At 45.5% G+C, this 144,179-nt stretch overlaps 1 long non-coding RNA gene and 1 pseudogene across 1 annotated transcript; one reads left to right on the top strand and one right to left on the bottom strand.

Annotated features, from left to right (window-relative positions):
- Positions 1 to 2,391: 2,391 nt before the first annotated feature.
- Positions 2,392 to 121,185, bottom strand: LOC139052583 (uncharacterized). Its single transcript, XR_011509965.1, has 3 exons — positions 121,050 to 121,185; positions 120,595 to 120,677; positions 2,392 to 2,584 (listed from the first exon to the last, which is right to left on the bottom strand). It is a non-coding gene; the product is annotated as an uncharacterized lncRNA (long non-coding RNA).
- Positions 44,763 to 96,410, top strand: LOC139052585 (uncharacterized; annotated as a pseudogene).
- Positions 121,186 to 144,179: the final 22,994 nt, after the last annotated feature.

A 144,179-nucleotide genomic window follows, 5' to 3' on the forward strand; every position in this document is an offset into this window, starting at 1 on the left:
TCACCTTGTGTGTTCACCAAGGGAAGTGAATTATGTTTGTCGCCCTTTTATCCTGTTAACCCTGTTCCAGACTTTGGCCTCATCTGTATAGGAGCTGATAGCAGATAAAAACTTTCTCTTCTGGCTTGTCGGCGGGTTCACCTACCTTGGGATTTTGCTTTCTTAAAATTGATAAGATTCTCCGCAGTGGGGGAGGCGCGTAGCAACCGCCACGCTTTGATTTGTTTCTTACGAGCGATCCTACAATCGTCGTTCCACCTCAGGACACGCCGTTTGCATGCCAATCCATTTACTTGTGAAATACATTTAGTTGCGGCATCTATTATGAAGGCTGTAAAATATTCCACGGCAGCATCAATTCCTAACGAGGACATGCAATATCCCATGATGTACTACTTAAGTTTCGGAATTTCTCCCAGTCTGCTGTCTCAGTTTTCCACCTAGGAGCCTGTGGTGGATATTCGTCTTCTTTAAGTGTTCTTAATAGTACGGGGAAATGGTCGCTTCCGTAAGGATCGTTCGTAACTTCCCATTCTAGTTCAGGCAGTATGGACGGAGAAACTATGCTCAGATCAATTGAAGAAAAGGTATTGTTTGCAAGACAGTAATATGTGGGTTTCTTCTTATTCAGAAGGCACGCACCAGAAGAGGAAATGAACTGTTCAAGAAGACGACCTCGCGCATCTATACGAGAGTCGCCCCACAGGGAGCTGTGCGCATTGAAATCGCCAAGAACAATGTAAGGTTCTGGCAATTTATCAATAAAGGATTGGAATTCATGCTTCGTTAATTTGTAATGTGGGGGGATGTAAAGAGAGCTAATAGTGATAAGTTTGTTTAGAAAAACAGCTCGAACCGCCACTGCTTCAAGAGGCGTTTGTAGCTGTAAAGGTTGACACGCAACGCTTTTATGGATGACAATGGCAACACCGCACGATGGTGCGACACCGTCATCGCGATCTTTGCGAAAAGTTATATACTGTCGGAGAAAGTTTGTGTTTTGATTTTATTACTTTCCTGTAAACAGCACTTTTGGATTGTGTTGGTGGATGAGTTCTTGTACATCATCAAGGTTTCTCAGAAGACGTCTGACATTCCATTGTATGATTTGTGTATCCATATTTAAAGTGAATTGGTGCTGTGTTTACGGAAACGGAAGTGATGTCTTAGATTACAGAGCTCTTGCGAGGCCCTGTGACCGGGGTTCTGTCTTTTTTTGGAGCGTTCGAGGGAGCCTCGCCGCTCCTTAGGCGCTTGGAGCGCCGTGGGGATAGGTGTTGTGTCCATTGCCTCTTGTGAGGCGCCGGACACGCGCTCTTGAGAGCGAGAAGTTTTTCGAGAGAGTCTCACCTCGGAAGGCGAGACCCCTGCGCCCACCAGCCCGGAGGTCGATGGGGCTCCCTGGGGGATTTGGCTGCGCCGGCTGTTGCCAGCGCTTGAAGGGTTCTGGGAGGTTGGGGCAGCCTCGGCTGCGCCCACCTTCGGGGTCGATGGCCCCGTCTGCTGTGTTGGCGTAGCAGCGTCCGCTGCAGCCGCCGGGGGGGCGGATGGCGTCACTGCCGCCTCACTGGGTGTGGGTCGGACAGCCGCCGGAGACCGTTGTGGCGCTGCCCCCTGACGCGCCACATCGGCAAAGGTGTGCTTTGGGAGGAGGGATACCCGCCTGCGTGCTTCTTTGAAACTTATGTGTTCTTTTACTTTGATCGTTACAATCTCTTTCTTCGAAGATGGGCACGACCACGAGTACGCGGCGTGCTCCCCATTACAGTTCACACAGTGGAGAGTGTTTTCACACGATTCAGCGGAGTGCTCATGAGCACTGCATTTGAACAGGTTTGGCGGCCGCGGCAGTTCGTTGAGCTGTGGCCAAATCGCTGGCATTTAAAACATCTCAGAGGGTTTGGGACATATGGTAACCCTATTGAAAATTTGCCCGATGCTGGGCATAGTGGAATCCATCATCCATCATCATGGTGGATTATGGTAGTGGGTGGCATGCTGGGTGACGGGTGGCATGGTGGGTGCTGGGCGACATGGTGGGGGACGGGTGGCACGGTGGGTGCTGGGCGGCATTGCGGTTGCTGGGCGTCATGGTGGTTGTTGGGCATGGTGGTTGCTGGGCACGGCGGATGCTGGGCACAGTGGGTGCTGGGCGGCACGCTGGGTGATTTGTGGCACGGTGGGCACTGGGTTGGTTACATCGTGGGCGGGGCACCTCAATGGCAAGTTGTGTGATGAATTGAAGGAGCAGCCATTGCTATTCGGAAGCTCATGACGGGCTATCTTTATGTGATGTTGAGTCTTGTGAAGTGTACAGTCTGTATATACATGTTGCCAAGATGCGGCTCTTTTCATGCCATAACGAATCAATCTGTAAAGCACCATACTATGTAGCATATCATCACACTTTATTGAAAAAGCATCACTGGACTTGTACTGTATTTACTTGTCCACTCGCTTGCCCTGGCGTCCTGCTTGAGTAAAAGAAAGCTCCAAAGGTGCTTCCGCAGGGAAGCAAGGTGGTTCTCCGGATGTGGTGCAGGTGGCATCATTGGATGGTCACTAATGTATTTCTCCAGGCAGTCTAAAAGGAGATTGCAATAAACATACAAGTAAATTGTTTTTCCAATGATTTCTAGCAATAAGTGAATGAAGGAAATCTGCTCTAATCACTTCAAAAAATGTTTCAGATAACAAAATGCAGCAAATGTCACACACAAAATGCTACCCAGGGCGCAAGCCAGCACAGGTTTATTTGCAGTGAAAATGCATACACATGCATCACATTGTTTTGCAGATTTACATGGAATTGTTGTATGCTTTTTGCCAAAGCCACGCCTCTTCTCATCTGGAGGTTGGCTTAACTGAAAAATTTAGACACATGGGAGCTGTACTCAAAGCCTTATGGGGTGGATATTTGGCTTCTGATTTTGCATAATTTGTCTGCTCTTCGACCACCCAAATTCCTGTCAAATTCGAAGAGCCACAATTTGGCTACACTGTCTCTAACGCATGCAGGAGAGCTGCAAGGTGCAAGCTGTCTGGTTTGTCCATTCTATCATTTGTTAGCTTTACTTGTTGCTCGTGCAGTTGGTGAGGAAGTCGTAACTTTAGCATTTGCCATATAGGCATAAAAGATTTCATGTAAAAGCTGTATAATGGCTGGCTTGCAAGCTTTATTTAGCTGCAAATGATGCCAACCAATGTTTTAAAGTGAAGCTTTTCTTGCCTCTTCTCCCAACATTATGGGCGCTGCAGCTGCTATGGTCTTGTCATGCGTGCCGTTGGATTTCTTGCAATATTACCAGATGGCGCTCAACTCTGCACATCCTGACCGGCACTGTTGCCCCAGCATTTCACCGTTAGTGTGTATTACACGTCCTGTGCTGGTTTTAATTTCTATGCGAGAAAAATGCAGATGCTGGGCTGTGATAGTGTCAACATTAGAATCGTCCTTAGTCTGAAGAGAGCGCTTTGAGCTGGAATCTCAACAGTGTGTTGGCCATGTATGTAGAAGGAGCCCATTAAGACGCGCCAGCAAGGCGTGCACTCGACGTCGAGAACACCCAGACTTGAAAGAAGTGTCACACAGAACAGGAGCGTCTTCGCTACGCAGTGAAATGTAGTGCAGACCGCGAACTTATGTATACATTGTATACATACAATTACAATACCTAAATGAAGTATGCACAGCCTCATAATGCAATTAAAGTTTAATATTTCTGCCATGATACGGTGCGCCATGTGAGGCAATGACAAAGCTCAATTCCCTCTCAGAGATTATGAACAATGACTCGCAACAACACCTCAAGCAAACACATCTCCCTGTGTGTTCTGTGGACTATGCAGTCAAACAGAAGTGGTGCATGCAAGGTAACGCTTAACATCAACTCGCCACTTTCGTATTGGACTAAATGCTGAAAAAACAAACTTGCTACTAACATCACCGTTAATTATTGTCAATCAAAGAAAACAATGTGTGCTTCGTATACATCGATTCTCACAGTGCATGGGATTGCCATTTTTTTTTCTACTTTTCAATCTCCATATTGCTACTTTGCTAAGCTAACCTACATCTTCAATGTAAAAAAAGCGTAAAGAAGCATCTTAACGTAATACAGAGCAATCTTTCATGCTCGTCTGTTTAAAAAAAAAACATATTTCTGTAGGAAATGAAATCTTCGGCAGAGTGTTGATGCGACTACAAGAGTGCCTGGTACTTTGATCCATAAAACAATTGAATCTTGGCAGCAGAATGCCAGTTACAGCCACACTGTACAGTCCTTTCTAATCCAGGCTGGCGGAAAGCGCTGGAATTCCACATGATGCCCAGCACCTTGGTTTTCTTGGCACCGACGAGAGGCATGAAAATTTTAGGATGCTTTGCGTAGAACAAGATCAGCTATGCAGATCAGAGCGTACATGCGACTAATGTACGAGGTGCTTTCTTTGTGTAGCAGTTCTTTCCTCATTCTTATGCTTAAATAAAATGAGATCACTGAAAGTATGCCGAAAGTGCTGATAGGCCATGTCTTAGAAACTTCAATAATCAGAACATCTAAAATCAAGAAAGCGGCTGACAGATGGAATAGCACACTGTGATATGAAGATTATAAACATGGGTGAGGTGCCTCAGAAAGGCTGGCCAACGTTTCGATACGAGCGATCTTCGTCAAAAGTGGCCTGGTCAGCCTTGGCATGTTAGTTTTAAAGGACTAGTAGGGTGACGTCACGTACAGTTGTTGTCAGTGGCAGCTGGTTGTAAAGGGAGAGACTTTAAAGAGAATGATCGCTGTCATCTGTAAGCATGGTTCCTAAGACGAGGGCACAAGACCGTGAGAATAGGAAGGCGGAGAGAAAAGAAACGAAAGAAAAGGAGAAAAAAAGAGATGACAAGAGGCAAAAAAAGAAAGACAAGAAAAAGAAGGACATGGGAGCGTGTTAAGGAAGTGAGCGGTTAGGGAGCATTCAGGAGTGTCATTGGCGGCATGTTTCTGCCGTTATAGAAGAACTGGTCAGGAGGTCAGTGTGCGAGTAACAAAAAAGACCCCAAAAGACATTAGTTGAAAGAATGACTTGAGAAGCGTAGCAGCAACGCGTCGGGTAATGTTGAAGAAATTAAGATGGCGACAAGGAGTCTAGGATGCAATGCATGTGGTTTCTCGTGTTGTTTTTTGTCGCGGAGCTCCAAAAGGAGATCACCGCTAGCGATATTTGATGCTTTATATCCAGGTCCAAATGCCTGCGTTAGAGTTTTTGAAAAAACAAAAGGTGAAATTGTTCGTGCTTGTTTTCCTTGTTTTTCAGAATGGATTACTTGGAATCGCGGGAAAGTTTCTTTTTGGCGTCCAAAAAATTCAATGATTTCTTCGGTGCGCCCCCTTTTCAGGGAGCGATCAGATAGTGGAGGGAAAGAACTAGCCATAAGTGGGAGTGTATTTTGCGGCAGTAGCGCCAGCCACCCACCATGGAGCCCAACAAGGGGACGCTGCAAGGCCTGTAAAACAGGGCCTACAAGCGCCAGCTGTACGCTACCGCTATAACCAAATATGATATAACCAAGGTTGGCTACTCACACAAGGTTAACCCTTGCTGACAGGAAGGTCGGAAGTAATAAAGAAATGAGAAGGAGACGGGAAAGGTGGAAAGTAAGGAAAAGACGAAGGTTGTAGGGAGAGAGAGACAGGAAAAGGCAACTATACCGATTTCCCCCGGGTGGGTCAGTCCGGGGGTGCCGTCTATGTGAAGCAGAGGCCAAAGGGGTGTGTTGCCTCCACCGGGGGGCCTTAAAGGTCCAAACACCGAGCGTCAGCTCAATCCCCAGGATCCCCCTTTCCCCGGACACGGCTAAGCCGCGCACGGCTACACGCGGGAGGGTCCAACCCTCGTGTGCTCGGGTACGTGGTGTCGCAACACACCAAACGCCTGCTTGCGCAGACACCCCTGCGGGGAATCTTTAGGTTATCGCTTTCTGATTCATGGTGGTTATTGTGACCTTGTCCCTCTTTCCACGCTCAAGAGAGCGCTTGTCCTTCGGCGTCAATGACACCGATCGATACAGGAAGTGGAAGATATTGGAGTCAGGAGGCTAATTTACATTGCCAGCAGTACCACAAGAAATGCTTTCACAAAGGAATTGCACCAAATTTGGGCATGATCGCAACATTGGCCGCCGAGCATAAACTGCTCGAGCGCTTCTGCCCTTGCATGCGGCCAACTGCAGGACCATAGGCCACATCTCTATGAGTATGTCACAGTCAGGTCAAGGAGCACTGATATCTTATGTGGCCCAGCTTGTTTACAAAAAGGAGAGTGCTGCCAAGCGCACGATGAGTTCTGAGCTGCGTACAGGCACATTATGGGGGAATATTCCCGGCATAACAATAGCGTAGTATTGTGGGGCTCAGGAAGCATGCCCAGGGTGGTCGATCAGCTGGACCAGAGCAGAAAACATCAAATAAGAGAGAACATCACAAAGTTGCAGTCTACTGATAAACAGCTCTTTTTTTTGCGGGCAACAAGGTCTGGCTCTCAGTAGTTATTGAAACAGTCGTCCTCTGGGCTGATGATGTGTGGTGTTTTATGGCGAAAGTGCCAGGTATGGCCAAAGAGCACCATGACAAGTAGTAATGTTAACAATGCACTGTGAATGGCGTGAACAATGAATTCCTCATGGTAGATGTGACACGGCTGTAACAGGGCCTAAAACCTGTCACTGTAAATGGCATAAAATATCATTCTATATTGAGTTACCCATCGTGATCAGCTGAAGCCATCTATCTGGGAAATCAGGAAAAGTTTTAGGCACGTCAGATTTGCGAAATAGGCAGCAGAAACTCCTGAAACGCGCCGCAAAGGCATGCCAACTGAGATGCATGCGCCCCTTTTGTGGTCAAAGCGAGCACATAGTGGACTTCATTGCTGTTAATATCATTTTTAAATGAGAGTAGCGCGTTATGAGCTGCGTGCCATAGAAAAATTCGAGTTCGCTGTCTTTCGATTTGCGAGTGAGCGAAAGTTTTTGTGTATACAGGCGTATGTATATGTGTTGGCATACGACTGAACAGCTTATTCAATCTCCCCGGCTCGGCCTTCAAAGGAGCGCAAGATGGAGCTGCCTGGTGTCTGGTCGCCTTTCCGTTGAGAGAAGCGACCAGTTTATCACCATTATCTTACCCCTCCACGTACTAAGCACTGTCAAACGCGGCCGAGACGCCTTACACCTAGCCGGGTTGTTGGCCGACTGCACACGTGCGATTCCGGAACTATGAGGCAAGAGCCATTCAGGTATCGTTCTACATTCAGTTGGGTAACATTCGATGGGTAACATTCAGTTACCCATCGCGATCAGCTAAAGGCATTTATCATGGACAAATGAAGGAAATTTTGAGGCACGTAGGACCCTCGGGGCTTTTCAGCGATAAGGTAGCCTCGTTGCCTGTGGGATTAGCTGACTGAGCTATGTGGAAGGCTCGGTAACCATAGTCGGAAGTTCGAATCCCGCTATCAGGTGGGTATTTTTCTTTCTTTCTTTTTTTTTACGATGGTGAGCTTGAAATTCACCTTCTCCAGTGCACAACATCTGCAGGCTTGGAGTGACGCCTGTCACAGGCAAAAGATGCCGAGAGCGAATGGGGCTATGCTAATCCAGGTACAACCAAATTAGGAAGGCCCACTAAGCTTCAACAAGGCACCCACACCAGAACAGGAATTGGCCTCTCTGGTGCAGTATTCGGCCACCCCTTCCCACATGGCTCCCTCAATTGCCCAGTGGCCCTCAGTACTCAGCAGCTGCGCAGCACGTGACCAAGGCAGCGGTCAGACCTGTAACACAGTAGAGGGTGTTAAGAATCTCTGGGTCCGGAGAAGTCGCCAATGAAAACTGACCCTTGCAACGTTTACCACCCCAACCCTCTCAAGTAAGGCTAGCTTAGCAGGACTCTTTCAGGAATTGTCAGACATTGTTTGGGATATCATCGGCCTTAGTGAGATCAGAACTGGCAAGGCTTATAAATTGCTGAATAATGGACATGCTATAGAGGTCTCCTAAATAAGAAGCAATAAGGGGCAGGATTCCTAATCCATAAGGACATAGAGGGCAACATTGACTTATTCTACAGCATTAAAGAGATGGCAGCTGTAGTCGTAATCACACATAAGAGGTATAGATTAAAGGTAGTACAAGTCTACGCTCCAACATCGAGTCACTGTGAAGAGGAAGTAGAACAGTTTGATGAAGATGTTGAATTAGCGATGAGAAAAGTGCAAACTCAATATACTGCAGTAATAGGCGACTTCAATGCAAAAGTGACGAAAAAGCAGGCTGGTGAACAAGCAATTGGCATTTACGAGATAAATTCTAAGAACGCTAGAGACGAGATGCTGGTAGAATTCACAGAAAGGAATAAGCTTCGAATAATGAACACCTTTTTACGGAAGCGTAGCAACAGAAAGCAGACCTGGAAAAGCCATAATGGTGAAACATGAAATAAAATTGACTTCATACTTTCGGCTGATCCCAGTATAGTGCAGGATGTTGAAGTGATAGGCAGGGTAAAGCGCAGTGATCATAGATTAGTGAAGGCTAGGATTCACCTCAATTTGAAGAGAGAAAGAGCAATGTGCAGAAGAAACAGGCCAACCTAGAGGCCGTAAGGGTAAAATCAGACAAATTCAGGCTAGAACTTGCAAACAAATATGCAGCCTTAGAACAGAGATATGAAACCGTAACTAGGTTGGCTTCAGAGGCAGCAATTGAAGTGGGAGGCAAGGCACCAAGACAAGCAGTACGCAAGCTCTCCCAAGTAACAAAGAAACGACAAAAAATGAAAGTGTTCAACTCAAGAGAAAAAATAGAATTCGTGGAACTGTCAAAACTGAACAAGGCGAAAATAAGTGATATTCGAAACTATAATGCCAGAAAGACTGAAAAAGCCATAAAAAATGGACGCTGCCTCAAATCATTAAGAAAACTTGGCATAGGACAAACTAAGATGCATGCACTTGAAGATAAGCAAGGTAATATCATCAGCAATCTCGAAGACATAGCAAAAGCAGCGAAAGGATTCTACACTGACCTGTACAGTACCCAGAGGAGTCAGGATACCTCAATTAGAAACAGCAATGAACAGGATATAGAAACTCCTCCTATAACTAGCGATGAGGTAAGAAGGGCCTTGCAAGACATGAAACAAGGAAGAGCGGCAGGAGAAGAGGGAATAACAGTCAATTTAATCAAAGGTGGAGGAGACATAATGCTTGGGAAACTGGCACCTCTTTATATGAAGGGTCTATCGACTACAATTGTCCCAGAAAACTGGAAGAATGCAAACATCATACTAATCTACAAGAAGGGAGACGGTAAGGAATTGAAAAATTATACGCTCATTAGCTTGCACCCAGTATTATGTAAAATATTTACCACAATAATCTCCAACAGAATAAGGGCAACACTGGACTTTAGTCAACCAAGGGAACAGGCTGGTTTCAGGAAGGGATCCTCTACAATGAATCACATCCATGTCATTATTCAGGTAATCAAGAAATCCGCAGAGTATAATAAGCCTCTCTATATGGCTTTCATAGATTACGAAAAGGCACTCGATTCAGTAGAGGTTACCAACAGTCATAGCGGCATTATGTAATCAAGGAGTACAGAGCGCTTACGCAAATACCTTGGAAAATATCGAAACAGGTTCTGCAGCTACCTTAATTCTACACAAAAAAAGCAAGAAGATACCTATAAAGAAAGCGGTCAGACAGGGAGACATAGCCTCTCCAATGCTATTCACTACGTGCTTGGAAGCAGTATTCAAGCTATTAAACTGGGAAGGCTTAGGAGTGAAGATCGACGGCGAATGTCTCGGCAACCTTCGGTTTCCCGACGACATTGTTCTATTCAGCACCAATGCAGACGAGTTACAACAAATGATTGATGACCTTAACAGAGAGAGTGTAAGACTGGGATTGAAGATTAATATGCAGAAGACAGTGATAAATGGCCGGGCAAAGGAACAAGAGTTCAGGATTGTTAGTTGGTCTCTAGAGCCTGTGAAGGAGTACGTTTACTTAGGTCAATTAATTACAGGGAACCCTGATCATGAGAAGGAAATTCACAGAAGAATAAGAATGGGTTGGATCACATACGGCAGACATTGCCAGCTCCTGACTGGAAGCTTACCATTATCTTTGAAAAGGAAGGTGTACAATCAGTGCATTTTACCAGGGCTGACATATGGGGCAGAGACTTGGAGACTGACAAAGAAGCTTGAAAACAAGGACCGGGCAAAGAGCGATGGAACGAAGATTGCTAGGCATAACGTTAGGAGACAGAGAACGGTTTGGATCAGAGAGCAACTGGGTATGGACGATACTCTAATTGACATCGAGAAAAAAACGGAGGTGGGCAGGTCATGTAATGCGCAGGTTAGATAACCATTGGACCATTAGGGTTACAGAGTGGGTACTGCAGGAGTTGAGGAGGACTTCGGGATGAAAACTTGGGAGTTTATTTACATTAGGTACAGTGAGCCGACCAAAAAATTAACAGCCATAGAAGTCATTACGGGCCGGCAGCAACTCGGACGCTGCGGCCCGTGGCAAGAAGCTCGAAAGAGATGAATCAAGGAATGCTCTCTGCTGCTCCTGGTCTGCGTCTTTTAAGCTCTTCGGTGTCTCGAAGACACGTCAGGTTCGGCCAATGGGCGAGCCCGCTCAGATGACGCCATTTTCGGCCAATCGGCGAGCCCGCACAAGTGTCGGCATTTTCGGCCAATGGTAGGCGCCCGTGCGATGGTGTCATACCCGGCGAAGAGAGTCGCCGCTGGGTCCCCAGTTGTCCGAGGGCGTACTTCTCCCTGCGGTCTTGCCTTGCTGACTTGCAATGCGCCGTCACAATAGCCAGGTGGGGGCGACGCTGCCAGGCCTTCGCGGTGCATTACAGCCGTCTTGCTTCGGGACTCACATTACCTGGAACAGCGCCAGGCTCTCGCTTCACTTTCGGGAAGAGCCAAGCAGTGAATAGCTCCACCTGCGGCACACGAAGTGGGGCCCGCCAACTTGTTTGCACGTGCGCGCCTCAGGAATGTCGTATCCCTGCTTCTGCGCTCCTTAATTAGCTGTGGTGCGATTCGATGTGGTCTGGTGAACTCGAAGTAGGTTCAGGAAACGGTCCCGTATCTAACAGTACCAAGAGAGAGAAGGGAAACGCAATCGAGGATGACAGAAGACTAGGTGGAGCAATGAAATTAGGAAATTCGCTGGTGCTAGTTGGAATCGGTTGGCGCAGGACAGAAGTAATTGGAGATCGTAGGGAGAGGCTTTTGTCCTGCAGTGGACATAAAACAGGCTCATGATGATGATGATATAGGTGACTAAAATAATGACACTGACTAACTCTTTGCGACACGGGATGTACAATTATACTTGCGATTTTGCGAGTTCCTGCTGACATCATCAACACTTGGGCCATTCGAGCTGCATTCGAATTTGCCGCTCTACCGGACGGTGCTGCCGTCTCATGACTGCCGCGCCATATGCTTTACCAAAACAAAGAACAAGATGGACACGTCGACATTCTATGGCTTCATCTTCTCTGCTTAGTTAAAACAAAAATTAAGGTAAAACTAAAGCTGTGGCCTTGATAGATAAGTGCTATAGATTAGTATACTACAGAATTATTTTTTATTGTACCACTGGTTAGGAAACGGCAGTCATGTTTACCATGGTGCGTCCGTTTGTGCACAATGTGTCACAATTGCACTGTTTAGGCGGCCATTGCTTCATCCTCCTGTAACTGCTGCGAATGTCGCTTTTCTGCTTTCCTGAGCCTTTTTTTCCTTTTATAGGCATCCAGAAACATGCCAGAACAAGACACAAATCTCCGAACTCGGCAGTAGACCAGCTTTTTGACGCCATCATGAGTGGAAATGTGTCAGACGCCGAGCTTTCTGACGAAGTCACTGATGTACAGGCAGTTCAAGCGGTAAGTGGCAAGAGGCGAAATTTTTTGTTAGCAGTTGCGTCAATTTGCCTTTACGTTTGCAGGAAACTGCATTGAATGAGGAACATGACCCCACAATGCATTCGGCAGACGACGAGGATGACCTCAGTGACAGTGATGAGACACCTGCGAAAAAAGTGAAACATGTCAAGTGGCTCTCCAAACCTTTCAATCCAGTGCAGACGCGCTGCACCTACCAGCCACTTGGCGGGTCAAGGCCAGAGGACCCGCTAAAGTATTTCATGAAGTATTTCAAACGAAGTGTTTGCGGACTTCACAAAGTACACAAATATTTATGCCTTTCAGAACACAGGAAACGAACTTTCATGTTCCGTGCAAGAGATGAAAGTGCCTTTTGGAGTTCTGATTTACACGGGAGTCCAGAAATTTTGACATGCCCGTGTGTATTGCCAAAGTGGTACCCGAATTACTGCAATTGCAGATGCACTGACGGTAAATAGATTTTTAACTGTGAAACGCATTGCACATAACTGGCCAGAATGAGCCAAGGGATGCATGCAGCTTGGACAGCATCTTGAAGGTAAAGCTGCTCCTTCATATTATTAGGTCGCGATGCCTTCAGCTTGAAGAGCTTGAACATAACGACATTGATGAGCAGACGGTGGCATTTACAGGAAGAGTCCCAACAAAACAGGTGGTGAAAAGTAAGCCAAAGACTGTCGGTGATGATGATATTTGATGTTTTATGGCGCACGGGTCAGTATGGCCAAAGAGCGCCATGTCCGTGGTAATGAGTTCGCAGTGTAATTCTGAGTTCTATGAAGATAGTGTCACGTGGCTGTAAGGGGGCCTTAAAGATGGTCGCTCTAAAATGCGTAAAATTTGTATAACAAGATTATGGCGATGAGGCTTGACGTGTACTATGAACATTAAGACGCATTTTTTTTTTAAAAAGAATGATACGACAGGTAAAAATATATCAGGTTATAAGATATCCTAGAGCACTGCTGCCTCCTTAGAGCCCTTGAAACACAAGGGCCTGGAGGCATGTGCTATGCAAAACAATTATCGCAGCCGCATCCTCTGGAGCGAGGATGTTCTACGAATTTAATGGGCTTATAACGTGCAGAACGACATCATTTGAGAAGTTGAGGACTGCCTTGCTGTTAAAAAGCGGTTCCTTACTGAGAAACATAGCCGGGTGTAGAGGGATGTAATAACGGTATGCAAGTGGAGAATGTTTCATTCAGATTCGGCTTTCTGACATTCCAAGACGACGTGAAGGACGGTCAGCCTCTCACCACATTGACCACAGGTTGGCGGTTCATTTTCGTAAGCAGAAAATTGTGGGTACCAAATGTGTGCCCTATTCTGAGGCGACAGAATAAGACATCTGTTCGCCGAGATTTTGCTGAAGATGGCCAAAACCTAACTGTGGCTTTATAACGTGCAGTTTATTATTTGTTTCTGCGTTCCACATGCGCTACCAGTGTTGTCGCAGTTTCCTTCTTAACAGAGGCCTCAGATCTGTGACAGGGACAGCAGCCGTAGGAAAAGTGGTTAGTGATGTGAGTAATGTGGAACATTACCCTCGATGCCCCTATGGCCAGGCACCCAGCATATTACTACATGTCTATGTGATAGATAAATATTGCATAAGAGCGAGTAAAGTTCAATGAAAACAGAATTTGTATGCCTTTGTAAAGAGTTCAGCGCTTTTACTTGGCTTAACGAGTCTGTAAATACCATTGCTCTGTCGACTTTTAATTTATATGTTTCACTGCAGACACTACGGCATAGGTTTCTGCAGTGAAGATACTCGTTAAGGGGTTCAATACATCAGATTTAGAAAAAGAGGGACCAACAACAGCATAAGATACACCAGAATGTGATCTTCATGCATCCGTGTAAAATTCGGAACAAAAGTATGACTTTTCCGAATGAATGACGTGAAATCGTGGGAAGTTGGGTTTTGCCGTCCAAAAAACTGAAATACATCTTCGGTTCGCCTACTTTTCTGAGGGCGATCTGGGAAGGGAGGGAACTAGCCATAGGCAGGTTGCGAACGTAGTTCCCGCGCCTACTAGGGCACCCCTCGCGGCGGCGAGCGCGGAACTGGCAGGATATGACCGGCCCGCTTGCGTTCGGAAAGCCTGCATGTGCACTGTTTCGCGCGTAGCTGTTGCCTTTTCTGAGCAATGCCGAAGTGCAACCCGAGCTGTTGAGTAGTGGGCTGCAACAGCACGTACACCAACTCACGAGGAACAAAGTTTTACAGGTTTCCAAGCCGACCGTATGAAGCAGAACGGCGTCAACACTGGATAGCGCTCGTCCGATGGCATAAGCTGTTTTATGTTCCGGCTTATGCCAAGTGCATTATAACGCTGAATTGTTTGCTTTTACAGCAATGATGACAGCAACGGGACACCTGCTGTTAGTGGCGTAGCTAGGTCGTCTGGCACCCGGGGCCCATAGGTCTTCTGTCCGCCCCCCTCCCCCGGGTTTATTCGAGGAAGGCGAGGATATCAACAATTTCCGTGTGTCTCCAGAAGTATATGACACCCCCTCCCTCCCCCGTTGCTACGCCACTGCCTGCAGTGCGTACAGGATATGCAGCAAACAAAGTAGTTTGTTCCCACACTGTACCGCAGTAAAGCTGTGGAACTCTTTCCCAATCCTCTCCCATTCAAACAGCGCTAGGGCTTGCTGAGAGATTGAGGAGGGGTTGCAGCCGGCTGTGCTGGCATACACCCTTCTGCGCCCACCATATCAATGAAGGGGCAGTTGAGATCACCAAATTTTTGACAACGTGGTTTATTGGAACCTCCTTTGCACGCACTGAAAAATCGCAACATAAAAGTATCGCACTTCCAGTAACTTGGGCGAAAATATTTTCCCAGCGTAGTCTAACACAACTGGTTAGTTCATCCCCTTTTTTTGTGTTTGGGGGAGCAACGTTAGAATACCTCTGGTAGGTCTTACGAGTCGTTCGTACGCCCCACGTTCTTGGATGAGATATTTTGGATTCGTATTTGCCGTCCTGTATGTACAGGCAAACTACCGCGGCGTCCTTGCACTTCCCTGCGATGCCAGCTCGGCAATCGCAGCTTCTCGCTAGGATTTGTCTGCTGTCGCCGATCTTCAAGAATCAATGTCGCCTATAATTTTACGCGTCCACACCGTAGATAAAGAAGTAACTTACGCTGAGCTTCACGCATCTCGCTGGTGCATTATTTTTCGTTTGCGGAATAAACCTAGCAGTCACTTCCGATCAGCGCGAGTTCAACACTTTCCTCACGTCGGAGCCGTGCGCCACTTCAAGTAGACGACTTCCTTTCTCTAAATTCTTTTCATGAAAACAGCTATGAAGATCTTGTAATTCCCGAAACCCGGATAAAATTAATATCAGCACGCTGTTTCGCGCCATTGCTACCGTTTGACAGGACGCCAAACACGCAGCGTGGGCTGCTGACGCCGTGAGTAATCCTACCACATTCGCGCAACTATTCGTCAGATGGCGCTAGGGGTCGAAAAGACGGGGCGCCGCCTAGCACTTGCAACGTGCCCATAGAATAATGTAATTTTCGGCAATAACGCCAGCCAACCACCGTGGAGCCCTACAAGGGGACGTTACAGGGACTGTAAAAGCAGGTCCTGCAAACACCAGCTGTATGTTATCACTATAACCAAATATGAGATAACCTAGGTTGGTTATTCACACAAGGTTAACCCTTGCTGCCTGGAAAAACTGAAAGTAAACAGAAGCTAGGAGAAGACAGGAAAGATGAAAGGTAAGAGAAAGACGAAGGCTGGAGGCAGAGAGAGACAGGAAAAGGCAACTACCGATTTCCCCCGGGTGGGTCAGTCCGGGGGTGCCATCTACGTGAAGCAGAGGCCAAAGAGGTGTGTTGCCTCCGCCCGGGGGCCTTAAAGGTCCGAACACCCGGCAGCGGCTCAACCCCCCAGGATCCCCCTTTTCCCAGACAGGGCTAAGCCGCGCATGGCTACACGCGGGAGGGTCCAACCCTCGTGTGGTCGGGTACGTGGTGTCGCAACACACCAAATGCCTGCTATAATGTAAGAACTATGTACAGCTTTCAAAAATTCAAACAGGGATTGATGTTTAAAGAGAGGTTCCATACCTATAATCATTTGAAGATGAAGTAGACTTTGTTGCCGGTGTGGTAATGGGAAATGCTTTTTCCTATTTGCGTCTAATTCCCTGCATTGCATCAGGATGTGAAGCACGGCAAGTGGCTCACCACGTTTATCACACGTGGGTGAGGTATGCGTGTGTACTATATGTGTGTCCTGTCCTGTATGTGTGTACTGTATGTGTGTGCAAAGTGCTACTTCCTTGCGGCAGTTCTTTGATACCGGCGACCAGTTGCCAAGATATGGCTTGATAACATGCAATTTATTTTCTGTTTGTTTATCCCACAACCGCTGCCAGTAAGCCGTGAGCGTTTTCCTTAGGGAGGGCTTAAGGTCCATTACAGTGACAGTCGTGGAAGAGTTGGAAGCGTTTGCGTGGACGGATGTGGCTAGCTGGTCAGGCAACACGTTTCCTTCAATCTCGCGGTGCCCTGGCACCAATCATACTACGATATGCTGCTTGGATGCATAGGTGGTGCATAATGCTGAATGGAGAGATACAATTATAGAATTTTGATATTTCTTGACTGTTTTCAATGCGTCTACGACGCTCAAATAGTCTGTGTATGTAATTACATTTGGGATATTCAATTCTTTAATGTGTTTAACGGCAGCCAATATCGCGTAGGCCTCTGCTGTGAAGGTACTTGTGCTCGGGTGCAGAACCCCGGTATCCGAAAAGGATGGACCGACTGCTGCGTAAGACACGCGAGAATAACACTTCGATGCACCTGTAAAAAATTCAGGAGAAGAGTATTTGTGCTGTAATTCGAGGAAGTACATTCGGATATGCGCGACAGGCACGCGCTTTGTAACAGCTACGAAAGATGTACTATCACAGTGTATATACGGCCCCCGCCCTGGCAGTTGCCACTGCCAGGGCGGGGGCCGTATAGTAGCAGGGGGCATAAGGTGGTATTCAAGCAGTGGAACCCTTGTTTCTTCAGCTATGTCTCTAACACGCAGTGAGAAAGGCGCTGCCACTGTGGGCCGGTTGCGGTAAAGTTGAGAACTGAACAAATCAGGTATAGTGGAATACGCAGGGTGCTCACTGTTTGCGTTCACTCTCAGAAAATACATAAAAGGCGAATATGTTCCTTGCAGATGAAGTGACCACTCATCTGATTCAACGTAAAGGCTTTCCACTGGGCTTGTGCTAATGGCCCCTATTGATAGGCGAATTCCTAAGTGGTGGACAGGGTCTAGCATCTTCAGAGCACTTGGAGTAGCCGACTGGTAAACTATGGCTCCCATAGTCTAATCGTGTGCGTTTGAGGCTTTTATACAAGTTCATGAGACATTTTCTATCACTGCCCCAGGTTGTGCGTGACAGCACCTTTAAGATATTCATTGTTTTCATACATTTCTGTTTAGGATACTTTATGTGCTGTATAAAGGTTAATTTCGCGTCTAAGATTATGCCTAAAAATTTATGTTCCCTATTTACAGGGAGACGCTCACCATTCAAAACAATTTCAGGATCAGGATGCAGGCCTCTTTTTCTAGAGAAACCGACACATGTGCTTTTTTGAGGGTTCAGTCTGAACCCGTTCTCATCAGCCCATTTGGAGACATTGTTAAGACTAAGCTGGACCTGTCGCTCACATATTGCGAGAGAATTTGACTGAAATCCTATCTGCACATCGTCAACATATGTTGAATAGAAGATGTTACGTGGTATGTGTAGACGGAAGAGAATTCATTTTTACTATAAAGAGCGTGCAGCTGAACACCCTGCCCTGCGGCACTGCAGTTTTCCTGTACAAGTTTTCGTGACAGAACGTTGCCAACTCGAACACGGTATGTGCGATTAGACAGATAATTTTCGATAACATTGAACATATTACCATGTATACCTAACTGTGAGAGGTCTCTCAATATCCCACACCGCCACATAGTATCATATGCTTTCTCCATATCTAGGAATACTGATATGAAAAACTGTTTATGAACAAAAGCTTCACGGATACGTGCCTCGATACGTATGAGATTGTCACTGGTGGATCGACCCTCCCGAAACCCGCACTGGTATGGGTCGAGCAATTTGTCTGATTCGAGGAAGTGTAGTAGGCGACAGTTAATGCTATAGGTCTTTAACTTGATACAGAGGAAGTATCCTTTCCGTGATTTAGAATTGGAATTATAATAGCCTCCTTCCAAACGGAGGGGATCTCGCCGGAAAACCATGTAACGTTGTAAAGGCAAAGGAGGGTTTTTTGTGTTTCGTAGGGTAGTTGTTTGAACATGTCATATATTACGCGGTTTGAACCTGAGGCGGATGTATTACAACAGTTTAGTGCTGCCTGCAGTTCTCCAATGCGGAATGGTTCGTTGTACGCCACACTATTAGCACATTTTCTTTGTAAGTTTTGCTGTTCTATTCGCGTTTTGTACTTTAGGAAGGTTTCAGAGTAATGCGAGGAGCTCGATATGTATTCAAAATGTGCACCAAGAAAGTTGGCTTGATCTTCCAGGCTTTCTCCGTGGCTGTTTACTAAAGGTAAGGAATACGTTTGTTGCCCGTTGACTTTCTTCACTCTATTCCAGACTTTTCTCTTATCTGTGTAAGAGTTGATGCTTGCTATAAACTTTGCCCAACTCTCTCGTCTTGCTTGTCGGTGCGTTCTCCTCGCCTGTGAATTGACATACTTGATGTTTTCCAGGTTTTCTGCTGTTGTCGAATCGCGACGCAGAGCCCGCGCTTTGTTCTGGTTCCTCCGCGCTTGCCTACATGCATCGTTCCACCAGGGAACACGCGGCTTAGAACCAGTGCCGCTCGCTTGAGTAATACACTTAGAGGCGGCATCAAGTATAAAAGCTGTAACATATGTAACAGCATCACCTATCATTATACCGGACATCTCAGTCAACGTCATGTGAGTAAGAGCTCGGTACCGTTCCCAATCAGCTGAGTCAACCTTCCACCGAGGGACCTGCGGGAGAAGTTGATCTTGTTCCGTCGTACTTAAGATTATTTGGAAGTGGTCACTGCCGTACGGGTTATTAAGCACACTCCATTTAATGTAAGGGAAAAGCGCCGGCGATAAAATGCTAAGATCTATGGCACAATATGACTTGTTAGCCAGGTTAAAATACGTGGGCTCCTTTGTATTCAAGAGACATGCTCCAGAAGAAAAAAGCAGCTGTTCAATGACGCGACCTCGCGCATCACAGGGTGAATCGCCCTACAATCTACTGTGTGTAGTAAAATCGCCAAGAATCAAATAGGGCTCCGGGAGCTCATCTATTAATGATTCTATGTCGCATCTGTAAAGGTGATAATGTGGTGGTATATAGATGGAGCAGATGGTTATGAGTTTATTTAAAAGTACGGCTTGAATGGCCACTGCCTCAAGGGCCGCTTGGAGCTTGAAATGCTGACATGCTATACTTCTGTCAGCAATGATGGCTACACGGCTAGATGATGCGACAACGTCTTCGCGGTCTCTTCGGAAAGTCACGTATTGTGGGAGGAAGTTGGTGTGCTTAGAAGTTTGAGTTTCTTGCACACACAGCACTTTAGGTTTAAACTTAGAGAGGATTTCTTGGACGTCATCTAGGTTTCTTAATAGTCCTCTAACATTCCACTGTATAATGTTCTGCAGTTGAAAAAAAAATTGTGCTGTGTGTCTTGAGAGAGAGGTGAAATACGTTACTTTACAGAGCCTTTGTTAGGCCCTGTAATTGGTGTTTGTTCTTTTCTGGAGCGGTAAAGAGAACCTTGCCGCTCCATCGACGCTACCTGCGCCGTTTGGCTTGGACTGGTGTCCATAGCCTCTTGCGAGGCACTGGACACCCGCTCCAGAGAGCGATGTGTGCGTTGCGTACACTTCATCTCAAGCGACGAAGTCTTCGTCGCTACCAGGCCGGAGGTGCCCTGGCTGCTACCGGAGCTTCAAGAGGCCACTGGTGTGGACACTTTGAGAGATGGCAGGGCAGCGTTGGCTACTCCCACCGTAGGGGCGGGTGGCGCAAGCCTCGGCACGCTAGGCGCGGTCCGGGCTGCCGCCAGAAGCCGTTGTGGTTCCGCCCCCCGTTGCACCACTTCAGCGAAAGATGTTTTCAATGTAAGTAACGAGGATACCCTTTGTCGTGCTTCACTGAATGTTATGTTCTACTTAAAGTTTAGAGTAACTATTTCCTTTTCTTTCTTCCAGGCTGGACAAGCTCTGGAGTATGCAGGGTGACTGTCGTCGCAGTTCGCACAATGCACCTCATCATTATTGCAGTCATCAGCTGAGTGACCGGTTGTACCACACTTTGCGCACATAAGCTGTCCTCGGCAGCTCTGGGATGCGTGAGCAAATCTCTGACATTTGAAGCAACGTCGCGGGTTCGGAAAGGGTCGAACATGAAGTTTTACATAGCCGGTTTCAAGAGACTCGGGTAAAGTAGTTGAACTGAAAGTGAGTATTAAATGCTTTGGTGTGATTTCATTGTCATTCCGTCCGACGTATTTTGATGCACTGCACATGGATTACGCCTTGGTCCTTCCATCCATCCAGGAGTTCTTCATTTAATGCCATTAGGTCTTCATCTGATACTACGCCTTTGACTGTGTTCATAGTTCGATGTGCGCTGACAGAAACACGGATGTTACCAAAAGCTACTAGATGTGCGAGTCTGTTGTACTGTTCCTTGTCTTTTAGTTCGAGGAGCAAATCCCCACTTGCCATTTTTGTTACCTTATAACCAGCTCCAATGGTCTCTTCTAGGCACTTGGCCACAAGGAATGGGGAAATTGCTCTAGCTTTTGTGGATGTTTGTTCACAGTGAAGGACGTGAAATTTCGGGAATGTTTTTGTTTCTGAGTAAGAAGAGCGAGGTTGCGTCGGTGCGGACCCTTTTCGAGGCACGATCGGGTGAAAACGGATTGGAGGACCCCATGGAAAAAAGTGAGTTGTTCGGTTACCCACCACAAAGCCCAACAAGGGAACGTGGCAGAACATGTAAACAAGTCTGCACAACGCCAGCAGTATGCCGTTACTATAACCCAATATGGTATAGCCAAGGTAGGACAGCCACACTAGGTTAACCCTTGCCGCCAGGAAAAGTCAAAATGAATGGAAAAGATGAGAAGACAGGAAAGATCAAAAGTGGAAGAGAAAGACGAAGATGAGGGTAGAGAGAGACAGGAAAAGGCAACTGCCGGTTTCCTCCAGGTGGGTCAGTCTGGAGGTGCCGTCTGTGTGAAGCAGAGGCCAAAGGGGTGTGTTGCCTCCGCCGGGGGGCCTTAAAGGTCCAAACTCCCAGCATCGGCTCAACCCCCAGGATCCCCCTTTCCCCAGACACGGCTAAGCCGCGCACGGCTACACGCGGGAGGGTACGACCCTCATGTGCTCGGGTACGTGGGGTCGCAACACGCCAAACGCCTGTTGACACAGACGCCCCTGCGGGGACACAAGTACATGCTCTAAACTCCCGGAACACATCATCATGATGATGATGATGATATGTTTTTTTTAATGGCGCAAGGGCCAGTTATGGCCAAAGAGCGCCATGACAAATGGTATTAAAGGATTTATTCTGAATGGCGTGGACAGCGAATTTATTATGGTAGGTGTGACATGGCTGTATAAGGGCCTAAAAACTTTTGCTCTAAATGACGTAAATATATAGCTAGTAAAATAATGACACTGACTAGTTATGGACGTGGACGACGGCAGTTGTGTTTTGATAAAAAACATACGAAAACGAGACAACAGTTACACTAAATCATCAAGACGGCCCTCGAATGCAAGGGCTGGTAATCACGTGTTAAAATTTCCTGGCCAAATTATTTTCAGAATGTCAGTTTCAGCTAAGAAATCAAAAACTATTTGCAGTTTAAAAAGTGGTTCATAACTAAGAAAAAATGCAGGGTGAAGTGGTATGTTTTCCCGATATGCAGAAGGGAAATACCTCTTCCTCTCTGTTTCTATTGCAGGGCACTGGATAACAACACGGAGGACTGTCAGGTTATCGCCGCACCTACTACAAGTAGGAGGATACCCGCCAGTCAAGAGGTAGGAGTGAGTACTGTAAGTGTGTCCTATTCTTAATCGGCAAAGAAATACTTCTTTGTACCGTGCTGTTTTGTCACTTATCCAATTCTGCAATCTTGGTTTTATAACATGTAACTTATTCAATGTTTGTGTATCCCACTCTGCTTGCCAATGTTTCCTCAATCTACGGCGCAGAAAGGGCTTTAGGTCTGTGGCAGCAATGGGGATATTTCCATCTGTGTCACTAAAACTCACTGACGTAGCGTTTTCGTCAGCAGCTACGTTGCCTTTTATACCTTTATGGCCAGGTACCCAGCATAGGATAATCGCTTGGTTGCACATATATGCGAAGCAGAACAAGCTATACAGCTCATTCGAAACGGGATAACTATGCTTTCGTAAGCTAATTAGGGCTCTCACGACACTTAATGAGTCTGTAAATACAACAGCCTTAGCGACATTTCTGCGCCTTATGTTTTTAATTGCCGAAAGTATAGCGTACGCTTCTGCTGTGAAGATACTAGTGTGTGGGTTTAGTGGCCCAGATGTTGAAAATGAGGGTCCGAGAGCTGCGTAAGCAACACCAGCATGAGACTTCGAAGCATCTGTGTAATATTCGTCACAGGAATACTTTTCTTTAAGTTCAAGAAAATGCGATTGTATGTGAGCTTCAGGTGCTTGTTTCGCTATTTCTAAGTGATGTCACATGTTATAGTCTGCCACTCCCAAGGCGGTGGAAGCCGTGTAGGAGCCATTAGGACATTGTGTAAGAGAGGAACCCCTGTGTTTTCTGAGAGTGCTTCCAACCGGAGGGACAGAGGAGGCCTAGTGGTCGGGCGGTTACGAAACAGCCTAGCAGTGGACAAGTCGCATATAGTGAAATGACAAGGATGTTTAACATCTGAGCTAACTTTCAGGGCGTAGGAGAAAGTTAAATATGTCTTTTGGTAGGGCAATGACCATTCGTTTGATTCGACGTAGAAGCTTTGGACAGGGCTAGTCCTAAAGGCGCATGTAGCAAGGCGGATACCTAAGTGGTGAATACGATCTAGCATTTTCAAAGCGCTAGGTGCGGCAGAATTATAGACTATTGCTCCGTAGTCAAGCCGTGTTAATATTATACTTTTGTAAAGTTTTAGAAGGCACTGTCTGTCGCTTCCCCAAGATGTACGTGATAAGAGCTTCAGCAGATTCATAGTCTTGAGGCACTTTGATTTCAGATACTTTAGATGTGGTGCAAAATTCGGCTTACTGTCTAAAATGATTCCTAGAAATGTGTTCATGGCTCACAGATAGCCACTCTTTATTTAAATCTATTGCGGGGTCCGCAAGTATACCTCTCTTGTTAGAAAACAGGACGCATGTACTTTTTTGTGGGTTTAGCTTGAAACCGTTTTTGTCCGCCCACATACATAATTTATTTATGGAAAGCTGCACTTGCCGCTCGCAGATACTTAGGTTACATGATTTGAAACCTATCTGGATGTCATCCACATATATGTGAGTAACATGTCATTGCAGCTATGTACACAGCTACATATATGTATGTACATGTATGTGCGCATATGTTATGCTGCCTCCCTGCAGAAACGGGGATTGTGGATACGTCAAGCTGTTGAAGGACAGCTTTTTATCTACAGTCCCTCCATCTGTAAATGTACAGGATGGCAAATAAACAATTTCATTTCATATACAGCATTAAACATAGTATTTGGTATGGCAGTCTAGGTCGAGTTCATTTTGACAACAAAAAGAGTGCAGCTTAGCACACCACCTTGGGGAACACCAGCCTCTTGCGTAAATGGACGAGACAGAACTTTACCAAGTCTAACACGGAACGTGCGATTGGAGAGGTAACTGAATCACGTTCAGCAAGTTGCCTCAAACTCCCATTTCAGACAGGTCACGGAGGATTCCATAGCGCTAGTTGTGTCGTATGCCTTTTGCATATCTAAAAATACTGATAGAAAAAATTGTTTGTGGGCAAAGGCATCTCGGATATTTGTCTCGATGCAGACAAGGTGATCTGTTGTGGATCTACCCTCCCTAAAACCGCATTGAAAGGGATCAATTACCTTGTTGTTTTCAAGAAAATGGATGAGGCAACGGTTAATCATTTTCTCAAATATTGGCATAGACAACTTGTCAGAGCTATAGGCCTATAACTGTTCGGTGAGGAAGGGTCCTTGCCCTCTTTGAGAATAGGGATTACGGTTGCTTCTTTCCAGGCTGTAACGTTTCGCCTACGACACGCGGTATAGTCGGCGCGGATGCAACGGATGCCGGGGCTTCGTTCAAAGCGGCGGACATTTTGGCCCGTTCAGCGCCGCCGCAATGCCTTCCCGCCAAGCGCGTCCAGGCATGTTTCAATGCCACGTGTCTTCGTGTGTGTGTGTGTGTGCATGTTGGTGCCCACGCTTGTCAAAGCGTGGCAGCCGGGGAGAGGAGCTCCCCAAGTGGAAGTGAGGAGGTCTGACTGACGCCGGCCCGGCGGATGCGTCACTACACTCGCCTCAACGTGTCTCTCAGCGTGTCCGTGCCCCGCCGTCACGTGACCTCATCCCGAGAAGTTCCTTTTTGCCCTGAACCCCGAGAGTATAAAAGCAGCTGCCCCCGGACGCCAAGAGAAGGGCTCCGATTTCTTCTGTCGAGTAACGTGCTCTCCCGTCTCTCCACTTCGGTCGACCTGACCGGCCTCTCTTTTGCGATGCTAGAATAAACAAGTTGTTCTGTTAGCAGTCGACTCATGCTTTGCCAGGACGTTCGGATGCTACCAGTTGTGCCCCAGGCCGCCAGGCCAACGCTACCCTTGGGGCTTGCGACCCAGATGCAACAACTCGTGCCAGTGGTGCGATTGCAACAAGGCAGAAGGAATGTAGCCGGCAGAGAACATGGAATTGAAGAGTGACAGTGGTGTATTTTGGGTTTCAGGGTGTAAGTGTCTGATCATCTCATACATTATTCTGACACTTCCTGCAGTGGACTTGTTGCAACAGTTCAGTGAGGCCTGGAACTCAGCCATACTAAATGGACGATTGTATGCTTCATTTGATATGCTTTTCCGACCCAAATGCAGCTGTTCTGCTAGTCGCTGGTATTTTAGGAATGTTTCTGTGTAATGAGATGTCCTGGAAATGTGCTCGAAATGTGCTCCTAGACAATCAGCTTGGTCCTCAATAGTGTCTGCTTGTGTGTTTACTAATGGTAGAGGATGAGTTTCGCGGCCTTTTAATTTGTTTACCCTGTTCCAGGCTTTTCTTTCGTCTGTATAAGAGTTAATTCCAGAAATGTATTTTTGCCAGCTATCCCTTTTGGCACGGCGGCGCGTTCTTCTGCCTTCTGATTTGATTTTCTTAAAGCTGATAAGGTTTTCGATAGTCGGAGAGTCACGGAGCTGATTCCAAGCCTTATTCTGTTTCCTTCGCGCTTCCTTACATTCATCATTCCACCAAGGAACACGTCGTTTATTAGGCGACGCATTTGTTTGCGGGATACATATCGACGCTACGTCGACAATAAATGCGGTTAAATATGACACTGCATCGTCGATACTAAGCGCACGAATATCATCCCAGGTCATATATGTCAGCTCTCTGTATCGCTGCCAGTTCGTTGAGTCAGCTTTCCACTGGGGTACATGTGGATAACATTCGTCGCGTTTCCTTAATTTTAATACAATCTGGAAATGGTCACTCCCGTATGGATTCTTATGTACCTTCCACTCCAAGTACGGCACGACTGTACTTAAAACAATGGATAGATCTATAGATGAAAATTTCTTGTTAGCAACGCTGTAAAATGTTGGCTCCTTATTTAGCAAACATGCCCCTGTATTGAAGAAGTTTTCAATCAGACGTCCTCTGGCATCACACCGAGTCACCCCATAAGGTATGATGAGCATTTAAGTTTCCAACGACAATGTAGGGTTCCGGGAGTTGCGCAATAAAGCTATCAAATTCAGTTTTGGAGAGTTGACAGTTGGGAGGAATGTATAAACATGCAATTCTGAGGAGCTTACTAAAAAGCACTGCTCTGACTGCAACTGCCTCTAGGCGTGTTTTAAGGGGTAACTGCCGGCAAGCAACACACTTATCTACTATTATTGCCACACCGCCCGACGAGGCAAGGGCCTCGTTGCGGTCTTTCCGGAAAATGGCATACTGTCGGAGAAAGTTTGTTTGTGAAGGTTTAAGATGTGTTTATTGGACACACAGCACCTTTGGGGTGTACCTATGTAAAAGTTCCTTAATGTCGTCTAGGTTGTGGAGTAAACCCCTCACATTCCATTGTATTATCTGTGTATCCATAACGTATGTGTTTTGTCCTGTGTGTCTAAGAAATACAGATTAGATTATCTCACGAGACCTTTCCAGGCCCCGTGAAACGAGATCTCTCTATCTTCAGGACGCGCTCGAGGGAGTTGCGCCGTTCCTTGGGCGTCTGAGATACCGGATTTGTGTTCGTCTCCATCACCTCGTCTGAGGCGGTGGATAGTGCCTGCGCAGCGGGCACGTTCGCGGGGGTGGTGGGCCTATCTGCACGCGCAGTGGCCCTGGGTTCAACAGGCCCGTGGGTCTGCTGTTCCTTCTTTGAGGGGGCCCGAATAGCGCTGGCTGTTCTGACCGGGGGCGCTGGTGGCGCGACCGCCGTCACACTCCGTGTGACTTGGGCGGCCACCGAATGATGTAGCACTGCCCCCCGGCGCGCCACACAGGTGTAAGACGGACTAGATTGGTTCATCGAGAAGCGCTTGCGCGCCTCTTGGAAGGAAAGGTTCAGTTTGATTTTGATTTCGATGATTTGTTTTTCTTTTTTCCAGGATGGGGAAGAACGGGAGTACGCTGGGTGATCCCCGTCACAGTTAGCACAATGAGTGGTGGAAGTGCAAGTGTCAGATGAGTGCTCGTTTGATGCACATTTTGCACAAGTAGTGCGCCCTCGGCAGCTTTGAGAACCGTGCCCGAACCGCTGACACTTGAAGCATCGGCGTGGGTTAGGAATGTATGGCCTTACACGGAGTTTGCAGTATCTGTTTCTATTGAGTCTGGTAAGTTGCTAGTTCCAAAAGTTAAGATTATCTGTTTTGTGGGGATTTTCTTCCGTCCCGCCCAATCGTTATTCTCTGGACCTTTACTACATTTTGATCTTGCCATCCCTCAAGTAGCTCACTTTCACTAAGATCGAGTAGGTCATCTTCAGAGACGACACCGCGGACAGTGTTCAAAGATCTGTGTGGCCCTACTGAAACTGGAATGTCCCCAAAAGCAATTAGTTTTGACAATTTACTGTACTGTGTCTTGTCACGAAGTTCAAGAAGATCGCCGCTTCTCATTTCAGTTACTTTGTAACCTGGGCCGATGGAGTTTGCCAATGATTTTGCCACAACAAAAGGAGATATTCTTCGGACTATCTTGCTTTCATGTTGACTGTGAATGACATGGTATTTTGGGAATGTTTCTTTGTGACTCATGAAGAAGTTGAAGGAATCTTCAGTGCGCCCCCTATTGAAGGAGCGATCAGGGAGTGGAGGGAAATTTGATTCCATAAGTAATAATATTATACGGCAGGGATGGCCGCCACCCACCATGGAAGCCCAACCAGGGGACGACACAGGACGGGAAGTATCCAGTTCTGCGCACGCCAGCGGTACATCCCCACTATAACCAAATACCTATACCCGAGGCTGGGCATAATGCACAAGGTTAACCCTTGCCGCCAGGAAATGCGGAAGTAATAAGTGAAGAGAAGACAGGAAAGATAGAAAAGTGGGAGAGAAAGACGAAGAATGGAGAGGAGGACAGGAAAAGGCGACTGCCGATTTCCTCCAGGTGGGTCAGTCTGGAGGTGCCGTCTATGTGAAGCCGAGGCCGAAGAGGTGTGTTGCCTCCGCCGGGGGGCCTTAAAGGTCCAAACACCCAGCATCGGCTAAACCCCCAGGATCCCCTTTTCCCTAGAAACGGCTAAGCCGCGCACGGCTACACGCGCGAGGGTCCGACCCTCGTGTGCTCGGGTACGTGGTGTCGCCACACACCAAACGCCTGCTGACGCAGACGCCCCTGCGGGGAGTACGTTCATTACCGTCGATGTCAAAGGGTCACTTGTGATAGCCTATTGAAGAAACATACAAGAATATTCCAGTTTTGCCAAACTAAACGCGAAATTCAGCGGGGAAATCGTCCATTACTCAATGCACGTTAGCACCACATCAGCGGTCTAGAAGGGGTATGGCCGCCACCACCCACTGTTGCCGGTATGATGCGTACCTTTGCGGTACTCTGAAAATTTTCCAGTGACTCCATGTTATGTGGGTGCCAGTGCTACCCGGAGCCCACTCTCCAGCGCATGACCAAATACCATAGAGCTGGCAGCGCTATCCACACACTGCTCCTACTCTAGCCAACATACTAACGCTTTCTGATGTAGGTAATGTTGGATATTATTCCTGTTATTCCCTTGTCTTTAGTTTGAACCACGTTGGCTAGGCTTGAGTGCTTGTACATTGCAGTAATGTGGTAGCTGAATTATATTTTTCAAGCGGCTACACAAAATGTGCTCATTATAGTGTGCATTAACCATCACAAAACATTAAGACTCATAAAGCGTCATTATTCCGCCTTACGCTTCGTATGATGCACCACTGTCAACAATGTCTCACTACAGGGCCCATCCGAGCTGCCTTTGATCTCGCTTGCCCATGCTCTCTCGTGAAAAGCCTGGTACTGTGGCTTCAAATCATAGTGCATGGAAGAATTTGTTGAAAGGTAATTTTCGTGGTGCTGGAGTTTATCGGCAGTTCAATCATTTGCGCCAGACAAAGCGTCAGTGCCACGGAACCTGTGAAGCCTGTTTCACACGCAAGTGACCGTGTAGCGGTGGGCGCGGCGACTGAGCGACAGGACGGCACAGCTCCATTTCACATGGTGACGCATGCCACTGCGATATACAGTTGCTTGCCGAAAGCGCCAGTGAGCCATGGGTTTCAGCGGTCTTCATGAGCTGCGTCTTGCTCCACATTTCCTTGTTTTGGCACGCTTGAGCTGCGGGTTTCATCGGTGTATGATGTTGCTCCCCCACTTTTGTGCTTGGAAACCTTGCAGAAAATAAAAATGCTGTGCGGTGAACATGGCTCACTGCACAATGTGTCCAGCAGCGAGAGACCCTTCAAGCACAATACTGCAAATGTGGGCATTTAGAGCGAGTGAAGAGTGCTCAGAGAGAGGAAGACGGTATTTTGTCAGCGAACACTGCATGCCGTCACATGAGACCTACCCCGCCTCCACGGACCGGAGGGGGATGTTTCCCTTACAAGAATGAGTATGGAATTTCTGTTCTCCATTTCTTGAAGTAACGTAGATTCATGTAAAATTCAATAAAAATCCAACACTCAGTGAGCCAGAGCAACAATATTTCATTAAAACTTCAATTGTGCGGTGCTCAATAAATTTTCTGTTCATAACGTTCATATGATTTGTCGTTCCATTTTCTCACAGAAGCTGCATGATACAATGAAGCTGGTATCCTAGCTAACTGTCGGTGTCACATTAAGATATTCGCTATCATCATAGGCCAAAAATGGACATTAAATTGGAGCTCACTGTCACACTTCCCCCAATGTCACCGCCTTCCCTAATGACAGATCCAGAAATAGACCCTGCGAGAAAATACTGACAGCGTTGTCCATCCTTACTTCTGTCTGCACACGTGTAGCCTTGCGGTGTAAGCACACACCTATGCTTTCCAGTGTCCACGAACTAACCAATGAGCATGTCTTTTGTTGCTCTAATACCTCTCATCAGTTATCATGGCTGGTGCCACGCGACATAGCTTCATGCCTTGCTCAATGCATGCAGAAGCACACAGAATACAAGCACGTGACCGGTTTTCGAACCTTTGTTTCGGGCCTTTCAGTACGTCGCTGTGTGAATCCTGCTAGTGCTTACCAAAATTGTCTATTATGTGGCATCGCAAGCTATCCCACCGATAGAGCCAGGAGAAAGGCGACCTCACGTGAATTTACACTGTTACATTACGGCAAGATGTGCAACAAAATGCAGTGTAAGAGTGCATTCACATTGGTGATTTGCAGAGGTCATGTGGCCGACTAAAATAATGATGATATTTATCGGCATAAGGAACATTTGAAATAGGGTGGAGACAAATAGTCACCCAGTCTGCTTGACTTATTCAAGTTGTACACGACTAATTTGTCGAATGATCCCATTCACCTCTGCTCGCGTTATCATTGCCGCATAAATTTCAGTGCACTGGTTAAGCAGCTTAGCTTTGCCACTCCATTCTTGTGATTGAAAATTTGAGCACTTAGTCAATGAGCCAAAACAGTGGTGAATCACGACCATTTGCGACCACTCAATTTGTGACCAACTTTATAAAATTGTGGCCTTCAAGAATGTAATGATGCAACATCGCTGAGGTGGTCTTGGAGGCTATGCCTCAACATTGCCCTCGACACTAAAGCATTGTGCCAGTGCAGCGAATAGTCATTTGCGCAATGACATATTTTATTACACTTTGTGTATGACAGCTTTGCAAAAAAATTAAGTTTCTTTTTCGAAAGAATTGTCTAATCAAGCCATGGCCATTCCCTGAGAGGCCGTGGTCCTGGATTCATGTAGACTATGCCAGACCACTGAGGAATGCTTACTCATTCATAGCAGTCGACACATACTCGAAGTGGATAGAAGCATTCCCCATATCTAACCCATCGGCTGCAGCCACCATTGGCTGCCTGCTAAATATGTTCGCTGCGCATGGGCTCCCCGATGTGGCTGTATCCGACGGCAGCCCAGTCTTCGTGCGTGAAAAATGCAAGACCTCCTTTGCTAGCAACGGCATCTGAGAAATTCTTTTACCATCATACTACATTGCCTGTAATAGAGCAGCAGAGAGTGCGGTACAGACCATTAAGCAGAAACTAAAGAAAGCAGAGTCAGGGGATGATTTGCACATGCAGTTAGCCAGAGTTTTACTTGCACACCAAGCAATGCCTCATGAAGTAACTGGTCGCAGCCCCACTGAGCTTCCCATGGGCCGGAAGTTGAAAACTGCGCTGGATTTACTACGGCTCAACTCACAGACCACAGTAATGCCTCAACAGATCTCTCAGTCTCCAGGTCAATAGAGAATCAGCAGGGGTTGTGGCAACTCCAACAGGAACGACTGTTTTTGCTGTCAATTTTGGGTGCAAGCGGACAAAGGTTTTGCGGCGATGCTAAGAACACCAGATGGCTGCTAGCAGACAGGGCAACACGATCATGTGCAGACGGCATCGTGGCTGTCTCAAGTGTGAGACTATCCTGGGGGCCACCAGACAAACCGTTCGGATGTTCCAAGTGCAGAGCAGGCTGTGCCTTTGGATACTGAAGGTGCTGCCGCGGCTGACTCCCCAGCAGGGGCCACCAGCACCACTGCAACTATGGGTGTTTCGTCTAGTGAACTGAAGGGCACAGGTGTCTCCAGTGATACTGGTAGTTGTGCCAGTGCCCTGAAGGATACTCTGAAGACAGGGGTCTCTGGCGATGCCCTGAAGCCAGTGGTTCCCACTCGGACTCCCCTCCGCCGCAGCTCGGGCATGCGGAAACCAGTTATGTGAACGTACCCCAGTAATCAAGTTGAACTCCGTGCATGCACATTACGGTGCTTGTTATGTTTCTTGTGATTTCTTTAGTTTTACACCTTTGCTAAAGGAGGAAGGAATGTTATGTTGTGTTGCCATCGGCCTGTGCAATCTGCTGTAGTGCCGCGAGGTGGCACTTTAACAACCGTTGAAATAAACGAGCTGCCAGCCGGGTAGGCCAGCGAGCATTCGGACCAAGCCTCATGCATGCACTATCTCGGCAGAACATAACATCATACTTGCCGGTACTATGTTCGCTTCTCTTCAAGCCAAAGGAGGATCTCTAAAGTGAAGCCCTTATCATACAGAACACAAGTGACTCTCTGTGCTTCGTCATGCTTTGGATCCACGGTAGTATTTGTGTTGACTTAGACGTCATCACAATGGAGTCACTGGAAGGAACCAGGAGTACAGTGTTTTACGAGACCAAACATTGCGAGTTGCCTTGCACTGCACTATTCTTCGACAAGCATCATCCCGCCCTCCGAGCACTGATCGAAGAGTACATACCTATGTACTGTGCTGATGTATAGAGGATCGTACCTGAAGTGGTGCAAACATATCTTTCAGACACTGTACTTTCTCGCATCTTAAATATTGTAAGTTTGTCAGCGTTCTTGCCTGTTTACTATCCAGGGTGGGAGAGCTTGTTCATTCCTGCACATGCATCAGATTTACTAAAAAGGGAAAAATGACAGCTACAGCATCCACTTCTGGAAAAGCATGAGCAAAGGAAAGCAAGTAGTGCCTGGATCTGGCTGTGCATTGTGCCTTCTCGCTCATGCCGACTTCCCCAGCGTGTATAAAGTAGCGTCCTCTGAGGGGGCCTTTGAATAAATGGCATCCCGTAATGCCAGCCTATTCTGTGTCTCCTTAAGGAAGCTGTTACGATGATTTTGTTGTTATACTCTTCTGAGACAGACACTGTTGCTCAGTCACAGCACATAATGGCATCCAGTAAAACATTGTGGCACCAGTGGCGTAGCTAGGTCTTCTGTCACCCCCCCCCGGGTGTAGCCGGCGGAAAGGGTGTTTTAGATGTATATGCAACTCCCCCCCCCTGCCACTGGTCCCTTGCACCCGGGGCCCACGGCCCCCCGGCCCCACCTGTTGCTACGCCACTATGTGGCACACTGCATGTTACTACATGAAAGATAAATCTAACACAGCGGCTGTTGTAATTTACCTCATTGAAATGATCTCATCTGTATTCTTTAAATTCCTGTATTCTATGAAGTGCTTTATATTTTTAGACGAGAGTTCTTTAACAAAGACTGAGACTCTGAAATTTTCACTTCTGAAAAAAATTCGTCGTCACACTTATCGCTTTCTATGTGGGCGCAGGGTAAGGAAAAATGTGAAAGAAAAATAATTTCTTTCTTTTTTTTAGAATTCGACAAGTTCATCTCTTTCTTTTCTTTGTCCTGTATACTGCTGTTGCATTTGTGCATTGCCTCCCAGTCCTAGACTTTTCCACTGCCATACTATGAAGTCGCTAGTGGATCCTGCCTTCATGAGGAGTTCTATGCATGCTGGCGTGACTACCTGGCAACACTCGGTACATTGGTTGACTGGTCGCCATACCGGAGAAGCTAGTCACTTGGGGTCCTAGTGCAATGGCCACCACATTGTCTAGGAATGCCTCAATCTTTTTGCAGCATTGGTTGTATTTTTATTCCATAGCCGCCATGTTGGTTTCTAAACTGTTCGTGTTAGTGTGTAGGGTGACTACATTTGTTTCCAGACGAGAGATATTGGATTGCATGCCGGCCACCGACTCCAACGAAATGAAACTTAGCATGATCCTGCTATAGGAGACGCTCACCGAGCACATTAAAATCCAGGGCTATCGTACCCTGGCCAGGTATGCCAATGGTAGGGGGTCACCATTCTAGTACAGAACAAGCTCTTTCGTACAGCACAACATCCACATGTCGTCTAATAACATCGAATATGTCATGGTAAGAGATAGCAGGCAAGGGAAAACGTAGCAAGTCAATGTTCATCCTCAATGCATGCAGCAGCCCAAAACAGCACAGGGAGAGGTTTCGGGCTTTCCTAACCACGGCCATGCACCTCGCAAGCAGTAACCCTCTGCTCATGGCGGTAACCCTCAGCTCATGGCGGGTTATTGCCCTGCATCCGACGTGGGTGCGGGCCATTAAAGTCTCATTGTACCTTTTCGTTCATGCCGACTTCACTAGCGTGCATAAATTAGCGTCCTCTGATGGGGACCTTTGAATAAATGGCATCCTGTAATGCTAGATTATTCTGTGTCTCCTTAAGGAAACCGTTACAATGATTTTGTTGTTATACTCCTCTGGAACAGACACTGTTGCTCAGTCACAGCACCATAATGGCATCCAGGTGTACTCTGCACCTTTGCCCTTAGGTGCAGAGTACACCTAAGGGCAAACATCTATGGGAAGAGAGCATCGAGGCAGGCCTGGAGCTCATAACTGACCCGACGCAACCAACAAGACGGGGAACTTCCACCAGCCGGGACACCACGCCCGACATCGCCTTCACCAAGAACATTACACGAGTATCCTGGTCTAATACAGGGGTGGATCTGGGCAGCGACCACCACATCTCAGTGATGATGGTAGGCTTGCACAGGACCGAGGAAAAGATATTCAAGCTAGTGGACTGGGACAAGTTCAGAGAGCTGAGGACCGGTAGGTCTGCAGAGGACGCATACGCACCCTACACGGGTGGATGACGCAACTCCAGACGGATCTCGAGGCAGCAACGTGAACGGTCACCACCGACCTGGAAACTGAGAAGATGGACAGTAGACTCGCCCACATGCTAGGAGCCAAGCAATCATTACTGCAAAGACGGAAAGAACAACGCCTGAACCATCGGCTGGGAAAGAAGATTGCGGAGCTAAACCGGAGCATCGAAGAGCACTGCTCCACACTAGCTCGGCAGCAATGGGATGAGATCTGCAACATGACTGATGGGCAGGTATGCGAAGGCGGTTCTTGGAACCTTCTGAAACACCTCTTGGACAGCGCAAACACCAAGACCTCGCAGAGGGATGTGATGAGTAAGCTGCTATACGACGCATGCAAGATTGAAACACCGGACGAGCTCATAGCAAGACTGACGGCCAAGTACCAGACACCAGACAAACCATTCGGATGTTCCAAGTGCAGAGCAGGCTGTGCCTTTGGATACTGCAGGTGCTGCCACGGCTGACTCCTCAACAGGGGCCACCAGTACCACTGCCACTACGGGTGTTTCGTCTAGTGAACTAAAGGGCACAGGTGTCTCCAGTGATACTGGTAGTTGTGCCAGTGCCCTGAAGGATACCCTGAAGACAGGGGTCTCTCCCGATGCCTTGAAGCCAGTGGTTCCCCCTCGGACTCCCCTCCGCCGCAGCTCGGGCATGCGGAAAGCAATTATGTGAACGTACCCCAGTAATCAAGTTGAACTCTGTGCATGCACATTACGGTGCTTGTTATGTTTCTTGTGATTTCTTTAGTTTTACACCTTTGCTAAAGGAGGAAGGAATGTTATGTTGTGTTGCCATCGGCCTGTGCAATCTGCTGTAGTGCCGCGAGGTGGCACTTTAACAACCGTTGAAATAAACGAGCTGCCAGCCGGGTAGGCCAGCCAGCATTCGGACCAAGCCTCATGCATGCACTATCTCGGCAGAACATAACATCATACTTGCCGGTACTATGTTCGCTTCTCTTCAAGCCAAAGGAGGATCTCTAAAGTGAAGCCCTTATCATACAGAACACAAGTGACTCTCTGTGCTTCGTCATGCTTTGGATCCACGGTAGTATTTGTGTTGACTTAGACGTCATCACAATGGAGTCACTGGAAGGAACCAGGAGTACAGTGTTTTACGAGACCAAACATTGCGAGTTGCCTTGCACTGCACTATTCTTCGACAAGCATCATCCCGCCCTCCGAGCGCTGATCGAAGAGTACGCACGTATGTACCGTGTTGATATATGGAGGATCGTACCTGAAGTGATGTAAACATATCTTTCAGACACTGTACTTTCTCGCATCTTAAATATTGTAAGTTTGTCAGCGTTTTTGCCTGTTTACTATCCAGGGTGGGAGAGCTTGTTCATTCCTGCACATGCATCAGATTTACTAAAAAGGGGAAAATGACAGCTACAGCATCCACTTCTGGAAAAGCATGAGCAAAGGAAAGCAAGTAGTGCCTGGATCTGGCTGTGCATTGTGCCTTCTCGCTCATGCCGACTTCCCTAGCGTGTATAAATTAGCGTCCTCTGAGGGGGCCTTTGAATAAATGGCATCCCGTAATGCCAGCCTATTCTGTGTCTCCTTAAGGAAGCTGTTACGATGATTTTGTTGTTATCTCTTCTGAGACAGACACTGTTGCTCAGTCACAGCACATAATGGCATCCAGTAATACACAGTGGCACCAGTGGCGTAGCTAGGTCGTCTGGCACCCGGGGCCCATAGGTCTCCTGTCACCCCCCCCCCCCCCCCCCCCGGGTGTAGCCGGCGGAAAGGGTGTTTTCAGACGTATATGCAACCCCCTCCCCCCGCCACTGGTCCCTTGCTCCCGGGGCCCACGGCCCCCCGACCCCCCCCCCCCTGTTGCTACACCACTATGTGGCACACTGCATGTTACTACATGAAAGATAAGTATAACACAGTGGCTGTTGTAATTTACCATCATTAAAATGATCTCATCTGTATTCTTTAAATTCCTGCATTCTATGAAGTGCTTTAAATCTTTACACGATTCAATAAAGACTGAGACTCTGAAATCTGTACATCTGCAACAATTCATCGTCACACTTATCTCTTTCTATGTGGGCACAGGGTAAGGAAAAATGTGAAAGAAAAATAATTTCTTTCTTTTTTTAGAATTCGACAAGTTCATCTCTTTCTTTTCGTGTGTCCTGTATACTGCTGTTGCGTTTGTGCCTTGCCTCCCAGTCCTAGACTTTTCCACTGCCATACTATGAAGTCGCTAGTGGATCCTGCCATCATGAGGAGTTCTATGCATGCTGGCGTGACTACCTGGCAACACTCGGTACATTGGTTGACTGGTCGCCATCCCGGAGAAGCTAGTCACTTGGGGTCCTAGTGCAATGGCCACCACATTGTCTAGGAATGCCTCAATCTTGTTGCAGCATTGGTTGTATTTTTCTTCCATAGCCGCCATGTTGGTTTCTAAACTGTTCATGTTTGTGTGTAGGGTGACTACATTTGTTTCCAGACGAGAGATATTGGATTGCATGCCGGCCACCGACTCCAACGAAATGAAACTTAGCATGATCCTGCTATAGGAGACCCTCACCGAGCACATTAAAATCCAGGGCTATCGTACCCTGGCCAGGCATGCCAATGGTAGGGGGTCACCATTCTAGTACGGAACAAGCTCTTTCGTACAGCACAACATTCACATGTCGTCTAATAACATCGAATATCTCATGGTAAGAGATAGCAGGCAAGGGAAAACGTAGCAAGTCAACGTTCATCCTCAATGCATACAGCAGCCCAAAACAGCACAGGGAGAGGTTTCGGGCTTTCCTATCGAACGCCATGCACCTCGCAGGCAGTAACCCTCTGCTGAATGCGGTTTAATGCCCCGCATCCGACGTGGGTGCGGGCCATTTAAGTCTCATTGTACCTCTTGCTCATGCCGACTTCACTAGCGTGTATAAATTAGCGTGCTCTGATGGGGACCTTTGAATAAATGGCATCCTGTAATGCTAGATTATTCTGTGTCTCCTTAAGGAAACCGTTACAATGATTTTGTTGTTATACTCTTCTGGAACAGACACTGTTGCTTAGTCACAGCACCATAATGGCATCCAGGTGTACACTGCACCTAAGGGCAAACATCTATGGGAAGAGAGCATCGAGGCAGGCCTGGAGCTCATAACTGACCCGACACAACCAACAAGACGGGGAACATCCACCAGCAGGGACACCACGCCCGACATCGCCTTCACCAAGAACATTACACGAGTGTCCTGGTCTAATACAGGGGTGGATCTGGGCAGCGACCAGCAGCGACCACCACATCTCAGCGATGATGGTAGGCTTGCACAGGACCGAGGAAAAGATATTCAAGCTAGTGGACTGGGACAAGTTCAGAGAGCTGAGGACCGGTAGGTCTGCAGAGGACGCAGACGCACCCTACACGGGTGGATGACGCAACTCCGGACGGATCTCGAGGCAGCAACGTGAACAGTCACCACCGACCTGGAAACTGAGAAGATGGACAGTAGACTCGCCCACATGCTAGGAGCCAAGCAATCATTACTGCAAAGACGGAAAGAGCAACGCCTGAACCATCGGCTGGGAAAGAAGATTGCGGAGCTAAACCGGAGCATCGAATAGCACTGCTCCACACTAGCTAGGCAGCAATGGGATGAGATCTGCAACATGACTGATGGGCAGGTACGCGAAGGCGGTTCTAGGAACCTTCTGAAACACCTCTTGGACAGCGCAAACACCAAGCCCTCTCAGAGGGATGTGATGAGTAAGCTGCTATACGAGGCATGCAAGATTGAAACACCGGACGAGCTCATAGCAAGACTGACGGCCAAGTACCTCCTCATGGCGGATGCGGCAGCTCCCGAGGACGTGACCTCGCAATACTCGGGTCAGCCTGACACGAAGCTTGGTGCCGACTTCACTACGGAAGAGATCATACAAGCACTCAGAGGTCTCAACAGCAGATCCGCACCGGGGCCGGACATCACCACCAACAAGGCCCTCCCCAATCTGGACGAAGGCAGTGGAACAGCTCTCTGCGATATTTAATGAGATGTGCCATTCAGGCAAACTTCCCATAGAATGGAAGATGGCCAAAACGGTCTCAATACCGAAACCCGTTTCTGCAACCTTCGAACATCTGCGCGTCTTCTGTGTTCGGGCTGTGTTCGAGTATGTTCCCTTTGTGGGAGTTTTATACTTTGTGCCTGTGCATGTCACGGTTGATAAGTTTAGATGCCAAGGGCAAGGAAGGCCTTGAACAAACGTAAATTTCACGGTAGCTAATACACTTGCCTTGAAAAAGCAAGCAGGTGCACGCAACGTGGCGAGATGCCAAATGCAGAACCCACCAGCTTGCCTGCATCTGTCTTGGTGGAGATCAAACCTGTTTATCAGCTATCGCAAGCTGAGCTCCTGGAGACGTGCTTTCATGGGCAAACTCAAAACGCAAATCAGTCGTTCACCCATGTTTGAGAATGCGCACCAAAGAACACGTTTGTTGAGCTCCAGACTCTAAGGATAGCAGCTCCAGATGCTGTCATTTCATTCAATGATGGCAGCATTACACGAGCCTGCATTTTGAAGTCATGTGGATTGAACCCTGGGTGCAACACCATCAAGTGGCTGAGGGAATTAGACCACAAGCGAATGTAATTTGCGGACTGAGCAGCACAACTCACAAAAGAAGCAAGGCAAGCAAAACGACAAGCCGAAAAGCAGAAAAATGACTTCAACCGAGACTAACTAATGATCTGATGCTCACATAAACTAATGATCTGATGCTCTCGGTGCAAATAAAAATTGCTTTTCACCTCTTCTTTTACTTTAGGCTTTATTATGTCAAAATGTGTTTTTTAATAGAAAGGTACCATTATTTCTTATTCTTTGAAGATAGACGGCTGGTTCTTTTTTTCAACCGTCTACACAAGCATTGGCAGCTACTTAACGAGAATTAAACAATTAGATGCAGATGTTTCTTCATTACAAATCTTTAAATACACAAAAAAGCAAAAACTTATATACTAGACTTAACATTTTGATTAAAATGTGAGTTTCAACATATTCTGATGTCTAGTTTAGTTAAAAGTGCACAAAATTTGGAACATGATGCATATTACCAGGGTACTGCTATTGGTTAGCGAGAATTATGTTCAACAAGGCGAAAAACACATGAGAACTATAGAGCTTACCCTGTGTTTTTAAGTAAAATGCACATGTCTCACCATTACTACCACGCTTAGATAACATGGGTCAAGTCATCGTTTCACACCTACTTCAATATTGCTTCCAGTGGAGTGGGCTTGGTGGCACCGGAGAGACAAGAATGGTAAACCCTGTCTTGCTGTTTGCATAGGTGCTGCTATGTTTGGCGACAGAACAGGCCGATAATGATTTTGCTCCGTTGGAACATGCTGCTTGGTGTTTGGACGTGTGCAAGCTTCATGAAATCTACAGAACTACGGAACGGGCAATTGTCGCCGAAGGTGCATCGACAGCGAAGGCCCTAGGATCATTGATATCAACACAGGGGGTGGTTTCTTCTAGCCAGGATGCTATCTGTGCCGCCAGTAGGCTTGGTGACATCGGAGAGACAAGAATGGTAAACGCTGTCTTGCTGCTTGCACAGGTTGGTGCGAAACGTTACTCTGATTATTCGAGATGACTGTCATCTTGTAGTGCTGCAGAGGCCACAGGCAATCAGTGTACTTGTTGCCGATTGTTGGGAGGTCAATGTATTGTCACTAGCGTGTAGTGCAGATGTGAAAAGAAACGCTCTCAAACGCAGGAACTGCTCTTACAGCTGATAGAAGGGTAAAGCAAAATCAAAGCAGAAATAATGGAAATGAAACAAAAAATTGTTAGTGCTGATATGGCTTTGTCCCAGATACCTGAACCGGTAAAAAGGGTAGAAGTGACTGAAACAGAACTGTTAACTCTGCGATCCGCTATGGCGAACTTGATAAAAAAGGTTGACCAAACAGAGAATCGCAGCAGAAGTAATAACATTGTAATCAAAGGCGTTCAAGATGCGCAGAATGAGACAGAGCAAACTTTGAAGCAGGAGGTTGTAGTGGGAATTCTGCAGGGGAAACTGAATCTACCAGTTACAAGTGTCGAACGTATAGTACATCGAATTGGAAAACCTTCAAATGGACCAAGACCCGTCATTCTGCGCCTGGGAAGACACATAGAAAAAAGGACAAACTATGCAATCACAATAGCTCAGGGGCCACATATTTTTATCAATGAGGACTTCTCGCATGATGCAAGAAGGAAAAGACAATGCCTCTGGAACAGCGCATTGGAAAACAGAAAAACAAAAGAGAAGGTCGCACTGCTGTATGATTAAATGAAGATAAACGGAGTGATGTACGCATGGGGTGAAGCCACAAACCAACACTATTGGGTGACAGCCTGTGTAATACAGGTGCAAGAACCATTGCTTCCTTAAATGACTGACATGTGAATTCGGGCAAGGTTCGGCTACTGAACATCAATGCCTGTAGCCTTGTTAATGAGGCTGTAGACCTGGAGCACGTTTTATTCAAGCCTCATCCAGATATAGTATTTGTAATAGAAACGTGGCTATGTGAGGGTGTCCGAGATGGTGAAATATGCCCTCTGGGATATAATGTTATCAGAAATGACCGCAGTAACAGGGGTGGGGGCGGGGCGTTGCTATCTTTCTGGTATGCAGCCTTAAATACACGGTCCTTTACAAACCGTCCGACATTGAAGCAATGTGTTGCAAAATTCTTGGGACGCCCCGACTTGATTGTGGGATGCGTACATCACGCTCCGGGAAGTACTCCCGCCGGTATTGATGCACTGAATAAGAAACTGCACGATTTACGCGTTCAGAACAAAAACGTTATCATAGCGGGGGATTTCAATGTTCCAGACGTTGAATGGGGCGAAATGGAAACGGGTACGCGAGAGCGTGATGCAGGCTCAGCAATTATAGATATGTGCTCTTCACATGGACTTACACAAGTAGTCTGTAACTTTACTAGGGTCTGCGATAATAGCAAATATGTTCTTGACCTCTTTTTATTTTAATTCATAGCATTGTATCAAGATACTATAGAGTTGACATTCTGCCTGGGATCTGGGATCACTCAATTGTAAGGTTGTCTTTAATTAAAAGTTCCTTTTCAAGGGTCCCTAGACTTGTTTCATATTAGACAGTTTAATGAAGCTGAGATACTTCAATAATAGATGAACTAGCCTTTTGTTTTGAGAAGTTTGAAAAATTAAGTCAAGATGAATCTGTGCATATCGATGAGTTGTGGTTAAAATTTAAGAGAACGGTTCACAAATGTGTAAGCCGCTATGTTCTTCTCAAATGTGAAACAAAACAAATGCACAGCCCATGGATTATGAGAGAGATAATACAACAGAAAAGAAAAGTGGCAAGGCGTAAGGCACTTTATAAGCGTTCACATGATTCAGCTCTTCATTATGATATGTCCAACTTAAGTAAATAGCTAAAGTTAATGATGAAGGAATCTAAGGACAAGTACTATGGTGTAAGTATGGATACTTTTCTACACGAATAACCCCAAACGTTTTGGAGGCATCTGGCTCCAACTAAGAGGGCAGTCACTAAAATAAGCACGAACAGGGACTTATTGAGGATAAAGGTCATACAGCAGACACCTTCAATAACTTTTTTGCTAGTGTCTTCACCAGTGATGATGGAAAGAAGTCAAAATTTGAGGCACGCCAACAGCTACCAGTTGTAGAGGAACTGCGGGTAACGTGTGAAGGAGTATTAAACTTGCTACTGAACCTAAATACTACAAAGAAATCGGCAGGTCGTGATGAGATACCAAATTTGTTTTTAAGGAGGTATGCTGAATGGACTGCAAAGTACCTCTTCATTATCTTCACGAAGTCACTACGGTCAAGTACACTTCCTGAAGAATGGAAAATGAGTAAGTTATACCCATATTTAAAGACGGTGACACGTCTACTGGCAATTACAGGCCCATTGCGCTAGCGTCAGGCTGTGGTAAAGTGTTAGAACATATTGTTTATAAGAACATTCTGCTGTTTTCGTCACAGAACGAAATTCTTAGTAACTATCAACATGGGTTTCGCGAGGGCTTGTCAACCATGACACAATTACTATAAAGTGTTCACGATTTTACCAAAGTTATCAATGCCAAGGGACAAATGCATCTGATCTTTCTCGTGTTCAAAAAGGCCTCTGATAAGGTTAATCAAAGAAAATTCATTAAATTAAAGGATATTTGAGGAGATACAGGTGTAGTCAAATGACTGGAGGGCTTTTTTTACTGATCGCCGGCAGTTCGTCAGTAATGATGAAAATAGGTCCGGGGTCTGTGACGTAAAATCAGGCATGCCTCAATGTTCAGTTCTTGGACCTGCGTTGCTCCTGGTATACATTAAGTATTCGAAGAATCGGCCACAGTTACAGCAAGGTTATTCGCAGATGACTGTGTCATATATACAGAAGTGAAATCTATTAGTGACCAGATACTCTTAAATAACTTCTTAGGAAAAGTGCGCCAATAGAACGACACATGGCAGAGGTCTCTTAACCCAGCGAAGACCATGTATGACCATCACACACAAGCATGAGCCCCTGCCATTCAAATACACTCAACAAGGTGAACCACTTCATCACATAACCGAGTACAAATATCTCGGAATTTTAATAACATCTGACTTTAGTTGGGCACCCCAAATTATAAACTAGTAGGGAAAGTCAACCAGAGATTTGGTTATATTTGACGTGTCCTTAAACTTGCTTCTCCAGCCACGAAACTAACTGCTTAAAAAGTGCTTGTGGGCCAATATTAGAGTATGCATGTGAAGTGTGGGATCCATATTTGAAAGATTAACTGTCAAAACTGGAGCAAGTTCAAAGACATGCATTGCGGTTTATTTATTACTGATACCGTCGGCAAGATGCCGTAACAACACCTTACGCGAGGGCAAACCTGCCCCTACTTAATATCAGGAGGAAGGAAAGACGACTTAGCTTTTTCTATTTAATCATAAATGAGCTGCTACTTGTTGATAAGTCTCACTACATAAATGAACCTAAGACCCGCATAGTGCGAAATAAACATAGTAGAGGCGTTAAAGAAAATCGATTTCACAAGAATTGCTACAAATACTAATTCTTCCTTTCGACAGCACGTGATTGGAATTGTCTGCCTGCAAACAATGTAAACGCAGGGACTCGTGAGCAGTTTTCTGCAATTGTGTCCAAATATTTTCAACAATAGGGCACACAATAGGGCACGCTGTATCGCTGTGTTCTATTGTTCCGTTCACTGCTTGCTGTATGTTGATGTATTGTTACTGTGGTATCCTGTGTTAACTTCTGGTTTCGGTTTTGAGTCTTTACATCAGGGCGCCACTCAGCGCCAAACGCTGCAAGTTGCCGCCTGTAAGTTGCCTCCTCAGTAATAAACATGCATTCTTGGTCTGGTCCGCGACTGAAGCAGTCCGGCTCTTTCTAGCGGCGTTGCGCGCCCCGGCCGTTTAGGCCTCATGCCGTAAACTTTTCATCCGGCCGCCCCGTCGAAGCTAGAACAAACTGGCGACGAGGTAAACCATTACTCTGCTTCCTATGTGCCCTTGCCATACTACTACTGCTTCTCCTCCTGCTACCGGCATGCAAGACGCCGCAACTACGTCTCCTCCGTCCGCCGCAACTCCTCCGCCTTTGTTTTCAGTGCCCGGCATCGCGTTCGACCCCACATGCCGCCTTTCCTGGCGCTACCCGGCACTCCTGCGGTACCGTGGCTCACATGGAACAGTACTTTTGCACGTTTCTCGAGGCAACCGGAGGCGAGGCACTACAAGACGTGAGGAAGAAAGCCATTTTACTGAGCAATTTAGGCTTCGAGCGGCAGCGTCTCTACTACGACCTCGCGTCGCAAACGGACCAGACGGCCGCTACATTCGAAGACATTCTTCACATCTTCGACCAGCACTACGAAGAAAGCTCCAATCCCCTGGTGCACCGCATTATCTTCCGGGACAGGAAGCAACTTCCTAGGGGAAACCTTCCAGGACTTCGTCACCGCGCTACAAAGACTAGCGCCTGCTTGTGCATTCGGCGCTTGGCACGATGAGTCTCTTCGCGACCGAATCCTCCAAGGCGTTGCATCAAAAAGAGTACGAGAACGGCTACTATACGAAGGATCGTCCCTCACGCTTAAGAAAGCCGAGGAAATTGGACGAAGCGTAGAGCAAGTCGGTAAGGAACTTCAAGTCTTCAGCAGCTCGTCTATTCAGCGCGTCTCGACGCAACGCCAAGATGGTGTCGCCAGCCATCTCCTTCCTTGCCGGGGCGCGCAAGATGGCGGTCCCCGCCCCCCTTCTCCCTCAACCCGGCGGCTTCAAGATGGCACTCGGCGGCATGGCGGAAAGTGGCGACCTGGGGAGGCCGGCCAACAAGGCGGGCGGCATGAACTCCGCGAAGCCAGTCGAGACATTGCGAGCCATTACTACCGATGTGGTTCACCTCACCACATCGCATCTGATCCAGGCTGTCCAGCCCAAGCATGTTTCCTGCCGTGCGTGCGGAAAAGTAGGACATTTCGCTTCGGTTTGCCGTTCGAGGAACCAAAAGCATCGACAGTCCCCTGCTCGTACGCAGCTTGATTTCGCTACATGCCAACAGGTGTCAGGAGTTCCAGCTGACCCCAGCGTTCAGTTTCCGTCTCTCCCACACAACCCTCCCCCGGAGTTCGCCCAGCCGTACTCAGGACAATCGGGACTTGTAAAGGACTTCATCCACGATGTTCATCTTCGAGCTTCAATGCAACCAGTCTCAGCGAAACTGCGTCCTCAACCTCGGGTTCTCCGTGAGCAAGCCTGTGCTGCAAACGGTATTTCGCCGCTGGAAAACAAAGTTCAGTCAGTTGTTGAGGCACCGCAGCCAACTGACAAGAAGTCGCTGCATTCATTTCTTGGTGTCACGCGATACTACGCTAAACTGATCCCGCAGTACGCTGAATTGGTAGAGCCGCTTAGGAAACTGCTAAAGCAAGGACAACCGTTTGTCTGGGATCAGGATACAGAGTATAGCTTCCAGACTATTAAGGAGGTAATTGCATGCGAATTCAGCTCTTACGCCAAAAGTGTTAAGACATACGTGGACCGTCGTCGAGCATCAAAATGCCCTCAATTTCATCCAGGAGATCTTGTCCGAGTACGTAACTCGAGAAAGTCAAATCCTAAATACTCGGGACCATTTAAGATTTACCGTAGGGTAGGTCACAATACTTTCACGCTTGAAAATGGCAAATGATGGAATGCATCCAAACTTGTGAAATGCCCTGCACTACAGGATTTTCTTGGAAAATTCACTGAAAAGAGTCGCTCCAGTGGCTACCCTTCCCTTGATGATTGTCTCCCACCTTTTCTTCCACTTACTACTGGTATAGGGGATACATTACGTTTCTTGTAGTGTAATCGTGCAGTACGCACATCATTACTACGATGCTGACCGCCATACTAATTTGTCTTTCATGCCAAAAAGTTCTTAACATTAAAAGTCGTTAGCACTCTTACGGGGGGCGGGAATATAGAGTGTAAAGTGCTTTTACGCACAATGCCTAATCCACGACAGCCACAGAGACCATCTCGAGTCAGGCTCAGGGTGAATGAGCCACCCATCAGTGCTGTCCCAGGGGGCACACGGGTGTTTGTTACTGTATACTTCTGTACTTTGTGAATTTTTTGTGTGTTCTCTGTGTGTGCAAGGCTGCATCTCATCGTCCTCCCAAGACGGGTACTGAAACTGCAGAACTGGAGTGCAATATTTCATATTCAGTTTATGTTGTGCGTTTCTTTAAATGGGGAAGTCAAAGATACCATTTTCGATTGTGTAAAGATGTCATCACTAGTCATGTGTGTTACAGTGCTAACATGTGTTCTTTGACTCGTGACTTACTTCTGTTGCGAGGAGAGCGAGTAGAACATTTTTTCCTTTCAAGGGAGAGGTGATGTGGTATCCTGTGTTAACTTCTGGTTTCGGTTTTGGGTCTTTACATCAGGGCGCCACTCAGCGCCAAACGCTGTAAGTTGCCTCCTCAGAAATAAACGTGCATTCTTTGTCTGGTCGCCGACTGAAGCAGTCCGGCTCTTTCTTGCGGCGTTGCGCACCCCGGCCGTTTAGGCCTCATGCCGTAAACCTTTGATCCGGCGGCCCCGTCGAAGCTACAACAGTTACCACTCCTGTCTTGGTCCTGTGGACCGACAGTTAATGCAAATAAAAAAAATACCTTTGCTGTAACTTGTTTTACATCTAGAAATGTCTCTTTTTACCGTGAAATGCAAAATGAAGTCCAAGAGTGTTGCATCTGGACTGTAAAACGGGTAAGTGGATTGTTGTGATGCTTTGGGGAATGGTAAAGGTAAAAAAAATGACTGTCCTTTGACATGGAACCTGACATGGTTGGAGTCAGGGGTAGGAATGCAATGCAAGCGATCTTTAAGTAGGTGTTAAAATATGGCTTGACTCATGTCATGTAGACGTGGTAGGAAGGGGGGGGACACGTACATTTTACATTTAGGGGGGCATGTAAAAATAAAATAAAATAGCCAAATAATATTAGGAAGGATTCAGAGCACCGGTCTGTCTTTATTAAACAACCTTCTTATAAAGATTGTGCAGTTAAACAATACCTCTTCAGAATAACACACTTTACTTTGAAAGAAAAGTCTCGCAAACATTTCCGAAAAGTGAACCGATATTCAAGCCCACTACTACAGGCTTCAAGCAAATAACCTGAACTTGACATTACAAGCTTATCTCACACAAAAAAGAAGTGTAGCTACTAAAAAAAAGGAGAATGACACTGAAAATGACCGTTTAAATTTTTATGCGCGCAAACCATCGCGTTAAGAATATCATGAGCTTGCAAAACAATCTAAGCAAGGTTCGTAACTTGCTTATTAAAATGATCTCTAGTCTCGGAGATCTTTAAAATGCTTACCCAAACACTAAAGTAAAGAAACAGCTGTTTTCACAAAACCTGTATTGACATTTTTCATTCAGAACAGCCTACGGTGGTGGCACATTTTTAAGCTGTACTCGAGGCAGGCTGTTATATGTTAGAGGCATGCGGTGCAACAAGAAAGGAAGAGGATGATGTGTACGATCGATCCGAATGGCACGAGCCATCGAGGCGCGTGACCTGAGCTGTGATTGGGAAAGAAGCGACGCTGAGCTGGCATTATCGACGTGGCTCTGGACCAAGAAGGTTGGAGTGCTAGCATCGCACTGCCGATGGGAGACATGGAGGTTCAGTCAAGCTCGTGACGCTCGCGATTTAGGGTGTGGCCGTCGACCTCGGCGACGTTCGAGTGAGGCTCCTTGGACCTGCTGCAGCATCTCACGGCAGTGCCGCGCACTCCAGGAAGGATCCCCCTTCAGAGGCAGACCAGCACGTACGATAGTCTCCGAGGCGTCTCGACAGCACGCGAAGAAATAGAGGCAAAACCCGGCATTGAGGCCGGGGTGCATCGTCACCGACGAAGTTTGGGACACCGGCATCAAAGATGGTCACGTTGACTAGCCGACATCAATGCAGTAACTTCTACGGCGTCGGTGATGACGAAGATCTGACACGCACCGGACTCGGAGGATACGTACCATGTCAAAAGTCTGTAAAAACGATCATTTCTGTTAGTGTGCAGCCATAGGCTAGGGTTGGCGGACTTTCGCGTAGAAGGCACTAAGGACTGATGTAGCCGGCAATTCGGACGTGTTTAGTGACTACTAAGTCGATAGCCCAAGTGCTAAATCTTCATTGTGTTCATCTTCATAAATCTTCATTCGCGCGGTCAGGTTTCCCTGCAACCGCGAGGAAAAGCCAACTTCTGGGGGCGCTTTTCCGCCGCTCAACGTTCGATATATCGAGAGTTGGTGCTATATTTGTTTGATGTAAATGTTTTTCTGCTATATATACTCACTGTAGCTATACCGTGCCCAGAAATCGTTCGATATATAGAATAATTCGATGTAAGCGGGTTCAATATAGTGGGGTTCAACTGTAGTACCAAACCTCTGACAGCATTGGAGGTTGTAACCATTAAGGAATTAAATATAATGGCTGCAGAATTAAGAGTTACAGAACAAGGACGAGTCAATACGAAAGTGTGAACAAAAGATAGGGGAACTGGTGTGAAAGAAAAGGAATAGGACAGTAGTGGAGTTTATAAAGAAGAATAACCTATTATACCGGAAGTATGTGTTTAGTTCAGGTAGGGAACTACTACAGTTGATGGTCCCGAAGGAACTCAGGGATACAGTACTGAAAATAGGGCACGATAGTGTAATGACAGGTCCCCAAGGAATAAAGAACCCAATAGAAAGGATGACAGGAAAGTTATTTTAGATTGGAATGCAAAGTGACGTGAAACGGTATGTGAAATCATGTGATGTATGCCAAAATACAGTGGCTAAGGGTCATGTAAAAAATGAATGAAGAGAGAAGTTAAGAGAATTGATTCACAAGTTCGAGTAAGCGTTTTCAGATCTCCCCAGACCGACAGAAGTAGTGCGGTGCGAGCTACAGTAGTAGTAGGGCGGATTTCACGAGTAGGACGTTCGAGTGATGAAATGTCAAGAGTATAACGCGTATGAACAAGTGCACACATGTAAAGCGGTCGGAACGATGAAGTCGCAAACGTTGTGAACTGTGCATGTGGTGAAATGTGCATGACAGTGTGGTGATGTGTTGTGAGCTGCTACGACGCAAGAAAAAGCACCTAAGTCACAGCGGAAGAGTCAAATTTTCCACCAAGAAGACCGACAGAAGGCAGCTTTTTGGAAAAAACTCCTGAAAAGGGGACCCATGCCATATGTAAGAGGCATGCGGCGTAACAAGAAAGGAAGAGGACGATGTGCGTGGATCGGTCCCAACGGCATGAGCCCTCGAGGCGCGTGACCCAAGCTGTGATCGCGCGAGAAGCGGCACTGAGCTGGCATTATCGACGTGGCTCTGTGCCAAAGTTGGAGCGTCAGCTTCAACTTTGGCTTCTAAATAAGCCGCTTGTTTGGGCATCACAGTCAGTGTCGGGCACACATGTCGCTGTCCGGGTGGCGCGCTCCTGCATCAGGAGAAACACTTAAAGAGTGTGCACTATGCCAATTTGGGGTGCTTGTTTGCCTGTAACAATCAGTGTCGGCCACTCCTGTCACCGTCTGGGTGGCACTCCTGCCTTTGAGGGAAACACCCAAGAATGCACAAGGCCGATTGGCGCGCAACAGTGCGTACGGTTTCGCTACATTTTGCATGTTTCTCGTGGCAATTCAGACATTCCTAGGCTTGCACGCACAGATGCATGCAAAAATACTGCTGGCCGATGGAGGCTTCAAGAGAGAACCTTGGATTACAACAAAAGTGTCCTGCCAGGAGAAACATAGTTCTTACCTATCCTAGCGATGAGCAGCTGGTCGCTCTGAAAAATCCGAAAAATAACGAAGTACTGCGTAAGTTGAAGTGCAGGGGAAATGTTAGCACCAGTGTTACACTCGCTACCGAAAACAGGTCATCAAAAACATTGAAGACAGCCTGTATATTTTGAATATTTGCTAGAGCTTCAGGTGTATTACGGAGAATAAAAGCACTACAATGTTGTATGGAGTGTCGGGTGATCTGGCACCTCAGAAAATTTCGTAATGGTACTGCGGCTGCATGTGTGAACGTAAGAGTCTCAATGCTTTAAACACTGTAACAAAGTAAACTTAATGTGTATTTGGTTTCTAATCAGAAACACATTAGCTAACAGTGTAAGCAGTTATATAAGTTAACATTTTTGACATAATCTTTATTTTCACTGTTGATACTAATGAAAAGTCGGTATTTGCTTTAACATTTATATACTGAAACCTACTACGCTTACAAAACCTGAATGTGTGCTTTCGTGTATTCTGTAATATTATCAGTTCTTTTTCTGTTCTTTTTATCAGTTCTTTATCAGTTCTTTTCTTTGTGGCGTTATATATATGGAGAAAAGGGTCCTTTCATTTATAATTTTATGTTAGTACAAACATTTGGTAAGCAGAAATGAGTTCATTGCAAAGTTGTTCCCTCCGACCACCGAGGGCCCCAGGAGGATTCTCTAAAGTTTCGTCACCACAGGTGAGCCGCTTACCCTAACCGGCGGCGGGAGCCGCTCGCTTCGCCGACGGGAATTCCCGCGACGGCACTTGGCCTAACCATGGTGAACGAAGCGACTACGATCGTTGACCCCCTCCATACAACTTCCGGAGGACACGAAGAAGAACGCATGGACCAGACTACCGAAACGGTGAGCCAAGAAACTCTGTACCATAACACCGTGAGAGAACATCTCAATTGGCAATCAGTATGAACACAAAAGCAACGCAAGCAAGAAGCCTTGGAGGGGCGACGCGGTAGTGTGAAGCCCCAAGACACCGCAACTACCTCTAAGACACCAACAACGCGGAGAGTTGCTAGACCTCCACCGCTTCCGAAAAATGACTACAAAATAATCATTCGTCCAAATCAAGGTCTGCTATTAAGAAACGTGCTCACTCATACACTTGAACGAGCGATCATCTACGCGTGCCACAACGAGTTCACGGATGACAAATTCATACTGAGAACCAACCCGGGATCCAACATAGCCATCCTATCGACCCAGTACGAAGAGGTTGCCGAAAAAGCAAGACACATCCACACCTTAACACTTAGCGGCAGAAATCACGCAGTGCGCGCATACACCGCCCAAGGAGAAGGCGCCCGCAGAGGTGTGGTACATGGAATACAGTTGCACACAACCACCGAAACCCTCATGGCCCACCTCAGAGTGAGAACACAAGGCGTGGAAATCCTTACAGCCAGCATGATCAGTGCCACTCAAAGTGCAGCGCTGACCTTTATTGGTCCCCATCTACCAAGATTTGTGTACTACTATGGAGGTGAACTCCGTTGCTATCTATTAGACCGACGCTCCAAGTCTGCAAGATCTGCAGGGAAAAGGGCCACCATACCGACGTGTGCCCAAACCCAGACAGACCCATCTGTAGTGTGCGGACTGCTTAATCCAACAGACGGACACAAATGCGAGATAAACTGCGCCTCGTGCGGGAAGGCCCGCCCAACCGGTGACCATTCGTGCAAGCAGCGACTCAAACCGGTTCGACCCCGACCCACACCATCATCAGCCCTGATGAAGTCGAAAGCCCCACGATGGTTCGCCTCGGAAGACGAAGAGACCTACAGGGCGGACACTCGCGGCCGGCCGGTCAATACTGAGGATCGCTCATGCTCCAAATCCCGCTCCCGGTCAGCGAGCCGCGAGCATCGGGCACCACCGACACCCAAAAGGAACCCATCGCCTCCGGCAAGGAAGCAGAAGCCTTCACACGAGGTAAGCTGGGAGGAAGTCGTTTCTCCCAAACCACAAAATACATCCACACCGATCACACAAAATCCAGAATACCAGAGAGTCATTGAGGAAAATAGACAGCAAAAACAGCGCCTAACCAACTACGAGAACAAAGTCGAAACTTTAATGAAAAGAGTGGCCATGCTTGAAACGGCACACGCTGCGACCTGTGAGCGATCGCCACAATCTCAATTACCACAGCTAAGCACTCTCACCGGACATCCGCCACTACAAACACAACTGCCCCCCTCCCCCCAAACAACACAGCCAAAGCAGCGCACTCATCGTCTGAGAGCAACCTGGTAACCCAGGACCAATTGCAACAAGTATTGCAACAATCACAACAACAAATAATACAACAAATATAGCAACAATTTCAACAGTCTCTTGCGGAATTCCAAGAATTAAAGAAATACGTTAATGAATCCCTAACCAAGGAACCCAAGCGTAAACGAAAAAGTAGTAAAATACCCTCTCAGACAGGTGACGGTAGCATGCTAACTTCCGACACAGACAGCACAATACACTCTAAGTCCCATCATGGCCCGTAAACCTCATATGGAAACCGAAAGCATCACGATCTGGACTTGGAACTGTAGGTACATTAAAAGCAACCACGCATCCCTCTCGCTATACGTGCAGGTGGCTCTAGTACCCCCGGATATTATCTGCCTGCAAGAGGCGGGAGAGCAACCGAAGCGAATTATGGGGTATAAAATACAGTACGACCCCAGCTACCGTAGAGTGGCCATGCTCGTCCGCAAAGATTTGGCAACAACCCTCACAGTGCTCCCCGGTGAGGAAATCCCACATCTCATCACCATGACATGGCCTGTCAAGAAGGGAAGACCTAAACAAGTCGTATGCAACGTATATAGTCCCCCCCCCCCCGCGACAGAAAGGCTGACTTCGCGTCATTGTTCCGGCACCTACAGGGAATGCTGGAACACCGCAATCGCCTAATTATAACCGGAGATTTCAATTCAAAGCACAACACGCGGGGCTAGTCGAAAGCAGACACCAAGGGCACCAAGCTCCTAGAAGCCATAGAGCGCCACGAATACACTCTAATTACTGTACCAGGTACACACCTACTCGAATAGGAAACAGCGCCAGCAGGGACACGACCCCTGATCTCACCATCATTAACAATGCCGTGGGAACAAGCTGGAGGGTCCTAGACGACTCGCTGGGTAGTGATCACTACATTATCGAAATCACCAGCGCCTCGGCCAAACTACGCCGACCCCTAGGGAAAGCCAAAATTACAAATTGGCCTTAGTTTAGGGAGAAGCAACAGCTCGATTTGGAAACAAGTCCGCCCTTCCCGGAACATCAAGGCTGCTTGACCACGACCAAGGAGTGGGCCCAACGCATCAAAGAACTATATGACGCCAACACTAAAGTGTACCGAACCGATACCGACACGCCGGCAATCGACAACCATCTGATACACTTATGGGAAGCATGCAGAGGCCTCACAAAAAGATGGTGCAAACAGAAGCTAAATCGCAAACTTAGACTTAGGATATCAAACGTCACAAAACAGGCTAGCAATGATGCCCTGAAGGTTCATAGGGACAATTGGCACACGTTCTGCGATTCGCTTAAAGGCACACTAAGCACCAAAAAGACGTGGAACATACTCCGCACCATCATCGATCCTTCAAATACGAAAACAGAAACAAACACAACCCTGCAAAAACTCGTTGGCGAATATCCGGGAACCCAGGATGAACTCTTACAGGAACTACAGCAAACATACACGGGAATCCGGACCGGGCATCCGAAATTATACCCTCAATATCCGGGACCTCCGAACGAGATACTTGAAGCACCCATCACGTATGTGGAGGTATACGCGGCAGCACAGCGCTTCAAGAAAAACACGGCACCGGGTCTCGACGAGATCACTAACGCCATTTTGAGAAACCTAAGTGATGAAACCCTGCGAGCCTTTACAAAGCAGCTGAACGAAGAAATATGGACACCGGGTGGAACATTACCCGAGGAATGAACTACAGCTAAAAAAAAAGGTATTTTCACAGGAAATTTAACCCGCGTAATGATCGCACCCCTGAATTTGCATCAATGTTTTAGACAAAAAAGTGTGATCATCATGCAAACACATATAGTATTAATCCACACAAGAGAAGATGACAAGCATTCCATACTATATCAGTTGGTCAGTTATTCAGACTTTTTGCGCATTTATTTACCTTGAGTCTGGTGACTTGCGTCTGCTATATTGTCTGCTATGTGTAGATGGTAAGCTACACATATGTCCTATGGCAAAGGATATTTTGGTGCTTATAGATATATGCTTGCGTTTTTCAGGTTGCCTTGAAATTTTACCCAAGCTGTGCCACACAGTTGGGCCAGGCCCCTTAGGAACAATGCATAACCAGGCTTCACGCATCGTCAAATGAGTCCAGAGATAAGGCAATATGCTGTGCAACCAGCCTGAAAGCTTTGGTGACCCCTCCACATGCTTCACTAATTTCACAGCTGCACCTTGGCTGCCACCTATCTAAACAACATCAGCAGCTGTGATGACTTACCAAGCCATGAGCGAATACTGGGGTGCAGTGTTCCCTGCACTTGACATTCTATTTGTCTGTTAGGATACTTAGCAAATACTCCTGTTATTATATGTATCTTTACAGGGTGTCTACCAACCAGGAAAACCGAAAATTCCGAGGGATTTTTGAGAATCTGAATATACTCAGGGAAACTAAGGGAATTCGTACTTCTATCAGGGAAGATTAGGTCTAACTTTACTGAAAGGGAATGAAAATTGCACTAATGCTGGCTTGAGTAACCGAGCAATCGTAACAAATCGTTTCTGACACCGTGTCGTCGGCTGGAGGAGTTTCCAGTGTACAGACAAGGACAGATTTTCTGCATGCCCAATTTTTGGGATATGCCCGATAATGCAGAAGGCTTGGCGGCACCACCAAGGTATAATCAAGGTATAAGAACATTTGAAATTTTGGACGCAAGATCCCTTCGCCATCTAAAATTCTGGACTTCTTACCGTGATTGCAGGTCAGAAATGGCATTGATCAAAGCCACTACCAGCGCTACTGCAAAGAAATCCGCTGGCAGCCGCCATGGCGGAGCCAAAACGGCGGCAAAGCCAGGCCTAGCTGCTTCAACGTTCGCTATTAAGCTTTTTGCCATTCGGTGCCATGTTTTTCATTGAAAGGATTCACCGCTGTCAGCAATGGCACTGACACTATTTTTGTCGTCTTTGCGATTGGCATCAAAGCTCAGAATGCACGACACTTTGCATAATACCGGTTTCCAAAAGTCAGCTCCGCTGCACTACTGTGAAGCATTGCAGTGAAGCTTAACAAGCATAAGAAAGGGGCAACTGTCACGAGACAGTATGTATCCCTTAATTATACATGTTCCTGCTGTCTCCTGTCAAAGTATGAGTACCCATATGTCTAATAAGTGTACTGGCAGGTCTTCACAGCTTTTTCGCATGTGGCTATGGTGATTTCAGCCCCTAAGGGCACTAAAGGACATTCCTTCATTTTTCTCGAACATTTTCGCAGCCCTTAGGGAGTCTGAAAAAGCAGACGTTTACTGTACAACTTACTAAGAGGATGCTTCTACTACTCCATGGGGTGAAGACGTGGTGAAAGGAGAATGAAAACAGAAAGGATTGAGCCATTGAGGAATGAATGGGAAAGGAAGCGTGCCACCATTTCTTTGAAGGAGCTTGAGCTCAAAAAAACGAAGTGTAGGCTGGCGTCAAGATGCAGGTGTCCCTCATCGAAACCAAAATAAACTCCATAAAGTAGTGAAACACAACATTGAGGCATTGTCTGCAAGCTGAGAGTATGTCAGGACAGTTGAGGTTGACTTCCCAGCTGCAGAGAAAGAATGTAGCTTGCGACAAACTCGGGCCTTATATCAATGACCTTGCTATCAGTTGGTAGAAATAGCTCATATTCAATATTGTTTGCTTCTGTATGCATCTCCTTTTTATTCGTACTAGCTGAAATAGTTGACTCGATCTGCAGTGGGTTTTACCATTCCTTTAAAAGATATTTGATTTTCCGTGCATTTTAGCAACCTTTCTTTTCAGTTTTCCTTTTGAATGAAGTAGACACTGCTCTTTACTGAGTCATCAAACTGGATAAAGTCGTTTTTTTTAAATTTTCTAAGATGCTTATTAGAGGTGACAGCATCGGGCAACATAGTGTCAGCACATCTTGACATAAAGCAATGTTGTGTCACTCGGGCAATTTTGCAAAGGCACTCAGGAAAAACTCTCAGAAAGTTCAGGGAATTTGGAAATGTCAACTTGGTAGACACCCTGCTATAACCTAGTTTTCAATAGTTCCTTTCTATTATAATTATCAGCATCGACTCCTGCTATTATAATTTATATCCATCTTCATGCCCAGTTTTTCGTAGTTCTTTTGTGCTTGTGTATGTAATTGAGAGGTTCTTAATTCTTGTAATGCATAAAGGGAAAATACTGACTTGCAGCATTTTTTCCTCCTTTACTAATCTACAGCACTGCAAAATGTTCAAGAAATGTAACTTGACAAGGGCTCTGGTGCAGGATAATTTTAAGAGAAAAGTAGTGTACTTATTTCAAGTACCCTTTATTTTTGAAAGGGCAATACAGAAGCCCGAAAAAGAAAACGATATTTAAGGGGGACACTGGTCGTGGAACGTCCACGTCCGCCGCCAAGGTCTGTGAGTGGTGGCGCTGGCTAACACTCCCAGGGTTCTACTAGGACACATAAATACCCAAGAAAGTGGATGGGAAAACAGCACCGCGGTAGCTCAATTGGTAGAGCATCGCACGCGAAATGCGAAGGTTGTGGGTTCGGTTCCTACCTGCGGCAAGTTGTTTTTTCATCAACTTTAATTTCCATTTACTTATCGTTTCTCTATTTCATTTATTAAGCACAAGTAATTTCCCCTATGTTGTCCTTGGTGTCAGTATTTGTTCGCTTCTTATGATATGACTAATAAAAATCGGGCCCCTCGGTTAACCCCCTTTCTTCTCTTTTATCAGGGGTGTTACATAAGGGGTGGAGTACATCTTGCAACAACAATTCAATGTGATAACAAACGAAACTTTTGAAAAGTGGTAGATACCCTGTTTAAACAAATACATATTCGTCACAAATTGTCAATTAGAAGAAAAAAAGAACTGTTATTTTGGCCAAAGAGAAGAAGCAGCGGCAATGTACAATTCACAGTAACTACTGGTAGATTTCAAAAAAGGTAGATACATTGCATACAATCAAAAACACACGGTAGATGATGAATTTGTACAAGAAAAGGTAATTAATTAGACAAAATTGAAGCAACATCAGCAATGAACACATGGTGGTTATTTCCATACACAACATGGTGGGGAAGGGCATTCCAATCAGTTGCTGTTCGATAAAAAAAAAATAAATGACTTAACCCAATTTGAATAATAAGGAGTAGTGCATATGTTATTCAAAAAGAGAATAGAAGGGAGGGGTTAGTAAAATACACAGCAAATAAAATGTCTTCGAAAAGAATTGCAAATGGAATCGGACATTCTCAAATACGAATAGAAAGGAGATCTATACAGAAGCAAATATTTTCGAATATGAGCTATTTCTATCAACTGATAGCAAGCCGAGTAGTATGAGGCCCAAAATTTGTCACAATTGAGATTCTCTCAGCAGCTTGTAAGTCAACCTCGACCGTCCTGACATGCTCTCAACCTGCGCAAGGCGCCTCAGTGTTGTGTTTCACTGCTTTTAAATAGTTTATTTTGGTTTGGATGAGGGACACCTGCATTGCGGCATCAGCCAACACTTTGTTTTTTGAGCTAAAAACGGCAGCAGCATGCTTCCTTTCCCGCTCATTCCTCAATGCGAAGGTCATTTTCTCCTCTTGTTCTCTGTCTGCCATTCTTTCGCCCCACGGTCCATTTCAAGAATTTTCTTGGTCAGTTGCACAGTCCACGTGTGATTTTTCTAACTCCCTGGGGACCGCGAAAACGTCAGAAAAATCGGCCAGTTGGAAAAAAAATGCATGTCATTCACTGCCCTTAAGGGCTGAATCCGCCACAGGCACATTATAAAACGCTCTGCAGTCCTGTCGGTACACGTATTAGGCATATTGGTGCTCGTACTGTGACAGGAAATACCAGGTGCACGCATGTATAATTAAGGAATACATACTGTGTCCCGTGGCAATAGACCCTTTCCACGCTTGTCATGCTTCACTGTAGTACATTTGCACTTGCTTCACCAAGTAATATTTCTGTACGGAGACAAAGCTGACTTTCGGGAACCGGCACTGTGCAACGCACCATGCTTTCCAAACTTCTATGCCAATCGCGAGGCCCACAAAGGCGGAGTCCATGCCATTGCTGACAGCAGTAAATTCCTTCAATAAAAAACACGGCACCCAACAGCCAGAAGCTTCATAGCGAACGTCGAAGCAGCTAGGCCTAGCGTTGCCGCAGTGGTGGCTACGGCTGCCAGTAGATCTGCATTCGAGGCGGTGAGGTAATGAAAATGGCAGCGGTGGTGGCTTTCATTATTGCCATTTCAAACCTGCAGTCAGAGCAAAACGTCCAGAAAATCAGACGACGAAGTGTTCTTGCATCCGAAATTTCAGACGTTCTGATACAATGACTCTATGGGGTATGTGGTGGTGCCGCGAAGCCATCCAAATTATCAGGAATGCGGAAAGTCGATCGTTGACTGGACACTGACAACTCCGCCAGCCGACGACAGGGCGTCAAAGACGATTCATTACGATTCCTATCTGTTACTCGAGCCAGCATTACCGCGACTTTCCACCCTTTCAATAAAATTACAGCTAATTTTCCGATAGAGGCACCAATTCCCTGAGTTTTCCCTGAGTTTTTCCAGACTACTCAAGATCCCTGAGAATTCCCAGTTTTCCCGGTTGGTAGACACCCTGTAAATAGGCTTGCCACACTTACGACTGCTAAAATGCATCATGGGTTTCATACACACACTGGTTGCGTTACATTTTATGAGTATTACATTTCTCAAACACAAAGGTTTACTGTTGTGCTTTGATGGCAAATATATTTCCAAATTTTCAGAATTTATTAATGCAAAAGTAACAGTACAGATCATGTAAAAATAATTTTACAGACTATTTGCAGATATATACACGCTTCTGATAACTATGTGGTTGCGGGATGAATGTCTATTTCAGATTTAAATAGTGGCTTCCAGGACTAGGTTAGTCTCTTAAAATGAGGATGCTAGGCCAGAGTACTTGTACTAGAGGGAAGTGAAACTAGGAAATGTGAACATCAAAAAATTTTGTGTGCGAAACTAATGTGACAATCTGCAAGGTTCTTTGTGCATTCATTTCCGAATTTGTGATGATATTGACACGTGTACTTATACGTGTCAATATCACCACCACCACGCAAAAATGCCACGCAAGTCATATTCTTAGACGACTCCTAAAAGAGGCCGTATAGTACGAGTAGTCGAAGGGGCAGGGCAGCACCGACCAATACTGAATGGTGTAGAACTTTGTAAAAGGCACGCGGGTCCGAATGATTAGTCTGGAACATTCGACGACTGCTCTATAAAAGCCGACGCGCTTGACCCGCTGATCAGATTTTCGACGATCGCCGACTGTGTTCGCCGCTTTTGTTGTGCTATAAGTGTAGCCTGTTTTGTGGGCACAGGTTCGCCCAATAAAAGCTAGTTTTGTATAACACCGTACTGCTTCTTTCTTCGCCGTCACTACCACGTGACAATATAGTTTATATGACTGGACTCATTATTATGAGAACAAATATTTACGCATTGAAGCACAAAAGTAACTAGAATGCCGTTCATATTCCACTGGCGTTCGTGTTGTCCACTTATCTTGTGTCCTGTCTGCACGCCTCATCTTTCTTTTGTAGAATGCCCATGTATTTATTTCGTACCATGTTTCTGGAAAAATCTCAAAACTGCTGTCATCTTGGAAATAAATTTCAAGTGAACATGCCTATCAAAGTCGCTGCCTACAATTTGTAAATTGCACTATGTGTCGTAATGTGATAAGTGAATTACTAAATTTGTAAGAACCAGTTTAATGTAAGTTTCCATTTCTTGCGCCAGTAATGTCCACCTATGCATAATCCAGCTTAAAAATAAGAATTATGCTATCTGCCACAGGTAAAATTTTAAAATTCTGTAATACTGAAAAATCGTCACTTTATAATCCTTATTTATTGGTTGAATGGTGCAACCAATTTCAATAAACGTTACCTACTTTTGAAACGACATCGCCATTGCAGTAAGTGATGCCATGGGAGCAGTTTATTCTATTATAGTGCCTGTTGCATGATCCAGTTGTGCTTTCTCCTATGATAACGTTCCTGAGCAGGTCACTCCACATCAAGCAACTTATTCATTTTGACTGCTTCATTTCGACTACTTTTGCTCAAATGTTATGTTTCATTGGTGCATTCACATATTCTAAAAGAATTCGTAAAAAAATCGTATTTACGAATAGTGACTATTTGAGAGGAAGATTGAATCGAATAGGACACTATTCAATTTATTATTTGAAAGTTTCGAGCACAAACCTAAAAAATATATATCCCCTAAATTGGGGACACATATTTCCCCCCGAAATGTGATCCTCAAGGGTTAGTTAAACAAGAGCACCTGGAGAGCCCATTTATCTTTTCAGTAAATCTAAGCCCATAGGCTACATAGCAATGGTTTATCATAACCCTGTAAACAGGCAACTGAAGTAAGGAAGCAGGAGACACATGCAACAATTTCAGAATGCAGTTGTGAACATGTCCCATGCTGTGTAAGAAGCTTCAGACAGTAGTCGCCAGGGGCGTACAGTGCTGCTAAATTTATTTAAGCATACTATAGGGAAGAGCCACATAAATGTCTCTTTTGAATGTCTTAGAATATAAAGTGATAAACTGCATGTTAATAAAAAGGTTAGGTGCTTAGAATGAACAAGTGTTCGTTAAACATAGAATGGTTCAGTGTTGCTGGCAACTCTATCCCTATTTTTGCTTTGACTGAAACAACCAAAGAAAAATGCCACGCAAGTCATATTCTTAGACGACTCCTAAAAGAGGCCGTATAGTAAGAGTAGTCGAAGGGGCAGGGCAGCACCGACCAAAGACCAAGGCGCGAGCTCGTGAGACAGGCCGTCCTCGTCTTCTTCTGGAAGCAAGTGGCCCAAGCGCGTGGGGCAAGCGTGTGGAATTACCCCTCCTACCAGAACATCAACTCAATGCTAAACAAATTGTTTACGGGCAGAAAGACTTGTCCCAAGTCAAACGCAATGGTCTGAACACCATGACTGTTATAGTGTGCGATATGGTTTTGAGCGCACGACGAGCACAATCTCGGGCCGCGGTTCTCGGCAGCATGCTGGTGGGGTGCCATCCGGAAAAACTTCACAGTTGAGGTCACTCACTCGCCAAAGCACTTTGTAAGGGCCGAAGTACCGACTAAAAAGTTTTTCCGAAAGGCCTTTATGGCGGACGGGGGTCCAAACTAACACTTGGTCACCCAGTTGGTAGTCAATATGTATGCGGCGGAGGTTGCAGTGTCGCGCATCAACACACTGCTGTTTCCTCATGTTCACGCGAGCCAGTTGGCGTGCTTCCTCGGCACGCGGCACAATGCTCTCGGTGCCTTCATCAAGACTGTCAGAATTGTCACATGGTAACTTGGCTTCTAACATCGTCTGAACTTCACGACCGTAAACAAGAGAAAATGGCGTGAAGCATGTGGTCTCTTGCGTAGCGGTACTGTATGCAAATGTTACATACAGTAGTACCTCGCGTCCCGCGCTTTATGCCGCACGTCTTGTCGGTCATTGCTTTGTTAAGCCTTTCCATCAAGCCATTTGCTTGTGGATGATAGGCAGTCTTTCAGTGAGTGGTGTAACTAAGTTGAAAAACTTCTTCAAGCAGTCTTGCCGTAAACGCCGCCCCTCGATTTGTGATGACACATGTTGGGGCTCCATAACATATGATGTTCTGTATGAAAAACTGTGCAACCTCAGAAGCTTTACCTTTAGGAAGAGCCTTCGTTTCAGCATAGCGGTTTAAATAGTCTGTGGTGATGATGATCCACTTGTTTTCCGAAGCAGACAATGGAAACGGGCCCTGGAGGTCCATGCCGACTTGATCGAAGGGCCCTCACGGCGTTTCGATAAAATTCAGGAATCCTGCAGGTTTTACATTGGGTGACTTTCGGCACTGGCATTCACGACAGGCTTGGACATATCTTTTAACACAATTGGCGAGTTTCGGCCAGTAGTACAATTTCCGTACCCTAGCAAGGGTTCAAGTGAAACCCAAGTGGCCGGACGCAGGCTCGTCGTGACATGCGAAGAGGATTTCCTCAAGAAGCTCTGCTGGCACGACCAAAAGATAGGTTTTGTCGCTGGCAGCAGAACTCTTCTTGTATAAGATTCGCTGCTGCAAACAAAATGACAACAATCCGCACAATTTGTCAGGGCAGACGTATGTTGCGGCCTTCTAGGTGTTCAATGATAGGTCGCAATTCACAATCTGCTCTTTGCTGTGTAGATACGCCTGCCTCGCTTGTGGCGCTGAGAAAAACGCTGTCATCAGTGTGTTGATCGACAAGTTCAACAGGCACGCACGACAATGTGTCAGCATCTTCGTGTGTGCGGCGTGACTTGTGCCAGTTGTCCAGAAGGGTCTCTTAGGTTTGCCAGCCAGCATAAGGAGTGATGATCCAGCACGACCGGGCATGGGCGGCCATAGAGATAAGGTCAGAACTTTGCCAGTGCCCATACAACGGCAAGACACTCTTTCTTTGTGGTAGTGTAATTAGACTCAGGTCACGATAGGGTGCGACTGGCGTAAGCTGTGACCCTTTCGCCGTTCTCCTGCTGCTGTACCGAGCACCGCACTCAGGCCAACATTACTGGCACCAGTATGAATTTCCTTTTCGGCTTCCTCGTCGAAATGCCCAAGACCAGGGGGTGATGCCAGGCGGTGTCGAAGCTCAGTGAAAGCAGCTTCCTGTTCGGAGCTCCAGATGAACGGCGTGTCGTCTCCAGTGAGACGAGTAAGTGGTTCAGAAATTTTAGAAATATTGCGTATAAAGTGCCAGTAGTATGCGCACATTCCCAGGAAACGTCGAATGCTTTTCTTGTCGGTAGGAGTTGGGAAAGCAGCTACAGCGGAAGTTTTCTCGGGATCGGGACAGACGCCTTCCACGCTCATGACATGCCCAAGGAACTTCAATTCTTCATAACTGAAGTGACATTGCTGAGGCTTTAAGGTGAGGTTAGCTGATCGGATAGCCTCGAGCACTTGCCGCAGTCGATTAAGATGTCCGGAGAAGCTGTCTGAAAATACAACCAAATCATCCACATAGACGAGACAGGTTTGGCAGTTTAGCTCGGCTAGCACAGTGTTCATCACACATTGGAAAGTTGCTGGAGCAGAGCACAACCCAAACGGAAGTACTCAGAACTCGTAAAGTCCATCTGGGGTGACAAAGGCTCTTTTCTCCCGGTCGTGCTTGCCTACCTCAATCTGCCAGTACCTACTTTTCAAGTCCAGGGAGGAAAAATACTTGGCTTGCCATAGCTGGTCGAGAGAATCCTCTATGCACGGCACAGATCGTCACGTCTTTCCTTGTGACGTTCAGTTTCCTGTAATCAACACAGAAGCAGAGATGGCCATCCTTCTTCTTTACCAGGACAACCAGTAAGGGCCACAGACTGTTCAAAGATTGGATGACGCCATCGTCAATCATCTCCTTGTCTTGCTGTTGAATTGCTTCGCGTTCTTTCTGCGAAACCGGGTACGACTGTTAGTGAATAGGATGTACATCGTCATAATTATCCTGTGCTGCGTGATTGCCATCTGACTGACTTTGGACAATCAAGCAAAGCAGTCCTTGAATTCCCACTACAGTCCTCACAGTACCTCCTAATTGTCCTCCGACAGCCCGTTGTTGATGTCGATATTGGTAATGCTTTTCATCGCTGCCACTTTCCTCACAAGCGAAACACTCAATGACGTCCCCGAAGGCTTCAGCGTAAGCGACAGCAGTGCCACGGAAGAGGTTTCAGTGTTCATTTGTGAAGTTGGTGATCAAGACGTCGCTTGGCCATCTCCAACTTCAATGATTCCCCGAGCCACGTAAATTCCAAGGGTAAGTAGAAGGGAGACTTTGCACTCTGCGAGTACTTTGCCTTCGCATGTGCTCTCAGATGTTACCGGAAGCATTACACTAGCAAGATATAGTATCGTAACGCTGTTGTCAGAAATTTGAAGAGCAGCTCTATGGCGGAAGGTGTCTCGTATCGTTGCTTACTTTATACAGAACGACATACAGCGTTAGCGGAGGTCGATGATGGCGCCCTACTCTCGAAGAAAGTCGATTCCAAGTATCAATTCATGAGAACATTCTCGGAGCACAAGGGAACTGATCAAAAACATAGAATTTTGAATTTGTACATGAGAAGTGCACACGAAGTGGTTAGACTCCAAGTGGTTTGACTATATGTCCGCCAGCTGTCTACACATATGCCCTGTCCAAGGCGTAACTTTCTTTAAACTTCTTAGCAGTTTTCCGCTGATAATCAAGTAGTCAGTGTCAGTGTCTATTAAAGGAGTAACATTTCGACCATCAATCAGCAAAGTTTCATTGAAAAGTTGTCTCCAGCCTGAGACACTGGTGTCGTCAAGTCCCCGTCGTTCTGAGGTCACGTTGATTGGGGGTCTTGCACACGTCGAGTGTCAGCGGCCTCGCCTCGAAAGGTTGCTGACGTTAGTTTTCCAAGCGAGGGCTCAGAGATCATTCTCGTGACATCCGACTTGTACCTCTCGAATAGAATGGTTGGGGCGAAGGCGATCACGACTGACGCCTTGATGATGGTGGCGCGCGCTGTCAGCCGATAAAATCTTCAATCTCAGGTGGCCGTTGTCCGACACAGTTTCAGGGTGAATTGATGATGTTTGGTGTTTAATGGCGCAAGGGCCAGGTGTGACCAAAGAGCGCCATGCTAATGTTAATGAGTTCGAAGTGGACAGATGGGTTCTGTGATCTTAATGTGCCTTGGCTTTAAAGGGGCCTAAAAGAGTTGATCCAAATTCCATAAAATGTAGGAGTAATAAAATTATGGGAATGACTATTGACGTGTACTATGAACATTAGAAGGCATTGAGATAGAATGATGCAATATATAAAATATGTGATTATCTAGATGTATCAAATAGTTTAGAGCACTACTGCCTCCCCGGGGCCCTTGAAACCCTATAGGCATGTGCTATACAAAAAATCTATCCTAGCGATATCCTCTGGAAAGAGGATGCACTACGAAATGAATGGGCTTGTAACATGTAGTACAACATCTTTTAAGAAAGCGAGGACTGCTTTGGTTTTAAAAAGCGGTTCTTCACCAAGAAACATAGCCGGATGCAAGGGAATAGAATGGTGGTATGCAAACGGGAAATGTTTCCTCCTGTCTCTTTCGGCTTCCCGGCACTCCAGGAAGACATGGAGGACGGTCAGCCGGTCGCCACATCTGCCACAGGTTGGAGGCTCATTACCGGACAAGAGAAAGTTGTGAGTGCCAAATGTGTGTACTATTCTCAGTCTAGTGAATAGGACATCTGTTTTTCGTAGTTGGGTGCCAGGAACCTAGCTTCGGCTTAATTAGGTGAAGCTTATTACTTGTTTCTGTGTCCCACAAGCGTTGCCAGTGGCATCGGAGTTTGTGTCTTAGAATAGGCTTCATGTCTGTGGCAGGGACAGCAGCACAACGAATACCTTGCGATGCTATTGATTTGGCGATCTTGTCGGCAAGCACATTTCCTTCGATTCCTCTATGGCCAGGAACCCAGCATATTACTACATGCCTATGTGATAAGTAGATGTTACATAAGAGTGAGTAGAGTTCATTGAAGACAGGATTCGTATGCTTTTGAGAAGCAATGAGTGTTTTTACAAGACTTAAGGAGTCTGTGAATATAATGGCTTTGTCCAGTTTCAGTTTCTTTATATGTTTTACTGCACACAGTACTGCGTAGACTTCTGCAGCGAAGATACATGTTATGGGGTTCAACACGTCAGATTCAGTAAAAGAGGGACCAACAGCAGTGTAGGATACGCCAGCATGTGATTTTGATGTGTCTGTGTAAAACTCGGAGCAGGAGTACTTCAATTGAAGCTCCCGGAAATGCATGATAATTTCAAGCTCAGGAGCGTGCTTTGTGACCTTTACAAACGATACGTCACATTCTATCACCTGCCAGTGCCAGGGCGGTAATAGCTTAACAGCAGGCATTAGGCAATGTTCGAGAAATGGGACGTCCATTTCTTCGCCAAGTTCTCTTACAAGCAGTGAGAAAGGTAATCTCATAGAGGGTCTATTAAGAAAAAGTGTTTCACACGTCGAGTCGTTCGCAGTTGTGAAACACGGATGTTCCTTATTAGAGCGCACTTTCAGAAAGTAGTTAAAGCTGATGTATGTTCTCCGAAAATGGAGTGACCACTCATCGGACTCGACATAGACTTTCAACAGGGCTTGTTCTAAATGCGCCAGTGGCCAGGCGGATCCCCAGATGATGAACGGGGTCTAACATCTTTAGTGCGCTCGGGGCGGCAGAGTGATATACTACGGCACCATAGTCTATTCGTGATCGAACTAGGCTCCTGTAAAGAATCAACAGGCACTTCCTGTCGCTACCCCATGTTGTGTGGGATAGGATTTTTAAGTAGGTTCATTGTTTTTAGACATTTTGTTTTTAGATATTTTATGTGTGGAATGAAAGTAAGCTTGGAGTCAAGTATACCACCTAGAAATCTGTGCTCTTTGTTAAAAGGAATTTGTTGTCCGCCCAGTTCTAGAAAAGATCTGGGACCAGGCCTCTCTTTCGTGTGAAGAGAACGCAGGAACTTTTGTGGGGGTTGATTTTAAATCCATTTTGGTCTGCCCACATGGACACCTTGTTTAGGGCCTGCTGTACCTGTCTCTCGCAGACTGTGAGGTTGCAGGATTTGAAGCCTATTTCTATATCGTCTACATAGACGAAATAAAAAAATAGCTGGTGGTAATGATGCACAAAGCGTGTTCATCTTTACGACAAAAAGCGTGCAGCTGAGTACGCCACCTTGGGGTACCCCAGTTTCCTGTATGAATGTACGCGACAGTGCAGGACCTATTTTAACCCGAAATGCACAGTTTGTCTGGGTAGCTCTCTATGATAGTTAACATATTGCCATGGATGCCCAGCGCCGAAAGGTCGCGCAGGATTCCGTACCGCCAGGTTGTGTTGTATGCTTTTTCCATATCCAGAAATACAGATAAGAACGTTTGTTTGTGCACGAAGGCATTGCGAATGCTCGCTTCGATGCGCACGAGATGGTCGGTTGTAGATTGCCCTTCCCTAAAACCGCATTGAAATGGGTAAAGCATTTTACTAGACTCTAGGAGATGTATCAGATGGCGATTAATCATTTTTTCGAAAAGCTTACAGAGGCAGCTTGTAAGCACTATGGGATGGTAGCTAGTGAGCAATGAAGTGTCTTTACCATGCTTCAAAATAGGGATCACAATAGCCTCCTTCCACTTCGATGGGAGATAACCAGCAGCCCAGATAGCATTGAGAAGTGTAAGTAGTGTGATTTGTGTGTCGGAGTGCAGGTGTTTAAGCATATCATACATGACTCTATCGGGGCCCGGTGCAGAGCTTTGACATACTGACAAGGAGGCTTTAAGTTCAGCAATGATAAAAGGGCGATTATAAGGATCGTTTGGCGTGCATTTCCGATTCAGAGGCTTGAGTTCTTCTATTTCTTTATATTTAAGGAAGTTCTCTGAATAGTGAGTGGAGCTAGAGACGTGCTCGAACTGTTCACCCAGAGCATCAGCCTGGTCTTGCAGGGTATCACCTTGTGTGTTTACCAAAGGGAGGGAGTATGTTTGTCGCCCTCTTATGCTAGTTACCTTGTTCCAGACTTTGGCCTCATCTGTATACGTGTTGATACCCGATAAAAACTTCTGCTAACTGTCTGTTCTGGCCTGTCGGCGGGTTCGCCTGCCTTGCGATTTTACTTTTTTAAAGTTGATAAGATTCTCCGCAGTGGGGGAGGCGCTTAGCAACCCCCACGCTTTGTTTTGTTTATTTTGAGCGATCCTACAATCGTCGTTCCACCACAGGGCACGCCGTTTACATGCCAAGCCATTTACTTGTGATATGCATTTATATGCGGCATTGATTATGAAGGCTGTGAAAAACTCCACTGCAGCATCAATTCCTAACGAAGACATGTCAGCCCATGAGATACTAGTAAAAGATCGAAATTTCTCCCAATCAGCTGTCTCAATCTTCCACCTAGGAGCGTGTGGTGGATATTCGTTTTCTTTAGGTGATCTTAGCAGTATAGGAAAGTGGTCGCTGCCGTAAGGGTTGTTGGCAACTTCCCATTCAAGTTCAAGCAGTACAGACGGGGAGACTATGCTAAGATCTATTGAAGAATAGGTTCTGTTTGCAAGAGAGTAATATGTGTGTTCCTTCTTATTCAACACGCACGCACCAGAAGAGAGAAGGAACTGTTCAACAAGTCGTCCTCGCGCATCTATACGAGGGTCGCCCCAAAGGTAGTTGTGTGCATTGAAATCGCCAAGAACAATATAAGGTTCTGGAAATTCATCTATGAAGCACTGAAATTCATGTTTAGTTATTAGTAATGTGGGGGTATGTAGAACGAGCACACAGTGATAAGTTTGTTTCAGAGAACAGCACGAACCGCCACTGCTTCAAGGGGCGTTTGTAGCTGCAAACTTTGACACGCTATGCCTTTCTGAATAACAATGGCAACACCGCCTGATGATGCAAGAGCATCATCGCGATCTCTGCGAAACGTAACATACTGTAGGAGGAAATTTCTGTGTTTCGATTTTAAGTGTGTTTCCTGTAGACAGAGCACTTTTGGATTGTGTTTGTGGATGAGTTCCTGCACATCATCAAGGTTTTTAAGAAGACCTCTGACGTTCCATTGAATTATCTGTGTAGCCATATTGGAAGTAAATAAGTGCTGTGTGTATGGAAAAGGAGGTGATGCCTTAGGTTACAGAGCTCTTTCGAGGCCCTGTAACGGAAGTTCTGCCCTTTCTGGAGCGTTCGAGGGAACCTCGCCGCTCCTTAGGCACTTGGTGCACCTTGAGAATAGGTGTAGTGTCCATTGTCTCTTGTGAGGCGCCGGACACGTGCTCTTGCGAGCGAGATGTTTCCCGAGAGAGTCCCGCCTTGGAGGGCAAGACTCCTGCACCCACCAGCCCGGAGGTCGATGGGGCTCCCTGAGGGATTTGGCTGCGCCGGCTGTTGCCAGCTCTGGAAGGGGCCGGGGAGGTTGGGGCAGTCTCGGCTGCGCCAACCTTCGGGAATTAACAGGAAACTCCTGGAGTCCAAGGCGGCGGGTACTGGCGCTCTCGGTAGACATGACCCGCCTCACTACAGTGGTAACAGAGCGGTTGCTGGTCGGGTATGCGCCAAATGTCCGATTCACGTACGGCTGGTCGAGCCTCTCCAAAATAAGGAACCGCCTATGCTGACTCAAGCATGGCATATGGGGTGACGGAAGGTAGTGGTGCTGGTGCAGGGATAGGGTGCCCGAATGCGCCTGCATAAGTCGTACGCTGGTATTCACTCACAGTAGGAGGTGTCGCCGGTGACTGGACGGTAAGTCTTAAAAAGCCAGCGTATGTTGTGTGTCGTGGTTCTGTTGAAGTTGTGAATGCCTGAAGTGGTGGAGCAGCCTGAAATGATGCTTCATAACGTGGTACGCCAAGTGCATGCTGGGCTTCATCACGCACGATGCTAGCTATTAAGTTGGCTGAAGGCTGCTGCACCTGATGCAGCTGTCGCAGCTCTTTGTGGACTATCGATCGAATAATCTCGCGAAGTGACTCGATGTCAGTTGTGAGAGCGCTTAGTCCACTGGTAGCAGAGGAGAGATTCATTTGCCGATCGTACTGGTGCGAGCGCTGGTTCAGGGCCTTCTCCATGGTGATGGCTTCAGTGAGAAACTCTGCAACTGTTTTGGGCTGGCTACGAATGAGTCCACCAAAAAGCTGCTTTTTCACGTCTCGCATTAAGTGTCTTGTCTTCAGAAATGGTAGGGTCAGCTCGCCTGAAGAGATGCACCATGTCTTCCACGTACATAGCCACAATCTCGTTGGGTTTCTGAATGCGGGAATGGAGGGCCGATACTGCTCGTTCCCGGCGAATGGAGCTGGCGTACATGTCCAAGAGGCTATGACAGAACTCACACCATGATGTCAGAACACCTTCGCAGTTCTGTAACCATGTGCGAGCACCATCCAAAAGGCTGAAGCAGACGTTTCGGAGCTTCGATTCGTCATCCAATTGACTGAACTCTGCTACACGTTCGAAGTCCGCCAGCCAGTCTTCCACGTCTTCAAGAAGGTCACCATTTAAGGGATTTAGCACGTGCAGTTTTTGCAGCATGTAATCAGGAGGCACCGGAGCAGGCGTCACAGGGTTAGTTGTGGTAGTATGGGATGTAGCATCCATACCTGCCATCGCCGTTGTCCTCGCAGGTAAAGGCTCAAACTTGGGGGCCAATCCAAGGATTCTCCGGCTGGCACGGTGTAGTCGCGCGAGATCCAGTATCGATCTAGCATTCCTGCTGCTAGGAGGGGGTCTGTTGCATGGGTCGAGATTACCCTGCACCTCCACAAGAAAAATGTCACAATTAATTGATAGACTACTTCTAAAACAGGTCGTTAAAGTATGAGTTGTCGAAGGGGCAGTGCAGCACCGACCAAAGACCAAGGCGCGAGCTCGTGAGTCAGCCCGTCCTCATCTTATACTGGGAGCAAGTGGCCCAAGTGTGTGGCACAAGCACATGGCAATATTACTGCAGCCGAAATGCTGCTGTATGGCATCACATGGACCTCCTACAATACAGGAGCAAGTTTAATTTAGTGTGGTCCGTTAAAATTTGTGAAACCAGTTTTGCATGACAGAAACTGGAGAGCCATTTTGATTGCTGAAATTTCGTGGAAGTTCTGTTTCTCGAGTTGAGCAGTAACTGCACTTGAGCATACCTTCTCTACAATTTCTGTATTATAATAAAACTTTCAGGCTACTTCAGCATGTCCTCTGTGCCACTAGATTTGGAGTGTGCTTCACAGACTATTCATTATAATGACAACCAAGTAGCACTACTAATGCACAAATGCACCTCATTTTGTCTGGTGGAGCTGCCAAAACCTTCTGGCAGAGAAAGCACGTTTTAAATTTTAGGAACATTCGAGCATGGAGGCATTAAGCACTTCAGATCACATGAACAGTCATTCCAAATGGTAGGCACGCATTTGCAGACAGAAGCTACTAGTAATTTATTATGCTAACGGCAAGTTCCTAATTTAAGATACAAAATGTAAATGAAAAAATGCGATGGGAACGGATGTACGGTACTTGCCTATAACAGCGTTGACCCTGGTGCGATCAAGAGCCTCTTTTTGTCTTTCCCAAGAGTAAATGGTCCATAAGCTCCTCCTCTGTGGACATACGGTGAAGCAAGGCTCTTGCAAGCTTGCCAGGTCCACCATGGCAGGCTGTGGTAAGCTGTGCTAGAATACACTTCTCGATGTGCACTCCTCCAGCCTATGTGAATCTTCATGTTTGGGTAAATGTTAGCAAGGCAGTTCAAAGCCTTTTGAGCACATTTTACACAACAGCCCTACTGCAAATAAATCAAACTAGTGCCTGTTGTAGATCTACATTGCTAATCTTACTAGCTTCTTATGCTGTTTGGATGCCATGTGCCTTTAAAAAAAGGATTTATCCAGCACAAACAAGACAAATAATAAGTAAACCAAAGTATGCAAAACATTTAGTATTTATTGCGATTAGCATTCGTGGAATACTTCATACTTTCGGGTGTCTGTCTCTACTTTCCCGCCCATTTGTGTCAATGGGTAGTCCATGGTCTAATGGCTAGAGTATTGGGCTGCTACGTCGAGGGAAGTAGCAGACCAGCTTAGGACACTGGGTACGTGACCCTGGGTATGTGCCACTCTTCAATGCGCCACACCTTCACACCATCTTGGGCAACTGCTGCTGCTGCTTGTGTCGGCAAGCGCCAGTAGGGCTCGAAGAGGGAGATGACTGTCTATGTTAATGAGATTACTAGTACACATCGGATTCGCATGCTGTGCTACAGAAGTAATATGCGAGATTATACTCTGCAATGTGAAATGTACATAAGCCACGACAGTGTGCACCAACCACCACCTCACCAATTAAATTAACTGACTCGCAAAGCACAGGTTGCACAAAATCACAGAGCGGATTCAGAAGTTTGCGGACAAGCACAACTTTGACAAGCATGTAACCATTGCCACCATGAACTTACAATCAATGTCCACGTCAGAGAACTTGAGGAAAACTCGGTCATTTTCTTAGATGCGCATCATCGTGCCCTCACACTGTATCAAAATTCTGTCTGTCTCATTAGTTCCACCATCATAAGAATCATAAGAACAGTCATTACGTATCACCACTAATTACAATTATAAGTAGACCCTTATGTCTACTATTTTATTACATCTTTACGAAGAATATTCCGAGCCTGAGTTTTGGCAAAGATAATAAATGCTACAGCTTAGAGGAGCACTAAATAAAAATTTATTTAATAAACTTCTGGAGTGTTATGTGCCGAAACAACAATCTAGTCTTGAGCCACGCCATATTGGGGAACTCCGGATTATTTTCACCGCTTAGGCTTGCCATACACGGGTAGTTTTGCATTTCTTCGCCATCAAAATGCAGTTGTTTGATCACATGACCTCGTGCTTAGCGGTGCTACGCCAACGCCGCTAAGTAACCACGGCAAGTGAGCGCTAATTAGAAAAATAATTTCAGATGTATCTGTAAATGGCCTCCCTACAAAACAAAACAATTCACTTGTACCGTAACAACAGGCTGAGTAAAGTGTAAAAGACGCAAGAGGAAAGATTGGTCGCACTACTGCCTTGAAGTTCCCCCACCAGCTTCCTGTGATGTCATGGACTTTATGGTATCTGCTCAGGAGTAGCTAATTTTTTCACAAGTAAAGGTGTTCTCCATTATACTCCAAAAAAGCCAAAGACTGAAATTAAGAGGCGTCAAGAAATTTTACCAAACCAAATGACCCCAGTTTGTTAAAACACTTGAAATCCATGAGGTGTGAATGAGGTGTCAGCACAGAAATTTTGGGGTGATACTCAGAAAATGGAACTTTGAGCTTCATTTTCTCTAATAATCAATCTACTACAAAAGAATTAAATGAAGCAGACAGTGAAAACCATGCTTCCTTTAGTTTAAATTGATTGAGGGTGTCATTGGTGTACCCTTAATACAAAACAATGCGCTTGGCTGAATAATAGGATAATGTGCACCACTGGTACTCATTAAGGTAGGGTTGCCAATGTAGCGGAAGGCATGCACTGGCTGATCCAGGGTGTAGGTGTTGGAGGACGGACTTCGCGGATGAAAGCCCAAAACTTGGGAGGTTTTTATTCTACATTATGTACAGGGAGGTGAGCGACAGGTAACCTTCGTACAGACATTACGGGCCGGCAGCAACTCGGACGCTGCGGCCCGCGGCAAGAAGTTCGAGAGAGGTGAATCAGGGAATCAGGGCATGTCCCAGAATCTCAGGTCTCTCTGGAAGGCTTCTTATAAACCCTTCGAGCAATGTAAGTCACGTCATGTTTGACCAATGGGAGAGTCCACTCCGATGACGCCACTTTCAGCCAATGGTAGGCGCCCGTGTCGTGGTGTCACACCTGGCGGCTTGCTGCGGTCTTGCATCGCAGACTGGCAATGCCCTTCGAACAAAGAGAAGGGAAGGGCTGCACCTGCTTCATTGTCGGATGCCCACCTGCTAATCCCGGCGGCGCACGAACTTGTTGGCATGTAAACTCGTTGCCTTAAACTTGTCTGCTCGGCCGCTTCTCTGGAATGCGCTTTCCTGCTTCTGCATTCCTCAATTAGCTGTGCTGCAATCCGATGTGGTCTGGGGAACTCGAAGTAATCGCAGGAACCAGCTCCATATCTAACAGCTCGTCCTCGCCCCGGTTGTTCTGAATGGCCGGTGAAATCAATTCGCTGGCCATGAGGAACGCTGAAAGAAGCTGCAGGGTACTGGGGTCGAGCCTCGTTTGACGAACTTCGGGATCCTTGGCCCTGGAGAACAGACGTCAAACAAACAAAACAGCACAGCGCTGCACCACGCGTAAGCGCAGGCTCTTCACCCCTGACTTGCCAGACTATTACTGAGTCAAAATCAACCCTGATCTTTTATTTCCCCAATTTCGACAAAACAGTTCCAACCACCCTTCCAAACCGCTATCCATTTCTCCCCGAATGCCGACAAGACCAGAGCACTATTGTTGTTGCAAAACAAAAGGGTCGTTGATGATGCAAACAACAAATGAAAACAGCCGAACATAACATAAGTGGCCTAACTACACGAACAGCATGTTTCCAATCTATCGCAGTGGCGTACTTATCGCACGTATTGGTGCCACTGAACAATCTGGTCAACCTCACAAGTACGTAATCACAAGCGCACTAGCCTTGTGGTCACTAAACAAAACGCGTACTTGCGTTGTAGGCAAACTTTTCACTTACGTTTACTCACGTTTCTTCCCTGAAAGTCCTACAGGACACGTGACGTAAACGAACAATTAAACTTGCGGGACTTACACACTCCGCAGCACTCTTAAAATGATGCGTCTTCTACTAACTCTTTCCACGCACGTTCACTAAAGAAGTCAGAATACGGCTGCCCTCACACACACTAGCAACCCAGTCATAAAGTCTGCTTCCTTCCGTCCACACAGGACACGCGCTAATGGAACTAAGAACGCTTCGCCGTGCAAATCATGCACTCACTGAAAACCTACGCGCTTAACCTTGCAAAATTCGAAAATACTTAAAAAGAAAGAAGGTTAAATAACACACGCGCTTTACCATAGGCCTTTCGACGATAACCTTGACCTTCAGGTTACTCACACACACACAAAAAAAAGCCTATCTACTTATTAATGAGCATCTCGCGAGACTACATGTTTACTTAAAACGCATCTTTCAAATCTCGAGCTTCTCGAACGAAAACACAAACAAAGCTCAAACCTTACATATTGAAAGAAATCCTACTCTCAAATCGCGAAAACTTTCCGATGCCCAAAAATAAAACAAACTAACACGTTTTACTTCTACGGAAGGGCTCTTGGCCTCCCTTTGCAAACGCTTACGTCTGACTCATACTTTGAGTCTAACCCGGGGTGGACGTGGTCTGAAAGCTACTCTGGCTGCCGAGAGACAACAAAAGGGCTGATTCACTATCAGCTCCCCCAAGACGTTACGGTCTCCTGCCAATTTGCGTCCTCGCGCCCTGCTTTCAACACAAACTCGATTGACCGCGTCGCTACTCCCCACCTGGTCTCGTCCTGCCACCTTGCGTTTCTTCGAACTGCACGCTGAGCTATAAGAAGAACTACGGAACGACGAGGAGCTTAACTGCCCCGTGCCCTTTGTCCGCGTCCGCGCAGAACATTCTTCGCGGTCCCCCTTTGACCGGTGGCTCGACCATTTTGGATGCGTCAACATCGTCCTAGACGACCGCACCTTTTTCCTCGCGCCCTGCCCTTTTGGGTTTCTCGCCATCTTTGGCGGTGCTACATTAATTACCGACTTTCGGTTTTTACCGCGCTTCTTTTTAAGGCGCTTTCTCTTTGCACTAGCCTTCATGTCGCCTTCTCGTGCCTCGTGCTGGCCGGTACACATTTCGTCGGCCCGGATCGGCCTCTTACCCGCGCAGTCTGAGTGATTTACATTTAAATCTCCTCTCACTTTGCCTCGACTGGCGGACAGCTCAACCGACTCTGGCACAATGCAGCAGGCTTTACTCGAGTAAGACAACTCGCACTCTTGCGAACTGCCCTCTACTACATTGCCCAGCGCACGCTGTGAATCGGCACACAGCCCGTCGGTATCGATCGCTGTCTCACGCGCACAGTCCGAATGATTAATAACGGAATCATCCCTATCTAGGCTATCTAGACTGGCGGAGAGCCGCACCGATCCCTGAACAATGCAGTTGTTCTCTCGTGAGCTACGGAGCTCGCCACCCCGAGAGCTATTCTCAACTGCATCGTCCAGCTCGCACTTCATTTCTGCACGCAGATCTGGCTCTACATGGGTGTTCGCGTCTGTCGCGTCAACAGTACCCTTTTCCTCGCTAGCAACCTCGCTAACCTTACCAGCGACGCACACACGCGGTAACTGTGCCAATTTGTTCGCAGCTGGCCTAGCTGTCTCCACAGTCATCTGTTGGCACAGCACCTCGTCGCTCTCACTACGGCCTTTAACGGCCTCTGTTGCCACTAAGGCATCGTTAGCAGCTAGCCTTTTCCCTTTCCTTATGAATCTGCAGCTAATCTCACAGGCACTACTCTTCTCGTCGGCTTCTGGCGAAAGTCCGCTAGACACTTCCTCATTCTTTCGCTCTGTACTACCTACAGAATTCTCAGACAGCCGTTGTCTCTGTGCCAATAACTGATCACAATACTCTATCTCTTTGATCAGTGCTGCCTTCTCTCTCTCATACTTTTGCTCACGCTCAAGCTTACGTTCCTGATACTCGCGTTTGCGTTCATTCTCACGTCCGTGACGCTCACACCTAAGAGTAAGTTCTTGAAGCTCCTGCTTCCGTTCATTCTCGCGTTCTTCACGCTGACGCTCACTCCTAAGCTCACGACGCTCTCGCAAACGTACACGACGCACACGCTCCCGTGGCTCCTGTATCACCTCCCAAGCAAGCTTAATGCTTTCATCATCATTGCCACTATCTTGAATCGCCTTTATGGTAGCTGGCGTTTCCATCCGTTCGTCCGCCTCCACTCCCAAATCGTCGCACACCAACAACAAGTCTAACCTCGTCAACCTTCTAAGATCCATGGCAGCTGCCCCGACAGGTGGTTAAAACTGTTTTCCTTAATTAATTTGTGCAAACACACAATGCAACAAACTCCCGATTCCCAGAACTATCAAAATTGAACACACAACCTTTGAGTCTGGCGAATCATAAGGAAAAAAACCACGCGCTCACTTACGGTTGCAGCACCCTGCCATCCGGTTCATTTGTCCGCTGTTCCCGGTTCCTTCCGGACTCCCTGGGTCGAAGGCTCGCTCCTTCTTCGATACTCCCAGTCTCTTCGGACCTCTTTCGACGAAGGCTCTCTCTTCTTCGCTCTTCCTGGTTCCTTATGATCTCTCACGACGAAGGTTGATCCGTAGCGCTGCCACCAGCTGATGCATTCGGAGGCGATCCTACCGCTGCCAACCAGATGTAGGGGTTGTAGGACGGACGTCGGGATGAAGACCCAAACTTGGGAGGATTTATTTTACATTATGTATAGGGAGGTGAGCGACAAGTACCAGTCGTACAGTCATTACGGGCCGGCAGCAACTCGGACGCTGCGGCCCGCGGCAAGAAGTTCGAGAGAGGTGAATCAGGGAATCAGGGCATGTCCCAGAATCTCAGGTCTCTCTGGAAGGCTTCTTATAAACCCTTCGAGCACTGTAAGTCACGTCATGTTTGACCAATGGGAGAGTCCACTCCGATGACGCCACTTTCAGCCAATGGTAGGCGCCCGTGTCGTGGTGTCACACCTGGCGGCTTGCTGCGGTCTTGCATCGCAGACTGGCAATGCCCTTCGAACAAAGAGAAGGGAAGGGCTGCACCTGCTTCATTGTCGGATGCCCACCTGCTAATCCCGGCGGCGCACGAACTTGTTGGCATGTAAACTCGTTGCCTTAAACTTGTCTGCTCGGCCGCTTCTCTGGAATGCGCTTTCCTGCTTCTGCATTCCTCAATTAGCTGTGCTGCAATCCGATGTGGTCTGGGGAACTCGAAGTAATCGCAGGAACCAGCTCCATATCTAACAAGGGCTAAGCCCTGCCACTTCCCCCCCCCCAACATCTCAATTTCCAACTGTTTTATGAGCAGTGACCCGGTTTCTGCATCTATAAGAGACACAATGCCAATGATATTCATGCCAAGCTGGCTATGGTATGTAGCGACTGGCACTGCACACCCGTCTAGCTTGGCATAAATCTGTTTGGAATTTGACCCTAGAGCTGTGCACGGGCTGGGCTCAGGCCTTCTATGTCTCGGACGGACTGGTTGGGCTCCCAGATATCGCCTGCATACCTTATGCAAAAGTATGCTTGTCGTTTCGCATGTAGGTAGAGCAGGAAGTGCAATGTATTCATTCAGCAAAAATGGAATCTACAGGGATGGGAGAAAAGTACAAATGCTAACAAAAGGCAAACGAAGGCTAGCGGAGGCTCGGAATGCGTTTTCGTTTCCACCAAGTACCGACGCTTTGGAAAAGCCACCGCTTGCAGGCGCCTCCCAGTAAAAATGCTAAGAAGGGAAGCGTTTGGGAAGCGAAGATAAGTCTGTGCACGGCGCCCGCGGGGTCACCTTTGCCACACATACAAATTAGCCAAGCGGCGCGGTATAGGGGGCTTTTTCAATGGGCAGTGGTATTGCTTGAAGACTGGTCGTTGACCGAAGTCGGCAGGAAGCACACGTCATCACTGCCCATGCTAGAAAGTCACTGTTTTCTTTCAGCAGCACCTTAGAAACGGGTGAACTTTTTGAACTCGCCACTGTCGGCACCCATAAAAGGGGACGATCGGGTGTTTTGTGGCATTCTCAGAATGACCCTTCACAAAGCTCCGAAGACGCACACCCGAAAACGCTTGCCTTATCTCTTGTTCGTCTTCCCAGTCGGAGCAAGTAGCTAGTTGCACAGCCGGGCCGCGAGGAGCGGAAAGCGCGCGCCGCCGCCGCTCCTCCAGTTTGCCCATGCTTATTGTGAGCAACAATGGCAGGGGCCGTCCACCAAAAATGTCCCTCATTAAAGTGTGCTAGGGTAGCCCCTTCTACATAAATGGCGGTAAAGAGATGCTGCCTCCTCTGGTGCTCATTCCCTCCCTGCGCACGCTTTTTTTTTTTGTGTGTGTGTGTTCTGTTGTAATTGCTCGTCGGCAAAGTACAGCACCCTCCCTTCCCATAAAGAGAAACATCAGCAGGAGTGAACGCTGTGCTGTAGCATCTTATTTTTTTATTGCGAAAGCAATACTATGCTAGGTCCCCCCGCCCATCGCGTATGCCGTGCCCTTCCCAGAGCTGACGTTGCGCTTGCCACGTGGTGTGAGCACTGTGAGGTCAGCTCTCTCCGCTGCCATTACGACGCATGACGTCAGCTTGCTCTCCGCCGCAGCTGAAAGGAAGCCGCCCGTCACGTGTGCCAGCCGGCGGCACGTCACCGCCGAGCTGGCACCACGCATTTTAGTTGCTGCAGCAAGGCAGGTGGATCAAGGAAGAAACGTCGGAGTGTGTGTGTATGTAAAGGAGGATGTGAAGACTTCGCAATACCATCTGACTGTACCCTCAATCCATGGTGAAACTGCATGTGTCAAGCTGTGTGAATCGGGTATTCTAACAGGAACCTATATATCTTCACACCAAACGGTGACCAAACAACTTTGAATATAATTGCCTCAGGAATACCTAGCCGAACAGAAAAGGAGCTCGTTATAGTGACCGGAGACATGAACAAGGAGAAGAACTCTTCGTTCATACAATGTGTAGAAGAGCAATGTCCTCTGGAACTCTGCCTGCAACAACCAACGTCGACTACACAGTGGGGAAGAAGTTTGAACTTGGTCCTACAGAGACTCACACCAGACACTAAGTACATCAACAACGTGGAAACCAAGTCACACTTCTTCACGGACCATGAAAGCGTCTTCATTGGAGTCAATAAACAGTGATTTCATCAGTGAAACAAGTCTTCGTCTTTAATAGAGAACATATATTAACATCACTATAACCGAATTAAACAAAGCAAGCCCACGCTAAGCCAAGTCCAACATCAAGTTACACCACAGGCAGAACTACAAGCGTAGGCATGCAGATGTTGCTTTTGCGATTCAACCAGGTTTAACCAGAGCTAAACTGCACCACATTTTTAAAAATTTTTATTTGGCATATCTACTTTGACAACACAACAGACACCACCTCGAATCCATCAGTCAAAAAGTCTTCCAGCCGCGGCTCGGTACTCATGGCCTACGAGAACGAGACCATGCCTCTGCCACTCCTCTCGTATTTCGAGTGCTTAGTTCCTGTAAGGCCGCAGTCGTCAACGCCGGGCGTTTTCATTTCGGCGCGCCCGCCGAAGGAAGAGAAAGATCTCAAACGAACTGGAAGACGCGCGCGCCTGCGAGGCGGCGCGCACCGACGGTAGCTTCTAGAGAGTTCGAGCTCTGCCTAGAAGGCAGGGGGAGAGGGACGTGGCTGTGGCGTGCTGCGGCGCCCACCTCCTCTCCAAGTGCCGCTGCCGTTCAAGAAATTTCAGATCTGGTTATAAAAAAGTGCATTGCATGCTTCAGTTAGTTTTTTTTTTTCAGGCTTCGTATAGCGAAGTAGGCAACCCCGGCTTACGGAAAGCCGTGAGAGCGAGAGTAGTTAGGGATGTTTTCAGTCAGGCTTCGTATAGAGGAGTAGGCGAGCCCCGGCTCACGAAGAGTCGTGAAAGAGCAAGCGCTCAGCTCGATAGTTTGTAAGTTTGCGTATCTTGAGTTTTTTATCTGTGTTTGTGTAACTGTATCGTGTTCGAGTCGTACATAAAGTCCAGTCTCTCTGTTTCTGCATGTGTCATCCGCTCATCGTCTCAGAGTCTGTGTGCCACCGTCTTCTGCCAAATCACTGTAGCTCCAAGAAGAGAGGTGAAGAAGAAGAACCCGTGTGTGCAAGAAAACTTTACTGTTCCTTTCGCCGTGAGCTTCAAGCAGTCAGGCTTGTATCATGGAGAAGTGTAGTGCTGAAAACCTAAGAAGTAGCATTTCAACCGGATGCTTTAAGCTTATTGCCAAACCTGATGCGAAAAGTGCAATATGGGATAAGTTTGTCATCATAGTTGACTGTGCAACTGATTCACCTGTGGGACATGTGCATGCAAGGTGTGCAGGACTTTCTTCGCTTACAAGTCTTCTAAAACGGGAACACAGCATCTGCAGAGGCACCAATGTAAGCAAAGCGCTGCGAATGCAAGTACCATTACTTCTTTTCTGAAGCCATCAGCGTCAAGCTCACAGATTCCAGCATCGGCAAAAGAAAAGTTAACTCCAGCTTTAGCACATTTATGTGCCAAAGATATGCGCCCATTTGACATAGTCAGTGGCAGTGGCTTTGGAAGAGTGTCTCAAGAGTTAATCTGCATGGGAGCTCGCCATGGCAATGTTCAGGTTGAGGACGTCCTTCCTCATCACACCACTGTCTCGAGAAAGGTAGCCGATCTAGCAGAACAGATTTGGAGAAACTTAATACCGGATGTTGCTACAGCCATCAACGAGGGTCGCTGTGCGATCACTACGGACATGTGGACAGACGATTTCAGCAAAGTGGTGTACACGACGGGTACGGTACATTATGTTGACAGTGAGTGGTGCCTGCACTGCCACATTCTTTTTACGTGTAATTTTCCTCATGAACGCAAGACTGGGGAAAACATTCTAAAAGAGTTGCAACGGTGTTTCGCTAAACTGGGCATCGACAAGGACACTCTACAGAAGGCTACGTTTGTGATTGACCAGGGTGCAAATATCATGTGTACTCTCCAGCCATACAGCAGAATGAACTGCTGCGCGCATCTTCTGAATACGGTTCTTTGGAATACATTCTCTGAAGATTTTATTGCATCTAAGCCCCATCTGTCAGCGAGACACTGGAAAATGTCAAATTACTCGTCAAATTCTTGAAACAAAGCGGCCTGGCTAGTCAAATCACTCATACCGTCTGCCAGGAGGTTCCGACAAGGTGGAACTCAAAACTTTCTATGCTAAAATCTGTATTTGACCAAATTGCAGAAATTGAAGTACTTCTTGAGGAGACGAACTCTTCTATGATGGACAATGTGGATAAAATAATTTTGAAAGACCTAATTGCATTTTTGGAGCCGTTTTCTGAAGCAACGACTGCTTTGGAGGCGGACAAAAGACCAACGTTGCCTCAAGCCCTATTGCACTTTTCTTCGTGTGCAAGCCTAACCATCAAAGGCCACAGAAATGGCGAAGCTCCAACAGCATGCCCACTACTTTCTACGGACGAAGGCCATCCTGACCATGGAGCACAAGATGGCCACAATGTTGTGCCCGCAATTTTGACACCTTCGAATGGTTTCCGCTGAAAAGCGTGAGGAGGTATACAATTGCATAAGAGTGCTTTTCGCGTCAATACCACGGGAGTACTCGTGCACTCTGCAAGAACAATTTCCTGCAAGAAAGACATGCGTGGACTTCTGCAGCGAGTGGAGCAACGCAGCCAGCAACCAGACTGCTGAACAAGACGAGCTGACCGATTACTTGGCCGCAGAATCGACACCATACTCGGAATCTGAACTAGTGCAGTTTTGGAAAAGCAAGGAAGCCACGTACGCAAAACTTGCTCTTCTTGCTAAGAGGCTATTAGCCATTCCAGCTACCAGTTCAAGCAGTGAACGAAACTTCAGCGCTGCCGGATTCATAATGCAGGAGTGCCGGACTTGCCTTAGCGCTTCATCAATGGACAACTTGTTGTTTTTGCACAATTGCTTAGAACAACAATTCTGTGCGCACGCTGCATCTGTATATATTCACGATTTTGTCATATGGTATGCAAGAGTTCAACATTATAAGGTCATTTAAATAAACAGATTTTCCTTATATTGTTTCTTTTTGTGTCGGCGTCGCCTTGTTGCAGGTCAGGCCGTGCCCGGGCCAGGCCAGGCGAACTCAGGCTTCTTTAGCGTCGGGCCGGACTGGGCCACCTGTGGTAGTGTAGGACCCGGGGCCAGGCGCGGGCTCAGAATTGCGGCCTGTGCACAGCTCTATTTGACCCTTGAAATGCAGAAATCCCAGATCACTGCTCGTTCTTCAACCAACTTTCTCAATGGGCACTGCTGTTTTTGGTTTGACACTACTAGCATCGGACTGCTGTATGACATGGAACATAATACATCTATTCTAACTAGAAAGACGTGCACTCATGCTGACACCTAATTTGTACACCAAGTTTCCGAACACCCCTCATACATCAGGCATATACTCTGAAAGGCGCATTCTGCATTTAATTTGTTTACAAGAAACACTGATATTCACTTCCAGTCCTGGTAACTAATTGCTCTCCTTAGTTTAAAATTATTTCTCCTCACCTACGTAAATGTTGTGGCCACATCTTAAAGGCAGCTCCGTCATATAATATTACAGTGTTGCATTTTTTTACTCCCCGTCTACCTGTTGCTACTGAATTTTTCTTACCCTCAAAGAAAGTATTTCATAGAACTGCTCCACCACCACAGCACTGTTCCAAGCTTGTGGCAAAAGATCATTTAGTTCACAAGGATGCACTCCCCTTTGCGCAAATTCAAAACAAAAATAGCTTTTGGCATAATTATTTACTTCTATGGTCCCAAGAAATTTTGCTAGTTTTGAACATTTATGTTGTCAATAACACATGCATGCCATCTAGATGCACAATGGGACGAAACTGAAGATATTCCCAAGCATCTCGTTCCCTACTCATTTTAGAACTTTGTTAAATTAATCAGTAGCTGCAGTGCCAAAAGCTGAAATTTCACGCGGTTACAATATTTTGAATGTTCTATCCCAGTAAAGTAGAACCTAGAATGTCATGGAATTTGCTTCTTCTGTGAATGCAAAGAGCGCTTAGATGAAGCCATTTGCATGAAACACTCGATGACATCAAGCGGAGAACATGGGGAAAGAAAGCTGAACGCGCGCCAACTGATGGAAGACAAAACACACGCGGTTGGCAAGGCACATAACTCAATGATTTCGCAGTGTTCGGTGGCACCACCCCTATTTTATCTGGTAACACTGAGCTTTGTCTTCTGGATTGGATTGGCATGGCTCGCTACGTGTTTGCGCGTACTTTTCCAAGCACAGATTAGTGTGCGCCTGGTTTCTGCACTAGGATTTCAGAAGATCGCTTGTTGCTGCATCTCTTTCCTCTGGATTGAATTGGCGCAGCTCACTACATGCTTGCACTCGCATGTCAGAGCAGAGCTTGGTGTGCACCTGCTTTTCGCACTGGGCTTTTAACAAATCGCTCGCTGCTCGCGCTTATATATAAAGATGAAAAAAGCGTCAGCGCACAAGTGCTGTGCCGTGGGCATACCGTGTATGCAAGCACTCAGGAATGCCACAAGACATTCATACAAGCAAAGGGTCAGAAAACCGCTTCATTTTCCTTTACTTCGCGGTGTACCTTCGCACTGGGTAGCACTGAAACGATGGCTTCTAACAAGCGTAGGAAAATCTTCATACAGGGTATTGCTGAGCGATGGTTCCTAGCACATACAAAAATGAGTCTTTGCTGCGAGTGTGGCCATTAATTGACTGCCATCTACAAGCATATTCAAGGCGCTTGGTCTGGCGGGTTGATATACTATGGCCCCATAGTCTAAGCGTGTACGTATAAGACTTTTGTACATGTTCATCAGACACTTCCTGTCGCTGCCCCATGTTTTATGTGATAAAAGTTTAAGAAGGTTATTGTTTTTAGACATTTCTCTATTAGGTGCTTTAAGTGTGGAATGAAGGTCAGTTTTGAATCTAATGTGATTCCTAAAAATTTGTGCTGTGTTACAACTGGTATGTGCTGTCCATGTAGTTCTACAGTTGGCTCTGCAAATAAGCCTCTTTTTCGTGTGAAAAGGACACATGAGCTTTTAACAGGATTCAGTTTAAAGCCGTTTTTTTCTGCCCATTTACACACTTTGTTCAAGCCAAGTTGGACATGTCACTCACAAATAGAAAGGTTACATGACTTGAAACCTAGTTGTATGTCATTTACGTATACCGAATAAAACATGCTTTGCAGTATAGATAAGCGCAAGGAATTCATTTTGATTATAGAAAGGGTACAGCTTAACGTGTAAGGCCACTTTGAAAACTTTATTTTTTGAAAAAAATAAATTTTTTGAATTTTATTTTATCACATTACACATTCATTTCTGTATGATTGGCGAAAAAAATTATGCTCCTAACTAAAAGCGTTCCAAAGATACAGTTAAATATGTAACCCCCTGTGCATTTTGCAAAACCGAAACTAACACAGTTTTGGTTTCCACATATCGGAAAATATTTGGCTCCTTTGGCAGTCTTACCTTTTTTTGCACCCCAATTTTTCAGTTTACAATCATAATAACTTTTTTAAGCATTTGTGTCTATTTTTGCTTTCATTTAATAACACAAGTGCTCGCAAGAGGTACGCATGATGTTTCGATCACGTGAGTTGTGTACCCTGGAGCAGGGGATGGCACATGGCAAAATGTAGCCACTCTTCATTGAACGGCTGTGTTTCTTTGATATCTGTGGATACAGGAAAAATAATTTATGTGGAAGCTGGGTCCAGCACGTGCAAGTCATGCAAGATCAAGAGCAAACTGAATACCACAAGCAGCGAATTCCTGGAATGGAAGGCGAACCACACATGTCATGCCAACCACACAGGCACTGCCGGTGGTATGGAGCCAGTTTGACTTTACCGCATGTTTGAGAGGTCAAAAACAATGCGCGGTTTGAAATATGTACACTACCACGGAGATGGAGACTCGAAGAGCTACTCGGCAGTGAAGGATATTTATGGACCAAATAGCGTGAAAAAATGTGAATGCACTGGCCATGTCCAAAAACGGGTTGGCTGCTGGCTAAGAAAGCTGAAGAAGACAGTGCATGGATTAGGTGGCAAAGGAAAATTGACTGATGGGCTCATTGACCGCCTTCAAAATTACTATGGCGTTGCCATCAGAGCCAACGTCGGAAATCTTGCAGGAATAGAACAAGCAACGCTAGCTAGTTTGTTCCACTGCAGTTTCACAGACGACAATCCAAGGCATGGGCTGTGCCCTATAGGAGCAAGCAGTTGGTGTGCTTTCAACCGAGCTAAAGCGGCTGGCCAATGTAACTACAAGCACAAGGGAGGACTTTCAAATGACGCTCTGAACAGAGTAAAGGTTGCATACGAAGACCTTTGTTCAGACGAGCTCTTCAAGAAATGTTTGCATGGCAAGACACAGAATGCCAATTAATGTTTCAACGGCATGCTCTGGCAAAGGGTACCTAAAAATGTCTATGTCAGCCTGCAAACACTGAAGTTTGGCTTGTATGATGCCGTGTGCCATTTTAACAATGGCAACAGAGGAACGCTGGATGTCTTGAAACACATTGGGATCGAGTCTGGACGCCACACAATGAAAGCTTGCTTGACAGGTGACGAACAGCGCATCAAGAGATATTCCCGTCAGTCTACCGATGCCGCAAATGCAAGGAAAAAAAAAGCGAACAGACGCACGAGCGAAAAAAAGTAAAGGCAAACCTAAGGAGGACCTCAGCTACAAATGTGGTGGATTTTAACCCTCCTGGATATTGCTGTATAGCATATGTAGCTATATCAAACCTTTTTTGTTTTTCTCGAAACAAACTTTTCTGCCGTTTCAGCTAGCACGAACATTCCTAACTTTTTTCCCCGAGTAGATTTTTTAACGAAACTTTCAACACTTATTCTTGGTATATCAGGCTGTGCAACCAACTAGAGACAATAAAATTGACCAATAAGATTTGTTATTGTTGCATTTCTTTTAAAAACATTCCTTGCTGAAAACCGTTGTGTTTGGTAATATTGTAAATAAAGAACTACGATTGATGATATCATAATTATTTTAGTTCATTGCATAGATTAAGGCTTTATGTACACAACTGCAAGAGGAATTTTTCTTGTGGTGAGGTATATATGAGTTATGACTGCTGGCGTGGGATGCATTATTAGTAAATTTTTTGACAATAAAAATATATTTAAATTTTTTTTTTGTATTTCAACATTCTAATTAGAATACAAAAAGGCATAATATAGAACACTAATTTCCGCTTTGTATTCGATAACAAAACATTTTTTCTGAAAAGTGGCCTCATACCTTAATACCCCTCCTTGCGGCACCCCAGTTTCTTGTGTAAATGGCCTGGATAGAGCATTGCCCACCGTAACGCAAAATGTACGGTTTGATAGGTAACTTTCAATTACATCAAGCATATTCCCTCGAATACCCATTTCTGAGAGGTCTTGCAAGATCCTATATCTCCAAGTCGTGTCATAAGCTTTTTCCATGTATAAGAAAACAGAAAGAAAGAACTGCTTATGGATAAAGGCGTCGCAAATGCCTGCCTCAATGCGCAAGAGCTGGTCAGCAGTTAACTTACCCTCTCTGAAGCCGCACTGATAAGGGTCGAGCATTTTATTCGATTCAAAGAAATGTAAAAGACGACGATTTATCATTTTCTCGAACCGTTTGCATAAGAAACTTTTGAGTGCTATTGGATGGTAACTTGAAACGTCGGATGGGTCCTTGCCTTGTTTCAAGACCCGTACTACGATAGCTTCTTTCCATGGGGATGGGAGGTATCCAGCAGCCCAAACAAAGTTAAATAGTGCCAGAAGTGTCATCTGTGTATCAGTGTGTACGTTTTTAATCATGTCGTACATGATTTTGTCAACTCCAGGTGCAGAGCTCATACACGAGCTCAACGCAGCTCTAAGCTCGGTAATATTAAAAGGACAGTTGTACGGTAGATTTGGTCTGCATTCACGGTTTCTTGACTTAAGTTCTGCTATTTGCTTATATTTAAGGAATGTTTGTGAATAGTTTATGGAACTTGATACACGTGCAAAATGTAATCCAAGGGCATCGGCCTGGTTTTCCAAGGTATTTCCTCGCTCATCAATCAAAGGTAATGGGTTGATCTACTGCCCTTTTAGCCTTCTCAGCCCATCCCATACTTTAGCCTCCTGGGCATAGGAATTGATGCCTGAGAGAAACCTCTCCCAGCTTGTTCTTCTAGCCTGCCGTCTCATGCGCCATCCTTGCAACTTGATATGTTTCAATGCAACATAATTTTCCGCCATGGGATATTGGTGCAATCTGCCCCATGCCTTATTTTGTCTTTTTCGTGCATCCTTGCAGTCCTCATTCCACCAAGGAACGTTTCTTAGATGACTGACCATTTGTTGGTGGAATGAACTTTTCAGCTTCATCAATAATGAAAGCGGTAAAATATGCTACAGCATTGTCTATGCTAAAATCACGTATAAAATCTTGTGATAAGTAAGTAGATTCCTTAAAACACTTCCAATCAGCGAAGTCAAGTTTCCAGCGAGGTACCTGTGGTCGAGTGTCTTGTCGTGTTAGTAAGTTTAAAGTTATCGGAAAGTGGTCACTCCCAAATGGGTTTTCTATAGCATTCCATTCTAAGTAAGAAAAAAGTATGGAAGATCCAAGCGCTAAATCTATCAAAGAGTGTGAATTATGCGCAATATTATTGTAGGTGGGTTTTTTCCTATTAAATAGGAACACACCGGACGTAACAAGAAAGGATTCGATCAGTCGACGCCTCGAATCAGTCCTGGAATCTCCTCAGAGACTGTTGTGAGCATTAAAGTCCCTGACAATAAGAAACGGCTCAGGAAGTTGATTAATAAGTTTGTGGAATTCTATTTTGCTCATGTGATAGTTTGGAGGTATGTAGATAGAGCAGACGGCTACTAACTTATTAGAAAGAATTGCGCGAACCGCAACTGCCTCGAGAGACGTCCGAAGCGGCAAGTGTTGACAACCAACAATTTTATTGACAATTATGGCTACACCAGCGGATGAGCTGTTGACCTCGTCACGATCTTTACGAAAAATAATGTGTGACCGGAGAAAATTCGTCTGTGTAGCTTTTAAGTGCGTGTCTTGAACCCACAGTACCTTCGGATTAAATTTGTGTAGAAGTTCGGTTACGTCGTCAAAATTGTGAATGGGACCTCTCACATTCCACTGTATAATTTGTGTATCCATTTTGACAGAGTTTGTTACTGTGTGTTCTGGAAAGGAAAAGTTAGTTCACAGGCCCTTTGCAGGCGCCCTGATGGGAGTTTTATTTTTTTGGACAATCGAGAGAGCCTCGCCGCTCCTTAGGCGCTGGTGGCGCCATCTTGCTGGTGGTTGTGTCCATCGCCTCTTGCGAGGCGCTGGACACGCGCTCTTCCGAGCGCTTTGTTTGACGTGAAGGTCTCGGCACGTTGGACGAGACCATCGAGTTCACCTGCCCGGAGGTGGATGGCCCCATCTGCTGGGTTGGCAGAGCAGCGCTAGCTGCAACCGCCGCATGGGCAGATGGCGTAACTGCCGACTCACAGCTTGTCGGTCGGGACAGCCGCCGGAAGCCATAGTGTCGCTGCCCCTTGACGCATCACATCGGCAAAGCTGCTCTTAGGCAGGTATGACACTTGCCTACGTGCCTCCTTGAAAGATTTGTTTTCTTTGACTGTGATAGTCACCATTTCTTTTTCTCTTTTCCAAGACGGGCAGGACCGCGAGTATGCAGCATGCTCGCCATCACAGTTGACAATGTGGAGTGTTCTGGCACGTTTCGGAGGAATGCTCATTGTCACTGCACTTGGCACATGTCAGTCGGCCTCGACAGTTTCATTTCATTTCATTTATTGAAGCCTTAAAGGCCCGGAGGCATTACATAAGGCGGGGGCAAACAAAGTGTGAGGAACTCTTCATCACGCTAAAGAGAGAAAAGAAGAAGAAAAGATAGACGAAGAATAGAAAAGGAAACAACGCTCAGGAGGGAACCGAGCAAGCAGTACTATCATCAATATCACTGTAATGAAGCCATAAAATACAACAAAATACATACTACATAAATACTATTAAAAACATATTATGCGTGAGAACGACTCACTATCAATTAATTACTTAAAAGGGGTCAATAAGCAAATACATTTGAGACAAACCATTCTAGGTGTAGTGGATTGTTAGTTTCTCATGGAAAGTCGTGTGGTCGGCGGAAGAGACAATACAGTCGGGCAGAGTGTTCCACAGCGCTATTGCATTTGGAAAAAAGAATCCTTCATCGAAGACGTACAGCACTGAATGTGCGCGATTGGACAGCTGTGGTTGAGGCGGGGAGAGATTCTAGCCGGGGGTGGTGGTCGAGGGTGTCTGGCTATTTGGTAATAGTAGAAAGAGTGAAGCATGCAGAGACGCGAGATGATACGACGTGATGGGAGACTGGGAAGATCGAGTGTGCGTTTTAGTTCAGTTATGCTGGTTTTACTTGAGTAGTTTGACATGATAAAGCGTGCAGCACGATTCTGAATGGCTTCTAATTCGTAGGTGAGATATGCTTGCGAGGGGTGCCAGACAGATGATGCGTACTCCAGTTTCGGCCTAAAGTATGTCTGATAGGCAAGTTTTTTTATAACGGGCGATGCAGATTTCAGATTGCGACGCAAGAAACCAAGTGTGTGCGAGGCGTTTGCGCATATTGTTTCAATGTGAGTAACCCATGTTAATGATGATGTTAAGTGAACACCTAGGTACTTATAGCAGTCTGTTCGTGGTGTTGTAGTTGAGCTTATGTGGTACGCGTAATTTGTAATGCTGTGCTTACGTGAAAAGGACATACATTGGCACTTATTAAGGTTAAGAAGCATGAACCATTTTTCACACCATGAAACGATAGTGTCTATGTCTTGTTGTATGTCAATGGAATCACCAGGGTTATGGATGGCATTGTAGATGACACCGTCATCAGCAAAAAGACGAAATCTAGTTTTTGTGTAACATGGCAGGTCATTGATATAGATTAAAAATAACAGCGGGGATAAGCCTGCTCCCTAGGGGGCACTGTGTAACATCAGAAAGGTGTGAGTCATGAGAGTTAGCGGATGTGTATTGTACGCGTCCTTTTAAGAAATGTTCAATCCAAGTAATCAGTGATGGGGGGATTCCAAGAGTAGATAATTTGGCAAGTAGGCAATTATGAGGGACGCGATCGAAGGCCTTCGAAAAGTCTAAGAAGATGGCGTCAATTTGTAGGTGATCATCCACCTGTTGCAAGATTTCATCCTGTGAACTGTGGCTGAACCGTTGGCACTTAACGCATCTATGAGGATTGGGCACGTATGGCCTAACACGAAGTTTGATATAATCAGCCTCGATGGACTCGGGGAGGACACTTGAACCGAAAGTGAGTATCAGGTGTTTCGTCTTGATCTTTTTATCATCTCGCCTCATCTTAATTCGTTTAACATTTATGACATTCTGGTCACGGAAGCCCTCAAAGAGTTCAGCCGCAGTGAGCTCCAGCAAGTCATCGTCGGAGACAACGCTGCGGGTGGTGTTCATCGTGCAGTGCGGGATTATAATTATTTGGGTTTCCCCAATTAACACTAGCTTTGGCAATTTCTCATATTTCTGATCGCGGAGCTCCATGAGGAGATCACCGCTTGCCATCCTCGACGCCTTATAACCTGGACCAAGGACTTCAGTCAATGACTTTGAAACAAGGAAGGGTGAGATTGTTCATATTGGTTTATCTGGTTTTGCAGAATGAATGACATGGAAACGCGGGAAGGATTCTTTTTTTCGGCCACAAAACTGGAAAACTTCATCGGTGTGCCCTCTTTTCTGAGGCCGATCAAGCAGTGGAGGGAAGGAATTATCCATAGAGGAATGTGTAGTTTTTGGCAATACCGCCAGCCACCCACCGTGGAGCCCTACAAGCGGATGCTACAGGAACTGTAAAAACAGGTCCAGCAAACACCAGCTGTACGCAATTATTATAACCGAATATGAAATAACCTAGGTTGGCTATTCACACAAGGTTAACCCTTGATGCCAGGAAAAATTGGAAGGGAAAGCTAGGAGAAGACAGGAAAGATGAAAAGTGAGAGAAAGACGAAGGCTGGAGGGAGAGAGAGACAGGAAAGGCAACTACCGATTTCCCCCAGCTAGGTCAGTCCGGGGGTGCCGTCTATGCGAAGCAGAGGCCAAAGAGGTATGTTGCCTCCACCGCCTTAAAGGTCCAAACACCCAGCATCGGCTCAACCTCCAGGATCCCCCTTTCCCCAGACACAACTAAGCTACGCATGGCTGCACGCGGCAAGGTCCAACCCTCGTGTGCTTGGGTACGTGGTGTCGCAACACACCAAATGCCTGCTGACGCAGACGTCCCTGCGGGGGTACGATTGTAGTGATTTATTGGCCAGGCCTTGACTGGTTGCCTTGGTCCAGTGAGATCTTGACAGCATGTCTTCAGCACAATCCACGGAGCAACCTTCCAACGTGGCTTTCCTCCATGTTCCACCTATTCCCTTCATTTTTCTCGCCTGGGGCTTCGTGGTCTGCAGTGATTAGTCCCTTACTTAATACGTACAAATAGGTCCTTTAATTTTCCTGTTTTCTTGCCTTGAATGCCCTCGTACCTATTGCAAACAGAAGAGGAAGATAGCATCACTCTTCTATCATCATCGTTCTCATTAGAGTTCCATTAAAGGAGAAAGATCGAGGTAGACATGGCATCTGTCTCGGTTCTTTACATTTTGTGCCCGAATACCCAGGACTCGTACTGTGGCTGCAGGCATCATCTGTAGGTTTGTTAGGCGGGAGCACCTTCCGCTTACTTAAGCTCCTGTCTGACCTTGCCCTTCAGCTCAACGGCCTGAAGTTCACAAAGCTAGGATGCGCCCGGAGGTGAATGACACAACCCATCAGCCCAGCCCTCAGAGCAGCCAACGACCTGCCTATCGATGCGAAGGACAACTGCAATGACAACTGCAAGGCTTGCAAGGCTGGAACGATAAAGTTCATCGGTGACATTCACCTTGTAGGCCTAGCCCTTGAAGTGAACAGCACCATAGAATGCAGACTTATCTTGCCACCACAATGATTACTGCTCCACAGCTCACAAGACTGGGATAGCAAGTCTCATCGCAAGGCTGATCGTGTGGACCCTTGAAACCACTAGCTGTGTGCCTGCCAATATTTTGCACCTTCATCATGATGAGCGCTCCAAGGTTTGCGAGGCTGGAACACTGAGGTCATCCCATATGAAATTTGGAAGCTTTGCCCTTCAAGCAGTCAGCACCGCCAGGGCAGTATTAAAGATGGAAGGAACTGCGAGGATCACTCATGTTTACAAACAATTATGTAGCATCCTTGGCTGAACACTCACTAGTGCCCTAGGGACCTAAAAGACAGAAATACGGGACATTGAGTGGCTGAGAATTATGCGAATATTCTTACACACTGAAATCAAAGAAAAGTGGTAGAATAGTTTAATCTATGTCACAAATAGTTGTTAAGCTCAACTTAGTTTGCTTGCATCTGCAATTGATGCGACAGGCGTTGAACAAACTAGACCACCAGATTCATAACACCAGCTGTCTGGATCAAGAAGAATGACATAGAGGCTTGCGAATACTTTGAATTGGACATCTGCTGCAGTAAAGTGAAGGCCGAGGTCCGGTTGACCAAATTAGACAAGAAAGCATGTCACATCCACTGTGCCAACAGGAATTTTAATAAGTAGGCCATAGAGCTGAGTTTGTTCACATGATGAGAGGATGCCCATTGATGAAGCTAAGTAACTCGGTCTAAAGAATGCTGCAAGAAATTAACACTACTTGAGTAGCCATAGTCTCACAGCAAATAGATGCGTTGCAGAAGCAACAGTCATAGCTCCAAAAGCACAGAAACTCAGAGGTGAATCTGAATAATTGTGCCACAAAAGCCACTCAGACTCTGTTCTCAGTCAGTAGGTCTGCTATGCTGTGTCTGCCCTGAAGACGGCAACTGATAATCCATCTGGGACCACTGCTAAAGAAATGTTAAACCTTCGTCATAATGCAAAACAACGGTGGGGGGGGGGGGAATGAAGCTTGCAGAAAAATGTGGAAAGGATTCTTTGAGATAGGTACGTGAGTCGGGATCAGAACTAGAACAATAAGTCAAAGGAGAGTTAGCACTTTCGTGTGCGATCAAATGGACAGGCATCATACTGAAGCCATCAAGAAGAGCACAAGGGTGAAGCGAAGGCACTTGGTAGCTTGGAAAGACAGAGTCATACCTTCGAATGCAGAAAGATTGTGGGAAACAACTCAAGCACCTGAATGCAAGAAAAGAGTGAAAATTATACTTTAGGTTAAAAAAAATTTCCTTTCAAACGCAACATTAACATAACACTGCCCCACCGCACAATACAAAAAAATTATAAACAGCTCCGAAATTGCATAACTGTGCAAACTCGACCTGAAAGCCTGAAATAGATGGAATAAAATTTGTTCCCTGTGAGCAAATCGGGATGTGTGGCTTAGATAAGCTGAATATGTGCAGCTTTAGCTTGGCAGAAAGGTTATTCATTAGTTAAAACTTTTATAGTGGTGACCGTAATAAGAGTTTGGCAATGGGAAAGAAAAGAACATTTGTGTGCAGTAGTGTGAGAGTTAACGTGGGCAGAAGTGCAATGTGTAAATAGGATCTATTTTGGGCAGAAATACCAAGATATAAATTGCACTGGTATTGTACTGAGTCAGGTTATCTTGACAGGAAGCAATAGCCTGCCCTTTAACTTGCATAGATTTTGCCATACAGTTTGCCAACGCTTGCATGGCTGTTACACTACAGCATACCTCGGCAAAGCCCGATGGCTGCACAGTGTTTCCAGATGGTGGATAGAGAAATACTGCATATTATAAATGTCATGTATAAGGCAGAAATTGATGTCTATCCACGAGCAGGCATATCTGTATTTTATGACTGCGCAAGTTTATTGTTGACAGATACCGTATGTTGTCCATAACATAAGATATGTCCTTGCATTCATGCTGGACGGCAATAATATTTTTCAGTTCTACCCTGCCCCCTCACGCTAGGTCTTTGTCCAGAGAAGGAATGCCCACTGTTTGAGTGCCCATGACAGTGTCGATGCTGCTTCAAGCTTCAACAATTCTCGTGCCAGTTACAGCTGTGCAACACAATATTTGCACCAAGAGAATGTTACTTAGCTCCTTCAGATTTTTCAAATAAAGTACCTTGCCAGCAACACTATGCCTGGGGGTTATCCCCCTTCCAATTTTCTTTGCCATTTACAACACTTCCTCACACCATAAATGCTTATTTATAGCACGCAATACACTTTAGGCCGGTCATCTTCTGCAAAGTTTTAATTGAAGAGGTACTGATATATCTTCGATTATTCATTCTTCTATTTTTCTGTCGTAAGATTAAGGCTCTAGAGCTTTACAAAATAGTAACAAGCCTTGGAGAGACGTGACTTAGTATAATAGCTTTCCTAGAGCCGGTTTCAGTTTGTTTTCTTGAAGGATACTGTGTAGTGACATCACAGCACAGTATGTGGTCACATGGGAAAAGGACATTACGACGATCTGACGCTCTCTTGGAGTCTCCAGCTAGCTCGGGCGACTTGTGTGCTGCTACTCATGAAGGCCAGCACAGCAGCATAGCGGAGAACTGAATAAGCCAGAGCGAGTGTCGTAACATTACAACGTCCGGCTCCCACATGACCATATACTGTGTCGTGACGTCAGGGCACAGTATCTTCCTGGAAAAAAAAAGTGGCTGTAAAAAAGCTACTATATTAATTTATTTATTTACGGCGTTTTGAGGCTTCACCCCTCTAATGCTGTGTGTTGTCTTCTCTCCACCCATGTTCAGCGCAGTTAAGCACACTCATGCAGTATGTACTACCAAGCACTTTTTTATCCCCTTCCATGTCGCTCTATTACCCTGATGGGCGCGAAATGCAAAGACACCCATGTATTGTGCATTCGACGCACATTAAGGAAACCCAGGTGGTCAGAACCACTACGGTGTGCCTTATAATCATATCATGGTTTTGACACATAAAACCCCAGAATTTTTTTCATTCTGACCAGAAGTGGCTAAGGTATTTTTAAAGCCTCCGTTGGCAACGTGTTTTACCTGCTTAGAAAGAATAAATTTGCTTCTTCTTGCGCTGTTCCATGGATTATGCATTTCCATCAAAAGCCTGACTAAATACTGAGAGAAATCTTGGCTTGTCTGTGGCATTGCTAGAGAATGTAAGGTACTGCTTATGAGCTGAGCTTGTTTTTGGCTGTGTTTAGCAAAAATCCACGGACGAACCTAGCTTGTCTAAGGCACGGAAAGTTTTAAACATCCCACACAAAGTGTACAAGTATTTCATTTCAGAATCAAGTAGGGGAACACAAGCTGCACACCTGGCAAGTATTGTTTGTACAAGTGAAGGAAAGCTAAGTCTTCGAATCTTCCAAGAAGGCATGCCTGAAATGATGTACGTCAGCAATTCCAAAACTGTACAGCAAGGAGCGTGGAACTCAGCAAGGGGCTCAGCAAGCCTCAGCAAGGGGCGTGGAACCGGCATGGCAGAAGCGGTGCCGCTCACGTTTTTCTTGCTGCTTTTGCAGGCTCATGGCATCTCAGCTTTGAAGCAGTCTTTTGGCGACGCCGTTTCATGTACGTCAACTACGAGTTCACCCTTTTGGTCTGGGATCTGCGTTGATGGATCAGCGAATGGAACTTCGTCTGCTGCTCACGACGACGAATCGACAAGCATAGCCGCTGACTTCGGCCGATGTACCGTGCCGATCAAGGAACACTGGTGCAGTGAACGCCTTATCGTCAGCCTACAAATACCGGGATCTGGCAGTCACCCAGAGGGGCGTGGAACCGGCATGGCAGAAGCGGTGCCGCTCACGTTTTTCTTGCTGCTTTTGCAGGTTAGTAATTCGAACTTGCATTGCTTTCGCACGCATTTTGTTTTGCCGGTTCCACCCCAAATGTTATTTGCTTGCCTGAAAACTCACTCGCAAGTGAAAGATTATTCGCGTCATCGCTTTCGATTATTGCGTCGTATTTCCTTTTATCTGTTGCTGCTACTTTTAAGTGGCGACGTTGAGCTTAACCCTGGCCCGACCACTGCCGAAACTCTGCAGAGGCTCCTCGATGGTCAAGATAGCATTAAGGCCAAGTTAAATGCAATAGAACTAACCCAAGTTGAAAGTAAACGCGCTATGAATGATCTCAGCGCCCGTGTAGCGTCTATAGAATCTAAAATATCTAGTATTGACCAAATTAACTGCGCAATTAAAGAATGTAAGAAACAATGTGAAGAACACCAGCGTATGCTGGGTTCAGTTATGGCGAAGGTAGACTATCTCGAGAACCAGAGGAGGCGTTGTAATTTGCTTTTTTTCGGTGTAGAAGATACAAAACCAAACGAGTCAAGTGAGGACTCTGGAATATGTGTAATTGATGTGTGCAAATCAAAATTGGGTATCCAATCAGTGAATATGGCAAATGCTCACAGGCTAGGCAAATTCAAGACTGGTAGCAATCGTCCTTTAATAGCGACTTTCGCTTCCTACGTTGAAAAGCAAAATGTTTTAAAAAGTGCTTATAAATTAAAAGGAAGCAATGTCAGTATTTCAGAGGACTTTTCTGAGGATGTACGCAGAAAGAGAAAGCATCTATGGCAAATCGCGAAATCGCGACAACAAAGTGGCGATAAGATCAGTCTTAAGTACGACACTCTTATTATAAATGGTCAGAAGTACTTGTTTGATGATAATACAAAGGAGGTGGTACCAGTAATAAAAGAGAAAGCAGATGCTACAAAGGGAGTAGAACCGGTCGGATGACGGCGTCGGCATAATGCAACGCATATTTCCTTTCTTGTAATTAACTGCCGAAGCATTAAGAACAAGGTTGATGAATTTGCATCTCTAGTTGATATGGTAAAGCCGTCTATTATTCTCGGTACTGAATCATGGTTAGCAAATGAAGTTGCTGATGGTGAAGTATTCTCAGATCGATTTAAGTGTTATAGAAAAGACAGAGACTTGCATGGTGGAGGTGTATTTATTCTTGTGGATTCTAAAATTTCTTCTTCTCAGATAAATGCTGGCACCGATGAATGTGAGGCTGTATGGTGCAGACTGACGCTTAATAATAGCAAAGCTTTAACTGTGTGTTCATTCTACCGCCCGCCTGATTCATCCGTTGATGTGCTTAGGCAGTTGGCAGTGACAGTTGATGCAGTTCAAACAGACTTCATGGTAGTTGGAGGTGATTTCAACCTGCCTAATATTGATTGGAGTCATCAACCTCACTTTCACTCTTTTTCGGGGCGGTCTAGTCAGGAACTGATTAACTTGGTTGAACTTTTTGAGTTACATCAAACTGTATTGGAACCGACACGTGGGAACCATATCTTAGATTTGTTATTCACAAATAAACCTGAATTCGTCCGGTCTACTCACGTGCTACCTGGAATAAGCGATCATAATGTTGTGCTTTGTGAAATGAATGTTGAACATTTAAGAAGCATTGGAACAGCAAACAGACGAGTATATAACTACGAAAAAGCAAATGTATGCGAGATAAATAAAGCGTTGAATGAGTACCGGACGGTATTTGAAACATATGCCGACTACACTGGAGTAACTGAATTATGGCCTATATTTAAGAAGAAGATGTTTGAGCTGAGGGAGCGCTTTGTTCCGGCGTGGACATTAACGAAAAGAAGAAGTAAAAGTAAACCTTGGTTTACTCGGGAGTTACGCAGTCTAACACGCAAAAGGCAACTAGCTTACCGCAAATACAAAGGTAAGCCGACACGTGATCTTTGGTTGAAGCTGCATGAAACTACCGAAAAAATGAAAGTTGCAGTGGTAGCTGCAAAACATTCATTTGGAATTTCAATGGAGTCGAAATTAAAGGATAATCCGAAGGAATTCTGGAAACATGCAAAGAGAAATGGAAAAGACACTGTGACTATACCACCGCTTGTGTCTGGTAACAGCTTTATTGATGATGACGTAGGAAAAGCTGAGTTCTTTAATACGTATTTTAGCTCTGTTTTCAGCTGTGCATTGCAACACAGACATGATATGAGTACCTTGAATTTCCAGCCGGTGGTGAGTGATATGGATGATGTTGTTATTAGCATTAATGGCATAGAGTCTCTGCTGCAGAATCTGAAGATTGGTAAGGCTGGGTGTCCTGATGACTTGCCAAACAAGTTTTATAAATTTTGTGCACAGTCGGTGGCACCGTACTTGAAGATTATTTTCGAAAAATCGCTTGAGGAATCCTGCCTTCCCGATGACTGGAAAATCGCAAGCGTAGTGCCAATTCATAAATCTGGTCCTCGTGACACCGTCTCAAATTATAGGCCAGTATCACTAACTTCAGTTGCGTGCAGGACTCTTGAACACATTTTGTACACTAGTATAGTAGCACATATGGACGCACATTCATTGTTTAATCCTCGGCAGCATGGTTTTCGAAGGGGCCTATCTTGTACTACGCAGTTGACTGAATTTGTGCACGAGCTGGCAGAAGCACTGGACAGGCGTCTTAGCGTGGACTGTGTGTTCTTGGATTTCAAAAAGGCATTTGATACAGTGACGCACTGTTTACTAATAAAAAAAATGGCCTTTTACAATATCAGTCCTCAAGTAATATCATGGGTAGAAGATTACCTACGCTTACGTCAGCAGTTTGTCATGGTTAATGGTACTCAGTCACAGAAGGTGCAAGTTGTGTCCGGTGTTCCGCAAGGCTCCGTGTTGGGGCCGCTATTGTTCTTGCTGTACGTGAACGACATTGGTGACGGAGTAGTGTCTCAAATGCGGTTATTTGCGGACGACTGCGTTCTCTATAGAGTAGTCACTTGTGACCGTGATGCTGAGATCTTTCAGGAAGACTTGAACAGAATCTCAGAGTGGTGCGTCAAATGGAATATGAATTTGAATCTGTCTAAAACTGTTCATATGAAATTTACAAGAAAGAAAAACCTTGATATGCAACCGTACGTTATTAGGAATGTAATGTTGGAACAGGTATTCGAATTTAAATATTTAGGTGTTTATTTTACTCCCACTTTGAATTGGCGCCGTCAAGTCGATTATGTCACTGCTAAAGCATGCAAAATCCTGGGATTTCTTCGCCGAAATGCAAACACTTTTCCACAGTCATGTCGGGACATCTTGTACAAGACTTATGTGAGGTCAATTCTGGAATACGCGTGTACGGTTTGGGACCCGCCTACTCGTAGAGATAAAGATAAGCTGGAGCGGGTGCAGAACATTGCCGCTCGCTTCGTATCTGGCATACGCGGGGCTCAATACAGTGCATCGCGTACGAAGGAAGCACTCAACTGGGAATTACTAGACATGCGCCGTAAGAAGTTGAGGCTGAAGTTCTTCCATGCTATTTATTATTCAGCTGTTCGGGTTGATCGCGAAAAGTTTGTGCTAGAGCCTTTTTATAGATCCAATCGTGTTGACCATAATTTTAAGGTCCGTGAATTTGCGACAAAAACTGAATTGTTCAGAATGTCTTTCTTTCCTAAAACCATTAGGGAATGGAATAGACTGCCGAGTGATGTTGTGAGGGTTGAATCAAATGATGCTTTCTTTTTGATCTTGTAGATTGTAGATGTGCATTGCTAGGGGCTTTGCCTTTTTTGCCGTTTTTTTTCGTTTTTCCTCTTTTGTTATCACTTTTAACACTGTACAGGAGCAGAGGTGTCGTATGTATTCCTTCTTGTACCTCCCCCCCCCCCCCCACTGTAATGCCTTGGCGCTGTGGGTTCCTTAATAAATAAATAAATAAAAATAAATAAATAAACGTCTAAAAATGCAAGACACCCGGTGAAAAATTTGGGGCAGCTTTTGCAAAGAAACGGTGGGTAAATTATTAGGCTACTATGAAAAAGCCTTTGGAAGACTAGTTCTTTTTAATATCTAAGCTTGATGACACAAAGTTGCATTGCTTAGACAAAGGAATACTGTTAAGAGCTTGGGTCATGGCTTTCAGTGAAAGGCAATGAAGAACAAGTCTTAACACAGCCACCTGCATGTTTTATCTGTTTGGACAACAATGTAAAGAGGGAAGGGGGGGGGGGGGGGGCTCAGTAGCAGATTAAGAATAATGTATGTAGAACATGCCCACACATCTTTAACAATGGCAGGCGACATCGGTGATATTTCTGGCTCCTGTTCCAAACAGTAAAATATGAACCAGATTGTCTCTACAACTTCTTTATTATCAGGTTTATAATATTACTCTTTTTTATACACCAAAATTTATAAAAAGAAGCTGCAGATTGGCTTCACAAAAATCAGATAGCAATATCTTTTGACAAATTGACAAATAGCATCAGCATTAGGCCTATTTCCACAATCCCGTTCATTAAGTATTACTTGGAACATATACAGAAGAAAGGTCACTTATATTGATATCAATTACAGCTGCACGGTTCTCAGAACTTTCAAGCAACCAGAGGGGCTCCATGCTGTAATGTCTCCCTAGATGTATTAATATGTATGGAAGACAGGTTTAGTCATATATGTATACTAAAGGCAAAAAATTTTTATTAGTGAGCATGGTTCCTTCTTTTGTGTGTTTTTTTTTTTCAACTTGGAAGGAGAGAGATGAGTGCAGATGATGGTTGTTGGTACGTTTAGATTGCCACAACATAGCGATTAATGAAAATAGAGTTGCCGTGAACCCATTAAGCGCATATCAAATATATAAAAAAAGTGAACCTTAGCAAAGCTGCACAACCATAAGTCAAGTCAGTTCAAGTGCACATACTAGTTAAACAAGCTTAAAGTATGATAACGTACCGCATATTAATTTAGCTATCATAGATACCACTCAGAGGTGCTAGCGTGGCTGAGTTAGTGATCAGAAATGATCCTACAAAAAACCATTGTAGAAAAAACTAAATCTGTGTTCCTGATAGGGTCTGTGTTCATGGCTTTATAAGATAGGTGTTCCACACACAAGTGGAACAGTAGGAGCTCCAGATTATATTTGGTCATGGCCAGGACATTAAGTGAAATGATTGTGAGATACTTTCAGCTGTCCACAGAGTTGACAGTGCAAGCCTTAACTTAATTAAAAGGTTTCCCTGAAGGGCTGCCACAGTAGATTGGCACCTACTTGTATGTAATGGTTCATTTGAAGTTCTGTGGGGTTTTTTTTTGTCACCCCACTTGGGAGAACTCTTAGCACATCCCTTTTACTATCGCAAACTAATCCTTGCCTTCAAAGCTTTCCACTTCCCCTTTCCATAGACTTCATTTTACTCTTACGCGTCTGCTTATCCTTCTCGACCCTTGCGAGTGATGAGCTATGTAGAAATCAGTTGTTGCCCTAACGAAGACAAGTCCCTTTGTCCAAACATTGACTCCAGGCAAGATTTTTTGTTCAGTAACTGTAGGTCACTTAATTAACTGTGTGGTGCTGTATTTTACGACAGAACTGCACTGATTTATTGATCCATTTTAAATAATTGTTAAAGGGATGCATTTAGAAGCCCTTCTATGTTTAGAATAACTTGCTCTACACAAAATATTGTATCATAATGTGTAATTTAAAACCACCATTAATTTCTGTCCAAGTGGTAATACCTTAGTTGGCCATGCCATTGCCTGACCAAATGTCCTGACCAACTAGCTACCCCTGGTTAAGCCATAAGTACAAGGGCATCTCAGAGTCGTTCAAATGAGTAGGGAAAAGAACATTTCGACAATAACTTTGGTTTGTTCTCAAATAAGAATAAGTTATTCTGACAGGGCTGCCGTAACTTATTGGCTCACTGAATTGAAAAAGCACGCATATGTTATCACAAAAACCACTGCATGCTTTCATGTAAAAAGTTGACATTTATATTGCATCATTGTTTCCCACTACAAGTAAATCCTCTATTTCATTAATGTGCAAAGTTGGGCTAGTTGGTGATTAATCATCATACCTTATAGCAGTGAGTGTTGTGTATTCTTGTGTGTCTTCGCATTGTTAGATACGGGGCTGTTTCCTGAGCCTACTTCGAGTTCACTAGACCACATCGAATCGCACCACAGCTAATCAAGGAGCGCAGGAGCACGGATGCCGCATTCCCGTGGCACGCACTTGCAAACAAGTTGGCGGCCCCCACTTCGTGTGCCGCAGGTGGACCTATTCACTGCTTGACTCTTCCCGAAAGTGAAGCGAGAGCCTGGCACTGTTGAGGGTAAAGTGGGTCCCGAAGCAAGACGGCTGTAATGCACCGTGAAGGCCTGGCAGCGTCGCCCCCACCTGGCTATTGTGACGGCGCATTGCAAGTCAGCAAGGCAAGACCGCAGGGAGAAGTAAACCCTCGGACAATGGGGGACCAAGTAGCGACTCTCTTCGCTGGGTGTGACACCATCGCACGGGCGCCTACCATTGGCCGAAAATGACGACACCCGAGTGGGCTCGCCGACTGGCCGAAAATGGCGTCACCTGAGCGGGCTCTCCCATTGGCTGAACGTGACGTGTCTTCGAGACACCGAAGGGCTTAAAAGATGCAGACCGGGAGCAGCAGAGGAGCATTCCTAGAGCATTCCTTGATTCTTCTCTTTCGAACTTCTTGCGACGGGCCGCAGCGTCCGAGTTGCTGCCGGCCCGTAATGACTTTTATGACTGTTAATGTCTTGGTCGTCTCACTGTAAATAATGTAAATAAACCTCCGAAGTTTTTCATCCCGACGTCCTCAACTCCTACAGCGTTGTCTTTGTCAGTGTGCTGCTTCACCATCAAGGTATGATCATCTATTTCATATTCCACAAAGGCTAACGATGCAGCTTTCGATGACCATAGGTAAAGAAATATGAACTGGCAACTTTGACTACCTAAAACATAGACTATCATAACACCGACATGATCGGGGAAAAAGAAAGCAGAGCAGTTCCTGACTGCCACCTTTATTTCCTATGCTAGCGAATGTGCCATAAATGTGGGACATGTAAAGTGCGCAGCCACAACACAATGGCTCCTGAATTTCACAGGTGCAAACACCCCATCAAAAACTGTAACGTGTCGTGTGGAAAGACATATTTATAGTGCATTTTGTAGGTACTGGTAGTGCGCTATCAAAGAACTGCGGCGCAGAAAAAATCGTGAAGCTATTACAAAATCAGCTATGTTTATACATCCTTTGCTGCAACCAAGAATGTTACCACAAAGCAGTTCCTGCCTTTTACACATATAACCAAAGCCAGATTTAAAACTATGCATGTTTAGAGTGTTCAAAAAACAGCGCTATCTTTTACAAGTCCCACTCGTTAACATGCACACCTTGTATTGCATTATAAATAGGAAAAGAAAAAATAACAAAAATGTAAATATAAAACATAAAAGTGGGTAAATCATTGCACGTTGTCCATGTTTCTAAATACTAGCACATACATCTTGGAAGACTTAATTACTAAACGTTTTCGGCTGGACCACCAGCCGAAAACGTTTAGTAAATAAGTCTTCCAAAAAGTTCATTGTCTCTTTCCTGCATGTATATATATATATATATATATTCTCTCAGCACCTTCTCTCAGCACCTGAAACGTCTGGATGCAGTTCTCACGTGCCTTGCCAATGCTGGACTTCAGCTAAACACTAAGAAATGCCGTTTTGCGAGCAAGACGATCAAGGTGTTAGGTCACATTGTGAGCAAAGATGGCATTTGTCCAGATCCTGACAAGGTTTCGGCAGTTCGGCACTTCCCTCGTCCCGAAAAGACCAAAGATTTGCGCAGTTTCCTAGGCCTCACTTCCTATTTTCGCCGATTCATACGAGACTTCGCCTCAATAGCGTCACCTCTGCACAAATTACTGGGTTCTAATGTTCCCTTTGTGTGGTCTCCCGAATGTGAATCAGCGTTCGCCCATCTAAAGCGCACTCTCACATCTGAACCAGTACTTCGCCATTTTGGTGAAGCTGCTCCTACCCTCCTGCATACGAATGCTAGTGGTCACAGCATTGGTGGCACTCTCCTACAGCGAGACGACACTTTAGGTGAGAGGGTCGTCGCGTACGCAAGTCGCGTTCTCACAAACGCCGAAAAGAATTACACCATCACGGAGCAGGAATGCCTAGCTATCGTTTGGTGTGTGCAGAAGTTTCGACCTTATCTCCATGGCCGCCATTTCACCATAGTTACAGACCATCATGCATTGTGCTGGCTTTCGACGCTGAAGAACTTGTCTGGACGACTTGGTCGGAGGATCCTTCGTCTGCAAGAATATGACCTAACTATTACCTACAAGTGCGGAAAAAAACACCAGGATGCAGACGCGCATTCTCGCTGTCCGCTTCCTATGACACCAAGCAATGGACCTCCAACTATCATCTGTGAAAAGCTTACGCACGACCCCTCTTCACATGCTTTCTCGTTGGCCATTGTAGAGGAGATGCCTACACACGACAACAGATTTTTCCAATCTCAGCAACTTGCAGACTCTTACTATCGGCGCATCATGGACCACCTTCAAGGAGCTTCGCACCCGCCTAATGCCCGCCTTCGTCGACAGCTGATGCAATTTAAGATTGACAACCGTGTCCTGTACCGTCATGTCTATCACCCTGACGGTCAATGCTGGGTTCCTGTCCTGCCACGCTCTCTACGTGCTCATGTCCTGCAGGCTTCTCACGACGACATGACTGCTGGTCACCTTGGCTTCCAGAAAAACCTACCTATGACCGCATCAAAGGTCGCTTCTACTGGCCTGGCTTGTCCGCCAGTGTAGCGAGGTATGTGGCTTCCTGCGTCCTATGTCAGCGTCGAAAGCTCCCTACATCAGCTCCAAGCGGACAACTGCAACCGGTTCTGTGTCTGTCGCAACCATTTGAAGTCGTTGGCATTGACCTGTATGGTCCTCTTCCTGTGACTCTCACCGGTAAACGATGGATTGTGACAGCCGTTGACCACTTGACACGCTACGCCGAAACAGCTTGTGTGAGTTCTGCCTCAGCGTCTGAAGTTGCTGCTTTCGTACTTCAAGCGTTACTACTGCGTCACGGTGCTCCTCGCGTCCTCCGGAGCGACCGTGGAAAAGCATTCCTCTCGCAACTAGTAGACAAAGTACTCAGAGGCTCCGGAACCACCCACAAGACTACCTCCAGTTACCATCCGCAAACCAACGGCCTAACGGAGCGATTTCATCGCACGCTGTCCGACATGCTCGCTATGTCCCCTTGCCCCGAGCCCCCTTGCAATTGTATAATTCACCATATAACATGTCTGTATTGTGGTGAAGATAAAGCAAATCTGTCGACAACCATTAAAAAACACATACAAGACTATTTCCCACGTGTGTGTGTGTGCACGTGTGTGTATGTACCTCGGGGCCAAAGGCATTAAAGAGGGGAGTGGGTTAATTTGCAGCAAATGGGAAAAGAAACTTCACAACCTTTCACAGAGGTTAGGATCTTGGGTACTTAGCCATATCGATGAAGAAAGCTATACATACATGCTCTAATGACTTTCTAAAATAAATGAATCTGAAAAGACACTATAGGCACCTTCTGTCTTCTGTGCAAGTGAACTCTCTTCACGTACCGCCTTTTTTTCTTTTAACCCCTTATACCCTCTCCCCCATGCAGGGTAGCCAACTGGATGTACGTCTGGTTAACCTACCCGGCCTTCCTTGTTCTTTTCTCTCTCTCTCAGATGTAAACCCACATGCAGGAAAACTAAAAACCACACAAAATCTAGCCAGCCATACTTGTTGAAACTAAGATGCAACACGCTTAAACCATTTTAGACGTGTATATGCACCTAGAATACAAGGACAAAGGAAAGGAGAACAGACACATAGCACATGCACTACTAATTCTTGTGCTTTTTTTGGTCCTCATATCTTATGTGTTTTTACAAGCCTGCAATGCTGAACCAACTCTTCCAGCTACCTACATTGCTTAAACCAATTCAATTAATCTTTGGTTAATGAATACCCAGGAATTCGTACGATGATTAGAGAGATTCTTCTCTTGCAGAACTTCATCCAACCAAACATCAGAGAAAGGAGTGATGCTGATACCTGCCCACAAGTTTTGTTGGCAGTGGAATATGTTAGCTGGACAAACTGCTTCAAGCACTGCATAGAACATGCATTGAAGCTGGTGAGCAAGCTGAAGTGCATGATCTTCAAATTTTCTATCAATAATTTGCATTGTCAGGCATCTGTGACGAAGGTGAAGAAAGGACTGCTGGCATTTGGACCGGGTTCTTGCTAAGTTCGTAGCAACTGCTATTACGTTGGAGGACAAAATAAAGCAACCACTGCGCCGCCTAAATCAGTATTCTCGCTTGTTGCCTAATCCAGGAAGGGCAGAAAAAGTGTGGAGAATGCTGCCTACCAAGCTTAATTACAAGCAATGCAAAAGCAACATTGGAAATCGAATCATCTGCATCATTCTGGGCACCAATAGGAGAAGTAAAAAGATATGATGACATGCAAGTTTACAGAAAGGTCTGCAGATTGGCCCAGCACATATTAACTTTACATTATTGCTGCACCTGAAGGAAGCTATGCTAAAAGAAAGGGCAGCATGGCTTGGAGCTCGAAACCTGCATGCCATAATCATAATATAATCAGCTTTTGCCATGACTGGCAGGAGCTATGTCAACATGTACAAGCATCAATAACCAGCAAATTAAGCTCCACCAAAAAGGAAATGCACAAAACGAGACATTTGCTTGAGCTTTGCCAGTGTTAGGCATTTCTGCTTTTATAGCCTCACCAATAAAATAAAGCCGCATAAGTAATACAATATTGCTTTTGCTGTAATGGGCTTTTTATTGTGCATTTGCTTATGTTAGCATATGATTTTTTATGCAGTTTTATAGGTGCAACAAAGCACTACATTTTTTGTTATAGTTATATTGAAAGATTTCAATAATGGAGGTTGTTACATGTTTTTATGCCAAACCAGTGATCCAAGTTGTATATTAGCTTGTGCCACTAGATATGTGGTTGTGTTTGTGATGCCATAGTGTTCGTTGTATTGTCGTCAAGCCAGCTTTGTCATGCAACTCTCATGCTAACTGCGCTGGAACCAGATGGCTTACATGAAAAGATCCAGTGTCTCAACAGTAGCACACACACCAGTTGTTGGTCGCCTCCGTCTGAGATTCAAGAGCAACGTTCACACAAGCGTTCCGAAGGGACGCCCGTTAGCAACGCTTCACCTTGGCATAGGCAACTAGCTGTAAAATACTTCACATAACATCAATTCCCCCACTGCGTGGGATTTACGCAAGTTTATCTCACAGTTCTCAGTAGAGCCTTTTGGACCGTTATATGGGGGCCAATAAAATGGTTTTTTATGTTTATTTCATCTTAAATATATATATTTCGACACCTTGCATGCTAAGCTGCAGCTTCTTAAGTTTCAAACTGGCATCAAGAAATCCAGGACGACAAAATGACACTGGGCTGGACAAATCAGTTTCCAAAGATTTCTATTGCACTCTTGACTTCTTTTCCACAGTTCCTGTAACAAGTTTGTGTGAAAGGACATTCTCAAAGCTAACATATGTAGAGACCAGGCTGAGAAGCTTAATGTCAAGAAATGCTTAGCTGGCTCATAGTGCCTTTGGTGGAGTAATGAATTGCAGTTCTTTTAATATTATGAAGATAAATAACACTATAGCATGCAGACTTATGCTGCAGCTTTCTTTTCTGCCATGGAACACCAAGAAAGCAAACGAGTAATTGCAAAGTAATCTGCATATTGTATCCTAGCTGTATTGTGCGTGCCACATTACCAGAGTATCCTGCCGGCCTTTAATTCACCTTTTCGGCACATGTGTTTGCCAAGCCATACCTCTACATTGGGTTGATATATGTAAGGATGCCTTTTCACCTTCATGTCAGCTTAGCTCTGACAACAGCAGATTCAGTAAAGCTGCAAACTCTTGCTGCCTACTTTGTATATTGCAACTGAAATGAAGGAAACACAGGTCTTAACAGTAAACTTTTAAAGGGTGTATTTAAATACTTGTGCAACCTTCTTTTCGGGAAGATCATGTGGTGCCTACTGGTGTAGAGATATAGCTTGGCAAGAAAGAAACTGATGTGCTTTTATCTAAAAATAGAACTGATTGATGTTTTATGGGACAAGGTGCCTGGTGTCTATGTGAGCACAATTTATGGCTGAGAATATTTTTGCCTTTGCGTCAGCTTTAAAAACTTGTCAGAATATTTAATTTTTGTGCATTCGAAAACACCTTGACACAAGATGAATGTAACCCTTAATGTCATTGAAAGAAAGGTGCTGAAAATAATTAGTTGAATACAGCAGAATGAAATGCTGGGACTTAGTTGGGAAATAGGTAAGCAGTTCACCAAACACGTTATGAATGCAAGCAGCTGACACTTAAACCTTTGACGGTCAATGACATAAATATACAGCGCTGCGAACATGTCCAAAAATGGTTGATGCCGTATATTTATAGCGTCGTCTGTACATTTAAGAAGCGCTCCAATTTCCTAACCTTTTCTTTTCTGTCATGTGCTGCCACTATGCGGGGATACAGGGAATTTTTTTCGCGCGCCTCCCTCTCTCGGTTTTCGTTGCACGGCTTGCTTTAGCCCTAGTCTGTTCCCGCACGTCTATATACTACCGCTCGCGCGGTGGCACGCACGTGCGGGTGGCCAGCCGTTTGGATTTTGTTTCGCGGGCTGTTTTGGCATTTTGCGCTTGCGAAACTGGTGGATATCTTGTTACTTATTGCTCAAAGGGCGACCGCTTGTTTCTCGCTCGTTTAGTGCTCACAAGGGTGCGCATAAGAAGAATGCCACCGTGCATGCGTTTCCGTTTTTCTTTTTTTAAAAAACTGGCGAAAGCTAACTACCCTAGCTGGTTGGCAATAAGATGAAGATTAGCGGAAGCTTTTCACACGTGTTGCTTTTTTTTTTGATGGGCACACAACCAATCAATTTTCTTGAGTGCGCGCACCTATGCAGTTCGATCATGCTATGGACGCACATATTCTGTTCCTCAAGTTTGCGGAAATGAATAATATGCGGATAATGAATACCTTCTTCCGCAAGTGGGATAGCCAAAAGTGGACGTGGATGAGCCCGAACGGCGAGACAGGAAATGAAATAGACTTCATACTCTGCGCTAACCCTGGCATCATACAAGATGTGGACGTGCTCAGCAAGCTGGGCTGCAGTGACCATAGGATGGTAAGAACTCGAATTAGCCTAGACTTGAGGAGGAAGCGGAAGAAACTGGCACATAAGAAGCCGCTCAATGAGTTAGTGGTAACAGGGAAAATAGAGGAATTCCAGATCAAGCTACAGAACAGGTATTCGGCTTTAACTCAGGAAGAGGACCTTAGTGTTGAAGCAATGAACGACAATCTTGTAGGCATCATTAAGGAGTGTGCAATAGAAGTCGGTGGTAACTCCGTTAGACAGGATACCAGTAAGCTATCGCAGGAGATGAAAGATCTTATCAAGAAACGCCAATGTATGAAAGCCTCTAACTGTACAGCTAGAATAGAACTGACAGAACTTTCGAAGTTAATCAACAAGCGTAAGACAGCTGACATAAGGAAGTATAATATGGATAGAATTGAACATGCTCTCCGGAACGGAGGAAGCCTAAAAGCAGTGAAGAAGAAACTAGGAATTCGCAAGAATCAGAAGTGTGCGTTAAGAGACAAAGCCGGAAATATCATCACCAATATGGATGAGATAGTTCAAGTGGCTGAGGAGTTCTATAGAGATTTATGCAGTACCAGCGGCACCCACGACGATAATGGAAGAGAGAATAATCTAGAGGAATTCCAAATTCCACAGGAAACGCCGGAAGAAGTAAAGAAAGGCATGGGAGCTATGAAAAGGGGGAAGGCAGCTGGGGAGGATCAGGTAACAGCAGATTTGTTGAAGGATGGTGGGCAGATTGTTCTAGACAAACTGGCCACCCTGTATACGCAATGCCTCATGACCTCAAGCATACCGGAATCTTGGAAGAACGCTAACATAATCCTAATCCATAAGAAAGGGGACGCCAAAGACTTGAAAAATTATAGACCGATCAGCTTACTGCCAGTTGCCTACAAAATATTCACTAAGGTAATCGCAAATAGAATCAGGAACACCTTAGACTTCTGTCAAGCAAAAGACCAGGCAGGATTCCGTAAAGGCTACTCAACAACAGACCATATTCACACTATCAATTAGGTGATAGAGAAATGTGCGGAATATGACCAACCCTTATATATAGCTTTCATTGATTACGAGAAAGCGTTTGATTCTGTCAAAACCTCAGCAGTCAAGGAGGCATTACGGATTCAGGGAGTAGACGAGCCATATGTAAAAATACCTAAAGATATCTATAGTGGCTCCACAGCTACCATAGTCCTCCATAAAGAAAGCAACAAAATCCCAATAAAGAAAGGCGTCAGGCAGGGAGATACGATCTCTCCAATGTTATTCACAGCGTGTTTACAGGAGGTATTCAGAGACCTGGATTGGGAAGAATTGGGGATAAAAGTTAATTGAGAATACCTTAGTAACTTGCGATTCGCTGATGATATTGCCTTGCTTAGTAACTCAGGCGACCAATTGCAATGCATGCTCACTGACCTGGAGAGGCAAAGCAGAAGAGTGGGTCTAAAAATTAATCTGCAGAAAACTAAAGTAATGTTTAACAGTCTCGGAAGAGAAAAGCAATTTACAATAGGCAGCGAGGCACTGAAAGTGGTAAGGCAATACATCTACTTAGAGCAGGTAGTGACCACGGATCCGGATCATGTGGCGGAAGTAATCATAAGAATAAGAATGGGCTGGGGTGCGTTTGGCAGGCATTCTCAGATCATGAACAGCAGGTTGCCATTATCCCTCAAGAGAAAAGTGTATAATAGCTGTGTCTTACCAGTACTCACCTACGGGGCAGAAACTTGGAAGCTTACGAAAAGGGTTCTACTTAAATTGAGGATGACGCAACGATCTATGGAAAGAAGAATGATGGGTGTAACGTTAAGGGATAAGAAAAGAGCAGATTGGGTGCGGGAACAATTGCGAGTTAATGACATCTTAGTTGAAATCAAGAAAAAGAAATGGGCATGGGCAGGACATGTAATGAGGAGGGAAGATAACCGATGGTCATTAAGGGTTACAGACTGGATTCCAAGGGAAGGGAAGCGTAGCAGGGGGCGGCAGAAGGTTAGGTGGGTGGATGAGATTAAGTTTGCAGGGACAACATGGCCACAATTAGTACATGACCGGGGTTGTTGGGGAAGTATGGGAGAGGCCTTTGCCCTGCAGTGGGCGTAAGCAGGCGGATGATGATGATGATGGACGCACATATTAGTGTAAGCGCAGAAACATTTGAGGCTTGTGAAATATTCTCGTGTGCGGATTTTCAAAGCCTTGAACTATGTGCATAAAAAATGCATAAAATTTTTAATTCTGATAAGTTTACTTCCTTTTTTATTGTTGTTATTCCTGAATGAAGAGTGCATATATACCAATGCAAAACATTTTTTTCTCACTTTACGGTCACCCTAGAAAAATTATGGTAAATTTTTTTCGAAGTTAGTCCCCAAAAAGAATTGGATTCTGGAATAAAAAAAATCGACCCTGGGCGGTCGCATATGGCAAAAAAATCGACCCTCAGAGGATTAATAGAATAATGAAGCCCTGGAGCAGGTAGGATCTTGATGAGGGCTAATAGGTTCATATTCAGAACCGAGGTTGAACAGCGCAAATAAAACAAGGACACGAGGAAACAAATTTCAGCGGTTGTCTATGGTATTTGTTTCCTCGTGTCCCTGTTTTATTCGCGCTGTTTAACCTTGGTTCTGGAGCAAGTCTCTGGCTTGCAGTGCAAGACATGTGCACACCTATATCACAGTATTCATGGCAGAGACAGGACCATTTAACCTTGCAGACTGTAATACTCCATATCTTTCAAATCTTCTTGTGCCAACATGTACAAACTGCATGTTGCAAACAGTAATATCATTGCTATTGTCCTACAGACCGTTTCCATGTTTATTGGATTCTCATTTTAACAGCCAACTTTTAACTTACACACTGAGAGCTGGGCGAGTTCGTGCATTTTTGAAAGACTAGAAACAGTGCACATAGCAGAAAGACAGCGAAAACGCAACAGGAGCATCGACTTGCAACTGAATTTTTATTCAGGTATATATACAAGAACAATATGGACACATCAGGCAATGTGAGAGAAAGTAAGCAAATGAAGTGCAGACTATTAATTATGATTGACATTGCTAGAAATGCTAGAAAACACAAGCATGAGTGACATCGCGAGTTAACTGCGACATGGTACTAAATCTATGCAGAAAGCCATGTGAGAACTACATGGGCATTATGTGATTCAATGAATTCAACAATATGCTTATCAACTATGTATTCTAACATTTTACTTGAATAAGGTGCTAAGAACAATCTATGTATAGCCTTAGTCACCAGATGCCTTAGTCACAAATGCCTTATTCACCAGATTTAAAGAAAGGGGGGACTTGCATTTGTTTCAAAGATGAAAGAACAATACCTGTCGTGAGAGAATGCTGAGACAAAACAGCAATACTGAGGAGAGTATTTGGAATAATATGATGTACCAAAATGCACTAGGAACTACGTCGGACTTCACATTTCTTAAATTTGCAGAGATACTTCTATATTTTAACAATATTATTAAGGCATACAACATTAAAAAAGAAACGCCACTACGCGAGTATTTGCCATAGGAAATGATTTCCTCGGGGTGCATGTACAATGGCCCCCAATTGAAAATTGTGCCACTAAAGCTTTACCACAGGTGTTTGACCCCTGTTGATTGCTTCAAGTCCAGCTGATTCGCACAAGCCTGTTCCCTTAGTGAGTGAAACTCGGTGAGAGAAACTTTGTCTTCTTTGTAGAGCAAAGACAGTTGGCAAAAATGAAGCACACAATGGTGAAGATGTTTTGGCATAGCCTGTACAGTGAAAGATCCACTCAAGATCCAGGCACTGTACAATATTTTTAGAAGATAAAGTATTTATCTAAACACGTGCACAGGGCAGAAATGATCGCATTCCTATGCATGTGCTACATAATGACAATCGCCACAAAAACCCATCACATTACTATTACTTCCACAGGTAATTTTCATTGCTGCTATGGAATGGCTGTCTCACTGCACCACACTCTATAGCAACTAATACACTGGGCACTTCAAATGGTTCATGAAAGCGGGTTGATCACTAGCCAGACTGAAGCACCGGCACTCCACACACTGTACAACGCCCAGCCTCGTGTGAGTCACTTAAAATTAGTCTCGGACACATGCTGACATTGCTTTCAGGTGGGAACAGGCCTTTTTGTCAGATTGACGTTTCATGTCCAGGCTTTTGTTACTAGGCTTCTTCATGCGCAAGGCGACGCGAAATGTGTAAATGCACTTTGTTCATCAACAAAAGGCGCCCTTTGCAAAGTGATTTGGAAATGTGTATGCACCCTACATCGATGTCAAAGCCGCCGCGCACCACTTCCGAGTTTTCGAGCTCGTGAGCAGTGTGTCGACGTGCTGTCCAAATCCAAACAGCCATCCGGCTTTACCAGAAGGCGTAAACGCAACCTAAAGAAGCGTTACATATGACACACCCTGCAATATGCATTATCCGTGTCAGCACCATATGCAGTCGGCAATGTGTTACCACGACTCTTCGAAACCGACAGTCCAAATCAGGTGACATGTCGTGCTGTTTCGTGGATGCAGTACAGTTTGTTTGAAGCTTCTGTAGCTTCGTAACGGCAACATTATTCATACTCACAGATTATTCATACAAGTGTTCTAGTACTACAGTACACACCACACAGCCACAACGAACCACAACCACACCGCACGACATATGACAACCACAACGAACCACACCAGGAACCACTGCATGCACGTGCGTGTAGGCGCCGACAGTCATTTTCGATTTTAAAACGCAGCATCAAATAAATGCTTTATTTATTTAGGTGTAGTGTATTTGACAACAAAATGAGAATGTTAGTATTTTATGCATTTTATATTAATTTTTTTTTTGTAACGTCATTGTGCATGGCAGCAGCGGACTCCACTTGGGGTTGTCTGCTGCCATGTGCATGCGCCCAGCGCCGGCGATCTTTTAACCGCGCTTGGGCCAGTACAGGCAAAGGCACTGAGATGCACACACACACACACGCCGGCGTCTACCCTGCCGAGGAGGAGAAGGAATGAAAGCACACATGAAGCTTACTGTTCGTGCTGGCTGAATGGAAACAGCACTGGCGAGCCTACATAGACATGGAGACGTTGCGAGCGCGTCGGGAAGGAAGGCCTCCTAGGAGTTTTTCAACTGCTGGGATTGCTGGCGGCTTGGCGTATTTAAGACGCACGGGCTTTCCACCGTGGTTTTAACAGTGCAACTCAAATTGTGCGCTATACAGACCAGTCATAACACCTCTCGTCCGCGTGTGGCTTCAGCACAAGGCCAGCGTAACGAACTTTCGTGGAAAGCTCTCCAAATCCCTGTGCACACCTGCTGCAAGAAAGGCGCAGTTTATTTCGTTGCCTTCAGCTAGTCAAAATTGAGACCCACGTTTCCTGTGTTGTGATTACATCAATATATATATATATATATGTATATTACAGACTTTTAGCGTATCGGCTATTCCGGCAAACCGGGGTGGTTTGGGCGGATTGCCGGATAGTCAGGGGCATAAACGTTAGCGGCCGGAGCGGTGCAGCCGCCTGGTGGCATAAAGCTCAACCAGAACAGGTGGCGGATGGACATGCTTTTCGGGGCTCCGTGGTGACGACAAATCATAAGTTTTTGTGCATGCTTTGAGCTTGCTCCTGTTTTTATTTGCTGTTTTTTTGCATTTAAATAGTAATTGAGCGTGCGGACGCTCTTGTGTTGAGGCTTCAGCGACTTAGTTCATAGCTAAGTACTCTTTTTCTTCTTATTAGCTGATGTTCTTGAAGTGTTTTATTTTGCATGGAGCAGGAGCGCAAATTCTGAATTCCTGGTAAGCGTGGTAAACGTACCGGCTTTGTCTAGGTCTGGCGGTTTCCCTCGTTAGGCCTAGGTGCTAGGCGGGACATATTTGATAGGCCTATTTAACTATCTCAGCTAGCTCTTCGAAGTGATTAGGCGGACGTGCTCGTTGAGCCTAAGGACGTAGGCCTAGCGATGAAACCAAAGAAAGGGAAGGCCGCGACGGACGCGGAGCAAGTGCAGTGCGACGAGTGCCTGCGCTGGTGCTCCCTCAACGAGACCAGTTTCCAGAGCTTAGCAGAAGCGGAGGAGTCTAGCTTTACGTGCAGGCTGTGCGAAGGGGTCAGGGAAGCAGTCCAGAAACTGGAAGGAAATTGGACCGCCAAGTTCGAGGAGCTGAAAGCAGACCTGAGGGAGGAGCGGGAGAGGCGGTTAGCGTTGCAGGCGAAAGTCGCCGAGTTGGTCAAGGTGGAAGCGGTGCAGGCCGCGCAATTAGTAAGAACCGTGGCCGAGCTTGGAGAAGAGAAGGAAAGGAGAGCAGAACTGCATAGGCGTCTCGATGCGCTTGAGACGCGCGCAGCGGAGAATGATGGGTCGGGACACCAAGCCGGTGGCAAAAGCAGAGAAAGTAGGGTAGACCCTACATGCGAAGTCGGGGGCAGGGTGGCAGAGCAAGCGGTAGTCAGCTCGCCGCCAGTGAATCCGCGTAGTTATAGCGAAGCAGCGCAACACGCCCCGCGGGAGGCGACGCTGCAGCCACAGGGCCGCCAGCGAGCGCGAGGAGAGGAGGGGAACAAGCTAACCCCAAGGAATGAGCTCATAGTCAATGATAAGCACAACCTGGAAGTTAGAAGGGAGGGAAAGAATGCCCTAGTACTTATCGGTGGTGATTCAAATATGAGGAGGTGCAAAAGAGCTATAATGGAGCGTGCAAAGGGTGATAAGCGTGTAGCAGTCGGGACAGTCCCAGGTAGGACAATGGACGCAGTACTGAGAGAAACAAAAAGCAAGCTTTCTGAGAATGTTGCAGAGCGCAATTTGGTAGTGGTAGCGGCGGGGCTGAATGATGTGTTGAATGGTGAAGCTGCAAAAGTAGTGGAAAGATTAGCGGAGGGAGTTGCCGATTTAAGGGCGATAGCACAGCAAGTCCAGATCGTGGTATACACAGTGCCGGAGGTGCAAGGAAAGAACGGAGCAATTGCCAAGGACGTTGTGGCTGTAAATTGTGAAATAAGAAAGCTAAGCCAGGAGAAAGGATTTGAAGTGGCAGACATAAACAGAGAAGTGCATAGAGCAGGCTTTGGCGGAGGCTTTACACGAGATGGCATCCACTTTAATGGAAGGCTAGGAGCCGAGATCGGCTGGCGCCTGGCAGGTCGGGCAGTAGCTTTTTTAGGGGGGTCCACTGCGCCTCAGGGCGTAGGGGTAGGTAGAAACAGTGTAGAAAGTGCAACAATAGAGGCTGACGCCAATAAAATGGCCAGTAGGAGGCCCAGGAAGAAAACTACAAATAAATTTAACACCAGGATCAGGTACATAAACATGCAAGGCGGTAGAAAGGAGCGAGGTGGTTAGAAAAAGAACAGCAGTTAAAGGATGAAGAAGTAGGTGTATACGCGCTATGCGAAACCCACCTCAGGGATCTAGAAGACCCACCGCTTATTGAAGGCTACGTCTGGGAAAGGAGCAATAGAGCAACAACGGAGAGGAAGGGAGGAGGAGTAGGTATGCTCATACACCAAGGAACAAATTGGCAAAGAATAAAGTTAACTTGCAAAGAACATGTCTGGGTATCAGGTACAATTGCCGGTAAAAAGGCATGGCTAGGAGTAGTTTATTTAGGGACAGGGGACAAATACAGGCAAGAGAACAAAGATCTAGTGAAGCGTCTCGATGACGATATAAAGCAGTTTGGAGAAGGTGCCGATATTTGCTGCTGGGTGACATGAATGGCCACATCGAGGATCTGGATGGATACACAGATTGTAATGGGAAGTTGATGCTAGACTTCTGTGAACGACACAACCTAGTTATAGTAAATAGAGAAAATAAGTGTGAGGGACAAATCACGTGGTAGTCCCGTAACAGACAAACAACCATTGACTACTGCTTAATGTCGCAGGGATTGTATAGCAAGCTAACAATAATGGAAATAGACGAAGAGGGGAAGTACAGCCTCGGAAGTGATCATACGCGTGTTAGTCTACAGTTGGGAGCCCTACTCAAAAGAGAAGTGCAGGGAAGCCAAAAAGAGTACGCAAAATTAAATGACGCGCAAATAGCGGCTGGCATAGAGGAAGCAATAAAGAAACATCCCATGGAAAGGTGGGATTATAATCAGTTAGAACTACTCATTAGTACAAAAATAAAAGAGGTAAAAGGAGTAAACCACTGGAGAGGAAAGGGGAAGCCACGAAGTTGGTGGAATAAGGAAATTAGAGAGGCCATCGAACAACGACGGTGGGCATCTCGGGAACACAGAGAAGCAAAGAGGGCGCAGTTATCTGAAGAGGAAATAGGCCAAAAATGGGAATATTAACGACAAAAGAAACAACAAGTGCAGGTCCTCGTCCAGGCTAAAATAAAGCAGTCCTCTGATCGCTGGCTGGCTGAAGTTCGCGATGCAACTAAAGGGGGGTCAAGAAAATTCTGGAACCATATAAGCTGGCTGGGTAAAGCTAATCACAGAAAAGAGGAACAGATTCACGATGCCGAAGGAAATTGTTTAGAGGGAGATGATGCTGTGAACTACATTGGTTCAGTTATAGCAGAGTCATTTAGGAAAGACGATGGGGTAATCGCCCCAAGTGAGGGAGCAACACAGAATAGCATAATAGAAAACAGCTTAGAATTGACCAATCTAAGCTGTCCAATCTAAGCCAAAAAAGGCGGAAGCAAATGTTCCAAAATGCACGTCCGCGGGGATAGACGAAATTCCAATCAAGTTAATTAATGAACTTGGCCCAAGAAGCAAGGAAACGCTGATAAAAGCATTGGAGGCAGTCATAACAAATAAGCAAATTCCGCACAGCTGGAAACAGAGTAAAATGAATTTGATTTATAAAGGGAAAGGTGATAAGAAGAACATAAAATCTTTCCGACCAATTACGATAACATCAGTTATATATAGGCTGGCGTTGCAGGCAGTGAAATTAAAAATGCAGTCATGGGTAGAAAGTCACAGAATACTTGGGGAACTTCAGAACGGGTTCAGAAGTGGTAGGCGCTTAAATGATAGCCTATTCGTGCTTACCCAGTGCATAGAAATAGCTAAGGCGGAAAATAGACCTCTGTATTCAGCCTTCCTGGACATAAGTGGTGCATACGACAATGTGAACAGGGAACTCCTGTGGAACATATTAAAAGCTGAAGGTATCGGTAATGAGGTAATTGATTTTCTACAGGAACTATATCGAGAAAATAATGTTGAAATAACATGAAAAGGAATCAAGAGTACGACAACTGTCGAGGTTCACAAAGGATTAAGGCAAGGTTGTCCTCTATCACCGCTGCTGTTCATGCTTTATATGATAAGCATGGAAAGAAGGTTACAACGAAGCAATCTAGGGTATAATCTGTCGAACAGATTAGGCGAAAAGGTTGTTGAGCAACGACTACCGGGTTTAATGTATGCGGACGATAATGTACTGTTAGCAGATAGCCAGGAAGATTTGCAAACTCTGGTTAATTATTGTGGGAACGAACGATACAGTTTAGGTTTCAGTTTTAGTGCAGCTAAGTCCAGTGGGGTGTTTTTGAACGATACAACTGATCAGGAGCTTACAATACGAGGCCACGAAATACTCCGAGTGGCCGAATACAAGTATCTCGAGGTATGGATAAACAAAGGGCAGATGTACACGGAAAAGCACGAAGTCTCTAATAGCAAAAGGGCAAAGAGATGCCGGGATAATGAAACATAAGGCATTGTGGGGTTACAACAGGTATGAGGTACTGAGAGGCATTTGGAAGGAAGTAATGGTGCCGGGGCTTACTTTCGGGAATGCGGTCCTGTGTTTAAGGGCAGAGGTTCAGTCGAGACTAGAAGTAAATCAGAGAGCTGTGGGTTTTCCCGTGGGCACTAGGTGCCCACGGGAAAACCACAAACGAAGCAGTACAGGGAGATATGGACTGGGCATCATTCGAAGCACGGGAAGCTCAGAGTAAAATCCTATTCGAAAAACGTCTGTTGAAACTGGATGATAACAGGTGGGCAGCTAAGGTGTTTAAATACCTATACAGAAAGAGCATTGACTCACAATGGCGGAAAAGAACTAGGAAGCTAACCAGTAAGTATGCCAGACACGAGGACGAAAAAGGACAGAGCATTAAACAACAGGTTAAAAATGCGGAAGGTAAAAATTGGATAAATTCAATGGAAAAGAAGCATAGTGTAGAGCTATATTGATACTGGAAACAGCAGATCAGGAAGGAAGCGTTTTATGATAACTCAGTGGCAGTGCCCTACTCTTTGAAGCTAGATCAGGATGTCTTAGAACGCGGAGCTATAAAAAGAAATTTAACGAAGAAGAAGACACATGTACTGTGTGTGGTAAATATGTAGAAACGATGGAACACCTCATACTAGAATGTGATGGTATCAATCCCGATGTCGATGCGGCCATAGTCACCCTTCCTGAGGCCCTAGGGTTCAGAGATAATGATAGTCATGTAAATAAAGGTGCGGTGGAAATTAGCAAAAGGCGATTGGAGGATTGGTGGCTCAAAAGCAGAGAGGTGACATAAGGTTAAAAGGGTAGGAAGACGTATTTAAAGAAAATCGAGAAATTCAATAACACACAACACAGATAAAAATAAAAGGCAAAATAAAAATCTGAGCATGGTGGCAACTGCCATCGCCCCGTTTCAAAGGAGACGCTCCTACCTTCCATCCATCCCAGCACAGAGCTGACAAACACACCGCGAACGGCCCCAGGGCTCCTTTCGTCTCAAAGCGGATTCCAACGCCTGCCAAACAGACAAGGTGCGCGCAGTGAATGCAAGCTCAATCGGTGCTCGAACACCGCAACAAAAAATCATGGCGTACAAAATGCACTGTTTTAGCTGGCACTGCATAGCTGCTCTACGTCGCCACAAGCGCACCCTTAAGTTAAACCAGGACAAGTCCACGTTTAGATACCACAAAAAGAGGTGTATAACATCATCACCATAAAAACTTTATTGTAAGATACAACCAATTCTCACAACGGAGGGATCGTACTAGGAACGAACACGAGCACGGAGACGCGCGAAGACACGCACAGGATATGTACGCACTTTCGCGCTGTTGTTCACCGCGTCACAATCAAGCAAAAGGGAGAATTCGAAACACTCACTCACCTTTGATGATGAGTCGGAGGCGATCATGGCGATCTTCGAGGCAACAAGAAGCCCATCGAAAGCTAGCAAACCGCAGAAATATTCCGAGGAAGTCCCAACGACGCGCATTAACAACGGCCGGCGTTGCGCGTACCCGGTGTACAGTGGCTAGAATAGGGATGGATGGATGTTATGAGCGTCCCCTTTGGAACGGGGCGGTGGGTTGCGCCACCAAGCTCTTGCTACTATGCTGCCTAATATCCTACCTAGGTTAACCAATGAAAAAGGAAAAGAAAAAAAACACTATGAACTACCACGTCCAAATTTGCTGATCCCCTATTGCGAACTGTGTTTTTGTACGTCTCCGTCTTTTGTCGTTTCCCTACTTTTCTTCCACCAATCCTCCAATCGCCTCTTACTAATGTCTATTGCGGACCTGTTTGCTTTACCACTGCTCCCGCTGAACCCAAGGGCTTCAAGGAGGCCAGTGGTGCCTAAATCGACCGCTGGGTAGACGTCTTCACATTCTAATAAAATATGCTCCGTCGTTTCCCTAGCTTTACCGCAGCAAGCACATGCTTCCTCTTGCTTCTTATATCTCGCTTTATAGGTGCGTGTTCTAAGGCATCCCGATCTCGCTTCGAAAAGTAATGAGCTTCCCTTTGAGTTATCATAAATGGCTTCTTTCCTGATTTCGTTTTTTCCTCTTAAGTAGTTACTCATGGCAGGTTTCTTTTCCATTGCCGCCACCCATGAGATTAATTCAGCCTCTCTGACTTTCCGCTTGACCTTCTTTGTTGCTGTGTTGCCCACCCCACAGGCCGCATACTTGCTGGTAAGCTTCCTAGTTTTTTTCCTCCACTGTGAATCAATGTTTTGCCTGTACAGGTACCTGAACACCCTCCCAGCCCATTTACTTTCTTCCATATTTCTCAGCCATTCTTCATACTCAATTTTGCTGCGAGCTTCCCTCACTTCAAAACTAGTCCAGCCCATATCCCCCTGCACAGCTTCATTTGTGGTCTTCCCGTGAGCGCCCAATGCGAGGCGACCCACTGACCTTTGGTTTCCGTCGAGCCCTGATTGTACCCCTGATTTAAAGCAAACAACCGCATTTCCAAAAGTAAGTCCTGGAACCATTACCCCTTTCCACATACCTCGGAGGACCTCGATCGTACCTATTGTATCCCCATAGCGCTCTGTGCTTCATTATGGCTGCATTTCTCTTCCCCTTGACTGTTATGGTTTTTTCCTGTGTTTCCATATATCCATTGCCTTCGTTTATCCATATACCAAGGTATTTATATTCTGTTACCCGAGGTATTTCTTGGCCCTGTATCTCCACTGTCTGTTCACTGTTTTCATTGAATACCATAACACCTGATTTTTTAACACTAAATTTCAAACCTAAATTGTTGCCTTCCTGTCCACAGATATTAGCCAGACGTTGCAAATCACTTTGCTTGTTAGCGAGCAATACAATGTCGTCCGCATAAAATAAACCTGGGAGTTGCTGCTCTATTACTGTACCTGCCTGTTTGTATGAGAGATTAAACCCGATATTACTTCCTTCTAGCGCCCTCTCCATCCTCACGATGTACATCATAAACAGCAGCGGGGATAAAGGGCACCCCTGCCTCAGTCCCTTGTTGATTTGAACTTTCTTCGCGCTTCTCATCCCTTCCCATTCAACGCAAACGGTATTTTCTAGGTAAATCTCTCTCAAAAGCTGTAGAAAATTGTTACCTAAGCCTTCCCCTTCCAGAATATCCCACAAAATGTTGCGGTCTACGTTGTCGTATGCTCCTGTAATGTCCAAAAAGGCCACATACAACGGTCTGCTTTCTGCTTTTGATATTTCGATACACTGAGGGGAAGTGTGCGCAAGGCGCCGCCTCTCGCGTGGGCTTCTCGGATGTTCCGCTCAGGTGGCGCTCGCATTCGCTTACACGTACAAGTACAGGTACAATGAGTGGGAAAGAAACTTGGCTTGGAGTTACGTATTTGTGGACCGGAATAAATTGCACAGAGAAGAATAAAGAGTTAGTGGAATGCATAAGCGCTGATATTAGGGGTTTCAGGAATGGTGCTGAGATAGTCCTATTAGGTGACATGAATGCCCACATACAGGATTTAGATGGCTATACCGACAATAACGGGAAGTCAATGCTAGACCTTTGCGAGCAACATAACCTCGTGATCGTGAATACAGGGCCTAAGTGTGAAGGACAGATCACGTGGGAAGTGGGAAACCGGCAATCGACCATTGATTACTGTCTGATGACAGAAGGAATTCATGATAAGTTGAGAGAAATGGTCATCGATGAGGAAGGGTTTAGCAGCATAGGCAGTGACCATAAACGCATCATTTTGAAAATGGGATATGTAGTTGGGAAAGAGAGCAACGAAAGCAAAATGGCCAGCCCAAATTTGAACGCTGAACAAATAGCAAATATAGTCACTAGAGTGGAGGAAGAAATTGGCAAGTCGCCAAGTAAGGGGTGGGAATATGGTGAGCTTAGTAACGACAGAAATACGGAAAGAGAAAAAACACGTTCATTGGAAAGGAAAAAAGAAACCGAAAAGCTGGTGGAACTAGGAGATACGAGAAGCGATCGCCGAAAGACAGAAAGCATCTCGAGAGCACAGGCAGGCAAAGAAGGCGCAGTTGCCACAGGATGAAGTAACCGGTAAATGGGAAATATACCGGGAGAAAAAGTCTATGGTTCAAATACTGGTGCAAGCAAAATTAAAAGGTGAAAGTGAAAGTTGGTTGTCAGAAATACGTGAGAAAAAGAAGGCCGCACCTAGAATATTTTGGAATCACATAAAATTATTAGGCAGGAAATCAACAACAATACAACAACATATCCTAGACGAAGATGAAAACAGACTGGAAGGAGAAGCAGCAATAAATTACATCCAGAAAGTAACAGCCGAATCTTTCCAAGGCAAGGACGAGGTTGTATTTGAAGAAAAAAAGAGCATGAAAGAGACCCAAGGGGGAAAGGAGCTAGTGCTTACAAATTTAAACTGGAAGAAAGCGGAAGAGAAAATTCCTAAGCGCACAGCCACAGGGCTAGACGAGGTTCCCGTTAGGCTGATAAATGAACTGGGACCAAAAAGTAAGGAAGCTCTCGTGAAAGCAGTTGAAAAAACTTTAAAAGATAGACGAATACCAGACAGTTGGCGACAAAGTAGAATGAATTTAATTTATAAAGGTAAGGGGGAGAAAGACAGAATTCACTCGTATAGACCGTTGACCATTACATCGGTAATATACAGGCTAGCAATGCAGGCAATCAAATTAAAGCTTCAAGCATGGGCAGAAAATAATGACATTTTGGGAGAGCTTCAGAATGGCTTTAGAATAGGTAGGCGTTTGGATGATAACTTGTTTGTTCTTACTCAGTGTATTGAAATATCAAAAGCAGAAAGCAGACCGTTGTATGTGGCCTTTTTGGACATTACAGGAGCATACGACAACGTAGACCGCAGCATTTTGTGGGATATTCTGGAAGGGGAAGGCTTAGGTAACGATTGTATACAGCTTTTGAGAGAGATTTACCTAGAAAATACTGTTTGCGTTGAATGGGAAGGGATGAGGAGCGCGGAGAAAGTTCATATCAACAAGGGACTGAGGCAGGGGTGCCCTTTATCCCCGCTGCTGTTTATGATGTACATGGTGAGGATGGAGAGGGCGCTAGAAGGAAGTAATATCGGGTTTAATCTCTCATACAAACAGGCAGGTACAGCAATAGAGCAGCAACTCCCAGGTTTATTTTATGCGGACGACATTGTGTTGCTCGCAAACAAGCAAAGTGATTTGCAACGTCTGGCTAATATCTGTGGACAGGAAGGCAACAATTTAGGTTTGAAATTTAGTGTTAGAAAATCAGGTGTTATTGTATTCAATGAAAACAGTGAACAGACAGTGGAGATACAGGGCCAAGAAATACCTCGGGTAACAGAATATAGATACCTTGGTATATGGATAAACGAAGGCAACGGATATATGGAAACACAGGAAAAAACCATAACAGTCAAGGGGAAGAGAAATGCAGCCATAATGAAGCACAGAGCGCTATGGGGATACAATAGGTACGGTCCTCCGAGGTATGTGGAAAGGGGTAATGGTTCCAGGACTTACTTTTGCAAATGCGGTTGTTTGCTTTAAATCAGGGGTACAATCAGGACTCGACGGGAACCAAAGGTCAGTGGGTCGCCTCGCATTGGGCGCTCACGGGAAGACTACAAATGAAGCTGTGCAAGGGGATATGGGCTGGACTAGTTTTGAAGTGAGGGAAGCTCGCAGTAAAATTGAGTATGAAGAACGGCTGAGGAATATGGAGGAAAGTAAATGGGCTGGGAGAGTGTTCAGGTATCTGTACAGGCAAAACATTGATTCACAGTGGAGGAAAAGAACTAGGAAGCTTATCAGCAAGTATGCGGCCTGTGGGGTGGGCAACACAGCAACAAAGAAGGTCAAGCGGAAAGTCAGAGAGGCTGAATTAATCTCATGGGTGGCGGCAATGGAAAAGAAACCTGCCATGAGTAACTACTTAAGGGGAAAAAACGAAATTAGGAAAGAAACCATTTATGATAACTCAAAGGGAAGCTCATTACTTTTCGAAGCGAGATCGGGATGCCTTAGAACACGCACGTATAAAGCGAGATATAAGAAGGAAGAAGAAGCATGTGCTTGCTGCGGTAAAGCTAGGGAAACGACGGAGCATATTTTGTTAGAATGTGAAGACATCTATCCAGCGGTCGATTTAGGCACCACTGGCCTCCTTGAAGCCCTTGGGTTCAGCGGGAGCAGTGCTAAAGCAAACAGGTCCGCAATAGACATCAGTAAGAGGCGATTGGAGGATTGGTGGAAGAAAAGTAGGGAAACGACAAAGGACGGAGACGTACAAAAGCACAGTTCGCAATAGGGTATCAGAAAATTTGGACGTGGTAGTTCATAGTGTGTTTTTTTTTTCTCATGGGTTAACCTAGGTAGGATATTAGGCAGGATAGTAGCAAGAGCTTGGTGGCGCAAGCCACCGCCCCGTTCCAAAGGGGACGCTCATAACATCAATCCATCCACGTCGCTCGGAGGCGGCGGTCGGCTGTAGGCACTGTGGCATTCCAGCCGCGGCACTGAGGCAGCTTGGTGTTCTACATTCCTTTCTTTAGATTAGCTGCAGTCACAATGAAGCCATATCTGATGCAGCTACGATCGCATGGCCTCCGCACTTGGCTTTGCGCTGTTGCAAGAGCCGGTCCAAAATGCATTTACAGCTGCCTATTCCGTACATGCGTCTGGTGGCGTTGATTCTACAGCGGAGGCCACGCGATCGCAGTTTCACATGTTTACTAGACTAAACACAGAGCGTATTAGTGCCGAGATCTGCGTTTATCCATTCGACAAGCGACGCTGATCTATTGAACGGCGCCATGTTTGACCTATATCCGAAACTAATTTATCACGACCGCGGCATTAGCTTCTAAATAATGCTGCGAAAATGACCTTATTGTAACTGCCTCCGTGCCCTCCTGCCGATCTTGCTCCTCATTAACCCGTGAGGTCTGAGTTAGTTAATCGGTTCACCTTGTGAGATCACCTGCATTACTGGAGATTCAAAATTGCTGGCATGCTGGTGTTGACTACTGATTCCTAACAAACAGGCACCATATAGCACTGTGTATGAAAATAAAGAATAACTGAGATCCACACAAGCTTCTTAATTTTTATCAGTTTTATTCAGCAAGTTATGATTAGGCAAAGTGAGCATCCGCATTGTTATGTCGGTTATGTAGTGCGGCGCATCTTCAGATGTTTCTTTTTTTCTCGCGTTGATATTCTTTTTGTTCAAAGACTTGATGTAAAAGTGAAGTCGTGTCAAGATAAAAAATTTCATTATATTGCTTGACAGTGCTTCTTTGTGGGCATCACAACCAATGGAAGGCACATGTTGCATACAATGCAAAATATCGCTGACGCTATCTCTTTGTACTTTCTTCCAACTGAACCACATTGTGAAGCTATCCTCCAAAGCTTCCGCGAATGAAAAAAGTTGTCTTGAGAGATATAGAAGCCCTCCCTTATCACAAAACTGGGTGAAAGATGAGAGCTTCATCTGAATTCTCAACCGATGTCAGCAGCTGCTCAAAGCAGTCCCGACATTTCGTAGTTGGTATTTTCCGTCGGGCCACATAGCCAGCCAAATAAAATACCAGCCTTGCATCACTGCTTCCCCGGATAAGGATGATCAGTGCACAAGGATGATGTTTAATTCAAGCACGCTGGAGGCTTCGTCAATTCTTCCTGCACCAATCAAGTTCTCCACTTGGTCGGCTGCCTCAGCTGGTCCGACAAATGACACGATTGCGCCACCTGAGCAGTTGCCTGTGTCTAGAGCTTTTACTAAATTATTGAAGCTCAGACAGTTAACAGCAGTAAGGAACTGTGCTGAGTTTGGATGATCATTACATCCCGAAAACTGGCGAATTATGCCAAACAACTTCTCCATGGGATCCTGCTCGGGCGGGAAGTCAGCAAATATAACGGTAAGCTACCTTTAACGGTTCTTCGCTGAGAATGTGCTTTCCCCACCGGCTGGACGGAAGACGGACATTCTTATAGTGATGTGCGTCTTCATTGTCGGAAGGCACAGGTAGATCAAGGTGATCAACATCGTTTTGCGAAGGTGGTTGCAGCGGCCCATCCTTTCGACGCCTTTTTGATGGCACTGGGGAATGCAAGCTTGACCTCTCTTTAGGCTTTCTTTTCTTCGGAACTGCCTTGGAGAGGTACTTTGGTACATTTGGAAATATCGTCGGTACGGCGCCCGGCAGAAGAAGTGGCCTGCTTCGGTCCAAGAGCACTGTTTGGCCGTCAATTGAGTGCTCAAAGTGTCGTGAGATGAACTGCTGATCGAAAGACAGCTCCCATACGGCTGCGTTGCATTCAAGCGGCTTGTCTGCCTTCGGTATGTTCCTTTGCCACTTCTGAAACACGGCGTCTTCCTTCGGGACTCCGAACAATGAAAACTTGTTCTTGCATGACTTATAACCAATCGTGCATCCGGGCACAAAACAATGGCTTTGACGGCGGCTCATTGTGCGTCATTCGCACAAACTTCTACGAAAATCTTAGCAAGCACACTGAAAAAACTCCGACAACACGTGTAGGAAACTCGCAGTCACCCGCTGTAAAAGCGGTCAACTCGACGACGACGTGTAAACATCACATTTCTTTTCTCTATGGTGGATGGATGGATGGATGGATGTTATGAGCGTCCCCTTTGGAACGGGGCGGTGGCTTGCGCCACCAAGCTCTTGCTACTATGCTGCCTAATATCCTACCCAGGTTAACCCATGAGAAAAAAAAAACACACTATGAACTACCACGTCCAAATTTTCTGATACCCTATTGCGAACTGTGCTTTTGTACGTCTCCGTCCTTTGTCGTTTCCCTACTTTTCTTCCACCAATCCTCCAATCGCCTCTTACTGATGTCTATTGCGGACCTGTTTGCTTTTCCACTGCTCCCGCTGAACCCAAGGGCTTCAAGGAGGCCAGTGGTGCCTAAATCGACCGCTGGATAGATGTCTTCACATTCTAATAAAATATGCTCCGTCGTTTCCCTAGCTTTACCGCAGCAAGCACATGCTTCTTCTTCCTTCTTATATCTCGCTTTATACGTGCGTGTTCTAAGGCATCCCGATCTCGCTTCGAAAAGTAATGAGCTTCCCTTTGAGTTATCATAAATGGTTTCTTTCCTAATTTCGTTTTTTCCCCTTAAGTAGTTACTCATGGCAGGTTTCTTTTCCATTGCCGCCACCCATGAGATTAATTCAGCCTCTCTGACTTTCCGCTTGACCTTCTTTGTTGCTGTGTTGCCCACCCCACAGGCCGCATACTTGCTGGTAAGCTTCCTAGTTCTTTTCCTCCACTGTGAATCAATGTTTTGCCTGTACAGATACCTGAACACTCTCCCAGCCCATTTACTTTCCTCCATATTCCTCAGCCGTTCTTCATACTCAATTTTACTGCGAGCTTCCCTCACTTCAAAACTAGTCCAGCCCATATCCCCTTGCACAGCTTCATTTGTAGTCTTCCCGTGAGCGCCCAATGCGAGGCGACCCACTGACCTTTGGTTCCCGTCGAGTCCTGATTGTACCCCTGATTTAAAGCAAACAACCGCATTTGCAAAAGTAAGTCCTGGAACCATTACCCCTTTCCACATACCTCGGAGGACCTCGTACCTATTGTATCCCCATAGCGCTCTGTGCTTCATTATGGCTGCATTTCTCTTCCCCTTGACTGTTATGGTTTTTTCCTGTGTTTCCATATATCCGTTGCCTTCGTTTATCCATATACCAAGGTATTTATATTCTGTTACCCGAGGTATTTCTTGGCCCTGTATCTCCACTGTCTGTTCACTGTTTTCATTGAATACAATAACACCTGATTTTCTAACACTAAATTTCAAGCCTAAATTGTTGCCTTCCTGTCCACAAATATTAGCCAGACGTTGCAAATCACTTTGGTTGTTTGCGAGCAACACAATGTCGTCTGCATAAAATAAACCTGGGAGTTGCTGCTCTATTACTGTACCTGCCTGTTTGTATGAGAGATTAAACCCGATATTACTTCCTTCTAGCGCCCTCTCCATCCTCACCATGTACATCATAAACAGCAGCGGGGATAAAGGGCACCCCTGCCTCAGTCCCTTGTTGATATGAACTTTCTCCGCGCTCCTCATGTAAACGGGATCGAGCGCCATCTGGCGGTGGCATCGCTAGGCAGCGTCAGCGACTCCCATAGTGGCCGCTCGGGGATAATCACACTTCCCCCACAGAACACCTATAGAAACTTAGAGAAGGGAAACTGTACCTTCCACAGTGCTACGGAAATAAGCGTAGCGGTGGCGTCGTGAACTAAAGTATGTGACCACGGGTGGCGCTGTACAACAGGAAACGGAAACGGGGTTTTGCACACGCTTTACCAGGTGTTCTGTGGCTTTACTGGGTTTCTGGCTTCTGCGCCTCGATCGTGCTCCCGCCAGTTTAGTTGCTGTGTAGCAAACGTAGCGCCTATATTAAGTAGGCGCTACGTTTGCCACACAGCAACCAAACTGGCGGGAGCACGATCGAGGCGCAGAACACATGTAGCGCTGAGTCATATCGAGTTAAGGCACACTCTGAACTGACTTTTAAGGGCATCCCGAGCGGTTTTTCGTTTATTACGCCGCCGTTACGCCGAGTTGTGCCGCCGCGCTCCAGCTGTTGCATTTCGTGTAGGGCTACTGACAAAATGCGGTTTCCAGGTGGCACGATGGCCTCGACTGGAATAAACGCACACGACACCAAAGATTGAGTAAGCCTGAAAATATTTTATTTGCATTTTACAAGTACAACAAAAAGCACACGTCTACGCATCCACACAAACGCGGTTACATAGTCAAGAACATAGGCAAGAAATGGCTCATTAATAAGGGTAGCACAAACGCACCAGAAAGAAGACCTAAGCTACAAAACGTACGGTCGGCTGCTAAGTATAATAATTTCCCTGTCACCGCGTGTCACTTTTATACAGCATCTTTACAGCACTACCAGGCAGGGTAGTTTGGCGGAAAGAATGCAACAGCTTACGGCCGTCAGCTGCCTCTGTCATAATTATCCTAATCGCATCAACGTCGTGCAAGTCCGCATACAGGCATCTGTATCTGAACCATATATGTGCCAGCTTAATACATGTGTAGTGAAATTATGACAACCACTGCGTCTTATCAAACGTATTGGTTTTGCAAATGCGCATTACAGCTGACGGAACGACATACTGTAAGTGAAGCACAAGAGAACAAGGACAAAAGGAGGATACAACACTTGAAGAAATGAAGAATTAGTAGGCGTACAGCAAACAAGCGATGACGGAGAACACACAATGATCGGGTGTTCTGTGACATCGCTTTGCGTATTTACGGTGTTATGGAGATCAACGGCATAAAAACGTACCTTCAAGCGTACTCCCTCAACCTCCGCCGCATTCATGATGATAATCAACGCCTAAACAAAATGAGGCACTATTTTTTGCCAAGAGTAGACCTCTTTACAGCAAATCTATGTAATGACTCGCAGACGAAAACAGCATGCTTTCGAAAATGTTTTACCGCCGTAGTATTCGAACGCCAACGGCCAGGAAACACATCGATGTCAATAGGCTGTCGGCTGTCGGTGGTTAATCAAGTACAAAAACCTTGACGCTATGACTAAAAAGCAGCTTCAACAATCAAATTTTAAAAAAATCAACTGCCTATTTGCCTGAGGTAACAAAACATCTTTAGACACCTCGATTGTTTATGTCGATGGTTTGTGTAAAGTAAAAAATTCACCATGTTTAGCGCCCCTAGCAGAGAAAGCACAAATTAAAGTATTCGACCAAATTACAGTAACTCCAATTGCGCGCTTACGCTGAAACGCGCCTCGATTGATTTTTCGCCCTCTGTGGCCATTTGTTGAACTTGAGAGTGTACGGGGCCTGCTTCCCCTTTCTAGCCACTGTACCCGGTGGTTCGAACGGGTGCGTCATAGAGTTTCTAAATAAATACCCTAGAGGGAAATGTGGCGCTAGTGTCTACGGGGGTTCTCATGAGCGTTGCCTCAACCTCAACCTACATGGGAATGATGGGAAGTACAGGCTTCGGATTGACTTCGGTCTTTAGACTAGTGGCGTTTGCTTCTGGTGCAGTAAACAAAGCTATACTCAAATATTATCGCGTAAAATCTAATTCTATTTCTGCAGTATGTTATATAATGTACAACACGCTACATAAACTTTGTATGGCTTTGAGATGGAAGCATGGTTTACTATGGTTTGTTACCAGGACACATCAGGGTATGCATACTTGTGCGATTCTGGTCCCAATTTAACGCCAAAAAATAATTATTTATTCATTTTTGCAAGAGCAAAACAACCGTGCATGTACTTATATAAAAATACTCACCAAGTATTTCTGGAAATAAAAATGTTGTATTGTGACAAAGCGTTGCGCCCTTGAGCGGCATATTACAAGTGTCGTCTGCTACGACGCCTGCTCGCTGCAAACGCGACACTTTTCTCGCAGACGACTGGCACTTGCGAACTCTCTCGCTCTTTCGAAAGGTTGCGTCGGCTGTTACGATTGCTGAACGTCTTAAAGTACATTTAAGCACATCTGCTGCAGTGCTATCTAGGACGCTAGTGGCCCCCTACGAGTATGCTTCATCATATCTCATATTGGCATACCGCTTCCGAAGCGTTACAGCGTGGCTTTGCGGGTACCCATTGTGCGACACTAGACTACAGCTAGGACGCAGCTATCTTTCCTACCACAAGTAAGTTTGTGTTCTCAAAGTCCTAAAACACGCATTTCAATGAGCACATGAACGAGCACATAATGAAGCCCTCAGTAAAATTTGATTGTCAAGCCACTAGAAGTACAACTGTATATCAGTAGTGCCTTCTTTTCCCTATTCTGAAGTTTCATAAAGCACGTAACGCTAGAGTGCCAACCTAACACAATTAACAAACCAAGGTCCAAATTCTCAAAACATGTTCTTTCAACGTTTACGATGCCGCCGCTTTCTCGTCACGGCTTCGAGGCCACACCGTGACACAAGCATCGTCCCAGTCGCTGGCCTAGCGCGCTATCGCTACTCCGAGCAACATAACAAAGGCAGAGAGCTTTGCGTTGCACAGTCCCACTGCAGGTTATAGGAATTGCGCTTGGAGCGAAACCAAAACTGCCAAAAAAATACTTGTAGACTAGTTCGCCAGTCAATAGAATGCCATTCCGAAGCCTGTACTTCCCATCATTCCCATGATGGTTGAGGCCAATTTGGCCGGCGTTGGGCGTACCCGGTGGTTCGAACGAGTGCGCTGAGCGTACCCGGTGGTTCTAACGGGTACGTTGCGTTCACCCAAATAGCCAACTTATTACTGATTTGGCTTGGCTCCCGTTGGATTTTTAAAAGGCGGCGGTAGTGCGCTTTGGACATTTCTTGAATTTCTTGTGAGCGTCTGTGCAACAAGGTGTAACCTTTCTCTATGGTGAAACCTTTTCGAGGTGTTTCTGCGTTGTATGTTCGATTTAAGTGGTCTTCGCTGCCGTGGTTAGTTTGTTTGGCTGGTTAGTACATGTGCAAACGGTCTTTTGTGATGTTCTGGAGTTGTGGAAGGTCGTCGCCCCTATTGCAAGTACTTGCGTTGTCGCGACATCATTCGAACACTATACGATCAGAGCAGAAACAAGTGCTGTAACCTACCCCGGTTATTGTGTAGGAGTCAGCTCTCGAAGTATTGGTCAATGCACGGTGGGAGCCCGTTTTATCTGCGGATGCGTGCTTGCACCAACTCTGACTCAAACTCTGATCATTCGGGACCTATGAAAGCAGTGCTGTGTTGTTTTTGTTCCCTGCTTAGTTCGCCTGTTTACATACTCGCCTGAATGTGTGCTATTGTGGTTTTTAAGTTTTCCCCCGTGGGTCTGTACCAGATACCTCGCATTCAGCTGCTTGTCACCTGTGGTCGTTTATAACTTTGCTGCAGAATTTTGTCCTTAAGTCGAATAAACTTTGGAAGGAAATCGTGAAGCTTTACTCCCGGAAAGCGCTTGTACGGCCATAGAATTTACAGTTCGAATGCAACACATATCCTCATTTAAATTTTAGAAGAATTTATAGTTTCCGTAAATTGAAATTGCAGATAAACAGAATTCAATAAATGAAGATTTCTATATGCACACCAAATAAGTTCTGCAAAGTAAAATGGTTTGTTACATTAAAGTTCAATATATGGAGGTCTAATTGTACAAAATTGATTGATATAGGGGTTGATTGGATACAGGGTGTGCATATTTACACGCCTGGTTCCGTAGTCAGTCGTTACGTGCCGCTCTACTTGGGCAATAAACCAAGCAACAATGTTAATGTTTTCGAACTGTTCATATATCGGGAGCACACCAAGAAGGTGATCTAAAACCTCCAGGCATATGGTGACTTTCTGTTCCAAAAGAAAAAAAAGTAATAGTAATAATGTGTACAGTGGCATAGCAGAGTAAACAAACAAAAAAGCTGTCTTTTTAAGACAATGCAACATTTTTTTTTTTCAGCAGCGGTGCAAGGTGTTCTAGACCAGTTAGGATATTTGAAAATTCAGTGTGATGGGCCAGTCTGTTTCCCTTAGTGTTATAATGGCCTCATATTCTTGCGAAGTTAATCATATGACTCCTGTATCCTTACTACATTGAACTCCTGAAATGTTTTATTCCGGCCACTGCTCCTCATCCACCATGCTGCTTCTGCTGACGTTCAAAACATTGCAGTTGAGCTGGAAGCTAGAATCAAGCTAGAAGCTAAAGGGAAGCTAGAATTAGCACTAGTGAAATGTGAAGGTTAGCAAAAGTGCCCACAGTGTGTGAGGTCACAGTTTACGCGAAGATAAAAATTTTGAGAAAAATTGTATAAATTTTGCTGTTGATGTTGTTTTATTAATGCTGCTCTTGCTTTAGTTATCCTTTCTTTTTAGTCACCATATGTGTTAAATGTCACAGCATTTGATATTATAGCATTGACATATATCAGTGGGGTGGGGGGTCCTCATCTGGATAGTTCATTTCTAATGCATACACTTTGCATGGCTTGTTCGCGTTGCCAACACCTACTGTATTACTTTGCTATTAAAACCTTCACAATTGTTTTTCACACATAAATAAAACAAGCTGTCTAAAAATGTTCCTTTGTCTCATGCAATATAGCGCTCCTCTCAACTAAAGCTGCATGTTCTCGAGACACAAGTTGACAGCTACATGTTAGCTGCAAAACCTCTTAAATTTGCTACAATATTGAATATATTGAGACAAAAAAGCTATCTTGGTGAACATAATGCTGCAGATGCTGACCAGCACATGAGTAGTGCTTCTTTTATTACAAACATTTAATCACATTGCAGAGAGTGTGTACCACTTAAATCACAATCATTTTATTGAGATATTTTTGTGTCATTTGCATGTCGCAGAAGCAGGAAATAGTAAGCTGACTCTGCCTTAAAGCAAACATATGCATGAGAGAGCGCTTAAAGCGTTACTTGTTCAAACCGAGGCTTTGGTGTCTAGATTTCACGACGAAGAGAGTAAAATGTGAGGTCACTTACCCTGTATTCTGAAACCATCTATGACTGGAAGCTTCATTCCACTGAGATGAGCGCAGTGCCACCCCTTGACTGAAGACGACGCTGTGTTTCACAGTAATTGACATGAAGTTTAATTAAAGCTAAGCAACTGCCTGTGTCAAGGAGTGGGGCTGCTGTGCATTTGAATCCAGGTGGAGGGTTGAGTGGAGAATACAGAAGTTAGTCATCTTTACCAATCCTTGAGCCTCTTAAGAGATTTCCTACAACATTTAAGCTCAGCCTTTCTGTTTTCTTACAGCATGGTTATTACAGGTGGTACAAAACATTCCATTGTACAGTTTCTATAATTCTTTGGGAAAACATACATCACCTCACTAAACAGGAATAGGCTCAATAGGTTCACTGGTATCATCTATAGTGTTTCCATCCAAGACCTATTGCTATTACAAGGCATTGCAGACATTCAGTGACGTAGCCAGAAATTCATTTCAGGGAAGGATTCTCCACTGGCTACTACCACTCCCCATCACCTCTCTCTCTAGCACTATATAAATGTGTGGAGGGTTTTACATCACACCAAGACAAACTCCTAGCACTCCCCAGACAGGAATGCTTTAGCAATGAGGATGCACATTTTTACGTTGCCAAAACTTTGTTTAACTTCTGACAAAAGTTTTTCATTGCTAAGACTACGCCTAAAATTATGCTATCATCCTTGTGCTGTTTTTAAAAATGACTATATTAAAAATAACATTTTGTTTACAAATTGATGTATTTATATAATGTATATTATGACCTTGTTGGTACATTACTTAGGAAAGTGAACTGTGCTAAAAACATGACAGCGCTCTGTCTTGTGTCTTCTTGTTTGCAGCCCAGACTTGTTGCAGCCCAAGTAACAGTGAAGGTCAGCGTTATTTTCTTAACAGATTTGCTAGTGAGTGGTTCAGCCATGGCTGTGTATGGAAGAGAGCGGGCACTATTTTGCAAGTCGCCTATTACTTAATTGCAGGCATTATGGGCATACTTCCCTGACACCTGCCTATTCTAAAGACTGCAAAGCAGCAAGCACAGCACATGCTATGACAGGGTAGGTGAATCTCAGCTAAGGCAACTGGCCACAGCTATCTGGTGTTGAGCGATCGAGCAGTGATGAGACAATCCCCCTATGTTCCATAATTTTTCACTTCATTCTTGATGCCCTTAATGCGTGTCACCACCCTAGCCCCCTTACTGTATCATCCTCCCCACTCCCTGGAGCTCTCTGAAACTCTTTTCAGCTAATCACTGTCCCACTTTTCAACATTCACGGGGTTGTTGAATGACACAGCATTCTATAACATTCCTATATTTATGTTTCTGTGTGGACATCGAAGCCATTCACCTAGCTCCCATAGTTTGTTGTGGCGGCTTCTTAGCTTCCCTGGTCCAGCACCCCGTCCTTGATATAGATTGCCGCGCGCAAATCAGCATTCTGTAGGCCTTTCTTTCTTGTCCCGTTTTCTCTCCATTTTTTTCATTCTTAGCAGTGTGTACAAACTAGCCTGAGAGCAAGCTCTTCTGAAGTTTATTAGCATAATGAAAGTCAGAGTCAATGGAAAGTAAAAGAAGAAAGAAGAAGGTGGGGGGAGTGTTTTTTATGAGTTTTCTAAACAAGCAAGTTGATATAAGTAAGTCGTATAATAGCAAGCACCAAGTATGAAAGAATAAAAAACACATTTGCACTTCTCGTCTGACGAAATTTACTGCGCTTTTACAGAAATGAAAATCATTGAAAAGGAAGTAAGTGTTTACGTTGAGATACGAGCACGTAATCTGTAAGCCTCGTAAGCTTATGTCAAGTAAAACAACATGAAATCCTGAGAGATTGAGCTTCTTAAGTACACGTGTTATAATAGGAACACCAACCTTCTTCAGTATGATAAAAGCACTGTAGATCAAGGTTCTCCACGTAGTGGAAACATTGTTAAATCTGTTAAGATGTGAATGTGGGCAAGTTGGTAACAAAGTTCTACCTTGCTAAAGCACATTACTGTCCTCATCGAACTAATGACTATAGTTTCTTGTACATGTGTCTTGATCACATTCAGCACAACATTATGCATTTTTAGCTTTCTTTAATACATTCTGTAGCCCCTCAATGGATTCAAGATGCTAGAAACCTATGTTGAACTACAAAGTGCTTGCCATTAAAAAAGACAAGTCAGTTCCTGTGTTAGAAATATTTATTAGTTAGAGAAAGGCTAAAATTTAGTATGAACATTAGCCATGTCTTGAAGTTTTCATCCTACTCATTTTACAGTTGAAGCTAGCTTGCTTCTCAGGTTACTTGTGCTTAGAATTAAAGCACAACAAACAGATGAATGGCTTGCCGGGGCGTTATTCACAGAAAGTGGTCACTTTTCTCACTCTCACCATAGTGTTTGGGCTACTGCTGGTACTGTTGGCCGCATAGCAGCCAGTGCAGAGCCACTGAGTGTCGTGTGCCGATGTGCCAGTTTTTCTTAGCATGTGGACACTTCTCCCACGAGTTTCTTCGATGTTGTCTTGACGAGGGCCGAACAGTGAATGAGCCAGTTCATCTTGAAATTTTATAATTGGCGTAGAGTTTCCTTCAAGCATGCCACGAATGTTCCACGCATTTATGATGACACATCCAACAAGCAACTCAACAGCTACCTTTCTGTACCACTTGAGTCCTTTTCTAAGGCAGTTGTGGTATAACGTCATTTGGTCACTATAGTCGACGCCCTTTTTTGCTGCATTGTAATCGAGACCGGCCTGATGTTTCATGATTGGTGCACCGTCCCTTGTTTTCTTCCCACTGTCCACCAAAGTTGCTTCATATTTGGCGACAGATGTGAGTATCAGAACAGGCCTCTTGTCCATCCACTTCAGTGCCTTCACTCCATTTTTGGACTGAAGTTCGGTAACACTGCCATTTGAAACCTTTACTTCAGTGAGATCTTTTGGCAGCCCTTTCCTCACGAGCGAACTGTGCCACGAATGAAAGTGTCTTCCTTTAGAAGCCGAAAAGTGAGCGGCAAGCTCATGTAGAAGTTGTCTACGGACAGCGGGCACACAACTTCCTTGTAATTTTGCCGGAGTTTCAAGCATACATCTTCGGCATGTCCGATGCGAATTGTGCAGTCACACTTTCCGGCATATACATCAACCTTTAGCCTGTAACCGTCTTTGGTACATGCCTTGAACAGCCTGACTCTGTAAGAATGAAAGTCTGCCACGCCATGGCACTATTGTTTCATCTATCACAACCTCCTTTCCTGGCTCAAGCACAGTGGCAAAAATTTTGGTTCAATTTCTCTACCAGAGGATGGATCTTAAAGACATGATCCTGCAACTCTGCAACCAGTTAATTGTCTGCAAAATGCCGGAACCTCAAAAGTAGGGAGAAGGCGGTCACGGCTCATATTTTGATGAATGTGTTCAACACCATACAGGTTACTTTTTGCCCAGTAGTGACTCGGATAGGAAGATGGACGAGATTAATACAAATTGGTATTCCAACAAATGCTTTCGTTTGTTAGAGATTGGTTTCCATCCAATTTTTCAACTTTGATTTAGATTTGGGAGTAGGAAGACGGAGGAGACCAATACAAATCAGTATTCGAATAAATGCTTTAATTTCTTTGGCATTGGTTTCCGTCCAATTTTTCAAGCGTGATTTAGATTTAGGAGTAGTTGACTTCAACACTTGTGTGAACCTGTTTGTTTCATTGACCATCATTTGCCAAATGTCATCCGTAATAAACAGTGAACATAAAGATGGGGCATAACGGCTAGATGGCAACTGAATAATAGTGGGCGGCCTAGAGTACGTGTGGTGTCACACTAAGCGAAGTGGTTGTTGCCGGTGTCCATTTCTCTAGAGATGGGCTGTGAGAAATGAGAGCATTGTATCTTGAATCATTCACCTCAGAATCATCAGTCAGGTCTGACTCTCCATTCGACATGCTGGCTGAGGTCTGTGATGGTTCGTAAACACTATATTTCTCACTGATTTCACTGTCCACTGCTGAACATCTGACACTGAAGCACTTGACTCATCTGCTGGTGATCGCGAAGTTGCTGGTGCATTCTTCTGGCCCAAAACTAAGTTTATTTGTTTCCTCTGCATTGTGCTTTTTTTTTTCATCCGTAAGGGGCATGAGGATCTATTATTTTAGACACGCTGAAAAGTTTGGGAGTAGCAAGAAAAATGCAGGTACTTATTCCAATGGCACGTATTTCAAAGGCTGCTGCGAAAGTTTGCAAGAAACCCAACTGCGAAATGCGCCGCCACTCCACTCTCCGAAACAAACATGCCACCCCATGTCCAATGCAATAAAAATATATATTAGTTGCAATTTCAAACCTCAGATAGCAACACAAGAGCGAGAATTCTTGCGTGTGGGTCACTGGTGAGTCACGCCACACACAGCATAAAAACGTTTTCGTTGAGTGCATCGTGGATTGCCAGTGGGTCATAGCATTTAACATCAGACAAGTAGTCTACTGGCTATCTATAATCTCACACAACAAAAATCACACCTCTGAGTTAAAGTGTCATAATGTTATTGCAGCAGCAAGCAGATGAATGCCCGTAACTTTGCTGCTGCATAGGAGCACAGGCTGTGCTATGATGGCACTCAGAGTGACACGTGACTTAGATTCAAGGCAGCATCAGTTATTTGTTGAATCTGTTGCTGCAGTGAACTAATTAAAGTTTAGAGAAATAATGAAAAATACAACCCGAATGTCTGGGTGCTTTTGTTTTACTTCGCACTGTAGCAAGAGAGATGAATTTCCGTTTCGTCTCCTTTTCCCGACGTTTGCACGCGCGCAGAGAACGAAACTATACGTCATTGTCTACTGTGTAACATTGCGATCATGAATGCTCTTTTATCCTCTCGCGTTTGCCTCAGTGCTGGGGCACTGACTTATACCGCTAATCACGTGTTCTCGTGTAGAGCGCGCATTATCGTCCGCTACAGGAAACGAGACAAGCGCAACAGCTCGCGCGACACCGTCACCGGAAGTGTGCCGGTGACGGTGAAAAAAAGAAGACGGCAGGGTATACCCGCCGCGACCCCTCGGCTCCGGTATGGGAGAACGCAGTGAAGGAAATTTGCTTACACAGGCGAAACGGGGAATGTCGAGAGAGTGTTTTTATAGGCGGCGACGCTCGCCTCCTGAAATCATGCGTTCGCGGCACTTCAATCATTCTCTATCTGCTGTTAATGAACCAATTTGAAAAATGCTTGCGGTAGAACACTTCTTAGAGGGCACGTAACAACTTTCAGTGTATAACCAAAATTTGTTATGTAGCCTGTGAGGGGCCCTTTAAAACAAACTCGGTAAAAATCGGGTGTACTGTGGGATGTTGTTACAGCTGCGTCGAGCTTCACAGCCCTCTACACAAGCATTGCTGTGAAGCCTGTGGCAGAAATAGAGTTTTATTCAATCAAAGGACTGCATAGAGCGCGCTCTCGTGTTGTGCTACGTGAATTAAATCATTCGTTTCCTGCCTGCACAAACGTTTGCATCTCGAGTGGATTTCAAGCACACCGTATAATAACGTGCAGTTCCGTCGTGCTTCGCAGCACTATACACAAGCACTGCCGTAAAGCTAGTGGCAAAAGTACGATGTCATGAAACCAGATCAATGCATATACCTCGCTATTTTGGTGCGCTGTGTGAATGGAAACATTGCTTTCCTGCCTGCACAAACGTTTGCATCTCGAGTTAATATCAAACAAATCATATAATATGTGCAATTTCGTCGAGCGCTTCACCGCGCTGCACGCAAGCATTGCCGTAAAGCCTGTAGTATAAATAGGGTTTCATGAAGTCAAATTAACGCGCAAACCTCGCACTTGTGGTGTACAAGGTAAACAAAGAATTCGTTGCCATGTCTCCGCAGTAGTTGGTCACGTTGATTTGTGTGAGCATATTGGTTCATGTGCCCCATCTACCTCTGTGATGAGAAAATAAGCAAGAATATCAGCTGCTATGTGTCGATGCATATGCTTTTTATTACAAGGTGTAGGAGCAGTACATCTTACTGCATGAGTAAACCACTCATGGAAACAGTACGTTCCTTGAACATTGTAGCTATTTAATAGCCTAGGAAGCGCGCTATATTGGAAGTTGCAATTTTTTTTTCTGTTCGCAAAATTCCATAACTCGATGCTTTTTCTAAAAGCAAAAAATTATAAATTTCGCAATGATACGTATGCTGCGTCAGTAAGTTAAGTAGGCAGCACATAATTAGGCTAAACCAGAGGAATATCCGCAGGTAGGGATTTATACAAATGTACAAAGTATTTAAAAAAAATGTTTTCTCAAATGTTTTCAGTGTGGAGTAAGGAGTTGCATGTGCGTCCAGCGCTGATTTCCAGCGCTTAATTTTTGTTGAACCTTGATGTAACAAAGACGTAACACTCAGCACTCTATTTTGTTACATCAATTTTTTTTTTTTTACAATGGAACACTGCATTCTACTATACGTGCCGCTCATGCGCCCCAAAATTTTGGCCCCTCTAAGAAAGTCACTGTTCTCTAAGTTTCGCCCGAAACTTAGATATCGCTACTTCCAATTGACGCTCGTGAAACCAGCAGCCACGTCGGCTTGCCGCCTTTGCACCGGCCGCAAATTACTTTTAAAAAATGTGGCACGCGCGGGCCGTGTATATGCACTCTGCTGCGCGCGGACAGCCATATGCACGGGCACGGCCGGGCAAGAGACGTCGCGCGCTCTCTGACCCTAGCGCGCACTTGATCACGGGACGTGGACAGCGCGCATAAAGCTGCCATGCTTCTCGGCTCACAATCGCACCCTTTCATTCGCAATTAACCCAAGCATGTGGTATGCAACGGAGCACTATAATTTTTGTCACACTTGGACTTTAAACCAAACATAAGGGCGATGGCGAAAATTCGCTTAGGGTGTCCAAAAATTGCTATCGCAATAATACACTATGGAGAAAGGTATTATGTAAATTATCTGTGGATGGGTCGAAACCCCCTAATTTCCCAAACACGCACCCATCCACTGGCACGCTGCACACATGGATCCCGCGCGGCACGCTGCATCATTAAGGCGTATCGTTCTTCGCTAGCTCTATGATCATTTATGCAGTAGTCACTTGGCGAGAAGCTTAATTTCCAACCTATGCGCAAGTGTCGTAGCTGAATTTCGAAAGTACACGGACCATATATATGTTGGCAAAATAATCGGAACTCACTATTTAGACTCGCCAAAATTATAATTAGCTGCTCACTTGAACTCATAAGAATATACTACTCAGCCGAGCTCACTCGGGCTCAAACTCGCCAAAATACTGCTCAGCTGGGCTCACTCAGACTCATGGGATGATCTCAGGGAGTTGACTCATCAGTGAGTTTGCCAGCGTATGATGTGTGCTGAACCACAAACCTGGCTTTCTTGAATAAAAACAGTTGGTCGCTGCAGCATATGGATGCACATAAGTGTAATTCAGAGAGCGCGGCATTGTAAAGGCTGCCACAGTTACCATGCCATGCTGCAGCTCATTTCAATCATGTCAAATGCAATACCCCTGCCAGCTTTTAGTCAGTCGATCAAATGTGATTGCTATTTATCTCATCACAACACCTCATTTTCCTGCCTAAGGCTTTGGGTGAATTTTCCTTGGCATCCATTTTGTTACTCTAACAGGTTACCAGTTATCTGTTGCCTATACGAAATTTGAAGTTGTGCACATGTCATGTGGACTCCATGCCAAACTCGTAGTACTGCATGCGTTTTTGCAGTTAGGTCTAGAGTTACAGAATCGCATGTGGGAGTTACTTTAGTTAGCAGCTGTAGCTTTGGAACAAACACGTGCATGAGAGTGTGCTTAAGTGTTACCTGTCAAGACTGGGAGCACCAAGGCAACTTGTGCAGTAAAGGCATGGGCAGTACGAGCCCACAGATTTTACTAAGTGTGGCTGAGGTGATGCGTCTAGATTTCACTATGAAGAGAGCCAAATAAAAGGTTGCCTATCCATCATACCTATTCTGGAGCCTTTTCTTGAGCTTTTCTAAAACATTAAGCTCAGCGTGTACACTTTATCACAGCATAATTATTACATGTGATATAAAACATTGTATTGTGCCGTTTCTCCAACTCTTCGTGAAGGCATCTATCCATACATTAAACAGGAATAGGCTCAATGTTGACATATCTCCACAGTAGGATCTCCAGGACCTCGTACTGTCACAATGCATCACAGACATTATTTAAGTGAACTCCAGAAGTGAAGCTCTTCGTTAACATTGGCTAAAATTGTATTTTTATATAGCAAAGTGATCATGCATAAATCTGTATGTCATGACAGAACACTTTGTTTCTCACGGACTTTAGTTTACAATTGTTTTCAAGATCAGGAAAATTGTGCAGTGTGCTAGTTGGTTCAACATACTTAACACTGTTGTGCGGAGTGACGAAGGGACAGGACTTGAGCGAGAAAACAATAGACACCTGAGCACAAACTATCAACTGGTGATTATCACAAGGCAATGATTCTGCTGAAAAGTAGGAACCAAAGGAAAAGACAAGTCGTGGAAGCATACAACCTCAAGGTGGACCCACAGGGCTCATGTGTCAGCCTGCCGTCTATTTCACTCAGCAATAAAGAGATTAGCATAATCACTGACAATAGAGGGTGTAGGTAGACCGGGAAGAGGACTCCTGTGCATGCGTGTAGGCTTTATGTACGCTTCACTTGCAGAAAAATAAACCAGTTCATAGTTTGCGCTCACGTGTCATGTGTTGTTTTCTCGCTCAAATCCTGACCCTTCATCGCTCTGCGCAACAGTGTTAAGTTTTCACGTTGTTCACTATGTGATGTAGGAAGGGTAAAATTGATGGGAAATCCCAATATTCTCGGGCATATCGCGAAAAATATGGCCCAAGTCAAGTGTCATTTTAGGCTTCACTGTCCCCTTATATAGGGCAAATAGTAATA

The sequence above is a fragment of the Dermacentor albipictus genome, unplaced genomic scaffold (assembly GCF_038994185.2).
Source record: "Dermacentor albipictus isolate Rhodes 1998 colony unplaced genomic scaffold, USDA_Dalb.pri_finalv2 scaffold_27, whole genome shotgun sequence".
Classification (NCBI taxonomy): Eukaryota; Metazoa; Arthropoda; class Arachnida; order Ixodida; family Ixodidae; genus Dermacentor; species Dermacentor albipictus.